General features: G+C 41.5%; 11 protein-coding genes across 14 annotated transcripts; 7 read left to right on the plus strand and 4 right to left on the minus strand.

Annotated features, from left to right (window-relative positions):
* Positions 1-9,462: 9,462 nt before the first annotated feature.
* On the plus strand, positions 9,463-15,888 carry arsa (arylsulfatase A). The gene is made up of 8 exons (XM_079265925.1): positions 9,463-9,686; positions 10,480-10,720; positions 10,866-11,084; positions 11,248-11,417; positions 11,628-11,752; positions 12,056-12,183; positions 12,638-12,740; positions 12,849-15,888. Exons 1-8 carry the CDS (start codon positions 9,466-9,468, stop codon positions 13,142-13,144), a joined length of 1,503 nt encoding a protein of 500 aa, XP_079122051.1. The 5' UTR covers positions 9,463-9,465; the 3' UTR covers positions 13,145-15,888.
* mapk8ip2 (mitogen-activated protein kinase 8 interacting protein 2) lies at positions 15,843-41,646 on the minus strand. 2 transcript variants are annotated; one of them, XM_079265906.1, is made up of 14 exons: positions 41,371-41,646; positions 31,111-31,216; positions 24,183-24,416; positions 23,988-24,063; positions 22,755-22,856; positions 19,958-22,196; positions 19,480-19,688; positions 18,444-18,519; positions 17,330-17,502; positions 17,120-17,229; positions 16,876-16,998; positions 16,675-16,745; positions 16,484-16,582; positions 15,843-15,979 (listed from the first exon to the last, which is right to left on the minus strand). In XM_079265906.1, exons 1-14 carry the CDS (start codon positions 41,433-41,435, stop codon positions 15,907-15,909), a joined length of 3,756 nt encoding a protein of 1,251 aa, XP_079122032.1. In that variant the 5' UTR covers positions 41,436-41,646; the 3' UTR covers positions 15,843-15,906. The 2 variants fall into 2 exon arrangements, with proteins under 2 accessions (XP_079122032.1, XP_079122031.1); XM_079265905.1 differs by having other exon boundaries at positions 22,653-22,856.
* Positions 32,781-35,244, plus strand: LOC306781085 (gastricsin-like; the record flags this gene model as incomplete). Its single annotated transcript, XM_079273756.1, has 9 exons — positions 32,781-32,836; positions 32,986-33,127; positions 33,226-33,352; positions 33,404-33,498; positions 33,935-34,161; positions 34,256-34,372; positions 34,524-34,671; positions 34,860-34,958; positions 35,083-35,244. 9 exons carry the CDS (start codon positions 32,781-32,783, stop codon positions 35,242-35,244), a joined length of 1,173 nt encoding a protein of 390 aa, XP_079129882.1.
* A 2,098-nt stretch (positions 41,647-43,744) lies between the features above and the next one.
* LOC306784148 (zona pellucida sperm-binding protein 3-like) lies at positions 43,745-45,810 on the minus strand (the record flags this gene model as incomplete). The annotated part of the gene is made up of 8 exons (XM_079277997.1): positions 43,745-43,809; positions 43,979-44,106; positions 44,185-44,267; positions 44,352-44,469; positions 44,583-44,760; positions 44,868-44,971; positions 45,198-45,316; positions 45,418-45,810. 8 exons carry the CDS (start codon positions 45,808-45,810, stop codon positions 43,745-43,747), a joined length of 1,188 nt encoding a protein of 395 aa, XP_079134123.1.
* A 4,075-nt stretch (positions 45,811-49,885) lies between these two features.
* LOC306784157 (zona pellucida sperm-binding protein 4-like) lies at positions 49,886-52,458 on the plus strand (the record flags this gene model as incomplete). The annotated part of the gene is made up of 8 exons (XM_079278009.1): positions 49,886-50,483; positions 50,578-50,762; positions 50,856-50,953; positions 51,185-51,342; positions 51,426-51,618; positions 51,714-51,897; positions 52,010-52,085; positions 52,358-52,458. The coding sequence occupies 8 exons, from the start codon at positions 49,886-49,888 to the stop codon at positions 52,456-52,458; spliced, it is 1,593 nt and encodes a 530-aa protein (XP_079134135.1).
* Positions 52,459-53,712: 1,254 nt separating this feature from the next.
* Positions 53,713-61,277, plus strand: chkb (choline kinase beta). Of its 2 annotated transcripts, XM_079272955.1 has the most exons (12): positions 53,713-54,222; positions 55,545-55,653; positions 55,825-55,938; positions 56,384-56,517; positions 56,611-56,715; positions 57,788-57,846; positions 58,697-58,789; positions 59,182-59,269; positions 59,380-59,488; positions 60,117-60,217; positions 60,334-60,415; positions 60,503-61,277. In XM_079272955.1, the coding sequence occupies exons 1-12, from the start codon at positions 53,738-53,740 to the stop codon at positions 60,572-60,574; spliced, it is 1,551 nt and encodes a 516-aa protein (XP_079129081.1). In that variant the 5' UTR covers positions 53,713-53,737; the 3' UTR covers positions 60,575-61,277. The 2 variants fall into 2 exon arrangements, with proteins under 2 accessions (XP_079129081.1, XP_079129082.1); XM_079272956.1 differs by lacking the exon at positions 58,697-58,789.
* Positions 61,278-61,793: 516 nt separating this feature from the next.
* LOC306784166 (kelch repeat and BTB domain-containing protein 11) lies at positions 61,794-64,582 on the plus strand (the record flags this gene model as incomplete). Its single annotated transcript, XM_079278020.1, has 9 exons — positions 61,794-61,797; positions 62,216-62,334; positions 62,430-62,618; positions 62,723-62,924; positions 63,048-63,382; positions 63,514-63,659; positions 63,806-63,960; positions 64,089-64,246; positions 64,400-64,582. 9 exons carry the CDS (start codon positions 61,794-61,796, stop codon positions 64,580-64,582), a joined length of 1,491 nt encoding a protein of 496 aa, XP_079134146.1.
* Positions 64,583-65,583: 1,001 nt separating this feature from the next.
* Positions 65,584-73,163, plus strand: cpt1b (carnitine palmitoyltransferase 1B (muscle)). Its single transcript, XM_079279443.1, has 19 exons — positions 65,584-65,755; positions 67,070-67,227; positions 67,433-67,572; positions 67,732-67,903; positions 68,114-68,215; positions 68,631-68,768; positions 68,858-68,935; positions 69,173-69,280; positions 69,415-69,499; positions 69,904-70,099; positions 70,220-70,405; positions 70,512-70,617; positions 70,706-70,822; positions 70,956-71,120; positions 71,224-71,358; positions 71,832-71,984; positions 72,099-72,212; positions 72,334-72,426; positions 72,549-73,163. The coding sequence occupies exons 2-19, from the start codon at positions 67,087-67,089 to the stop codon at positions 72,681-72,683; spliced, it is 2,364 nt and encodes a 787-aa protein (XP_079135569.1). The 5' UTR covers positions 65,584-65,755; positions 67,070-67,086; the 3' UTR covers positions 72,684-73,163.
* A 159-nt stretch (positions 73,164-73,322) lies between these two features.
* sephs1 (selenophosphate synthetase 1) lies at positions 73,323-79,617 on the minus strand. The gene is made up of 10 exons (XM_079290263.1): positions 79,597-79,617; positions 77,726-77,848; positions 77,496-77,592; positions 76,942-77,045; positions 76,649-76,756; positions 76,303-76,457; positions 76,113-76,203; positions 75,907-76,006; positions 75,105-75,317; positions 73,323-74,639 (listed from the first exon to the last, which is right to left on the minus strand). Exons 2-10 carry the CDS (start codon positions 77,819-77,821, stop codon positions 74,425-74,427), a joined length of 1,179 nt encoding a protein of 392 aa, XP_079146389.1. The 5' UTR covers positions 77,822-77,848; positions 79,597-79,617; the 3' UTR covers positions 73,323-74,424.
* Positions 79,618-81,102: 1,485 nt separating this feature from the next.
* bend7 (BEN domain containing 7) lies at positions 81,103-85,089 on the minus strand (the record flags this gene model as incomplete). The annotated part of the gene is made up of 10 exons (XM_079278032.1): positions 81,103-81,161; positions 81,716-81,757; positions 81,911-82,024; positions 82,134-82,251; positions 82,430-82,537; positions 83,157-83,509; positions 83,590-83,706; positions 84,020-84,373; positions 84,459-84,536; positions 85,026-85,089. 10 exons carry the CDS (start codon positions 85,087-85,089, stop codon positions 81,103-81,105), a joined length of 1,407 nt encoding a protein of 468 aa, XP_079134158.1.
* A 1,335-nt stretch (positions 85,090-86,424) lies between these two features.
* On the plus strand, positions 86,425-93,149 carry prpf18 (PRP18 pre-mRNA processing factor 18 homolog (yeast)). 2 transcript variants are annotated; one of them, XM_079290504.1, is made up of 11 exons: positions 86,425-86,581; positions 87,129-87,206; positions 87,433-87,459; positions 88,858-88,956; positions 89,055-89,168; positions 89,395-89,541; positions 89,664-89,732; positions 90,706-90,846; positions 90,953-91,024; positions 91,115-91,270; positions 92,296-93,149. In XM_079290504.1, exons 1-11 carry the CDS (start codon positions 86,516-86,518, stop codon positions 92,374-92,376), a joined length of 1,050 nt encoding a protein of 349 aa, XP_079146630.1. In that variant the 5' UTR covers positions 86,425-86,515; the 3' UTR covers positions 92,377-93,149. The 2 variants fall into 2 exon arrangements, with proteins under 2 accessions (XP_079146630.1, XP_079146631.1); XM_079290505.1 differs by lacking the exon at positions 87,433-87,459.
* Positions 93,150-143,082: the final 49,933 nt, after the last annotated feature.

Below are 143,082 nucleotides of genomic sequence, written 5' to 3' on the forward strand. Positions count from 1 at the left end.
GAAATACAAAAAGAGATTTTGTCACCTCGGTATCTTAATGCAATAGGAGCTGAAACAAACAGTTTATTTAATGAACATTTAGTGGAAATACAAAATACAACAATAGGATTATAATGGAAAATGATAAGGTCCAATGCTATGGTTAAAATTTAAAATCCAATTCATGCAAAAGTAAATGCAATGTATCTGTGAGGCAGTTCATGTAACATTGCCGAAAAACATGAAGGTATGAAAAATCTTTTTAGAAACAAGAAAAGAGAGAACTCAACAACGTCCGTACTCATTCATTCATCTTTTGCTCTGTCCTACCTGAAGAGATGGACCGCAAACAGCAGGAGGAGAACTCTGCTGCGTTCCACCAGCAAATTGATTGAAGTATACAAGTACAGAATCATTTGGTGATGAAAAAGCAGGAAACTCCAGCCACCATGAAGGAAGATACTGTATCTGCTCCCTCGAAAGTCTGTAAAGAACTTGATTCCCTTGCAGCTTTCTAGGCAGACTCCTGGGAAAATGTGACTGCTGCTCTCGGGCTGTCGACCCAACTACTCTGTTCCTGTGTGTGTGTGTGTGTGTGTGTGTGTGTGTGTGTGTGTGCGCGTGTGTGTGTGTGTGTGTGTGTGTGTGTGTGTGTGTGTGTGTGTAAGGAGGGTACAGCGGCCTCTCTTTGTTGTCCATGGTAAGAGGATCCTGCCGTGTGAAACAATACCTGGCCATTCAAACAGAGATGAACAGACTGGACTGAGTCACACTGAGCCGATCTTAGCCAGGCTAGGACAGACCAGACAGAGGCAGGGGGGCACTGAATACCTCCTCTGTGAGAAAAGGAAGGAGGCAAGCCTTTCAGCAACTGGCCAGTCATTAGGTTTCAATGTGTGTTTGTGTGTGCCCGTGTTTCATCGTGAATCATGTTCAAAGGTTCTCTCGGGGAGTTAAACGGGATGATATGGCTGAGGGGGTCTGACGGAGATGAAAGTTGGGCAGATAGAGTGAAACAGATCACTTTTTACCTATGAGTAAACTCTCCCTGTCTGCAGAGGTAATCCACGCCTGCATAAATAATTGAGGACTGCTCGGTGTGCCTGAGAGGAAACGCAGCCTTTGTTTATCTGTACTGTGCTGTAAATATCTGCCCCCTGTATCTTTTTCCGCATTGAAAGTCAGCAAAATGTTGTTTCTCTGGCAGGCATTTTACCAGATCGGAATTAGAGGGATAAGGATTTACTTCTTATAATTACCACTCTCAAGCCGTGGCATCTTTATCAGTACAGTTATACTTTATGCACACACACACACACACACACACACACACGCACACACGCACACAAACGCTTGCTCAACTATCCTAATATTCCTCTCACTCTCCTGAGAAAGGCAGAGTCTGTCACTCATGTCAATGAGATTCCTGGGTATTTAACAGTCAATCCCCGTCAGCCTAAAATTGATCTCATCTCAAATGGAGCCAAAAGAGACAATTTACATATTCATGGTGAAACGGAACAATGCTGACTCAATCTGACGAGGGTCACCTTCAAGGAAAGGCGCAGCTGGTTTCAACTGATCAGTGTCAAGTGCCGTCCATATAGACAGAGGAAGGCAGAACAGTTAACGGGATGTCAATACAAAGCCAGAATGAAAACAAACGTTTTTACATTGTTGCAGCCGTATTATTTGCTCCTTCACCAATACGGCAAAAATCTTCTATTCCGATATAGGTCATTTAATATCTCGATATTTGATGATATTTCCTTCGGATTTTATTCCGATATTGTAATGTCCAAGGTGCCCTCAATAAATATATCAAATCTATTTATTTTTCTATCCTTATTTTGGCTCTTTCGTCTCTAATCCACTTTAAACCAACACACCTCTTATCTCCCTACCCTCAATGGACTTCTTTGAATATGTTCTCATGCTTTTGTACTATCACAACTTTATCCCCATGTGCAACTCTTTCCTTTTATTAACAATGTTATTCTGACAGTTTTATTTTGTTGACAGCAAGGACTTGATGTACATATCCATCTGTTTCACCAGAGACCACATAAGACTTTGTTGTCAGCAAAGTAGATGCTGCATTTTCATCAACGAAAACATGTCACTTGCCTCTGTGCCCACCACAGAGGAATATGTGTGTGTGTGTGTGTGTGTGTGTGTGTGTGTGTGTGTGTGTGTGTGTGTGTGTGTGTGTGTGTGTGTGTGTGTGCGTGTGCGTGTGTGTGTATCAGTGTCTGGCTATGACAGCTATTGATCATTCTTGTTTGAAATTGTTGAACATCAGCATATTTAAACAGAGAGGGTTTTTGTGCATAAATGAAAGACAATTTATTTCAAGCATAGCAAAGTACTAACAGGGCATCTTCAGACTCGTTGTGAGTGAGTCGTTGAGTGAGCGTTCATGGCAATGTAGAGACAAAGCTAGATTTTTCCCAATGATGAGCATGGTGTAAAGCAACATAAAGGTGTCAGTTAGCACTCTAACCCCATCATGCTCTCAGCTTCTTAGCGGGTAAGTGCTGAAGAGATAATCATGGTAACGTAAGTAATGTAAGTAATGTAACCAGGAACAAAAAACATTGGTTCCGCTGCCATGAGAATTCTTTGTATTCATGTGCTGTTTTTCTCTGCAAAGAGGAAAAATATGAGTTCAGATTGTAAATGTGATGGCAGGTACAGCCAAAACTTAAACTATGACATTTGGGAGTTGTCTGACTCCAGTCGGGGCTCTGAGTCACTTTTCAAAAAGTGAAATATCCAGCGCTTTAAAGATCAGATGAAACAAATGAGAAACAGCTTCGGCGCCGGGAGAGACGGACAGCGTAGAAAGACAGGGAATAGCTTTTATCGAGCGTGACGCAAAGAAATGGGATCTGGGTTTGTGGGTATTGGAGAGGTAATTGATTCAAGGATCTAGATCTGCTCAGAGGGAAACCCCAGGAACGGTATTGTATGGGAGCTGACATGCAGTGTGATAACTTAAATACCTATGGAGAGTGAGGATCAGCTATGAAGATCCTCTCTTGTGATTCACTCAACTAATGTGGCTAATACCTTGCCACGCTAATTCAGAGTCAACTGTAAATAGACACTTTGTATTAATATACTTGTTAATTAATTCATTGTATTCCTTCCAGAGGAATTTCATGTGAGTAAAGCAATCTGGCACTGGAAACATGATGAGCATTACTGTACTCCACTGAAGTCAGACACTAAGCCTCATTATGAAGTTGAGAAATATTAAATACCAAAGGGAACCACTTTATTATCCCCGATTAGCATTTAGAAAAAGTGTATAAGCAACTAATGAATGGCTTATAACACGCTATAATGAATTTGTCAATGGAGATGAGATCATTTTTATGTGTTTATGTGCAGCTATAACTGTGAAGCGCAACTGGTATATAATAGATATAACAACAGATAATGAATGATTGGCGATATACAGGTATATGTATATGACTACATTATTTTTTAATCAATAAAACATGACAACTGAGCAAAATCCATTTGCAGAAGAAATCCAGGATAAGTGGCTGGAAGCACAAGTGCAATCTAGTAAGTAGACCCTGAAGTAAAACAAACAAACAAAAACATCATAATACTACCACGGTCAGCCATAGTCCTTTAAATAAAGGAAATGATCAATAAAAAATGATCAGAGATTCTGTTTCTTTGCCTCCTTTAATTTACACAAAGAAAAGGACTGATGTTTTAAATGTCTTACCTTTCCATTTGTTTGTTTTTTTATCATCTCCTTCTTACCTCTATCAGATCCGCCCGGTACTCGGGACGAGCTGCAGATGAAGTGTTGAGGATGAAACTCACCCCAACGTGGAGGAGGCCAGACCACACGTGTGTCCGGCTGCTTCGTGCAGTTCACACTCTGCAATAATAACGCCACCAAAACTGGTTTACAGTTAAAAGGATTTAATCCCACTGATGCAAGTACGATTACAGTTAAACATTGGAGTACATACTCCTATGAAATATTACAATATGAACCCACTTTGGAAAAAACTACCTCTGGTCCCCGTCCCAGGCAACCACACGCTAGAAAGAGGCAGAAAAACACTTCTATCCCCGCCCACATATTCGTTCGCGACTCCTCCCCTTCCGTCTATCTCAATTTTTGTTAGCTAACTTCTCTATGCACTTCAGTAAACGCCTGTCTCCACGACTCTCTTTCCCTGAGTTTCTAACACATTCAAATGACTGTCAGTTATGGCTTCATCCCTTCTATGCCAATCCTTCAGTATGAAAGTTAAACTTCTGCAACTTGGCAGAAGCTTCATGTCTTTTAGCTACTAATCCTAAAACACTTTATGTTTATCTTAATGATGCATTCCCAATACACTTATGATTATGACTAATTATGAATTCTTAATTGTGAATTATTAAACACTTTTATTATATCTACTAAACACACCATTTTTTGCTCAAATGTCGTACAGAAGCCACAGTGTGTGGCTCCAAAGTCATTAGGAGTGATCTGGTCACATACAATAAGTGAGCAAAGCACTGAAGCTGCTAATGAAGGGCCTAACAATCGTGTTTACATCTTCTACTGTGAAATATATTCTATTTGCATTTTACAAGTGTTTGAAATCAGTTTGTCCTATGCGATGAATGATGAATACTGAGAGAAAAGATTTAAATATGTTTTGCAATGTGATATGTATGTGTACTAGTGTCTCTGTTGCTAATTGCTGTAGCATGACAATTACAGGAAAAGTGGCCCGAGTACTGCAAGTCAGAATTTGTTACATCCACACAGTGCTCTGTGTTACTCGTTCTAATCAATCACAAAAAGCTAGGGGAGGAATACAGTGCAGCTTAGTGGGCTGGCTATGTCTGTTCCAATTCCAAATGATGACAGTGCACAATTCAAATTGGAAAATGAAAGAAATTACCATTTACTTTCAACAGCATTTGCATGAATTTGTAAATGTAGACACGAGGAACTGGTCTTTGTGATTATACACTTGTGGCGGATGATAATAAATTCAGACAGAGAGTTGTTTAAAATCAAAGCCGATAGTTTTTTGTCCCTGAGGACAAGTTGAGCCAAAGCACATCTCAAGGCGAGCTGAGCAGTAGATGGAGGAGCTGGGATGATACATTTCAATATTCATACAACTTTTTGGCATTTATCTCACGTAACACTCATCTCAATATTTTCAGCTTAGCATACATCAGTTATCTCATAGCCCAACAAATTCTGCAGAAAGTAAATGTTGTGACTATTTCATCTTACTCGGTGCAGGCCCGTTCCCCTCGAGTCATCTCTGTGTATCTCTCAGGCCTGTCGTCTGCATGACGAGAGCAGGGGTGATGCAGGAGTCAGTCTGAAACAGAATGAATCACTTGTGGAGCTCTGCAGTGTGGAAGCAGATGACAGCTGGAGGGTAGTTGGAGGATGGCAGCGGACATGAGGGCCACTCAGGCTGCCTTTCTTTATAATAGCATCAGGCAGTTGAGGAGGAAATACTTGCAAGGGCAGGTTGTTCTTACCACCAGTAGTCCGTCATACGAAAGCTGCAGGAAGCACACAGGGACTGGATAACACGAGGCGTTCATCTGACTGTCAATGTGTGCATGCAGTGAAGACAAAACGACAGTTACACTCATTATGACTGTAACGTCTCTTCAGTATTTTGTGCACAGGTGCTCTAAGTTTAGTGCAATGAGAGCTTGTATGAGCCGAGAACATCGACAAAAGTGCACATTACCCCAGCAGGTCCTCAAACATTGATGAGTTCTTCAGCTCGTGTTGCTCCACAGAGGCCTGTTAGATTTCATTGCATAATTCTGTGCTCTGGTCCAGCTTCTATTGTGCCAATGAACCTCTGTTTATTTGCTAGGAGGTTTTCTATCACTGCTCCCTCAGCTCACAAGTCAGAATAACAATGGCTTTTCATCATCGAAAGGACTGGTTGATCCCTGCTCATACAGCAGATTGTTGCAAAATGTGCTGCTCACACATCTAAGCGAAAACCTCAGGCTGTCTACATAGCGTGGATGTAATCTTGCTATTTAAACTAAATTAAACTGTGTTGGTATGCTTTTCTAATATCATACAGATAATATGTGCAAGAACTGTGATTTACCACGCTAAAGTGCAGTTTGTTTGTGAAGTCTGTAATGAAAACCGCAGGATATGAAACACTTTTGGAGTTATTTACAATTTGCCCTTATTCATCACTATATCTTCTCTCAGGCGCAACTTCACAAATGTTGTGGCAAATGCTGCTCAAAATAGATTTGCATGACAACAAGACAATAGCAGGCATGCTCGTTTAGAAACGTTCTGCTGTCAGGGCAGAGCTAAATCAAAGTATTAAGGGCTGTCCATGGTTCTGAATTATCCACTGATTTATCCTCCTGCCTCCCTTTCTCTACCCCCCCCCCCCCTCGGTTTCTCTCACTTGCACTCTATCGATCGATCGATCTCCTTTTCCTACGCCTCTCAGTAGTCCTACATCAACTATAACCTTCTCAACAGCGGTCTGCAAGTAATTTGCATGTTACCACAAGGGTGAGAGGGCATGAAATTAGTTTCATTAAGAGAAATGGCAAGAAGAGGCAGAGCTGTAAAGGCTGGCATGAGGAAACTACACGACAACATGATGAAAGAGCAGCTTTAACCAGCCTAGAAATGTCAAAAAGCTGAACTGCAATTTAACATTCCCAATTGCTGATACATATCAACCCTGCATGGCCCTATTAGTGCTCAATGTATTGTGTAGCATAGCCTGGGAGATCAGATGTAACAGAGATTGTCTGTGGAACTAATACGAAATAAATCGGACTTAATTGAGGTTCTTTTCCTCTTCGTAGACACTGTTAAGACCGACACGTGCACAGAAGTGAGGGGATCTCTGATCCAATGGTGCCCACTAGTGCTCAAACTGTTTACCGGCACCTTCTCCAGCTGATTTAGGCTACACAGACTAGCAGTCCACAAACACTGCTGCGTTATACTTCACAGTTTAACTCACAGGTTCAGACTGTTAATGTTGTGTGAAATGACGAACAGCAAGAAGACGGTGAAAAAGGGTTACCCTTCGGTGCTTGTTTACTGTTGGCTCACTTACCAGTTATTTCCTGCTGTGCCTCTTGTGACACCAATTTAACAATAGAAGCATGTGCAGCGGGGTATCTAATTCTTAAGAGGAGAAGGTGAGGAGAGGGAGATGAAGAGGTGAGATGAAGAGGCGGGGAGAGAGCCTCTCCCAGCTGGTGTGAGGCTGGTTTCCCTCTCTCCTTGTTTCTGGACTGAGGGATGAGCTTGGATGGTGCAATTAATTTTCTCCATCAACTCTTCCGAGTTGTTTTGTACCACACCTCCATCGGCTCGAAGCTATCACATTACAGGCACATGCACGCACTTGGAAGTGCACGCGCGTAAACACACGGAGAGACACAAACGCAAAAAAAAGTGTGAAAGCAGATGTTCAAAGCAAAAAGCTGCTCAAGTTTCACAGACACAGCCTGTCTCTCTCTGACTGGCGCAATCCATTTTATATAAAGATGCCCAAATTTCAGTCCCAAATAAATTCAGCGACACATTTCAGTCCCAAATAAATTCAGCGACACACCATCATCAGCAACAGTCAAGAGAACATGGCAAATGAAGTTCAGCAGACATATGGACACACATATGTCACACATATCCACCATCCACACACACAGGCCGGGGTAAGGACATTTTTGTAGCCTCAGCTGCTTCAAGCTACACTTGTTCTGCTCTGCGCTCGTCTCTGACAACAGTTTTCATTTACTGACAGCAAAAGGTCAGAGCAGTCCTCTTTTACTGGATCACAGTGCAGGCAGGGCTGTGTAGAACACTGCCTGTCATTCATGCACAGTGGCTCTCCTTATTCCTCTCCGTGAGACAGGCTTGGCCATTAGATGGGCCACCTGGCAGACGCCCTCACGAGACATTATCATAAATGTTTTGCCCCTAATGATGCCGCTTCTGTTCCACTAAAAGTTACAGGATTAATGAAATCAACACCTACCATAGGAGGAATGCCAGTGGTCCCCCTCCAGGCTTAAAGCACCAGGTTGTTTCTTGCAGGGATGTTTCCAGATCTCAGGGTTTCCGACGATTAGACAAGACCTCCTGCAGGGAGGTAGTTCTTCAAAAGCTCAGGGTGATCATGTTCTAATCTTTGGCTTTACGTATCATCCACCTATGCATGTACGTATATGTATATTTGTGTACAAGTGTGTTTATGTGCACGCTCTCTTAAGTTCAGCAGGTCAAGTAAAAGATCTTACTTCAAGCAGTAAGCCTGCCTCTTCACTTTCCCCCAGGGTCACTCTGTTGGCTATATAAGTCAATGACACAACACATTACACACATAGAGTATGCACAGAACTGACGTAAATCTGTATCATCCATAGATGGCTGGGTGGGTTTGATAGTACCCCAGCAATAAAAGGGAGAAGCCGAACAGCTGACAAAATTGCAGCAATAGTTGGATCATGTCCCTCTTACATATTTTATCTCCATTTTCTCTTTTTCTTCTCTCTAGCTCTAACGCGCACTACTGTAGCTGCTGAATGTAGGTCAGTCCTGTAGAGAAATGTGAAAGTGAATAGTAAATCAAAACTGTGCATCAGCCGACGCCACATCAATGCATAAAAGCACCTGGGAATTGCCTGAGTGACGTTTTCTGTTGCTTCAAATGACACATGTGTAGGGATTTCCATGTGTTCTCACTCATTCATCCCATTGCCCCGTTCTCACTCTCAAACACACACACAACACCAGCTCATTTGAATGCAGGTGGTACCCTCCTGTTCATGTCCTGTCCAACTCGCTGACGCTTGACTCTGAGAATAAATTAATTAATGAATGAATAGGCCCACAACTGGACTATAGTCTGTACATAACTAAATCAGCTGTGACGTCCATTTCTCCTCAAACCGGTGGCTCCTGCAGCACTGCGCAGGTGATTTATTTCTCACCTTGTTTGCGTAATTGACCATGTGTCAATTTGCATTAAAGGAAGATACCAAGGTGACCACAGGGGACAGAAACTCAGCTGCAGGCCCTCAGACCTACAATTTCATTCAGGGGGCAAAAACAGCTGAGGACATTGGGGACAGTTTCTGTCTTCCCACAGCAGGCACAGTCACCACACAAGGATGTCTTGATACAGACTAATGTGCTTTGGCAATCAAAGTCCAGCTAAACAGTGTAATCATCTTCCTCACGAAGGACAGGAAAGGTCCAAATTGTTCTTCATAAATAGGGTATTGCACAATTTCCTTTATTTTAAGTAACATCAATTTGCCTGAATTGTGTGGACTGGTCCAAACTACATTTCCTGGCTGTCCGTGACGTCAGCTGTACGCGACAGTTTCCGCAATTGAACACGTGACGTTTTGTTTTGGTTCCTGTTTCGTGATTCCTCTCAGCGCCTGCATCTTCACGCAGATGAAGAACGACGCAGGATGGACAACATCCGCTTCTACTTTTTGACAAATTTCCTGTTTCACACCTGCTCGGCTTCAACGCCGAATTTTGTCCTCCTTTTCGCAGACGATTTAGGTTTCGGGGACCTGGGCTGCTATGGACACCCCAGTTCACTCACTCCAAACCTGGACCGCCTGGCAGCGGGAGGACTCCGGTTCACCGATTTCTACTGCACCAGTCCCGTCTGCACCCCGTCCAGGTAGTTACACTGTCCGTTGTTCACACAGGACCGCCGCTGGTTGATTTCAATGTACGGTTACGGTGAGAGGGAGAATCCGAGAGATTACCACACCTGGACAATCATTTCTATGTAGAAGTCCCGCTAAATCCCCTAATTGTTTGCTGTCTCTGACTTTAAAATGTGGCTACGCGTGCGTTGCAGCCAAACAATAATTATGTAATAAAAAAGAAAATGTGCACGTTGTCACAATTTGATAACTCTGCAAAAAATAAATTGTGTTTCACAATGTGGCTCACATTGACTTCTTCGATTTATCACATTATAACTTAACAGTAGTTGTTTAAGCATATTACACAAAAACAATGATACACCGAAACGAAATCAAAACATCATGTGACTTCATCAGCAGTATTGTGCAACATATTTTGAACACAGTGGGTCATGGCTATTGAGCAACACAATCGGAAACAGTTTACATTTCTTAGCCATGACTTTAAAATTCCACTGTGTACATGCATGTTGTAAAATGCTCCACCCTGGAAAAGGTAAGCTGGCATAGAAAACTGATTCATGGATGAACTATTGTTCCTTTGCCTTTCATATTCTGCACCGTTTACATCCTTCATCCTTATACTTAGTTTCTCTGTGTGTAACGACAGCTGGTTCACGTGAAGAATATCTCCATGTTCAAAGACATTTGTAAATTACAGCAACCTTATATACTTTTAGTCACATTTTGCAAAACTGATCTCTCCAGCCCACACACATTATACACTTTCCCATCCTTCCTACCTCTTCGATGGCTTTCCAGGGCATCGTTGTTGACGGGGCGCTATCAGACCCGCTCAGGTACCTACCCAGGAGTGTTGTACCCAGGCTCTAGAGGCGGTCTTCCTCTAAATGAGACCACCATTGCTGAAGTGTTGAAGCCTGTGGGCTACGCTACTGCTGCCATGGGGAAGTGGCACTTAGGAGTCGGGGCCAACGGGACGTTTCTTCCAACCAGGCAGGGGTTTGACCAGTACCTGGGGATCCCCTACTCCCATGACATGGTCTATGCACTTTAAGTTTTGAAAAGTAATCTGTGCTGGTAATTGTTAAAAAATAGCGTAATGTGATTTATTTTCTGCAATGTCTATTTTAGTGTCTATTTCATTTTTTGTCTATTTTTCTTCTGTCTCGCTCTTTCTTTCCCAGGGCCCCTGTCAGAACCTGACTTGTTTCCCTCCAGATGTTAAGTGTTTTGGATTGTGTGATGTTGACACTGTAACTGTCCCACTAATGCAAAATGAGATCATCAAGCAGCAGCCAGTCAACTTCCTCGATCTGGAAAGGGCTTACAGTGATTTTGCAACCAGTTTCATCACCTCCTCAGCCAAGAAAAAACAACCGTTCTTCCTCTACTATCCCTCCCATGTAAGCAAAAAAGACAGTCTTTGATGGCTCGAGCAAAACAACATTTGCAATCAGGGCAGAATCAGAGCTCTCTCCTGGTCGGTTAAAGTCTTTAGAAGGCAAAACGTGAGTGCACTGGTAGTGCAGCGAGACAGTAAACCCATTATTCTACTTCCTCCTACAGCACACCCACTACCCCCAGTATGCAGGTTCAGGGGCAGCCGGGCGCTCTTTAAGGGGCCCATTTGGAGATGCACTTTTGGAGTTTGACAACACAATAGGAAACCTCATGACAACTCTGGAGAAGACAGGAGTGATCAACAACACACTGGTCTTCTTCACTTCAGACAATGGGTTGGTTTCTGTTGCCAGTTTGTTTATGAATCTATGACGTGTGTTGTATTTGTACGGTAGTTACTTTCTTATGCAGACATTTTACTCTCCCTCCTCATAGCTGTGGTACAGTATTGTTCAAAGGGGAAGTTGCATTATATCTTTGCCCTCTTTTACATTTGATTTATTGCCTTTTATCAAATGTTGTGTTATTCCCGTCTCCGTGTGTAGGCCCGAACTTATGCGTATGTCCCGTGGAGGGAACGCTGGTCCTCTGAAATGTGGAAAAGGCACCACTTATGAGGGGGGCATGAGGGAGCCAGCCATCGCCTTCTGGCCAGGGACCATCAGGCCAGGTCTGGACTCCTTAATCCTCTGCACCAAAAGTTTAGACTGAGTGATGCTACCAAGTACAAAACAAAAAGGTTTCTACACAGACCACTTGGTGTATATATTCAAAGACCGTACTGGTGGTTTTGCTTATTTCAGTCACGTATGCTAAGCTTTACTGTTGACCATTTTCAAAAGCATACCACAAGTCTTTTCACTGATTTCATACAATCCAGTATGACAATATGAATTCCATAATGAATGCAAACCCATTACACATGGCCTTTTAGCGATTGTCGCTTGTTCCTTCTCCGTACGCATCTCTTTAGGTGTGACTCATGAGATGGCCAGCACTCTAGATATCCTCCCCACCATTGCAAGTCTGGCAGGAGCCAAACTACCCCGGGTGATGCTGGATGGGGTCGACATGACAGAAATCCTTGTCAACCAAGGAAAGGTAGTGACATCATACCTCACACTCTGAAGAGATTGAAATAATGTGAAAACCAAGCTGACGTGTTCATTTTATTATCTCTAATGGTGCTTTCACATGGAACCAGGCAGAAGGTGGACAGCAGACGGACACACAAACAAGCAGTCCGACATAATGACATTACGTCAACAAAACACACATGAAGATATGTTGCTGTGCTGATGGAATCAAATATATGAAATCAAATGATTTCCTTTCTACTATTTGATGTAATTATTCTAGTATCTATAAGATGTAGCTGTATTGCAAATTGAAACATTTATCCTCGTGTGGGTGAGTTACATAACATCCGATTGTAAATTCCGTCGCAGAGGACGGTAAAAAGTTAAACATTTTAAACTTTGGACGGTTAATGCCGTCTACCGTACCATCGCTGGTGTGCTCTGCCAACCTCACCTAATTCTACCGTTTTTTGCAGAGTAAAAGGGAGGCGATGATGTTCTACCCCACAGACCCCAGTGAGATGTATGGTCTGTTTGCTCTCAGGCTTGGGAAGTACAAGGCCCACTTCTATACACGAGGTACACGAGGCATCGTATGCACAATTAGTTGAAATGTCAAGAAGCATAATCACACAGTCAGAGCTGAGGTATTTTCTGACTCCTGCTTGTCCGTGTTTGTGCAATCAGGTGCTGCCCACAGCAGTTCTACCCCGGACCAAGACTGCTCATTATTTACAGTCCTCAAGGCCCACGACCCCCCTCTTATTTTCAACCTGGAGGCCGACCCCTCAGAGCACTACCCTCTCCCCCTGATTGAAAGACCCGACCTCCAAGCCGTGTTGGAGAGGATCAAGAAGGTCAAGGGGCAGTTTGAAGCCTCCATGGTGTTTGGAGAGAGCCAGATATCGAAAGGATCAGACCTGAACCTGGAGCCTTGCTGCAGTCCTCAGTGTAGCCCCAAGCCCAGCTGCTGCAAGTGTTAATGGGAAAAAAATCCCACAACCGCTAAAGATGTGGGACAGGCTGGAGGTACTGCACTGACTATGAGGTTGTTCTGTGAGAAAGCTGATTGTCTGATGATGCATTGCTACTGGACAGCTACAGTATAATTACAGAATTAGAGTTTGTACTGAAAAGTAAAAGTTCTTAATATTTATATTGACTACATTGAGAACTATTGTATAACACTGGACTGTTTATTTCCAGACTATTTGAATAGATTCCATTTCCACCTCAACATTCTTTGGAATCATAACATTTTGAATAGATGTCTGGGTTTCATGTGAAATGCCTTGCAGTCACACAAACAATAAAGAGTGGATCTGAACAATAACGACAACAAAAAAGGTTTCGGACATCAAGCATATATTTTATTCATAAGACCAAACCCATGACAAGGCAGAGTGATTTCTTTTGTCATCTTTTTCTTTGTTTTTCCCTGGAATTTTCATTAATTTTACACGTCCTTGTTTTTAAAGATACAAGATAGGATATGTTGGTTCTGTCACAATGTTTTGCTCTAGGTATACAGTGAAGAATCGTGTTAATGTATTAAAGTCAAAAGTTTGGTTTAACTGTTAGTTTATGTCTGAGCGGCTATATGGGACTAGATCGTCCTCGGAGGTTGTTTTTGTGTAGCTGTGTGGAAAGAGCGGTTTCAACTGGGCTGTGATGAGATAGGAAAACATAATTAGAAGCAAATAGATACAGATCAGCGATGGGTCACACTGTTGGAGCTCAAAGGTGATTACTATAATTGGCAAGATGCAATAATAGTTTTCCAGTGGAAGCTGACTCGGTCACTATTCAGCTCTAACAGCAGACCGGTCAGTCGTCTGGTGGGTGTGTGTGTCACACTAATGATGTCACATCTCACAAATGTGCCCTAAATGTGCTGCTGAAGCCTGTGCAGAGAGTTATGGAGTTGGCAGGAACCCAAAAAGCCACCTGTTTCACAGATGATGAGTTAACATCTTGTGAAGAAACATAAGACACTGAAATTGAATTATTGCAGATCACAGATTTTTATGTTTTTCTTTTTCTTTCAGGGTTTTTTTTGTCTGGTTGTGATATTTCTTTTTTTTAAATTCATGTACATAATATTTCATAACATACTCAACATAAAGGACACAGCACTATCTTAGATTCGCTGTGATATATACATGATCTAACTGACAGCGATACATATGCAGATAACACCCTACCGCCCTCCTGCCATATCAACAGTGAACTGAGGAGCTTGTTCTTGTGGACTATGACTGAAAGCAGCAGAACAAGATGCTAAACAGTGTCTGAAAGAACAATGGGGATGGTAAAGCCTGATATTTCAGATGACTGTAGTGAGTGCGTTAATTGTTAAATATAACCCCTCTCCTCCTGTATACAAGGTGCTAGACTGTAAGCTATGGTATGCTACAACAACCCCAGAGTAGGTTATTGTGAAATGTGTGAATGATGCTTCAACCTTTGAACTAGACTAAGAGCAATAAATGAACGTGGGAAGATGTTGCCATCCCCTTTAAAAACGAGATGAAAGTCTAACCGTTTACATAATTATAAAACCTCCCTTTTAATGCTTCATTAAAGGTTTGATAACATTGTGATACCAGGACCAAGTGTTAGCAGGACGCTCTCCCTGTACAGTAGGCACACTGCAAAACAGTATTACTGACACGTAGCTACCGGTAAGTCATTCCTTTTCTCTCACTGAAACTGTCGAGTCAAAAGAAAACGGAGACGAGGACGTCACTGACAACCAGAGTTAAACAGTTGGAGGTGTAAGAATATGGCTTTTCAGAGGGCCTTTGCTTTCTTGGACCTGAAACGCACATCAATCACAGCAAAGCTGACAGTGATCTATGATCTACCAGTTGAATAATTCCCTATGAAAGCTACCCAGTGTGAAGGTCAGCAAGCAGTGCAACTTTGAGGACGGGACAAAAGTAAAACGGTTCCGTCATATCATCCAAATGTGCTGACACTCACTGCATCTAATCCAAGCTGGATAAAATATCTGCGTGGCAAATGACAGTCAAAGTTCATTACTTTTAGATCTCTTACACCTGCAGTCATTAATCCCCGCAACAAAACAAAATCCCCTCCATCAGTCTCAGCTGTGAGTGTTTCTTAATTAGTCTGGATGAGGCGCCTGTATGTCTACTTTCTATACACCTATTTACAACACACACTACGTCTCGTACGCGACACAAGGACAGTTCACTGCACTCTCTACTTTGCTCCAATGCCACTATCGGTAGAAATCAAATTAGCAGTTTGTCAATATTGAACAAATACATATTTACAGTTAATCAAACGCCAACCTCTGGATTCTACACCATTCCCGTTTTGATTGTTGAGCTGCTTGCCATTCTCATGGATATGTGTGTTTCTTAGTGTGTCTGTGTGCAGTAACCCTACTAGCCATGCAGAGTGAAACAGCAGCAGTAGGTATGTTGTTTTCATTTCAAAAGAGGAACCCTTAAATAAACAGGTGCTCGGCATCTTTTTATATCATAGAAAAAGATCAAAGAAACAGGCAATCGATCCATCTAGATGACGGAAATAAACAGAGAGCGAGAGGGATGAATGAAATCAGTCAAATGCCTAGCATACTGTAAAAATTAAGATCTCACAGAAGAGTGTTTTACAATGGAGAGAAGACCCCACTGACAGCGCCCTCTGGTGGCAAACCTGGTGGACACACACAAGCTGCGGAGAAAGAAGGTGGTCATCATGGCAACACTTCTTACTCCAGGTAGATGTCCTCGGTGGGGCAGGCGTACTCCAGATGTTCCTGGTAGTACTCCTGAAAGGCTCGTCTGCGGAAGAGACGGACAGATGACTAAAGACAAACCTGCCAGCTATTAGAAGACAGCCTTCTATCCAACTTGTAGTAACATATTTAACACTGAATAGAAGCAAATTCTCGTTGGGTCTATTCCACAGAAACACAGGACCTACAGCTAATGGATGAAACCGTTCTGCCCAAACCATGCGGCTTTAACCGACACGACTAAGCTTCCACATATGCACGAACATAAAGGGCTACGGTGCAAAAATAAACCTGGATACCCGATCACTGTTGCAACTACAGATGAGAGTGGTTGGTAGTAAAGATGCACTTTAATCCAGGACTTTGAGATCAGAATACAAATGCAAACCATTAATGAGACACTTAAAATATGATATAATTCTCCAATCTTTCAACACAGCATGTTGACAATAAAAGTACATTTACAGTTTAAGTGGAGTACACATATCAAATCAAACAAATTGATAGAAACATACATTGTTGTATGTTTAATAATGTGATTTGTACTCACCCAACACACTCTGCTACAGGTCGCATGGACTCCTGGGATACAAACACGTGGCAAGCAAATCTGTTCAGCATCGGGTGCTTAGTGATGAAGCCAAAGTAGCTGCAAAGAGAAGAAAACCATATGATGAAATCAGGCAGATGTTACACTGTACGCTGCTGACACGAGGGCACAAAACCAATGTGCTTGTTCACCAGTTGTTCCTCGGATGGCATCCGCAGAAGGAAATGTTTTTCATCTGGAAGAAGTGACTACATCTGTCATACTATGAGACGCAGAGACAGACAGGAAGAAAGAAAAAAAGCTATCAATGCCACATTATTTCATATTAAAGGGAAGACTGACTTTGGATAAATTGTCTATGATTTGTTTATTTATGATTTGTTTTTCCATACCTCATCAAGGATGTCATACTCATCCTCCAGGCTCATGATCAGTTTCACTCCTTGCAAGCTAATCTCCAGCTCACAGAGGGAAGGAGGTCGCACATGTACCGTCCGTTTCCTCGATATTGCAATCTAACAGAAAATATTGTGATGTGTCAAAACAAACATGCTTTAATGGTGCACACAGTATGTCATACATGATTGTGTCTGTTTTGTGTGATCGCGCATAATGTTTTTGTTGTTTCCCACTTACCTTCTGCATGGCGGCACAGAGAATGCCGTTGCCTTGGTGATGAGGAACCTCAACAGACCCCAAAAACTGAACGCTGAAAGTCTCGATCCATGCTGGATTTCGTTTCATTCCTACGGGGAGCAACATGGACACACACGTACAGGACATGTGATTTTTCTGACCCTAACAGAGAGGCAGAGGAAACAACAGTCGCTGTGTCTCTCAACTCACCCAACAGCTCCTTAGACTGGCCTATGACCTCATGGGCATAGAAAGCAGGAAATATGCCCCTCTCCCCTGTCCGCATGTTATAGCCTCGGTACCAGTAGTCATCCTCTTCTTCCTCTACGTATAAAGGATCATCCACATCCAGCTCCAGCTCATCTGCATGTCTGGGAATGAACCTGCAGAGAGCAGCAGAGAGGAGGAGGACTAAAAACCCCAAAACTACTGTTACACACACTGTCTTACATGGTATCGGTGCTGCTTGGTATCTTATAGAGTGGAGGTAATTTGATCAGGAAGCGTCTGTTTGAGTTTCAGGTTACTCCCATTGGGGAGCGGAGAGAGAAGAGGGATGAAACAGCTGACAGAGAAACGATTGTGGGGTGGGTGGAGGAAGACAACGAGCTCTAAATGTGCGGATGTACTTACTGATAGAGGACCGTGGCAAAGCAAATACATAATTATACATTCACAACATTTACGTGTATACAAAGGAGGTGCATGTAGCGTTCCCTCTAGCTCGCACACACACAAGCACAGACACAGGTGGTGGCTGATGTGATTATTACTGGTCACCCTGCAGCTCGCGAGCTCAGCTTTAGCTTGGCCATCTGCTCTCCTCCGTAACACAGTTAGTGAAACCTCGAAAGAAATATTGTTTTGTTTGTCTTCTCAAGGACTTTTTTTCCCCAGACACAAAATGGTAATTGGAAAATTGGAGCTAATGGCATTCACAATTCATTCCACCGTACCAATTCTACAAAACAACTATTCTTTTTTGCAATCGTTATCAGCCGTGACAGCATGTGGCTGATATTGCTTTCACCTTGTGGGTCTGTGTTTGTTTGTCATCAAGGTAAAATGCGGTCTTGGAGACACCTGCTGTAGCGGGAATTACAGCAGAAGCAGTTTTGAGTACTCTGCCAGGTGTTTTTATGTCTGTGGACAGATTTTGTCCATGTGATAGCGTGAAAAATGAGCACGCCCCTGGACCAATTTGGCGACCTGGCTGGTGTGATCTTATCACGAAATGATGTCGAGTTAATTATAAAGATGATTGTTTCACCAATTCACATTGAGGTCCCATGATTAAAAATGAGTGTACTGTAGATTGTCTTACCTGTAGACTGCCCTGTGTGTCTGGTCCCTCTCCTCTCCATTGATGGTACAGGAGAAAAGTCCAAAGGACTCTGTGCCTACATGGTAAACAGACACCAGTTACACTGTTTTAATGCCCTGAAAACTTTTTTTATTTCAAATAGAAAGGTAAATGTCCAAAATAAAATACAAATAACATTGTTTGTTATTTGTTGGGGGAACATTCTCAAATAACCTTTATGTGAGGAAGTCTAAATGGAAGCTGATTGGATTTGTCAAAGAAGAAATGGCAACTAAAGTCCTTGTAATGAGCCTTTCATTATGCAAATCACCCTTCATTATGGACATGAGCCTTGAAGCGAGAGCACTGATTCATGATGGATGTACTGGGAAGCAGAGCCCTCCCATTGGTTTTGTGTGGGCTCCCTGCCAAATTTAGATCACATGTTAATGTATGATGCTGACAGTGATGAGTTAAACCCTAATGGCGTATATTAATTCTGAGGACCCTGAGTGAACAATTTTAGCAAAGATGCTCCAGGGCCATTAGCTGTAGGCTAAATTATTTACAGGGGCCTTAGGTTAAAGGACTAGTTCCACATTTTGGAATTTTGGACGTTCATTTTCTGCCTAGAGTTAGATGAGAAGATCAATACCACTTTCATGTGTGTATACTAAGCCAGGAGACGGTTAGCTTAGCTTAGCATGAATGCTGAAAACAGGGGAAACAGCTAGCCTGGCTCCATCCAAAGGTAAAAACCTAGATCACTTATTAACAAACCAAAGTGTAAAAACAACAAGTATTGGTTTTATGTGCATTCTGAATAAAACACGCAAGATATACTTTGTCTTAGTTAGCTTAGCTACCCATCTCCTGACTGTAGTTTTATATCTAATTGACCAATATAAGAATTGTATAGATGTTCAACTCTCAGGAAGAAAGAGAACATGTGTATTTCCCAAAGAGACAAACTATTCCTTTAATCACTAAAAATCAGTACATATCTGAGAGTTTTACAGAAGGGTGCAGTGTCTAAATAGCATTATGCGCAACTTACTGGAGGAGCGGGAGGTGCTGTTGACAAACACATTGAGGAACTTCTTGGAGAATGGGAGGTCAGCTTCAGGAGAGGAGTCCTCAGAAGAACTGAGAAGTTCTGGCCTCACTCCCTCATCATCTCGACCATAGCACACTTCTCCTGTCCCCAAAGGCTCCTCGTCACATAGTGTGGACAACTCACTGTCATCACTCAGAACGGAGGTGCACCTGATAGGACACAGTTTGTCCGTTTCAAATTTCCAATTAGAGCTAGTAATCCACAAGTACTGACAGACAGCTTGATTCACTACTGTAAGGCACATCATTCTGAAGTAGTGTTCAATTAGAGCATTTTAAAGAAATGTTGTACAAAATTAGCTCTGGTAGATGAATTATGCAAATAATATTCCAGTTGCTCTGCTCAGTTTATACACAGACACACTCATACTACAGTTTATATTTAGCTTCCAGACATTTCACTCATTTTCAGAGCATACCTTCTGAGGCTGACGAGTTCCAGCGTAGTATTCTCATCCACCACTAACGTGTACTTCATGGAGTCATAGGCCAGTTCATCCTCTTCGTTCTGCTCCCTTAGAGCCAGATCTTTCTTACACAGTGGGAGGTCATGGTCAGGTAAGGGACGGTCTTGCACACTGGAATCAATAGGTGGTGAACTGTCAAGCTCTAAGTCACTACCCCGGTAAGACTCCTTCCTCAAGCCACCCAGGAATGGGTAAGAGTCTCCGTCATCCTCCTCTTCGTCATTGTCTGTGGAGTAGGTGAGGCTAAAGCAGCGGTTAGTCTGGGCAGTGGGTATATCCAGTGTCAGGCTGTGTTTAACCTCGGTGATACGCTCAAGAGATGCTGAGGAACGGCTCTTTGGCCTGGGCTCCGTCTCTCGTCCTTCGTCCTTGTCGCTGACCACACTCTCACTGAGGCTCGGTGAGTCCAGATCCTTCCTACCCTCCAGCATCATCAAGTCATTATTAGGCTCTTCATTTCCCTCTTGTCTCCTGGCGTTCTTAGATAGTTTGTCTGTGAAGATCTTCTCAGAGTCTTTAGTGGTATACTTGGAGCTGAAATCTGTGGTTCCCCTTCCATTGTTTGCACAGTGCTCCAAGATCAATGGGGTTATGGTGTCACCAGTCGGGTTGTTCATATACAGACAGGGACTTATCACTGCTCCTTCTTTTGAAGTCTCCATGCTCTTTCTCCTCTCTCCTGGTTCCATCATATCCTTTCTGTACCCCTCACCTTCCTTTTCTTCTTCCTCTGATCCCTCCAATTCTGATTTCTTCTCTTGGTCCTCATCATTGAAACCATCTCCCTCTCCAATGTCTGAGGATGGTGAGATGGTGTCTGACACAGACACTTTCCTCTTGAAGCAGTCCTCAGGACAGCTGATTGGGTACGAGCCCTCTGAGATCATCCTGTTGACCAAGTTGCTGAGCAGCCACGGTGAGTCTGAGTTCTCACTCAGGTCGTCTTCGCTTTCTGATTCAGAGTCTCCCTCACTGGTTCCATCATATTCATCTGCACTGGGCATTAGCCTGGGTCCCACTGGCAGGTAGAAGGAGCGTTTGAAGCTCTCCCGACTGTGGTCTGGTTCTATCTGCAGCACCAACTGTCTGGACAGACTGTCCTCACATCGTTGGGCTGGAGGCAGAGTCTCATCTGGGTCAGCTTGGTGCTCAAAGGACAGCTCATCGTCCACATTCTGCAGCCCCATCAGAGCTTGATCATCGTCGTAGGACTCAGGAGGTAAGATGGGTGAGTCATCAGGGGATGGTGTAGCAATAGTAGGTGAGGGTAGAGGCGAAGGAGAGGGAAGATTAGACCCTTCTTTGATTGGGTCAGGCTGGCCCAGGAGTAGAGACGCTTTGAGTCCCACGATGCCACTGTCCTGCTCTAACTCTGTATCCGGGTCCAGTTCCTGGTCTGATGTAGGCGAGCTGGCCTCCTCAATGGAGTTGGTGAGATGAGATGAGCGTCCACTGCTGCTGTCATCACTGGTCAGATCCAGCTCTGTCTCTGAGATAGAGGAGATCATGTTGGAGACCACGGGCCCTCCACAGGCAAACGCTGCCTCTAGCTCCCCTTCAATGTCAGAGTCAGAGCCTGGAGAGCTGAGGTCCTTGTCCGGGTCTGAAGTCATGTAACCCTGCTGGTTCATATCTGCTATCCCTGGGTCTGAGGAAGGTGAGGTTGAGTCGTTAGCTGCTGCCTCCATGGCAGAAACTGCTGCATCTGAACTGTTGGAATGGCCAAGAGCATCTGAGTGGCTGGAGGACACATAGCTAGAGAAGGAGACGGGTTCAATGGAGGGGAATTCCACATATGACGACCGATTCTCCTTACACACCATGTCGTACGTCTCCTTACACATGAACTCCACCTCAAAATCTTTCTCCAGCTCCTCATCAGAGAAGGGTGTATCGGCACCGTCGTTGGCTCCCATGGGTGCAGTGGATGACAAGCAACGACTGGTTCCATCTAGGTCTAAGTCGTTCTCAGGCTCCACACCTGACTCACTGGTGATCGTATAAGTGTCGGTGGCACGCCGGTTTGAATGTTTGTGGTTGTGGTCACTGTTGAGGTCGTGGTCCACCTCTGTGTCGGAACACTGGGAGTGCTCGTCTACAGAAGGTACTCTGGTTGTCTGAATTAAAGGGTCTGCCTTTGGCTCAGTGATGTCACCAGAGCGAGGGTGGGTCTTGTGTTGACCAAATGAGCCTGTGAATTTAAAAAGGTGAGGAGACACAAGAAAGGCCATGAGAGAATGAAAATACAGGCGGACATTGAGGATTATGGAGAAGATGATGTAGAGAATGAAAAAAGTCAAAGGTGACAGGTCATAAGAGACGTGGAGGCAATTTGGACAATTAAAGAGAGGAGATTAAAAAAAGGGCTTAAAGAATAGCAAAGAGACATTTTTCTTAAATGAATAATCAGTTTAGAAAAAGAAGATGTGGGATGAGCAAGTCCAGCAAACTCTTCATTTAAAAACACAATAATTTGATTCCCTAAAATAGACGATTGCAAAGGGCTTTGTAAGAATCAACATGGCTGAACATACACTCAACAAGTATAAGTATTCACATCACATCACTCCATTTAACATCACGGCACTACACGACACTGATGATAATGGAATGAGCTCTAAGCTTGCCAGGCTGGCCTTTATGTTACCGTATTCGGGCCTCTCTCGCCTGTTGCCCTCCATGTCGCAAAGGAGGGGCCTGTGAGGGGATTGGGGGTTCCCGCCCTCCCCTGCCTGTTTTGGTGGTGTACCTTTGCTCTGAGACCCTGGTGCCTGGGAAACTGGAGAGGCTGGGCACTGGCCTGTCACATGGCTACCATCCTCCAGACACGAGTGGGTTGGAGACAGACGACCTGCAGGGAGAGAAGATATTCATTTTCAATGTAATGCCTACAGTGTAAGGATTGTTTATAATAGCGGACTTTATTTTAAACAAGGCAACAATAAACCTGCCCATCTGGGACAATCAATTCAAAAATGAAAAATGTAAAAAAAAAAGAAAAAAAACTTGAAATACTTCAATGTCTAATGAATTGATTGTTGTGGCAAGTAATTAATATCTCTGCGAAGAGATAATGAGATCGGTTGTGTATGTGCGTGTGTGAGTGAGCGTGTGCATCTCTGTCTGTCCACGGCTAATTTGACATCCTGCTGCACCAAACTGGATGCGTGAATTAGTTAAAGGGTCCTGATGGGCAGGTGGCACCTTGCATGTAGCCTCTGCCATAAGTGTATGAATGGGTGTAAGGCACATTGAGTGGTTCGTTGTTAAATTTGATTATTTTCGACGGTTTGTTTAGCAGCTAACAGCTAACAGAACTACCGGTACACACACAGATGAAGGCATTCCCGCCGCTCAGCTGCTGCCAGAGACACAGTTATTCAGTGCATTTTTATTGGGCATCAACATCAAGTTTACCCGTGTATTGTCTAAAAGGTAGACTTGAAGCCCAAATAAATGCTTCAAATCACGGGCATGCCGTGAGACAGAGCTAATAGGTGATAAAAAGGAGAGCATGTCTGATGAGTGAGATCCAATTGTGGGTTCATTCAAACATTACAACATTGCAGACGCTTCTCACTCAGTGCACCTTTATAGTTTTTTATGTTTAATTGTTTCTTTCTAATTGCTTATCTTGAGAGAAATCCATCTAAAACCATTTAAGGCAAAGCTTTGATATATGCCATACAGTATGCCTGATCTACGATCAGGACATAGCTTACTCCATATGGTGTTGTCCAGACAAATAAATGAATGTTGGGTGTACTGCATCCAACACATGAAAAACGATGAAGCAACATAATTCCTGCAACATGCAAATTAATTACAATTATTTCTGATAACTTCTCCAAAGACGAACCAAAATCTTGTCAGTCAAAATAAGCTGCATCTTTTGTGAAGTATCATTGTGTAGTAGACTAACAACTAAAACAAAATAAAATCATCCATACCCAAATCTATAGAGATAATTGTGTGTATTTACCCTGTGAGGTCTTGCGTAAAGAGTCCTGCCAGCTTCCTTTCTTCGGGGACAGACTGCTGTTATTGTTAAGTGAATCCTAATGAGAAGACAGAGAAGGAGATATTCATAAAAATGTACAGTACAATTACAAAGACTACGAGTTAAACGTAATCTGTGTTTCGTGTGTGCTTTGGACCACAGCTTCAGGCTGCTTACCTGTGACACAGCAGTGGTGAGGTTTAGTGTGGTGGGCCTACTCTTCAGCGTGCCAAGAGTAGGGGAGAGGGGAGGGGAGGCAGAGGGGGACGGGGGTGCATCAGGGTCAACCTCTTCATCATCTTCCTCATCATCATCGTCATCCTCGTCGTCAATCATCTCAAACTCTTGGAAGTCATCCTGGAAGGAGCATACTGGGCGGTGCATGTCACTCTTCTCCAGAATGAGAGAGTCCTGATGCCGGAAGAGAGAGGGAAAGAGAGAGACTTGTAATGGGGTAGAGAGGATAAAGTAAAGGATGCTTTATACTTTCCCACCTTCAGCCTATTTCACACAAATTAAAGCATCTCCTGCCCTGACAGCAGAGGGGGAACTATTATGTAGTGAGCCAACACAAAGGGAACAAGCTGCTACCTTCAGTCCACTGCCTATTACTTCCATTTTCATTTTAAAGCTTTGCCAAGAACAGGCCTGTCTGAGGGATGAATAGAACAAGGAGAGCACAGACGGACAGCATGCAACACAATGTTCTTTGATTACAGGGCATTTGTAAAACACAGACACACACATAAAAGCACTGTAGTGGGCAACACTGCAACAGACTTCACATTAACAGCCACAGCACATTTTGCTGATGTTTTTCATGCAGCCTAGGGTGTTTTGTGTGTGTGCGCATGTGTGTGTGTGTGTGCGTGTGTGCAAGTCTGAATACATGTATGTGAGTATAAGACAGAGAAGCTAAGTGCAGGCTTCAGCATCAGCAGCATTACCACCTCCCCGTAAAAAAGATAAAGGTGAAAAGGTCGAACTAATTAAGTCACTAAATGCAAAGCAGAGCAGAACAATGGAGCAGTCTTGAGGATTGACTGTTAGGAAGAGAAATGAGGGAGAAATAGTGTGTATGTGAGCGAAAGACGAAGATGAAAGGAGAAGATAGGAGGGGAAATTAAACGAGAACGGATCAATCAGAAGTCTCTCAAGTTGCAGCTGGTTTACCGTAAAGCAGCGCACTGAATGATTGTGAGGTTTATCAGACCACACCTCCAAGAGTGTGTATATGGTGCAATGTAGCGGTGTAGCTTTAATGTTTGCCAGATACAAGGTGGATTATTGATGGTGAGAAGTCTACAAAATGGCCTATTGACACACATCTGACACTGGCTGCTTATCATGGAAGAAGAGATAATTGCACATTCTTTGACGAGACAAAATTGGTCATAGCTTCTTTTGGAACTGTATAATCTCTGATCTACATTCAACCTTACAGAGCAGACAAAAGTGACAATATGAAAAATGTCGTGGTTATCCTGGCAAAAATTCTGGCTTATTCAGGCTGTCTGCCATGATATAGCGAGCTAGAAAGCTTTTTCAAGTCACTTGTGACGTTCCCAATTATCCCAACATTAGAAATTCACCGCGATCAACTTATCGTGACTGTTTTCTTCATCACGAGCCACGTTAAAACGCTATATCGTCCCATCCCTACTCACACTTAGTTTAATAAAAGCTGCTCCATCATCGTTTCCATGGACGCTACCATCCCTTCCCTAATTTGACAATGAAAACACGATTGATTGATTTATTCGGCTTTGCCGTTTGAACAGCGCAGCAGTTTCTCTGCCTCTCAGTGCAGTCTCTTTAATGGAGGAATCAAAGCTCACCCTCTCGCACAGCCAATACAATCCTGCTGACGCCTGGTGCATCCACTTTATGCCACAGCAACAAATATTAACACTCAATCTATTACCGAGAGAGTTCACATGAATATGCATACCTACATCTAACTACTTATCGGATGTGAGGATGTGTTTTTAAAGGTTTGTGTATGGGCCATGTCTGGTCTTCCTCCTTACGTTTTATCTTTTCTTTTATTGAAATGTTTCCTGTTTCATTTTGTGTTACTTACCTCTACTCTCGTTTCAGACTCTTTACTTCCTGCCTTTGTGTGTTTCCCGCCTTTGTGATTGTCTGCCCAGCCCCTGATTGGATCCACCTGTGTGTAATCACCCACAACTCGTCTTTGTTCCCTGTGCCAAGCGATTTCCTTCTGCTAATGGTCCTGTTCTTTGTGATCTCTGCTTGTTACTCCTGACCTCGTCTTTGCCTCATCCCTGCCTGAATTGTTTGCCTGATGACCTGACGGATCTCCTTTGTAGCAAACCTGTTTCTGAGAAGTCAAGTCTGTTTTGCTGCACCTTATCCTGCTCTCTGGTGTTGTGCTATTGAGTCCTGTTTTTCCCTGTGGTTCCACGAGTCATAACAGTTCGGCATATATGTTGACAAACCTTTCAGTCCATCATTATAAGCATTCTTGCTTCATAATCTACTGTCAAGATTCACAATGCTGTTTCCTCACACTGACCCATTATAATCCATCACTGGGGATATGTGACCTATAACTCTGTGACATCAATCCATAACACCGAGCCATCCGTCAGCGAGGTTGTGAAAATGCCACATCTGCTTGGGAGAATAATCTGCACGATCAGGAGACATCCTTTGGCGAGGCCACCTGACACACAGGCAGGCACACTTAAAGGGAAAAAAGAGAACTATAGACGAGATGTTGGCGAGACGTGATCCACATGGTCTCCGCTTCCCAAGGACAACCCGTATATCCCCGTGACTGTCCCTCCTCTGTCAGTCAGCAGACGTATGCAATCATACTCTCCTGCTGTGAATGAGTTTAGTCCTCTTACACACACAGAAGGAAGCATTGGAGAGCGCAACTGCAGTCAATATAAATTCAATTATTGTAAAGTAAAAATGGTATTGCTTGTATCATACACAGACACGCCCAAATGCATTCAAACTGTATTGCTTCACAGTCGTAAACACACTTGTGTTTTTTTACCAGCTCTGCTTATGACTAACATTTATACAGTCATTTTTTCTCTCCAACAGCAGCTCCAATAGGGCAGTGTCTGACGCTGTCTGATCTCGAATTAGCAGACCACAGGCTAATGGGTAATTCTATATGCTTCTGCTGCTGCACATAGTGAGATGACTGCTCCACTATACAGGGCTGTCCTGACTGGGGAGACAAGAGGCTTCGGTTGAACTGCAGGGCCATCTTGCTTACTGAGCACACCAGCTGACTCTGGACAGATGAGAGAAACAACCTGAGCTCGTGCTTTGCAAATAAAATGGATGCCAGGGACTGGTAAATCTCAGTGGAGGCTTTGAATAAAGTGGTCTTTTACTGTAAGATCTAACAGACAGCGGGGTCAACAAAAAACAGGAAGGGTCTATGTGAAGAAACCTCCCGGCAGAGGCCCATATACATCTGTTGAATACAACCATGAATGCAATGCTGCCCAATTACCACAGATGTTATCTGTTGGCTGGGATCATGTTGCGATCAGTTATTTGTCTGTCTTTTGCATGATTGTATTTGAACACACCTGCAAAGCCATTTGTCTTGGATCACTCAATAATGGAAAAATGGAGATGACTTACTATTTACTACATCTACTCATTGTTCATTTAGCTCACATCCTGATCATGAATGAAGTTATACCTTCATAATCGCTATTGTCCCAAATGTATCACCGAAATTGGTTTTGTTTGTACAATGATATTATAAATTGTGTCTGTGTGTGGGTGCATGTGCGCCCACGTAAAGCCCATTCACCAAATGTGGCTCGTCGTCTGTGTCAGTTTTATGCGGGAGTGCGCGACAGATGTCGATTAGCCTCCTATTCATGGAGACCACCTAGTGAGTGATGACCTCCATCTATCAGTGTATCTCTCAATTTCCACATTTCAAACCAGCACCACAGCTGAGACACAGACACCACTGCTCTGTCACATACTGAATTATGCATGCACTCATGGTATTCAATCAGGGCTCTGGAGAGACGGATCTTAGAGAGACAGGAAGTGAAGAATCAGGGGCGAGATGCAGCAGAAAGCAGCAGGGCGTGTGTGTGTGTGTGTGTGTGTGTGTGTGTGTGTGTGTGTGTGTGTGTGTGTGTGTGTGTGTGTGTTTATGTGGTGCTCAGAGGAAAGATTCAGAGACAAAAAAAAGGGAGGGGCTCCCTCTGTTGTGGTCGCTCTGCTTGTTATGTTGTTGTGCTCGGTTGGAAAAAAATGAAAGGTCAGGGGAAAAAAAACAAATCACACGGTTGAAAACACATTGTCAAACCTAATCCCCTCTGACATCACGGAGAGAGGAAAGCTGGAGCCAGAAATGCAATAGCATTTTGGCATTTGGCCAGCAATTACCATTTCCTCAGAGACATAAAATCAGATATTGAAAACAAACCCATGTGAACGATCTTTAATTGCCTGCCTTCTGCTCCGGATGGTAGGATAAGCTATCTTAAGACCTCATGTGTGTGAGTCTATTCTTCTTTGTTTGTGTTTGTGTGTGTGCTCCTGTCACGAAGTACTGATCTAAAGGGTTATGCAGATTAAGACCTGAACCCCATAACGAATTGGAATTAATCAGAGCTGGGGATTGGGGCCGGAGGAATAATCTCACTGTTTAGTTTGGCTGTTCTTCCCAGTATGGCTGAATCATACTGACATAAAAACCAGAAGCCTCTCTCCTCATCAGCAGAGTGCGGGACGCAGAGTGTCACCCACCCGACTGATGCAGGCAAAATCAAATACCATGTGAAATACTCGCACAAAATCCTCTGTCTCGCCTTTCTTTCTCTGTTGTACACGCACACTCTCAGAGGGCAACTGGGTGTGTCCTATCCATCCCATGTCAGCAAGATTACTTCCTCTGGGCAATGACGTAACAAGGACAGACACTGTCTCTGCTCTGCGCGTTCTTGTTTGTGAAGAGAGCAGTCAGGGCCTCTGCTGATGTGTGTCTGATTTGTTCGTGTGCATAAGGGAGGGAGGGATGGAGGAGGCAGAGGCCACTGATGCATGGTTTACTGCTGTATGACCTCTCTGGCACAAGAAGAATAAATCCACCCTTTATAGTCTCTCTTTCTCTGTAGGTCTCCTCACATGCTATGCAAACACAGTTTTGTTACAGAAGGGTTTTGCTTGCTATCCATAATGTGTTCTGTTGGTGGATTAAAGTGGATGAAGCAAAATATCTAGCACAGAGCTTAAACCCAACCATCCCTGAGCCAAATCCCCGTTCCTAGTCACCTCAACAGAACGAGAGAGCGAGAGAGAGAGAGAGCGAGAGAGAGAGAGAGAGAGAGAGCGAGTGGCGCAAAGCTTTAAGGGGAAAAGGGAGTGGAGCGGTGGTAGAGAACAAGGGAGGGAATCTGAGCTCTGTCTGAGCAACACTCTGCAAAGCAGGGAGGGAAGGGAAGACACATGGGAGGGAGAGAGGGAGGGAAGGAGGTTGTCTCTGCATAGCAGCAAACTGCACTGGGTCACCCACCCTCTGCTGCAGCTGTGGCTCCGCGCCACCACCATAAAACATTTACATCCCACAGGATGGAGAGAGACAGAAAGACAGAGAGAGAAAGAAAGGATATGAGATAATAGTTCTTAGAAATTGTGTAATTAAGGTCTAAGCTGCTCGGACATTTGGGATGATACAGCTAATGACTCAATTGTTTGCATACACTTCATAACACAGTCACTTGAATAGGATGCTTGGAAGTACTTAGAATTTATATTATATGCCGAGGAGTTGAATGAATGTTTACGGTTTGCTCAGATCCAGTATGTATTATAATGATCTGATTGTCAGAGTACATGGAGAATGCTTCACTTTGTGTGCCTCACTTTAAAAAACTTGCTCGAGTGTCGTTAGAGGACAAAAATGTCAAAAGAAGCAGCCATAAAAATGATGATATATTAATATTATTTTCCACTTTCACTGTGTTAAATCTTTCAACCAACATCAGTCCTGATCATAACTACCAAGTGTTTGTTTATGTTTGGGATTTTAACCCTTTAAATACCAGTCTGTTTACATATCAACTGTTGTACTACATTCATGGTGAATTTTTTTTGGGGGGGATTATCAGAGGCTGGGATATGTCAACGGTGAGCAACAACATTGATTTTGGCTATTCTTTGCTCAATGTAAGATTTAGAAAAAAACTCCTCATTGATACCTTTAGACACCTCTAGACAGAAAGCCTGACATAAAGGAGTGCATGAGCTTATGCTGTAATGGGTCAAGTTTATAAATGTACGTAAAAAATACATAAATCAAAGCAAATGAAAAACAAAATGCCAGGAGAACCACTTACTCTTGGCTTATGTTGTCATGCAAACAAATACACATGCATGTAGGCTCACGCACACACACACACACACACACACACACACACACTATTTTTTCTATACACAGATATCTCTGACATCCATATCAACACACATACATTATTTTAGTTGTATACACTGGCTACACAGTTCCATAATATCACTGCGATGCCCCTAGTGGAAATAGCACATATTTGCCTCATAGGGCTCAATATGGTGGAATATAGTAAAAACTACGATTTTGAAGCCAGAGCTTTAGATTGAAAGCCTAAGATAATAGAACGTACGCTGTTATACTGTAATGGCTGTCAAAATATTGTGGTTTTAATGGGTTTCAATGGGGACATTTTTATTCTTAAGGAGCTGAGTGTCTGTATTTTGGCTAGACAGTTTATGATATACTTATTATAGAAGCTATGGTTGAACTTCCAAAATTTGGGAAAAAAACATCCAACCCTACCAATTTTTCTACTACGCTTGCCATTTCCTTTCTGTATACCTGCAGATTGACGCATTCATGAACTACTGTGTGATAAGAATTCACCCAAAGCAACCTTAGAGGAGCAAGACAGAAAAAAATCCATCATTCCAAACATTTTACAAGTCAGACAATATTCGCAGTTTGCAAACAGTAAAACAACATGCACTGTACTCATGTCCATTTGCGTTGTCACAAACGATGCGAGGAATGGTACAATTGTAATAAAAGAAACATAACAACAAAGGAGTGGCCCACCTTCTCATACGGATCAGAGTCATAATTGAGTCCAATCCCACAGTCATCTGTGATTTCAGAGAGATCTTCATCATCAAACTCCTCCAAGCTGATGTCGTGGGCTGGCCTGGAGAAAGAAGAGAGACAGTACATTCACTACTATGTTGTGACGAAGAACACTCACACCTGCAATATGCATGTTTCATCGGTGAACGCTCCAGAGGAGAATTTCTCATTGAATTATGCCCACACACTGTTTACCTGCGCCCCAGTCACAGATACTGGACAGAGGCAGCCACACACCCACGTCCTCTATCTTCTCTTCCCTTATAACAATTCACACTAACAAGATGAGACACATTCCAGTGGTGCAGAATGACATATGCAGCAAGCAACAACAGCAACACATAAAGTACAGCAATTAAATGCCGATATTTTAAATAAAGTTGGCTAAATTTGATCACACAAGATGTGAATGGTATTAACAGAGTTGTCAGTGAATTATCAGCAGTTGCCTCTTGCACCAGAGTTTCTGAACTTCGGCAACAGCACACTACAGCAGGGAAGCTGTGGCATTGCAAGTTTTCTTGATTAAGCTCTATCTCATCTTTGCCCCATTAGTTTCAGCAGGCTCTCAAATCTACAGCAGTTAGCTCGCTATGTGTTGAAGGAAATGCTGCATTGCAGCTTTGCTACAAAGAAAAGGACAGTGCATATTACGTATGGATGCAAGCTTACATCACACGGTCATATAGGGTCCTGTCGACACAATGTCATTGGTGCCATGGAGAAAATGAGGACGTGCTGATGCATCTAAAAGTATAACAAAAGGGGGTCATGAATAAGTCACTGTAATCAGACCGGCCCCATGCTACTGGTCTGCTTTACTGTACAACAAGCTGCTACTGACAGAAAATAATGGTGAAGTACAAAGCTAATCATGGCAGAGATAAAGAGTATATATAGCCTGTTATAAGTCTTTGGTCAATTAATATAATTCAGTCAAAGCATAGAGAATACAATCAGTTCATGTGCATGAACACATTTTATATAAGTCCTTACACTTATCAAAGGAAAGGTAAGCTTGACATGTATTATCTAATTGGAGAAAAATTGTACTAAGGATGCAACTTGAGGTTTTCCATTTTTTGGGGAAAACTACAGAATGCTCCTATTACAAAAAATGCTAGAAATGTATTCATAATCCACACTTAAAGTCATAGTTCAGTACTCAGCATACATTTTCATGAACAACAATTCACACACATTCATGATACTTCTTCATTTATCATTTTTAGATTTAAATATGGTTCCTACATAGCTTATTGATTTCCGTGTAGAACAAGCAATATTCAGCTATGGTACATTAAATAAGATTCAAATAAGTACTTTACTTTACAAATGAATAACATCTTATTGTGTCCTTGTTCTATAATGTGTTTGCTTAGGAGGTTTTTTGGCTGTGTGTGTGGAGTGTTACTATCACAGGGGGTGAGGTATATTGAATTAATGTTAGATGTGCAAATCAAGTATGTAGCTTCTAAGAGAAAGCCTCTAAGGGTCACCCTGCCTGAACTGATATGACTGAAGTTTTGATGACGCTCTGGCTGATATGGGCCTCCACATGTGTATAAAAAGCCTGTTCAGATCCATGCAGAGTTGTATCCATCCAAGAGTGTACAGGAGGAATTATGAAGTGTCTTGTCGCTGTTTTGGTCTGCATGGTGCTCGCAGAGGGAATCGTCAAGTAAGGAAACTATTTATCTGTGATTCTCAATGCTGTGCCTGTTGTGTGATATAAAAATATTTTTTTTATATCAAAGAGTTAAATGGTACTTTTGAAGATCCGCTGCTAAAGTGAGTCATAGGAAGTGTTTTTTCTTCCTCCTTCCTCAGGATCCCTCTGCAGAAGCACAAGTCCATGCGTGAGGCCCTGAGAGAGAAAGGGGTCGAGCTGCCTGACCAGGATCCAGCTCTCAAGTACCAGGCTGATGAGTTTGCCGGCTCTGCCAACATGTACATCAATAACTACGGCGATGTAAGAAATCCTAGGTTTCGGCAGTTTTACATACTGTTCACAGCATTGACTGATGGGTTTGTACTTGTCTTTACCTCTTTACCTTTCTTGTTCGCCAGGCCACCTACTATGGCGCCATCAGTATTGGAACACCTCCCCCCCCCCCCCCATCCTTCCAAGTACTGTTTGACACCGGCTCTGCCAACCTGTGGGTGGACTCTGTCTACTGCAACACTCAGGCCTGCAGTGAGTAAAAACTAACAGGCTTTTCACGACAAAATCCCTCATTTGTCGCACACACAAAGTTCAACCCCCAGCAGTCGTCTACCTACTCTGGCAAGAGACAGTCCTTCTACCTGCTCTATGGAGTCTTTGGATATGACACTGTCAATGTGAGTCAAACCCAGCAAACAAACCAAGTACATCTGTTAACACTAGACTGGACTAGTCTTAGGATCTGAGATAGAGAACTGCCAGAAAGTAGACATTTTTAATGTCACCTCAATTAGTGATGTCTCACAGTTAAAACATATCTAACACTGGTGTGGCTAAAGAAAGTGTCCATACACAAACATCAGTGCAGCAGCTTGTTATCTGTGTATTAAGTGTTTAATTAGTGAAAATACAAGGAAATATACATTTGTATACACAAGATACTTTCAATACCACTCAACCAGAAGAATAATTTGAATGATGTATAGAATCGACAGAGGTCTCCATTATTTAATGACGCTGTCTACAGTCATATAAACTGAGGCTTGACCAGGTATGAAAACAGTCTATGAATTGTCATCTTACTCGTCGTATTGTTCGGTTTTGGACCCATAGGTTGGCGGCATTGTGATCTATAACCAGGAGATCGGTCTGAGCACAAACGAGCCTGGTCAGAAGTTTGTGGTGGCAAAGTTTGACGGCATCCTCGGCCTGTCCTACCCTAGCATATCAGCTGGAGGAGAGACCCCTGTCATGGACAACATGATTAGTCAAAACCTGCTGAATGCCGACATATTCGCTTTCTACCTATCCAGGGATAACTGCCACAAGGCTTCTATTCGGTACTGTAAAATATATAGTCTGGACACATGGCCTCAGATCTTACTGTATATCCACCCGGAGAGCTGATAAGTTTTTGTTTGTGGTCTGGTGTAGAGAAGGACAGCAGGGCAGCATGCTCTCTTTCGGAGGAGTGGACAACAGCATGTACCAGGGCCAGATCCACTGGACCCCTGTGACCTCTGAGACCTACTGGCAGATTGGCGTTGATGGGTCTGTGCTTTTCAACATTTCATCAGCATGAAATGTCTGATGATCTTCTGATAACTGCTGAGTATTGCTGCCTTGATTAGTGGTTATTTTCTTTGTTCTATTAAGACCGCAAGAAAAAACTAAAACTCTTGGCATATGTGGTGCATTGCAGATTCCAGATCAATGGTCAAGAGACCGGCTGGTGCTCTCAGGGCTGCCAGTCCATTGTGGACACTGGAATCTCCATGCTGACAGCCCCAAGCCAGCTCATGGGTTCCATCATGCAGGCCATTGGAGCTCAACAGAGCCAGTATGGACAGGTAAGACAAATGAACAGATAGACGCACATGCTCACACTGAAGCCACCATAATTATTCCTCATAAAGATACAGTTCTGTCCACAGGCTGCACCGGAATGTTATGAAACAATGTACAAATTCGGCCAGTTTGTTTTGGTCTGAGTTTCTGTCGCGCTCAACCACCATCTCTTTCTTGTCTTGATCTCCAGTACATGGTGGACTGCAGCCAGATCAACAACCTGCCAACTCTCAGCTTTGTTATCAGCGGCGTGTCTTTCCCTCTGCCTCCCTCTGCTTACATCATTCAGGTAAGTTACTACATGCATAAGCACGCATTTGAGTATGTGCCTTTATGTGCATGCCATATTTTTGTATTTGTTGGTATACGTGCAACATTATGAACATTTCGAAATGTCCCGTCTCCACCTCCAGCACTACCAGAATGGATACCAGTTCTGCTCAGTGGGCATCACCCCCACCTACCTTCCCTCTCGTGATGGCCGGCCCCTGTGGATCTTTGGAGATGTGTTCCTCAGAGAGTACTACTCCATCTACGACCGCACCTACAACCTCGGCTTTGCTGCAGCTTTCTAAGTGTCCTCAGTGTAACCTCACCTGACCATTATCATGGTCAGATAATAATGATTTTGTCTGCTTCCCCTCAAACACTGCCAAGAACCTGAGGCATTGGTTCATCTCAAACTTTTGTTCTGAGATATATTGTTATGCAATATTGGTCTACGTGTTTTACCAAGACGAGCCACCAAGACTAACTTCCCATCTGTCAAAATATGTCTTAACCAAAACTGGAGAAATAAGGTCACTAATGAGCCCCTTATCCATCCAAGCCTTCAAGGAAGCTGTTTGTATGTGTAGATGTGTATGTGGGTGTGATTCAAAATGGAAAAAACATCGGTATCCAGTATAGCTGTATCCAAGGCAGCTGTCACCACCACACAAGTGGAGTAAAGTCCCATGTTCTGTTTGTGGATTAAGGCTTGGAGAGTTATGGAGAAGCAGAGGAACAGTTCAGCTGGACAAGGAGGGAGGAAGAAGAGATCATGTAGTAAGTAGAAATGTTGAATTCAAAAGGTTTAAGTGTGCAGGACAAATACAAATCTTTGTTTGCTTTATGGCACAAATCAACCTGCCACTCCAGATAAAATGCATAGCACAAGCTGCGGAGCAGTCATTTCCAAAGATTAAGTCGGGACACACAGGTGGGTCACAGGAGATTGTCTTACGGTAACCAAATAAATGTAAAGACTTTCTCCATCACTATTTATATCTGCAGTACACCTTTGAGCCACATGAGAGAGAGAGAGCCTGAATGTTCAGTATTGTTCTGATAATTGTACTGATGACAGGAAAATAAACTCTGCCGAAATGCATTTATGTGGTTTAGTTTATAAATGATCTAATATGTGTATATTCTTTCAATAACACATGCACAAAATAAATGTGATTTATCAAACATATATCTCTTCGAAATGGCTGGTTTACCTATTTAAGATAATATAAAATGATGCTGAAATGGCAGGAAACATTCATTAATGCACACATTTGCTCTTCACACTATTTATAGATAAGGCCTATTGTGGATTGGGTCGTGATGGTTTGGCATCTTTAAAAACTGGGCCCCCAGAAAAAACTGCTGTAGAGACATCAGATGTTGTTTGTGATGGTCTCTTTCTTAAACTAAATATACTGATGTCCAACATGTGCTACAATAGCACATTCAAATTTCATTTCACCCAAATTACAATGAAACATATTTTCTCACTTAACTATTTTAACATCTAGGCGGCTAATCCGCACAACATACTGTGAAGTGTTGTAACTTTAGAAAGAAAAGTATAAACTGCTGTATTTCCGATGAAAAAAGAAATGTCTATGTTACTTTCTATGTTTTTTTCCACTAATTAAATTCCATTCGCTTCCACTGTACTGGGGTGGAGGCAGAAATCTCAGCTAGATATCCCAAAACCTGGATTTGAAAAAAAAAAAAGGTAATTGAGAAAATTTGGATGAACCGGGCCTTCATTATTGTCTGGCATTTGTCTTTTCTCTTTTCCCTTTCCTGGTGTCCTCCGTTCTCTCTTCTGCTGTGTTTCCGGACTCCATTTTGTTTGTGTGCTCATCTGCTTAGTGTTGGAGTTCTCCTGTAGATCTGCAATGCACGTCACAATAGCGTGAGGCCCCATTTCCCCTAAACTGCAAAACCTAAGAATGTGTGTCAGTTAAAAGCTGCAGACACAGAACAACGCACAGAGCAAAGGCCTCCGTCCTCCCCTTGAAGAGGGAAAACACCCACTGTCCCAATCCGCACACAAAGGTACAGGTACACTTCATATGCATGCACATACAAACCGTTTCTTTTCTCTTGGATGGTTTATGTCCCTTTCTGACGTATTCCGCATGATTTTGATTTCAGAATCTACATCAGTTGGTGAGATACAGCCACCACTGCAGTGTCGACATTTCATGTCCATGTTTCTGCCTGATGTTTAGACAGCATCCAAGTGAGTGTGCAGTTCCTGTCACACCATGTTGTGTACAGCACACTGTGACATCCCTTGCATTCACTCCACCACTGCTTGTGATCATTGTTAATAATTAGGATGTGAAGCTGAGGCTTACCACTCATACCATTCTCCATACTAGTGCAGAAAAAAAAGGCCTGCATCACATCAGTCTCTACCTCTTCTGGACTGTGATATGCTGAGCAAAATGTGAATCCTACCACAAGAAAACAAGTCAGCACAAAATGACCATTCACTGGTGCCGGTCATGTTGCTGCAATGGCACACCCAGCATTCACTGGCACTGCTAAGGTTTTGCTACCACCTCTGTGTGTATATGCTCTTTCTTTGAATTGTGTTCTTGACGTTCTCAGGCTTAAAAATCCAACCGCCCACATTTGTTATGTTATTCTCAGCCGTCTCTGATATTGTCATGTCCAGACCAGAAATAGTCAAACCAGCACACTGTCATCTTTGCTTGTCGAATTCTTTTCAAGCAATAAAGCCCGAGATTGGATTGTTCGAGTTTCTGAAATGTGAGAGTGTGAAATCACAACAAAGTAATATGAAGTAAATGCCTATAAAGTTGTAAATGTATGTAAAAATAGCAGAATAACAGATATATTCAAAAAAGGAAATGAGAGAAAAATAAGAATATGAGAAGAAATGAAAAAGACCCTCTGTCTTCTGTAATTAAGCTGCCTTTCATCCGTCAGCGCCTGCTTTCCGGTAACATCATCATCTTCAAAAGCCATCTGATGTGGTTGCTACTGACTCATTAACGAGATCAATTTCCCAGGCTTTCTACCCACCATCAGTAAGACACACCCACACGCAGACAAATACACATGAGTCATACATTTAACCTGATGAAGCCCTCTCTGTTGTCTGTGTCAGATCCAAACCTGAAGATTACGCCATCTTTGAACCAAAGGTGGAAATGATGCATCGGTTTGCTCAGAGCTGATGCTTTCAAGTTGATTTGGTTGTATTTGAATTCATGAAGCAAATCACTCGCTGGAGTCATATTGATGGAAAACAAATCTCATGGACTGCATGAATATGATTCATTTAATTATTGCTGAATGGAAAAACAATGCTATAGCAACAGCCGCTGCAATGATTGACATGCAAAAACATGGCAAGTGTTGGTTGTACACAGAGTGTGTAAGAGCAGGAAAGAGAGAGGAAATACAAAAATACGAAGAGAGAGATGAAATACAGCAGGAGGGAGGCAGAAATGGAATGCTTAAGCTAAAATGGATCTGTATTTGATTTAAGCTTCTTACCCGATGTAACCATCCCCACCACTCACCACTCACCACTCACCTCCCCCCTTCTGCCTTCTGCCTTCTCAAACAGCCTTCAAAGAGTCAGACGGCAAAAGTAGAACATCGACTGCTAAACATGTGAGTTTTGCGGGGAGAGGGGGGAAACCAGAAGGACGCTTACTGGAAATGTTGTAGTAGTCTAGTTTTAAAATATTGATGTATGATGAAGGAATACAACTGAGGTTTGACAGAATTATATCAAATCTTTAAATACGTTATTAAATTATATTCAAATCCAATCCCAAACTGTTCAGATCATTTGTTGAATCAAGAGCTGCAATGTAAGATTATTTCCATTATTGATATCAGTAATCTCACAATTATTTTCTCGATTCATCAGTTACTCAGAAAGAAGGGAAACATGTCTATCACAGTTTCTTGGAGCTTAAAACAATGGCTTCAAATGTCTTGTTTGTCTGATCAACAGTTGAAAATCAAAAAGCATACATTTTATTGTCATAGAAGACTAAGAAAACCATGAAAATACCCACATTTGAGAAGCTGTAACCAGTAAGTGTTTACCATTTTTAATGGATTTTCTAAATTGTTAAATATATTTTGTATCGATGTGAACATTATGCTATAAATATTATGCTATTTTGCTACATCACTATGACAATGTTTTGAAAATTGAAAAGACAAGTGATTTGTTGAACTAGATCCAAAATGGAACCCACTATCCGAACCCAACCCTCCCAAACACTCACAGCGTTCAGCGTCTGAATGTCTTAAATATTGCTTTTGCATCTTTATTTTTCTGTACACATGTTTACTTTGTGTCATTTTATTCAACACCACCTAAATTTCCCTACTGCTAAAGATCTTCTTCTTCTCACAGCCTTTTTTTGGTGGCATCTCTCCAATTCTTAGGCATGTGTCAGAGTGTTTGCACAAAGGACAACACCTTCCCTTTGTCGTGTTTTAGGGGGCGTTACCATGTATGCGAATAAACAACCACAAACCTCCAATTTATGATCAAGTGGGAATCATCCCCCTAACAAGACCAGATCCAGATGGTTAAGAATATCTGGTGCGTCTGGAGTTGACTTCTCTCACTTTTTCTCTTAACATAAATGTAAGAGAAAATATAAGAGACATTTCAGAGAATGTTCATGTCTCTCCGTTCATGTTGGAGGGGCTTTTACTCACATATTCTCTACCAACAGAAATAAAATGTTACATCAACTGAAAAGTGCATCATTTATACAGGCTGATATGTATCCTTTGAGGTTTGTATTTACAGTGGAGAGAGGGATCCCTCGGTGCAGGAGAAATTATAGAAATCTCTGGAGCTCAGGAGAGAAAGGCAGGCTCCCTTACGGATTATGTCGCCCATTGGAAACAGTGTTAGGGTTATATAAGGCAGATTACTGTACCTCACCATCACACCACTGGTTTCATCCATGAATCAGTCCGACACAAAAAACACAAAGACAAAAGACACATACTACAAGGAAAACACACACCCATGAACACAAATTATTAAATGAGCAAAAATTCTACAAATACAGACATCTCATGCTCCAAATAGTTCATCAAAGTGCATTATTGGTATTTCACAGTCTGAAATCAATGCTGCCCCAAAATAAACACAAATCATGTGTTTACTCTTGAATGCACACAAAAGTAATTGAAAACAATAGAGTGCAACTGATCAATCTCTACGTCATTGAATTAATGCAAGAAAGACTTTGGGAGTCAGTGACAGAATATAAGCGGGTCAAAAGACTGAAGAGAAGAGTTATTCACATTATTTCTTTGACAAATAAAAGATAAATAAAGATAAGCTTGCTCCAGCTGTTTGCCAACGCTGTAAATTTAAAATATTGATGTAATGGCCAAAGCTTGCATCTGTGCTCTGAACTGAGGTCATCATGCAAAAAATCAGATCTATTGATCTGATATGATCTGGCCAATGAGATGAGGCTACAGTGTGTAACTGAATCCCCAATATGAGTGCATGTAGTGGATATAAAATCCACTGGGGCCTGACTTGCTAATGTGATTGCATTCTGTAAGGACATTGGACATGTGGAGGCAGACACAGAGACAATGAAATGTGGCTTTATAGCCTATGGGATTTGTTCTTTGACATTGGTAACAGAGAGGAAGGCCTTGCATCAGCAGCACTAGGCAGGCCATTATTGCATATGGAAATCAAATAGAAACACAAGGATATCTATCATATATATACAACATCGTCCTGCCTCAAGGCAAAGCCGATCTGAATATTCCAGCAACAAATAAACAACCTTGGAGAAAAATGCTAGCTGTCACTAATTCTGCAGAAGTTTCTGATTTCTGGTAACAGTAGATTACCATTCGCAGTTGTGTTCAGTCAGATGTGTCATATTGTGTGTTGCAGAGGTCACATTAGAGTGGTTCGAAACAATATCAATAGGACTTCCGTAAATCATTGTTCGGCAGCATGCCCTTGCCTGCTTGGACTCAACAGGGCGTGGGCCTCACACAGAGAATGCGCAAGGCGGCTGCCTGACGCGACAGCTTACGATCAATCATTTGTCATATATTTTACCGTTTACCCTTCTTTACACTTAACAATAATGAAAGCTGTCTTTCAAAAGCAGTTGTCTTCAAGGAACGTATCAGCTCTAAAACACAAAAAAAAACTGACCCTGATCAGCTGCAGCACCTTTCGGCGCGCAGGGTGGCAGCAGCAGGCCCGGCAGGTTATTCAAAAACATCCATTCGGCTACTATCGAAGGTATTGAATGTGCGTTTTCTTGCAGTCACCAAAACAAAAACGGATATAAATGTCAGTCATCTTGCTGTCATTTCCTCCACTCATCAACCGTGTGCGTCGTCCCCCATCACCCCCCACTGTCGCTCTACATGCAAGCTCTTACCTGCAGCCAGGAGGAGAGAGGGAATGGAAAGTGGATAGGGAAAACATCTCAGCCCTGTCCGCCATCTTCTTCCACAAATGACTCAGAGCAACTGCAGAAAATCACAGAGGGAGTGCAGTCCATGCACAAGCACAGGGCAGAGGACAGACGCAGCCGTGGACAGAGACGTCTCTCTCCGCGGCCCCACAGATGCCCCCCCTGGCCGCAAGCCTTCAATCAGACGAGCCTGCTCAGCACCATCAAATCTGCAGTAAACCATCCACACACGCAGGGGAGGAGAGGGTGTGAAGGCAGATGGGATCTTCAGAGATCGTGCACAACACCGCGGAAATTAAAATGCAATCCTGTCTCCCCCCCTCCACCCCCGAAACGTCCACGCAAAGCATACGCGTGCGGAATATTTGTCCTCGTCAAATGTCTGGTGCTGTGATGCTGCCTGTGAAACACAACGGCTACGCGTCAGCAGTGCGGAGACCAGCGGATAGAGGAGGGGGGGGGGGGGGGGGGGGGGGGGATATAACGTCAGTGCCGTTACCGTTTGAGCAGGCTGTCCTGCCTGCGTGGATGTAGGCAGCCTGCGTGGATGCAGGCAGCCTGCGTGGATGCAGGCAGCCTGCGTGGATGCAGGCAGCCTGCGTGGATGCAGGCAGCCTGCAGGCTCAACAAGCAGCAAAACCGTTGCGTAAAAAACAATTTGCGTAGAGTTTTAACATTACATTGAATTATACTGACAGTGACATAAGTAGCCAAAACGTGCGTTGGAAACTTGCTTTCCAAAGGGGGGGGGGGGGGGGGGGAATCAGGGCTTCCCCGGAAAAGACATGCATTTCAATTGTAGGCCTATTCACGCCAGTGTTTTAGTGTGAATACGAGTGACTCTCGTTTAAATATGCTTTTGGGGGTTTTTGGACCACATCCACAGTCAGTCCTGATGTCCATAAACACAAAGACAAAGAGACAGAAAAGAGAAAGTGTTGCAAGCAGGAGAGCACAGAGCAACAGAAACTGAACCTAACGAAAACAGGTCAGTATACTGAGCGCAAAGGCAGGCAGGATGAAACGGAGCTACAGTGGCAGGGGGAAGTGCCAGAAAATAAAATGCTCAACGAAAATCCCACAGTGTAAGATACAAAACACATTTGGTGCTGCATATAAAACGTTATGTTTTAGTTTCACTGTGGAATAAGGAATTAAAAACAATATATGCCACTTTACAGTGTTTATACTGCAACGTATATGTTATCATACAAATAATAATCGATGTGGTATTATGGAAGGTCTAAAAGCACGTTTTCATTTCCGGAATTCAATTGTCATTCATTTTGGACATTAGATTTACCATTCATCACAATACGCCATAAAGAATACAGCCCTATAGTTAATATCTTTTTTCTCTCCAGAAAAATACATGTGATTGGCATTGCTTTAATTCAGCAGATGGTTGCAGTTTTATTTTCCTTTTATTTACCACTGGATCACAGTGAACAATCAATCAGTGAATCACACCTCAGACTTTAAAGGCGTCATGCTGTACTGTGTTGTGTTGTACTGTGTACATGTTGTAGTGTGTTGTGTTGTGTTGTACTGTGTACATGTTGTAGTGTGTTGTGTTGTGTTGTACTGTGTACATGTTGTACTGTGTTGTGTTGTGTTGTACTGTGTACATGTTGTAGTGTGGAGCTGTTCACAGACTGTGGTACTGAAGAGTACTGTGTATTGCTCAACTGCAGTTTACCATCTTTGCCACATGGGGGCGGTACATATTAACTCACTGATTGAAACGCTGACGAGCCTTTAACAAGGCAATTGCATTTGTATTGCTCTTAGACTTAACAGGATTTACTAAGCGATTAAACCAACAAACCGTGATGAAGTCGTTTTTACGTTCAACTTTCATTTTTATTAATCATTTGTCTAATTTATTCAATTGGCTATTAACTTTATGATGTCTACTGATAATAAATAGTCTATTTTATTTTTCTAGTTATTTACTTATGGGTCAGTGTCCAGTTTAAGATAAAATAGCAAAAGGTCTGCCTTTTCTGTGATGGTTCTATCCAATGAACGTCACAAGCTTCTCACACACTTTTATTTCCATCAAATGGTAGGATTTACAGTCTAAGAACTGGAGAGATGTGTTCCATATGTATTATGTAGCATTAAACAGATGACAAAATAAAGCAAGTTACACTTTAATCTTCTTCTGGTTCTTACGCTTTTATTATGTTCTTGATATGTCAAATGTTGATGACAATTAATGGAGTAAATGTGGTTATTTTCAACTATTAACAAGAAGCAAGTGAATAACATACAGACAGTTCTGAACCATTGAGGCTGTTTATTTTGATGGCCATAGCCATTGCAGGGAATTGAGTTAAACCATCACCCGCTCTGAAATGGGGATGGGACCCAGGGTGACATCGCCTTCCCATTCGACAACTAGAAAGTAGGACAAAAGACATGTGTCACATTATGCACCACTGTGACTGCCTCACTTATCATGATGATGGTAACATAACATCAACAATGGTGTAAAAAAAATATGTTGACTTCAATTTCCCTCATCTAATATTAAATGCTTTAGGCAATCTATTTTTCAGTAACATACCTTCACTTTCGGACACATCGCGAGCCTTCCTTCCAAAAGTCTGGAGCTTGGTGGTGGTAGGTGGATGTCCCAATCCGGGGACTTCACAGCTGCCACAAACTCCATTAATCCCGCTGGCCTCACTCCATCTAAGAAAGAGAGATGCAGGCAGTAAATACCATATCAATCCTCCAATCACACTTTATCATGCACACCTGCAGACTCACCCGTTGTTCCAGGAACAAGCTCTATGAGTTTCATCGATGGGATGGGTAGCACATGTTGCTTTCAAGTGGCAGGTGATGTAGAGCTGTGAGAATAATAAAGGGTTTAGATCATTATTTGATGTATTTCTAATGAATTTGATGTATAACAGAAATGATTAAATGCTCACCATTCCACTTTCAGAACCCTGGAACTTGAATGCCTCCAACTGGAACTGAAGAGCGTTGTCTGCAGACCGAGGCATGAACTTAGAGTCAGAGCCTGTGATCCTACCATCAAGCAAACACCTGCATGCAGAGAAAAAATACAAATTAACATTAGAGGTGCAAAATAAATGTGTTTGTGATGATTTGTTCACACTGTACAGAACAACTTCAATTAAACCATTAAAGTACCTTACCCATAGTGTTCAATGAAGGCATATCTGGGGCTGGAGGTCATATCAGGTGATAGAGTAGCTACGCAGCTGTCCACATAAACACGGAGGGGCACGTGGAAGTACTGCTTGACGACAGCCTGAATATTTATGACTTCTCCCAGGAAATACTGGTAGCTTGGCCTCTCATACTGCCAGTTGTCTGTGCAATGAGATAATGACATTTTAGGCATGTTTACATACATATATACTTAAAATCACAGTTCTACAAAAGCTAAAATGTGCATATAAATTGTTACTCTTACTCACCAGTCATGAGTTTCAGGGTGAAGTATAAGAATTCTTCTGCTACCTTAACCGCAGAGAATGGGATCCACAGGGGATCAAGAGCATGGCTGCTCACATTGTGCTTCCTAAAGGATTAAATATGTTTCCTGAGAATGCAGACTGAAGTAATCCTCGCATTATTGTGCATCTGCCATTGGAATGCACTAATCAGATTTGGTGATCATGGTTACTGGATTTGCCAAGGGAAATCGATACCATATCAGTTTAAGATTTTTATGTGACTCTAGGTTATTCATTTATTAATTTTGTTTGCCTGTTTATTACCACATCTCTAACTGATAGTCGACATACCTTGGGTAGTGGCATTCAACAATTACAGCAGCTTGGCTGGTCCTTATGACAGGAGAGCCCCCCAGAGGTCGGGGAACATAGTTCAGCATGAAGGTGTAGATGATGGAGTCTTCTGTCATCTAAATAAATATTAGTACAAACAAACAAACCAAAGTTTGAATTAATATTCCTTACAATTTCTTAGTTCTTTTTCAGTGACTGGCATCTTCATTGTGCTTACCGCTAATGCGCTGAGACAATCATGCAGTTCCGCCTCAAAAATTAACACTTGAGCATTAGTGTCCTCTGCGACAGCACCACAGTTTCCCAGAGTAAGGTCAGCAGGATTGATGTACTGGCCTGTCCCAAACAGGTCCTTCTTGACTTCCACATGAGCAATCTTCTCTCTGCAATCGACAGCAACAGTTGCAGTAGGAACAGGATGTCTCAGCTCGAAAGGCACATCGACTGGGATCTCAGGCTTGGGATCTGTAGGGTATTTCCAGGTAAGAGGTTTCTCAAATGTCTGCCTCGTCTGTTGGGGATCCAGTTTTGGCTTCTGGTATTGAGCATCACAGAAGCTGCCAAGCAAGGTCAGTGCCATAAGGCACACAGCAGTACACTTCATCACCATGGCTTCACAACAACAAGTGACCTGCACAGTTCACTAGGTGCCGTAAGAAAGATGGAAATGTGCACCTACTTTTATAATAGAGTGAGCATGTTTACTTCCATTACATTCCCGCCCCTTCTGTTGGCCAATCCCCATCATACCTGATGAGAGTAAACCTCCGCCAATGAAATTATTGCAGCTGTTGATCAAAAGTGATACAATTCTGATGAGGCATCATTAGCTGGGTTTAGATTATTCATTATTTGAATGCATACAATGCCACTGTGCCAAGAATGAACAAGCAGTGTGTAGAAATAAACACAAAACCATTCATGTGCTGACACAAATTAGGGTCATTTTAATTTTAATTAATTTCATTCATTAAAATGTATTTTTGTTCAAGAAAGTAAGAAAAGATAAAGAGTTGGTTGACATGTACTCAGAAAGTAGCGGTCACAAAAACATTATGCTGACCCTGGGTTAGGTCTACTTGCCCTCAGCATGTCAAACTCATTTTATTTGCCAAAGAACATTGTGTGAAAGACTGCAAATCAATAAGGCTCCAACCAGACCGGGGGCAGATTTAAATCCGTAGAAGGGCACTTGATTTATGTGAGCAGGCCCAATGTAAACATTAGGGGTGCACAACAATGTATTGAGCAGGCTGAATATACAAATTTTAAACACATCAGGCCCAACGCCACAAGTATTTTTCTATTTTTGTCCTATCTGTCTACTGTTTATATGTAATGCCTTCATGGTTCGGGTCAATTTTGACCCAGACCAAGAATTCCCTCATAGTAAGTGTCTATACCAAATTTTAAACTACAGATCTATTTAGAATGTCTAAATAGCCCATGTCTCATGAATAAATGTATGATTAATCCTTAATAAATGTTTCAGAGAGCAGGGACAGTGTATTTTTTAAGTTTTACAACATTCGTTTTTGGACAAAAACATCTACTATTACACATTATCATGTCCTGTTTTACATAAGACATAGAAACATGAAAGCCATAATGACTTAAATATATTGTATTGAATTTGAAAATGGCATGAGCATTCTGGAACTGTTGGAATTTATAATGTAAATGTTTAATCATTGCAACCATTAAACGCTGTCCTCACTGCTATATCATAAGAAATCATAATTATCAATATTAATTCAACATTTACCACTTAGAACACAAAACATTACAAAATAAAATGCTTCTCCTGTGCTGTTTTACTATTTCACTGTTTCGAGGCTCCCCCATGCCACTTCAAAGACCAGCAGGTGTCTGTCTCTGCGGGAACCTGGGCAAATGTCGTGGGAACACAGATAGTTCTCGTGACAGTGTCGAGGTGCCCCTTGAACTCTGTCACCACTGTCCCATAAAAAATACACAGACTGTACAGTTTCACAGTTTCAAGAGTCCCTAAAACCACCATTTTCCTTGATTTGACCCAAACTGGTGGATCTAAAATCCATCTCAATAGATACGGGTCAAATTTGACCCGAAACAGCCTCAGTGTGCAAAAACTTGTAGCACCTGTACGAAAGCATATCATTTAATTGTCATTTGTGTGTTTTGGGTCAGGCTAAAAGAATGACGTTTAGGGTATTTTTACTGCTGTCAAATGTCAAAACGGGTCAAATTTGACCCTACCAGTAAGGGGTAAGCTGCATGTATGGATAGAAAAAAAAAAGATTGGCTGTTACATGATTTGACGACATCACTTAACTGTTTGTTGAAGAGGGTGCTTACGTCATGGCTGCGCTGTGCGGAGCACTGAATGAAAGGATTTAAAACTGAAGTCTCTGGCCAAGGGATTTCATGACAAATGATTTTAACACAGACGAGTCATGCAGTGGCATTACTAAAAGTCGATCCAGGTTTTAAGGATTATTCTCTCCTCCGCATCAGTTAAAGATATCCAGTCATAGCCTACAAAGAGGACTCTTTAGCCTATTGGAGAAACTGACAATAACACTTTTTTGCAAATTGATTACATCACAGCATCCTGATGAAAATGTAGCATATGGAACTGTCATCATTTATCAAACTATATCTCAGATATCTATTATTATTATTATTATTATTGTTATTATCATCATTATTATTATTATTATTATTATTATCATTATTATCATTAGGATGTATTATCTATTCAGCCCTACTTTCAACTAAGGATGTCTTTATTTCATTTCTAAAAAGCAATTTATTTAAAGTATTTAAAGCTGCAAGCAGCAATGAACAGGCCGGGCCCTCAAGTGGAGGAAATGAGGGGCAGACAGAAGGTGGGGTTGTAGACAGACAGACAGGTGGAGTGGATTGTACAATGAAACAAATTAATATAATTACATCAGGTTCATGAAATTTCAATACAAAAAAGAAGAAAATGTTGTGTGATAAAGTATCAAAAAGCGGATGAGTTAATCATATACTTTCAAAACTGGGAATAGGAGAATTAACACATTGCTAAAAAAATTTGGTTTGTCTTTGTTATGAAACAAAGATGCCTCACAAAAGGTTACAGGTTTAAACTACCAAACCTACAGTTCAGAACAGTGTGTGAGGTTTTTCACCTTTTAATTTGTCATCCATACTTGACTTGCTTTCTCCATATCTGTACAAACCTGATAAAAACATGAACAGTGTTTATGCGAAGAACAATGCAAAAGTCCAAAATAACAGCTTCCTCCTAGTAGGGGCTTGATATGCATTCATTTGTTTACAGGCAATATCTGAGCGGTTTATGTCTGAGCCCATGGATTCTTGCTGAGCATTGGTCTGGTTTAATGTTCATGATAACCCCCTGAAGGAACTCAAAGTAGTACTTCATATTATGCAGTAAGCAGTAGTTTGCGCCCAATAGCTTGGCAATCTCTGAGCTCATGTGGGAAGTTCTTCTCCTCTACTACCACAGCCACATTTGAGACTTCCAAACGAAATATATCATGCAAAAGTCCTTTGTGTCAACAGCCCAACGTGCATTTCTTTAATTATGACGTCGAGAGATTCTTCAAAAGTCTGAAGAAATATAAAGACATACACATCTTAACTGGCATAGAAATTAGTATGTTATTATATATATATATTCTTGTCTGTACCCCATTGTTATGTGAAGAGACAATAATTCATGTTTCATGTTACTATGGTTGCCATAGTCACATTTCAACTTAAAACAAGTGAATGTAGTAAATGTGTTAATACAGTGTATTACATCACACATCCGGATTATGTCAAAACAAATCCTCTGAAAGATAGCAAGGAAGACCAAGAATGTAACTTTCAATAATGGTCATCGTAATACATCAACTTCTCTACATGTTGCTCATTGGTATTGCGAGACTATTTAGTTTGAGTTACATCTAAAGTCATGAATATATTACCATCTAATATGTGGAATGTGGATCCTGTCAAGCTATTCAACATGGAAAGACTTGCCATATACCCACAGACTGCCTGCTTACTCCAACCACTTTACTTCTTCTTTAAACTGGACAAATTGAAATGCTAATCTAGGTTATTCTGAATACTTCTCGATTAAATTTGATTTTAAAATCTAAATTTTCAGCAATGGCAAGTACACTTAGTGAAAAGAAGATGTATTTGTTTTGTCACGCTGCACAAATACAGAGTGACCTGCACATTGTAGGTCATACAGACCCTGTGAAGGTTCTTCTTTGGAAATTGCATAAACAAGTTGGAATTTCTTTCATTCAGGATCAATAACAATCTGCAAGCTCTTTGTAACAAGCATGTATTACATACTCATCAATAAATATTCATCTCCATGCAATAAGAAGTTTAAAATGATGTGTACCGTTATAATCTTGTAATGCAATACCTCTGAAATTCCTGTAATTTGTTCTGTGTTCTCACTTTGTTTTGGCCAATCTCTTCCTTGCATCACCAGACACCAAACAGTAACTGGAGCATTTGATTGGCAGTTGAGGCTGGCAAATCGGGTGCGGGTCATCAACAAGTCAACATGACCAATACCTTATAAAACAGCGAATTCGCATTATATTTTTCACAGCAGCTGGTGTTCACTGTGCTGTGAAGCCATGGCAATGAAGTTGATTTGTGGTTGTCTTCTGGCAGTTGCCATGATTGGCTATCTGGCTGATGCTCAGGTGCAGCACACTAAGCCACAGAATCCATGGCCCCCGAAACCTCAGGTGACTCCACAGAATCCGTGGCCCCCGAAACCTCAGGTGACTCCACAGAATCCGTGGCCCCCGAAACCTCAGGTGACTCCACAGAATCCACAGAATCCACAGAATCCGTGGCCCCCGAGACCTCAGGTGACTCCACAGAATCCACAGAATCCGTGGCCCCCGAAACCTCAGGTGACTCCACAGAATCCACAGAATCCACAGAATCCGTGGCCTCCGAGACCTCAGGTGACTCCACAGAATCCACAGAATCCGTGGCCCCCGAAACCTCAGGTGACTCCACAGAATCCACAGAATCCGTGGCCCCCGAAACCTCAGGTGACTCCACAGAATCCACAGAATCCCCAGCATCCGTCTTCGTGGAAGCCTCAGGTGTCTCCCATCCCTCAGCATGTGACAGATCCAGTTCAAAGTTGTGAAGTGGCTGATCAACACAAGATACCGTGTGGAGCTCCTGGCACCACTGCTTTAGCTTGTGGTGGTCTAAACTGCTGCTTTGATGGACAAAGTTGCTTTTATGGCAAAGCTGGTAAGCATTTTTCTATTCCTTTCAGAATTACATAGATATCTACAAAGAGAATAGCATGAGCACTCATCTTTGCTTTCAAATGTGTTGTTCTCAGTGACTCTTCAGTGCACCAAGGACGGCCACATTATTGTGGTGGTGGCCAGAGACGCCACACTACCCTACCTCGAGTTAGACTCAATTTCTTTCCTTGGAAATGATGAAAACTGCAGTCCTGTTGGCACCACTTCAGCTTTTGCCATATACCAGTTCCCTGTCACTGCCTGCGGCACTGTCAAGAGTGTAAGGGTTGCAACTCATTTGACTGTTCAATTTGATTGGTATTAATTTTTTTCCAGTAGTTATAAAGATTGAAATACTGTCAATTTACTGTAGGAGGAGCCTGGGATTCTTATCTATTCGAACAGGATGTCCTCCACATATGAAGTCGCTATGGGACCCTACGGAATAATTACCAGGGACAGCCAATATGAGTATGTTTTTCTTTCTTTCTTTAACACTGAGTGGTCACAACAAAAACTATTGCGATTTCTACTGCTCAGCTAAGGCTTTAAGTTTTCAGACAATTCAGTGGTATCCAGAGGATACAGTAAACTGGCTTTGAAGTCACTACAATGGGTTAGGGTTAGTTAATTGTGACATTTTACAAGACAAACTCCAATGGTTTTCTGACTGACTGACATAGACCTCATTCCTTGTCTCAGGCTGATTATCCAGTGTAGATATGTCGGCACCTCGATTGAGGCTCTGGTCGTTGAGGTTAGCCTTGTTCCTCCACCACCCCCAGTTGCAGCTCCTGGACCTCTGCGCGTGGAGCTGAGGCTGGGCAATGGACAGTGTACTATGAAGGGTTGTGTGGAAGGTCAGTGTGAAGGAGGTACATTTCGTGCAGTTTCTTTCATTTTGCTGTGAGTGTGTCATCACCCATTCTTTCTGCTTGAGCAGAGGACGTGGCCTACAACTCCTTTTACGTGGATTCTGACTACCCCGTCACAAAGGTGCTCAGGGATCCTGTGTACGTTGAAGTCCGAATGCTGGAGAGGACTGATCCCAACCTTGTCTTGACTCTTGGAAGATGCTGGGCAACTTCTAACCCCTACGCTCATAGTCTTCCTCAGTGGGACTTGCTGATTGACGGGTAAGACTGTTGATTTTACTTGAAAATAGTGATTTATTGTAGATTTTTTTATGTTATACTCAGTCCCTATTCTACACTCTCTCTTCTTGCCACAGCTGCCCATACCGTGATGACCGTTACCAGACTGTCTTGATCCCCGTGAATTCCCCAGATATCTTGTACCCAACCCACCACAAACATTTCGTTTTCAAGATGTTCACATTTGTAACTTCTGTAGCTAGCCATCCTAGCAAGAAAACGACTGGAAATCCAGAGATCATGGTTCCTCTCCACGAAAAGGTATAGGATCCAGCTATCTAAGAAAAAAGTTGTGAGCTGAGTTTAGTTTTTATATTATTTTCAATATCACCTTATTTCATTATTTTTAAACGATACATTTATTTTTTACTAGGTGTATATCCACTGTGACACAGCTGTGTGCCAACCCACTCTTGGAAATAATTGTGAACCCAGGTGCTTCAGAAAGAGTAAGTAGTATGGTATATACTTTGATGATATATACACCATTAATATGGTGTTAGTCTGAAGTCTATTGCCCTTTTTTATGACTAAAATTAATATGGGGAGCTAAATACATTGTGCTTTTCAAGTGTTATACAGGAACAACACGGTTTGTGGTATAAAAATCAAGAGAAACTCTTAGCTGAACATATTCTCACCTAAAGGGTTTTATGTGCATCATCTTGTGTCTTAACCTCAAGTCTGACAGCAACTGACCATTGCCATGTATTGTACACAGGGAGAGACGTTGCTGCTTCAAGCCATGGAGGCTCCAGAGCTGACAGCACCTTGGTTAGCAGTAAAGAGCTTGTCCTCATCAACTCAAGCAGTATCCAGTAATAGCATGCAGACAGAAATTGATCATGAAATATCTGTTCCAGAAGCTTACTAAACAGTGATTGAGTGTCAAATAAATCTCTAAATTGCTGAATTATGTGGTCTGGTCTTATACCATTTCATTCAGATACATTTTTTCCTTGTGACCTCACAGAGGTAGCCTAAAAGCAATCATATTATGATAGAAAATACATATGACTATGCTTCATGAAGTTCTTAACATCCAGAAGGTCAGATAAGATGCTGCGTTGTGTTCTGACAGTAATGTGAGGGAACCAAAATAAAGAGACAATTTAGTGGCTGTCAAAAAGCTTTCCATTATGGAGTGATGTCAATTTAAATTTCTGAATAAACTGAAACCACTAATTAAATAAACCAGCTGACTTAGCCCTATATTTACATCTTGCATTAAGCTAATACAACATTAAAGTAATTTGTGATTGATTGGAATGTAGAACTTGTATCTTATCCTGTGTGTTTTCAAAGTCTTTAAAGGACAATGTCAGTGTTCTTGAATGCCTTTGCACATTTAACTACCACTCATGCTACACCTTAAAGCAGTTAGGCCTATAATACAGGGAAAAATAAATATGCTTAACACATCACAAAGAACGAAACAAACAGTAGTTTGTATTTATTAATTAATACAGTTGTAAATTAAAATATAAACGTATAACATTATTTTAAGACAATAATTCACAGTAATATGAATAAATATAAAGAAAAGAAGAATTTACATAATAGGTGGTTCAACAATGGTTCCCAACCTTGGGGTCAGGGCCTCCAAAGGGGGTGTTGGAATTAATTTAAGGGATCACACTGTGAAAATTAGAGAAAAAAATGTTTTCGTACTGTTCTCTAACCTTCCCCATTTGTTTTTAAAACGGCAGGCCTATATGAGTTTATTAATAATCCAACTCAAAACCTAAAACACGTTCAGAACTTGCATTTACCATAAAACCACATCTCTCAGTGGACTATCGTAGGCTGTAATGTAATCTATAACATTACTCACAGACCCATGATTGTACCAAAAACAAAATTATTCATTACATTTTCTATGAAACCACAAGGATGTATCTACGCCGAAAACACTCCATTTCCCAGAAGCCTTCAGCATACCGGGAAGCTGACGTACAAAGTCACCACCTCGCAACGGCCAATGAGCTGAACAATCGAACACGGAATCAAACTGTTTGTGATTGGACATCGAACACTGAGTGCAAAATACTTGTTACTGCGCGTGCGAATAGGAACAGTCGTCTGTCGTAAACCGCCCCCCATGAGGCTGAAACCATACCGCTATGTTTCGCTTTTCCGGCTAAGTAGCCTAACAAGTGAACTGCGGTTAACAGTGAGTCCCTTATGCTGGTTCAGACCGGCATTTCACACCGGTCTTCCTTTACTTTTCGCCCGGGAACTCACGATGCAGTCGAGTCGAAATGTAACCACCAGCAGCAGAGCGGAGACGCAAGGGTCGGGCCTTCTCGGCAACATCCCGACTGTCACAACAGAAGCTGGGGATCCTCCGGCGGAGAAGACACGAGCGGTAAGTACGCTCCTCGTCAACGAGCGAAACGCGAGGACCCCGAGTCCCCTGTTGGCGGCAAACTGTGATGACGACTCGGAGGCAGAGGCGTTCAGCGATGGGAGAACCGAGGAGGTCGACCGGGACACCAGGGGCAGGGCGTTTACTTGGTGTCGAGACTTTCTGTCAGGGTCTTGGAAGACCATCAAAGAGGGTGATTTTCAAATCAGCATCGTCAGGTAAATAATGGCAATTGCAGCTTGCAGTAGGCTTACTTCTTTACCTCATCAGTATGGTGGATATACATACGCTAAGAAAGGCTATCTACAGTAAGAACGGTGTGATATGAATGCACTATATGCAGTAGGAAAAACGTATTTACATCTGTAGCAAGCAGGCGATATACATTTGCAGTTGTATAGATATGAACACACACTGTGGGTGGGATATATACATGGACAGTAGTATAATATATATGGGTTGTAAGTAGTGGTGTCATGGTGTCCTTTTCAAGTAACAAGTTCCCGGATATCAATGCAGAGTGTCAGTGAACAGATATAACGGAGTTGTAACGTAACGATGGCCTGCCTCGGTCGGCCTGTCTCGAACGATTCCGTCGTGACGCCCTTTCCGGTCATTACGCTGTCATTTTCTTCGGCGATTGCCAACCAAACGTAAATAATATTAATTCATACATATCAAATAATCTATGTGTCAAATTTCATGAATATATATGGACGTTTATATGTCTAAATACTATCGGAAAGTGACTTTGATGAGCCAAGTTCGGTTCAGTGTAATCAGTGGAAGCTAGCTCACTGGCTGTTTCTTTCTTTCAATATTGATGAAAGGACGAGGATATCAACATACCTCATGTTGCACTTAAACTTAACAGAATTCGTGAATGTATTTTTATTTATTTATTTCATTTTGTTTCAAATTGGACATCTTCAAGATTTTTGTTTTCATGTAAGACTATAGCCCAAAGTTCTTTGCTTTAAGTGTTCTTGAAGTTCTTTAATTAATAAATGGAAAGCAAAGTTATATTTGTCTCCCCTTTTCTTTGTTGATCCGAAAAATGATCCGAACCGTGACTCCTGAACCGTGATCCGAACCGAACCGTGAGGTTTGTGATCCGTTACACCCCTAGTTGTAAGGCAAGGCAAGTTTATTTGTATAGCACATTTCAACAACAAGGTGCTTCACATAAATCCATTAAAAGCATCAAAACAAGGCAAACGAAAAGGAGATTTAAAAAAATTAAGAACAATCATTGAAACATTAAAAACCGTCATTAAAACAATAAAAAGCAGTGCAACAAATAAAATACAGTAATAAAATGCAGACATTTTAAGAGCATATTCTGTAGTGTAGTGTGGCACGGCTAAATAAGTCATGCAAATGATCAGTCACTTGATGGCAAAATAGTTAGATAGAAGTTGATGCCATAGCTCCCAATAAAATCCTTCTAAGAGCGATCTACTGGTGTTGTGTTACTAGATTCTGTGGGGTTGAATTTACTTTGCTCTGATGGGATAACCCTGGTGTTTTTCCTTTGCAGCGGTGGACTGAGTAATCTGCTGTACCTGTGTAGTTTGCCGGACCATGTACACTGTGTGGGAGAGGAACCTCACCAGGTGCTCCTCAGAGTCTATGGTGCCATCTTACAGGTTGGTCTGCCTAGTAGGGGGTCCTCCAGTAAGTTATTTCACCATTATCATGGGGAGAAAATTGTATACCGTCATTGTAGTCAATCTACCGTAGCAGTGTAATTTTCCTTCACATGGCCGTATGAACTAAAAGAGCATCACACTGTGTCTGACTGTCTTCCTGTCATACAGGGAGTGGACTCCCTGGTGTTGGAGAGCGTGATGTTTGCAATCCTGGCGGAACGAACTCTCGGACCAAAACTTTACGGCATCTTCCCTGAAGGACGCTTGGAACAGTACCTTCCGGTATGAATACACACCTAAAATGTGGCGACATAGTGACGTGTATCCTTGACTTTCATAAGATAAAAATGCATTGTATAATTCATTCAACATTAAGGGTTGACCTACAATGTGCAGATTCTATTGAACACATCTTTAAAAATACAACAATTATATATGTGTCTGTGTATATATATATTTTATTTTTATTTTTTTTAGTTATAGTTTTAGGTATTGTGGATTTTCTTTACTTTTTTACTTGTTTAATATTCACTATCCACTATGCTGCTGTAACCCTGTAAATGTCCCCGCTGCGGGACTAACATAGGATTATCTTCTCTTATAAACTGTTTAGTTGCCTGTGTAACTCCATCACGTGTGTAGATTTAAAGCTCCTAGTGTATTTACTTGATCTAGTTCCTAATGTAGAGGAAGCATCTGTATAATCTGTATTTCTCTGTTTTTACAGAATACTCGCATGCGCACGGATCAACTGTCAAATCCAGCCATATCAACTGAGATTGCCACCAAGTTGGCCCGTTTCCATGAAATGAGCATGCCCTTTAACAAAGAGCCTAAGTGGCTCTTTGGGACCATTAACAAGTACGGAAACCTGAAATCGCTGTATGTCTTTTGCTAAAACTGCCTGTTTTTTATTGATTAATCATACTGTCTGTTTTTTTTCCCCTCCATTAGATACATGGATCAAGTGATGTCCCTCACTTTCCTGCGTGAAGCACATGTGAAGAAGTACAAGAAGCTGATGAAGTTGGACATGCCTGCTGAGCTGGAGAGCCTCCGGTGAGTTGGGGCACAGTTCACAAATGCTGTTTATTGCATGGAGTGACTTTGTACATGTGCTGTACCGGTACATAAAGCCCTAAAGTTGTGGCAGGTACAGTTAAGGAAAGACTAACAAGTGTTAACAAGATGGTTGGTCATGTTGCTTACTCTAAGTTACACGCTGTTGATGCTGTTCTTACTGTTTGTATTTTGTGTATTTACACAAATTTCCATCTAGACTTTAGACAGGGTGGCAGTTTAACTTATTCAACTACTGATGCTGGAAGGCCACGAAAAACAAACACGATTTATCGTCGTGTCCCAGGTGATTAAAGGAACAGGGGAGGGAAACTAAACAGTTAAATGTGTTTGTTGACATTTTGTAATTCCAATAGGGCTTCAAAATAACCCGTAGAACCTGATTCTGAAAACCATTGTGAGACATTGGGTACCTTGCTATCTAGCATATGCTCGGCTACATTCTCTTCTATTCATCCAACGTGTGGCGTATTCAAACTAAATGTCATGAAACGTACCCATTGGGACTTAAACATGATGTATATTTATTTGAAAATGTATATGCTACATGAAGAAGGCTGTAAGGGTTATAGTTTGAGATTTGTTGCATCTTTGGTTTCAGTCTAATGGCTGACCTTTGTCCCAGTGCCTCCACGACATCAGTCCTCCAGGCAGTCTGACCTCGGCAGAACATCAGCCCGGTGTTTGTTGTCAGTGTTATCTATGAGAACATTTGTTATCTTGTAGATATGTAGCGGTCTGCATGGAAATCCCCTGTCTTATTGCAGCAGTCATCTAAAGACGTGTCTGATTCGAATACATCTTTTCTTTTGCTTACACAAGAATTTAGATTTTTGTCACCCCCCCAGTTTTTAGATAACGTGACATTGTGTCGTTGCCTCCGTGTAGTTAGTATGTTCTAGGTCATAGTAACTACACAGATATAAAAGTGAAGATCTTTTATTGTGGCCTAATTTCTCATGAACCAGTAATAATAATCTGTGAATGCAACACTGACAATATCTTTCTGTCATCACCCACTCTGTTCATCTGGCTCTCGTCGCCATAACAGTGCGTTGCTGGCAGCGACTCCATCGCCAGTGGTGTTCTGCCACAATGACGTCCAGGAAGGTAAAAACAGATCCTCGTTCCTCTTGTATCGTCACACCTCTTGTCTGGGTTGATTGATCAGCCCGCTGGCTTCACTGTCGCATTGCAAGTCAAGGAAGGCTGGGGTGTAGGTATTAATAGAAATAGCTCACATTTACATTAGTGCTGGGTGGTATACCAGTTTTAATTACCCGTATGATGAATTTTTCACATACCGTCCTTTTTCACATAGCCGAAAACAACTGCTGTCGCTCTTCAACAAGCAGCAAAATATATTGTTCGCTGCTGAGGGCGCTGCGGTCGGAGCTAGTTGTCTAATTTTAATTCTAATAATGTTCTGCAGGTTCAAATTGCTGGGGTCAAAAATGACCCCAGGATAACAAGTGTTAGTCAATGTGAAGGTAACAGGAGGCTTAAATGTTGCAGAAATGAATGTTGATATGTTTTATATGTCAGGTAATGACTTTGAATAAAGTTGACTAAGGAGTTGAAACACAGAGGTGGGTGATAATTTATACTGTATGCTTTATAAACAGTCAAACCTGACGGGGTCATTTTTGACCCCAGAGGACAACAGGTGTGATTATGTGCTGCCATTAGAACAATTCAAATGATTCAAGAACAGCATCCTCACTAAACTTTGATATGTACCTCTCTGTGATAAGTCAAATAGTAAAAATATAAAGGCAAAATAAGTTATTGTTTCATTGTATTTTCACTCAAAAACAGGGTCTACTTTATGCAAACAAGGTCTATTGGCCCTAAATTCCAAAATGAAGGCAACGATTTGTGGTAATGAGTTGGACTGAAGTACGACTAAAGGTGTGAAACAGAATTGATTGACAATTTATACTATATGCTTTAAAAACAGTCAAAACAGGTGGGGTCATTGTTGACCCCAGAGGACAACAGGTGTATGGCAGTCGGGAGGACAACACAAGGGTTTTAAAACACTGGATTCAAGGTACGTCTTACCGGGGCGAAAATACTTCCGCCAAACTGCTCGCCCAACATTATACGAACAAACGAGCACACCCTATAAGCAAAGCCTTTATACATGATGACATTAACATGTTTTTATATTCTATGTACTCCTGACAGTAGAGTAAGCCACTATAAACCGATATAAAAATACTGTGAAACCGCCAGAATCTTAAAAAATACCGTGATACAAATTTTTGGTCATACCGCCCAGTACTAATTCACATGCATCATCCTGTGTGTGGTGACCAGTCTGAATAGTTCATAGGCTAAGATAGACTAAGCTATCCGCTTAGTCTAAACCGCGCGGTAGGTCAAATAAGAGCGTGTGGATGATGATGGTGATGTTCCCACCTCCTTGTTCTGCCGCTGCAGGCAACATTCTGATGCTGGATGACGAGGACCGCCACCCAACAGACACACTCATGCTCATCGACTTTGAGTACAGCAGCTACAACTACAGGTAAAGTGTAAACTCTTTTTCTTTATCAACCACATTGATATCTTTTGTTTAGAAACTAGTGGTTTGAGCTCCAATTCTAGATCAATACCAGAATGTTTTCTTTTGTGTAGGGGTTTTGACTTTGGGAACCATTTCTGTGAGTGGATGTATGACTACACCTACAACCAGTGGCCCTTCTACAAAGCCATACCGGAGAACTATCCCACCAGAGAGCAGCAGGTCAGTCCAAACCCCTAACAGCTGACGAAGACAGTCCACCTTTCTAACGGCGCCTTCCCCCATTTTCAACCCCCGACTTCCAGCGCCATTGCTCGGACCCCACCCACTTTCAAACTGTGCCTTCATATTGATCTCAAATACAAACCTTAATAGTTACAGTCATGCAGCATCAACGATTTTACCAGTTAATACAAATGTTCCCAATTGTTTGTGTCACTGATGAATACTGTTTGATTGTAGAGTTGATTTTCCATTTCCCCTGTGATGCTCAGATTCAGTGCTCTGACCACACAGCGCCATCTAGTGGTAAAACATGGTAGCGCAATTTTGAGTTGAAGAGATATATCAATTATTTAAATCATAATTTCTGTACACTGAAGCAATTGTTTTGTAAATTAGATACTGGAGCTTTTTTCCCCCAATGGCTGAAACTAATGTCACTACAGTCTAAAGATAACCAAACTCGAATGGAACAAAACTAAAACAAAGTTAGGGATTATTTAGCAATGTGCACTGTTGTGTAGGGCAATAGAAAGGGCTTGAACAAACGAGGATGTAATGAATCATCAACAGATGACAACTTACTACATTTATAAAATGTCGCAAATCATTTTGCTTTTTGTTTCAGCTTCATTTTATCAGAGGTTATTTGGCAGAGCAGAGAAGACACTCTGACATTACCATGGACCAGACACAGATGGAAGAGGACCTGATAATTGAAGCTAACAGGTAACACGTGGTGTTCCAATGATTTACAGCAGCGCTATGTACAGTTAACATTTACAACAGAAGCACCAGAACCCTGACTTTGTTATGTCTCCATTGTTTTTTGCTCTGATTTGTAGGTACGCATTAGCATCACATTTCCTCTGGGGGCTGTGGTCCATCATTCAAGCCAAGATATCCAAGATTGAGTTTGGATACATGGTAAGCAGAGCAACATACTGCATTTATTTCAATACACCAGATGCTTTTAGTAAACCGTGCCTCATGGTAAACCATATTGTTTTGCAGGACTATGCCATGTGTCGTTTTGATGCCTACTCCAAGCAAAAAAAGCTCTTCTCCGGATTGCCACCATGCTGATCTGAATGTGATTTTTTCAACTGTTATGTTGTTGGAACGCCAATATTATGCAGCTCTGCTTATGACAAGCAATGGTGGATGAAGGATGGACATTTAGATTTGAACACAACCCCTTTTATTGAAGTAACTCTTCCCACAAGGGGACATTTTGTTCGAGCAGGTATAGCTCTTTAGTATTGAATGTTGTTGTTAATCTTTTGAGAGGCTCGGTCACTGACGGTCGGCTATTGTAATGTTAGCTGCCAGAGAAATCCTCTCTTTAAACTCCAGACTGTACATTTTACTGTTCTAGTAATTTTGGCGTGGGTAGGTTTTTGTGTATCTCTTTGCTTTCATGTTTTTTGTCCTTCTACCTCACATCTTTCTTCTGTTTATTCGGTCTTCAGATTTTTTTGTTCAAGGTCCAATTTAGTTAAGTTAAACGCTTACCCACGTTCCGCAAATTATTGCACAAGGGCTGTTTAAAACAGTACCACCGTAGTCAACTAATGTGAATTTAAGAGAACGGCTACAAAGTGTAAGGCAGTTAAGTCACAATTATTGGTTCTATTGACTGCACAGTTTAACTGTCTGCCCGTATTCCATTCAGCTTGTATTTTTGTCATTTGTCATTCTGACCTGTTGTATTCGGTTAACTAACATGTCCATCTGTGCATATGCATGTAACCTGAAGTGCTTACATTAGATCCAGAATAAATTAAGATCTATGTTACAACAAATTCTCATCATGACTTTCTCTTTGGCTTATTTGTGGGGTTTGGACTTCTTCTGATCTCTTTTTTTTAAATATTTCTCAGTCGTATTTCTGGCCTCTTTGCACATTTAAAAAGGAATAAACATGTATGCTTAGTCCGTATCCTCCCGTAAAAAGATATTTTAACAAATGCATTGATGCATTTGGTCGAACATGGAAGTTACGCTCATAAGATCAAACTCGATTGGCCCATGTTGACGTCCAGAGCAGAGTTTGTTTGATCCCAGAGGGCTGACCCTATGTCCCACCTCCATGTGCCAAAAATAGACCAGCCAGAAAAAAACCTACGCGGCTCGAAGATCAAGGGACACTTTTGAATCGACTGGATCGGTCTCGGAACAAACGGGAATTCTGAAATTGAAGATGTAATGTTGCTGTTCACTGCACTATTTTCTTTAATGAACCGTTTCTGTCGGCAAGTGATCTTATGTCTTTAGTCTCAGCTGTTCCACAAAGTCGATCAGCATGAGTGAGAGCTGCAGCATGGAGGAGGAGTCGAGCCAGTGGAACATGGACTGAACTGCTTGTTCGTCCTCGATCTTTCCATTGAATTGGCTGCTTTAAATTCCTCAGGGGACTTGTCTTCCTTTATTTCAAGCTCTTACAGTGTCATTCTGAAAGCGTGATTGGAGCAGTGGTTGTGTGAGAGTTGCATTGCATCTTTAGACCTTTGGAGTTCAAACAAATAACACATGCAGGCGGTATAAAAACTGTTGTAATGTCTAAACTTGGATCCAAACAACTCTCTGTCAGTGTGATGAATCCTCTCAGACAACATTTTATGGTACTATTAGAGTGGATATGTTTGTGGGCAAAAAATATTCTTACAAGGCTTTGGGGAGCTTTTCCAGCAGTCAAAAGTCATATAGCATCCCCAGATATCACAGATACAGGATCATGCAAAGCAGAGTCAGAGTGGAAAACCAATGAGGCCCTTCGCACATATCACCCTGGAGATGGAGACGAAACCACTGTAACGGTCCAAACCAGCACATGTGCGTTCCATGTAAGTAACAAAACACAAACCTCCCAACCGTACAAGGTCATTTAAAAAAAATATTGGAGTCTGTAGAATCTTTGGTTTGCTAATTCATTTTTAAGGTGGATCTTGAGAGACTCTCCGAGTGCAGTGAGTACTTCCGAGCCTTGTCCCGGTCCAGAATGAGAGAGACCTCAGAGAGCCTCATCCACCTGGAACATGTGTCCTCCTCCGCCTTCCACAATCTCCTTGAGTTTTCCTTCCTTGATCAGTTTAAAGTCCCTCAGGAGGAGTTGGGCACACACATCCAGGTATGCACACTATTCGACATTGCATGATTTCCACCAGCGCCGTGATTCACCCCAAAACCAACCATCTCTTTTTTTTTTTTGTTCTCCCTTTTAAAACTCTGGAGGTCAGCAGCTATCTCCTGGCCGAGGCCTTCCTCTCAAAGTGCTTGTCAGTCCTCGCAGATGAACTCAGCCCAGGTAACTGTTTGTCATATCTGAGTCTGGCTCAGGAGATCTGCTGTGTGGAGCTGAAGATGACAGTGTTCACCTACCTGAGTAGAAACCTGCTGGAGCTTCCTCACCTTATCAAGTATGCAGCGCTTAACGGTATAATTACATGAGATGAAATCTTTGGACTGTAATCAGGATTTGCTACAAGGACAGAGTTGACTTTATGTTTCTTTCTTGTCCCTAAAACTGATTCACCCCTCAGTTGTCTGAGTGATGCAGAGAAGGGCGAAGTTGTCCACCTGAGGATTCAAGGAGACAGACGTCTCTGCAGCCTTCGGAAAGAGAACCTGACTTCTTGGAATGACCCAGAAACAGAACGTGCCCGACATATCTTCACCCTAAAGGGGTCAGAGGACAGCGGAGATTGGTATCCAGTTACAGAGCTTCCTTTCAGTGCTGATAAGTGGTGCTTCACTGCAGTTGTCCTGTATAACTACCTGTATGTAATAGGAGGCTACCGCCAGCCTGTTAAGAGAGGCTGGGAGTTCAAGATGGCTTCCTTTAGGTATAATCCCCTCACTCATTCGTGGGCCGCCACAGCTCCTCTGCTCAAGGTGAGACAGTCTTCTACCGTGTGAATCAAGCAGATGACCAATCCGTCTCAACCAAAAATAAAAGTTGCCTGGCCTTCCGCAGTCATTTCTTTCCCACTAATGAAAACTGTCCCTATCTGTTGCATCTACAGCACAGAAGGCACTTCAGTGCAGTGGCCTGTGAAGGCTGTATTTACGCCGTGGGAGGCTGGTACTTGGATTCACTGGTGACCCCAGACTCCAGCACATCTCTTTATACAGCCGTAGAATGCTATGATCCATGGGAGGACACATGGAGGTTTGTGTCTTCTTTATCAGTTCAGCTGGGAGGTTTTTGGGATGACACTGAAAACACATTTTCTAATTGATGTGTGGTCCCTTCAGAAAAGTAATCCTTTAATTATTTGTTAGTGTATTAGTGATTGAATATAATCTCTGCTTTAGGTTTGTCTCCTCACTGCCACTCACTGACTTCCAGTTCACCATGTCCTTGTCCCATGATTTGCCCCTTGCCACGAGCCTTGGACACTGTCTCTATGTGTTGGGGAGCATCCAGAGGACTGGAGAGAAACTGCTGCTGCAGTACAACACAAGTCAAGGTAAGGCAGAAGAGCACAGCAATGTTTGGCAAGAGGAATATGTTTTTTTAACAGCTTGTAGACTATTTTCTAACACACTGATCAGGACATATGACGAATGGTGCTTCTATATTGTCTCTGTCTATTAGACTCCTGGTCTGAACTGCTTCCCACCCTTACCAGAGCAGATGCAGACCTCCCTACTCTTTACTTCCTGGGTGCCACTGACAGGCTGCTCGTGATTGGTGGGAACAACTCAGAGAATGTGGTGACATCATTCTGTGTGCAGTCACAAAGATGGGGACAGGTGAGAAAGAGATATGTTGATTAAAAAATGTAACAAAACATCGCTACGTCCTCCCATTTAGCAGAGTTATGTGTATCTGAAGCACAAAGACGTCTTTTTTTATTCATGCCTAATATTTTTAACTGAAGTAAAAATGGGTTTTATTATTTTTAGGTGCACAAGGCTGAGAAAGTGGCATTTGCAGGACAGGGGGCAGTTGTAGACGAACAGGTGCTGATGCCAAGTATAGAGCACAACACTGTTGCGAGGATGGATCTCCAAACCCTCTCCCTCAGAGTTCTTCCTCCTCTACCCATCTTCACCCGCTATGAAGCTGTCTTTTATCTTCACTTTTAATGTTATAGATAGCTCTGTTGCTATACTGCACACAATTTGTGATTGTTTTTTGTGGCTGAATGTTATAATGCTTAAGCCGTCCTCAAACATAAGAAGATAAACTCCCCCGATGTGGATTATCATTATCTCTTGTGTTTAGAATCCCAGTCCGTTTGTTTTAAGTTTTAAGGCAGATTACAGTTAGATTTATACCTCAAGCACAGCGAGAAAAATAATTGAAGAATATTGACAACTTCAGAACCTGACTTCATTGTATATTATAAATGTGTTATAGTCGGGTTCAGTTTGGACTTTGGAAGGCTACTTAATAGACTGCTTTTTAAGAAAACAGACTCGGTGCTGTATAAGTATCTCTGCTTTTCTCCCTTGTATAAGAGATTCAAAACTGTTATTTTTCTTGGTTAATAAGGGTAATTCATGAATAAGGGTGTACGTAGGGATTCATGACATTTAAGACCTAATCTAAGACAGGAGGATGATGTCTCCTTTTGTTTATATTTGTGTTTGTTGTTCACATTCATAAAAAATGTCCTCCTCTACTATTTACATCATTGTAATGGTCCGACCTCGTTGGTTTGCAAAAAAATGTTTTCGTTTTTTATCTTCTCTTTTATGCCTCTAGGCCCATTTTTTAAACCTGTAATCGAGGCAAAGTCACAACACCTGAATCTGCTGATAATAATCTGAGATTTGTATGCTGTCATTCTGATCACACCATTTCATTTTTATTATCACAGTTAAATACTGCTGGGACTCTCAGTACTTGAAAAGGAAACGTCACATTGCGCTCAGTTACATCCTCACACAGCACTGCAGAGACCTCAAGGCACATGAGGTTGGGCTCTGTATATGTTTGGTGTCTTGTTACAAAATGAAGCATGTCCCGGGTGAGAGAGAGAGAGAGAGAGAGAGAGAGAGAGAGAGAGAGAGAGAGAGAGAGAGAGAGAGAGAGAGAGAGAGAGAGAGAGAGAGAGAGAGAGAGAGAGAGAGAGGGAGGGAGGGTTGGAAAGCACAGGAGAGGACAGCTCTGACCTCACTACCTGAGGAAAGCCAGCTCAAGGGCACTGGAGTCACACAGATCACACAAGCCTGAGTACAGAGGAATTCCATTGCCTGACACAAAGTCAGCTTTTCTCTGCCTGAGTGGATTATACTGACTCTGTTCTGACATAGGTAAAGTATCTGTCATATTCAGTTCTGCATATAGTTGTATTAGCTGCAGGGATTGTTCTATTGGTTACATGTTTTAATTACGCAAGAGTTTAATGTGAAAATGATAGATTGGTGAAATCTTTCAGTGAATGTTGTGTTCAGCATGTATGCAAAAAAGCAGGTTAAAAACATCATGTGGAAGTATAATTATACAATCAAGTGCGAATCAATCCATTTTCACTCTTTGTGCAGTTGTTCAGTAAAAACAAATGCACACCTTCAAGGTTTTCTTCTCACAGTGTTTTGTAATGCTAAAGGGTTTAGCATTCATCTGTTGGTTGTACTCTGTTTATATTTGCATGCCCATCTGAGGTCTGGCGCATGCTCAGCCGGTGTACTGCTATATCTGGCCATTGAACTTTGTCCCACTTGGTGACTGCTCAGTCATATGACATGGAAAAAGAAATCCTAGAGCCGTCACCCTGTCCATTACATGGAGTGGTTTATGAACTCCAAATATTTTACAAGGGCATTGCATTTAAAAGACAATGACTGAACCCTTCCAACTTTATAATACAGCTATTTATTTATTTTCATGCTAAAATGTGTGACTCCCATATCAGTGGCCTTCCCTATCACATTATGAGCAAACACTATGCTGCAAATAACGTCCCCACTGTGAGTCAGATCTTTGAAGGTTTATCAGTTTTGTGTTACTCTTTATGTGATAATGTTGGTAATTGTAATTGGTGTAGTAAAAAAAATGCCGCATTGTAATAATGTGGCTACTCGTTTTTATTAAACTAAGCTAATATAGGCTAACGTCAGTTGGCACTTGTTGCCATGGCAACTACACCAGCAGACTAAACGGGTGGATGAGCGGCTATGCTCACGAAGACGAGTGTTATTGACCCATTTGGCCACAGGAGGGAGTGTACCTTCAGGTGAGCACTTCTGTCCGGAGTAAACTAATGCAGGGCACATACATATGTATATATATACACATATATGTATATCTATGCAGATACACACATACATTATGTTGTATCTATCCCCACAGGTAGAGATGTTTTCCTCCGTTTCTTTTTGAAAATATATTTTTCTGAATTTATAAATCCATTGTGCAATTGAAATTCGTTAGCACAGCCGTTTATTCACCCCACTTTCAAAACTGCACTTAAAACTCACCTATTTAATCTTCTTTTAACCTGTGATGCTAGTGATGTATGTTTTTGTTTTGTTTCTTACTGCTCTAATGTCATAGCTTATATCTGCCTTGTTTATATTGTTATTGAAGAAACCTGATGACTTAAAAAGTGTCACCTTGATTTCCAGGCTAGTACTTTTCAGAGATGGCTGAAGCGCATCAGGCGGTGGGCTTCCAGTTCACTGTGCGCCCAGACGGTGTGGACCTTAAACTGAGTGAAGAGGTCATCAAAAACATCTACCTGTCTGGAGTGACAGCATGGAAGAAGCGAGCCATTCAATTCAAGGTACAATAGCCAACACTAAAGATCTACTGTTCCAAAATGTTGAGTCGCTAGATAATAAGATTACAAACACGCTTTCGAGTGTAGCATTTCAGCTCTACAAAGGTATTAACAGTTGTGCATTTTCATTCATTCATCATCTGAGCATAACATAGAAGATGCAGATTAATCTTGTGTTAATATTGAATCTTGTTGATTTCACTCACAGAATGGTGTATTAGCTGGAGTCTATCCTGCCAGTCCGTCCAGTTGGCTGATAGTTGTGATTGCCATGATGAGTTCCTTGTATATCCGCATAGACCCCCCTCTAGGAATGATTGAAGCAATCACGGAAAACCTACCACAGAGGTCAGAGATCTCCTGCAGCCAGTGATATGTCCCCTTGTTGTTGTTCAGATTTGACATATTCTACTGTACTTTAGCTTTCCACAGACGAGCTACACAGTAAGTCAGCTGTTTAAGAGAAACTATGAAGTTATTGTGCAGTGTTGTGCCTTTTCTGTGCAGAGACTATTTATCAGTGCAGACCCGAGCGGTGCTGAGTGCCATTCTGTTTGCCACGGGACTTTGGCTGTTCCTCATCTACCTCTTGAGATACATGCTCAAAGCTCTGCTCTCCTACCACGGATGGATTTTTGAATCCCATGGCAAAATGAGCTCATCTACCAAAGTGTGGCTGGTACGTTTGTCTTTCCCTCACTCTGTCTGAAGCTTTAATCATACTGTGTGTGCCATTCAATTATCTGGCTGCCAGGACATCATTACTATTAGGTATTTGCGTCCCTTGCTCAGTGCAGAGGGGATGTTGATTCCTGATCTGTTATGAAGGGTCATCTAGTATACTGTGATATGTGTGTGATGTTCTGTGTGTTTATTTCTTTGTTACCAGAGCCTCGTGAAGATGTTCTCCGGGCGCAGGCCGCTGCTCTACAGTTTCCAGGCCTCCTTACCCAGGCTCCCTGTGCCCAGTGTGGATGATACAATTTATAGGGTGTGAAACTACACAGTACTGACCTCCCATGAGCTCAACAAGTGAATGTGTCATCTTGAAACCAATGACATGGAGACGCACTAAATGTTATGAAGTGTTACCTGACATCTAAACATCATCATTTGTCATGATTTATAGCACATTAACTAAACCTACACTTTTCCAACTATTTGATATATGTAGCTTGTTAGACTATACAGACATAGTTGGACTGTACCACCATCTAGCGCCCTTCCCTTCCTGCACCATGTGAAAGCCACAGTTGTACACTGGTAGACACAAACCTGTCACGTCCCCTATGCTGCACATGTGCTGGATGACTTTCAGGTTTTCTCTTTGTGTAGCGCATGCTGCACGATATCAGCTTTTTCACTGCTCCATTGTCCTGACAGCACACACCATGTGTTCTCCACAGTACCTGGAGTCAGTCCGTCCTCTGCTAAACAGTGAACAGTACAACCAAATGGAGCTGTTGGCCAATGACTTTAAAGATTCAAAAGCAGCCCAGCTACAGAGATACCTAATCCTAAAATCCTGGTGGGGGACGAATTATGTGAGTAGTACCTGCAAGATATACAACATGGAAACTCAAATTGAATCGAATGATAATGTCATTCAATGATAATATGTTGTCTTCTCTAGGTAAGTGACTGGTGGGAGGAGTACATCTACCTCAGGGGTAGGAGTCCCATCATGGTGAACAGTAACTTCTATATAATGGTAAGTAGACTGTCAATACTGGGGTGTATTAGTAATGCTCTTTTCATATCATTTTTAACGAGAAATACCAGACAAACAAATAGTTCTTTAATTCTCTAAACTTCACCATGATAAATGCCAGTAACCAAAAATAATAATTCCTCTTATTAAATCACATTTGTCTCTTTATGTGATTCATACTTGCTCTCTGCTTTCTGTCTATTTGAGTATACTTTGTCTTTGTGGTGAATGTATTAGGACCTATTGTACATAATCCCAACACACCGACAGGCTGCTCGGGCAGGGAATGTGGTCCATGCCATGCTGCAGTACAGGCGCAAACTGGAACGCGGTGAACATGCACCGGTAACGCTTGCCATGACTTTACTACAACTCTGCCATCACTCTAACCAAATGACCCAATCAGCTTGTAACCTCCCCACTGTAAAACCATTTACAGACTTCATTCTTCTCTGTGATGAATGCTTTTTTCTTCTCAGCTGAGGGCTTTGGGGACAGTGCCTATGTGTTCCACTCAGATGGAGAGGATATTTAACACCACCCGCATCCCTGGGATTGAAACAGGTAAACAACTGTTCTGTACAGTTTAAAGGGTTAATCAACACTCGAAAGCCTTGGGCAGACCTGGGTTGAAACTTGCTGTCATAGCACATGCTTTCCATCAGCTGTTAAAAGTGAAATACCTGCTTTGACATCACTAACTGAGGTATGAACAGAACTGGTTTGAAAGCTTCAGCCCCCAGTCCAATGTGCTACAGTGTTGATTTACACTCTAACAGCTGTACTGCTGGCGCACATGATGATGAATGTGAGATAAAAGGACCATCGGTCAATCTGTTTGTATTAAAGCGTTATGCCTGTTCCTATTATTCTACATTTTATCTTTGAGATTGTCCAACGGCATCATCCCTCTTATCTTGTCATGTGTCCACACATGCTTCCTTTTCCTTGTTGGCCCTTCCTTGCAGATATTGTGCAGCACCTGACTGACCGTAAGCACCTGGTTGTCTACCACAAGGGCAGATTCTTCAAAGTGTGGCTGTACACTGGAGGACGCCACCTCTTACCCAGTGAACTTGAAACACAGTTTCAAAGGATCCTCAATGACACATCAGAGCCCCAGCCAGGAGAACTCAAATTAGCTGCCTTGACTGCAGGAAACAGGTATATATAATCACACACACACACACACACACACACACACACACATGCGCAGGACACATGTGCACATACACACACACAAAACAAGATGGAACATTGTCTTACTCTGACATCCCCTTCTAGAGTTCCATGGGCTCAGGCTCGGATTAAATATTTCAGCCAGGGAGGAAACAAAGTGTCCCTGGACGCCATTGAGTCTGCTGCCTTCTTCCTGACGCTAGATGGCGAGCCACAGGGTTACGACCCTGCAAAGACCAAATCGTTTGACAGTTATGCCAAGTCCCTGCTTCATGGCCAATGTTACGACAGGTACACACAGAAGTCAAGGGGAAGGTCCCAGCTATTGGCTGCAGTACTGGTTAGACTTTCAGTCGTTGGTTTACCGAAAAAGACTTGTTTATTTCCTCTGTCACAGGTGGTTTGACAAGTCTTTCACCTTGATCTCTTATCCAAATGGAAAGATGGGTGTTAATGCTGAACATTCTTGGGCTGATGCGCCAATTGTCGGACATATGTGGGAGGTATGAAACGTGTGCTGGTATTGTATTTCAAAAACAATGATTCAAAATGTGCAGATATATTTTCAACCAGCATTCTTTGTCTATGTAGTATGTTCTTGCAACAGACTGCTTCCATCTTGGCTACACAGAGGAGGGGCATTGTAAAGGGGATGTGAACAAAGGTCTGCCTTATCCCTCTCGACTACAGTGGCAAATTCCAAAGGAGGTGCAGTAGGGCCTTAAATCATGAATTTCCATTGACCTATTTGATTTGCATTTAATGGTATTTGCTGTAGGCTATTAACTGTATTTTCACCACAAAACGAATCAGGTTATCCTTCTGTTTTCCCCTCTCTTAGTGCCAACAGGTCATTGAGACTTCATACTTGTCAGCCAAGCAGATAGCTGACGACGTGGACTTCCATGGCAATCTATTTCATGAGTTTGGGAAAGGACTGATCAAGAAGTGCAGGAGCAGCCCTGATGCCTTTATTCAGTTGGCCCTGCAGCTGGCACAGTTCAGGGTAGGGCTGCCATCTTCATGGCATTACTGACATTATCGCTCACTGTCGTCTCTGATTATGTCATCCACCAACAAAACATTACTTCAATCCATCTGCTTTTTAGGACCAGGGTGTGTTCTGTCTGACTTACGAGTCATCAATGACTCGTATGTTCAGAGACGGTCGGACAGAGACGGTACGCTCCTGCACTTCTGAGGCTGTTGCATTTGTCAGAGCCATGGAGGATGCAGGTGCAACAGTAAGCAGAACACAATCACACACAGAAACACTTCAAATGAATCAGGATCACACAACATAAAAAACACAAAGAGGTCTGTAGTGTTATCACAGGTGGGTCCAGCCAGGTCCTTAAACATTCAAATCCTTTACTGGAGTAGGTCAATACTTAAAACAATTTGCAAAATAATTAGACTTTGGTCATATCTGATCTCAAATGTTATCAGGCTCACAAATTCACAATCAGTCTTTCGGTGTAAATGGACACACTTCCTGTAAGTATGCCACATCACATTTGGAGAGGACACGCTGTTAGAGGTCACATTGTGCTGCTTAGGACTTGGTCACCAGGACCTGGAGGCATTGTGTCTCCTCGTGCCAGTGCCCTGGACTCTGTACTCTCTGAAGTTCTTGTAGGGTCAAACTGATATGTTGTTAATGTCATAAGTATGGGCCTGGCTGCTACTTGTTTGTGCCGTTTGTTTTTGTGATCAGAATGCCCAGAGACTGGCCCTGTTTCGGAAAGCTGCAGATACGCATCAAAACATGTATCGTCTGGCCATGACGGGTTCTGGTATCGACCGTCACCTCTTCTGTCTCTACATAGTGTCCAAATACCTCGGTGTTGACTCGCCATTCCTTAAGAAGGTTAGGACTATTATCATCTATCCTCTCTCTGATTCAAACATTTACTCTTACCCTACCTATCACAACCTTTCTCCTTTCTTAATCTGCCCTAACATTCAATATCTTTGCTTCTAGGTGCTTTCAGAGCCCTGGAAGTTGTCTACCAGCCAGACTCCACAGCAGCAGCTCAATTTAGTTGACATCAACAAGTTCCCTAAATATGTGGGTGCTGGTGGTGGATTTGGCCCAGTGAGTAAAATTGGTTTATTTAAGGGATGTGCAAAAGCAACACACAAGTCGTAACGTTTCACCCTGAAGTCGTGGTCTGGAGGCATTGTGTGCAGTAATAGCGCCTCCTCTCTACCACCAGGTGGCTGATGATGGTTATGGTGTGTCTTATATAATTGTTGGGGAAAACCTCATCACATTCCACATCTCCAGCAAGTTCTCCAACCCTGACACAGTAAGAGTACAAAATGAGAGCAATGCATATATGATCATATATGTATAGCGTGTAATGCTGTCTTTAAAAACGCAACACTCCTTATGTCTCTCTCTGTTTCTACCTTTGTTTGTGACCTGCAGGACTCGTACCGCTTTGGTCAGCACATTTGTAACGCCATGCTTGACATCCGAGCACTTTTCAAGCCTGAAAACGATAAGAAGACGGTGGAGCATGCAACGCATGTACAGCTGGAAAATGGGAAAAAGCACAAATAACAGACTGTAACGACTGTAGTGTGGTATGCTGGATGTGCCTCACATACAACCCGTGAGTCTCTTCGTCATGCTTTATTCATACAAAACAAACGTTCGGGTTGCACTTAAGATCATTTTGGTCACATTATAGGAGCTGGTCATTCCACTCAGTCAGATTAAAGAAAGAGGTGTTACTTGTCTAATGTATTTCTATGTTATATTGTACCTTCCAGAGCTGTGTTGTTTTGGTGCTGAGGGATAGATCTTTAAAAACAGGAATTTTCGTGGTTTCTCTCTCCTTTTTGTCAGTTTATACCATAGACTGTATATAAAGCTAACGTAATGTAATACATCTAAATATAATCTTTATTTATGGTCTGTGCATATGAAACTTGTAAATATAAAACACAGTACTGTCTGAAACTATAAATCATTTGTTACATGTCAATATTTATGAATTAATGTTGTCATTTTTGATTAAAATATTATCTCTTAAATGTATCTCATAATCAGTGGCTTTTGTGGATTTCAAATGTAATCATACTAAACACCAGACATATATTCATAGTTATTTTCCATTCTTAACACATTCATTCATAATAAAAATGTAATACATAAAAAACAGACAAAGAAAAACAATCTATTATGAGAGAAGTTTATTGTAAGTGGGGTGACGGTCATGTTCCTGATATCCATATGAACATTTAGAGGCCTTATAGGATTCAGGCTTTTAGGATAAACAAAAACGATGCGGACTTTGAGCCGCTGGAAGCTTTATAAGAGTTTGTCAGATTGCTCGCAGCAACAGAGCAAAACCAAATGCACCAGATCTCGAACAAGTCAGCATCACTGATGAGAGTGCTTGTTGTGAACAGACTCCTTTTTTACAGTTGCACGATTGTGTGACCATAGAATGCAAACTCTAATCACCACATTACCTTAAATATGATGACCTGCTGGGAATGCAGATGGCAGACGGTTCATCTCCTGATCTATGACTTTAAACAACAATTCATCTATGACTTCACGTCAATGCACAATGAAGCAACATCAATTGTTATTAAAAAAAAATAAATCAATCTGCAGTTTCATGATAGTCACATTTGACTTTTGAGTGCAGCTCCCAAAGAGCGGGCAAAACCAAACCATTTTCTATTGTAATATTTATTAGTTTAGGTGGAGACAATACAAAAAGAAAGTAATAAAAAACAAACCATTCTGGTCACTCTTTTTCTTTCAAGGCATCAGTTACAGCAATGACCTAAAACTAGTCTTTATAACTGTACAAAGTGAATGGACAAACAAAAACACCATCATGCAGTCTGCCTGCTTGATGAGAGCCATTTTAAAAAGAGCCAAAGAGGCGACAGGCCCCAGACTTCCTAAGATTCAAAATGAATCAACAGTATCACATTATTGTCTTCATCACTATCGCCCTCTTATCAGAAGTTGCCTGCTGATCACACACACATGTAACAGAAGAGAATACAACAGACACAAAAGGCAAATGGATTTTAAGTATGCTCTAATTCTTACCGGTTTGTTTATCATTGGGGTACTGCAGGCTGAGTCCACCGGGCGATGACATGCCCCTTGGGCCACTGTGTGGAGCTGTTTTACATGTAGATACACACCAACCCAGTCTTTTTTGTGTACATACTATTTTGTGTATATATTTCAACACTCTAGGATGGTTTTGTAGTTTATGTGTCTAAAAACACTCTGCAGAGCTTCGGGTTCCGGTCGATGATGCACAGGTGGATTAGGAAGTTGCACCGGGAGTTGGGTTGACATTCTGCGTGGCTACTTGTGGTGCCACCTCTATGATCCGTGGTTTGTCAATGATGCGAGCAGTGCGGTTTCCTTTCTCTACAATTCCGATGATCCACGCTTGGTGGCCCTCGCCGTATTTTGGGGATTTGATCTCGGCACAGAAGCGGGCAGCTTGCTCCCGAGGCAGACAAATAAGCAGGCCTCCTGTAAAGAAAAGGACATTCCGTCAGTCACAACGGTCTAAATTGACCAAAACAATTATACAAGTTGTGTTCTAAGGACTGGATGAGTATATCTTCAAAGGGTACAAATTACCTTCAATCCAACTTGCACCTATCAGAAGTCATATTCTTAGGACTTTTAATTTGCATCTTGTCCCAATTAGACTTTCTAAACAAATTATGAATGAAGAAACCACAGCTGATTCAGAACGCTACAGCAAAGTTGATCGAATCTTTGTTGTTGTGGCCCCCGGAACATGTATAAAACTGGTGTTTGTTATGTTGGGCCTTTCCTATTTTTGCATTTTGTTTTTATTCACCTGTAAAGCACTTTGTGAGGCTGTCTCGACATATGTGCCATCTACTGTAAACAAACTTTACATTCAAAATAAACGGTGGTTAAAGCAGACAGAAAAAAAAAAAAAGAGCCTTGTATACACACACACACCTGATGTTTCAGGGCAGGTGCCGTGCATGAGTCCAAACATGTTCCCACAAGCCTTGGACACGGCCGCCATCTTGGCGAGCACTGGGAGGTTGTGGATGACAAACGACACCTCGCTTCGTTGTTGCCGTGCCAACGTCTGAGCGTGGCCTAGGATGCCAAACCCTGTGATGTCGGTGGCTGCGTGAGCGTTGAAGGTGTGCATGAGACCAGCCGCTACACGAGAGACAGAGAGAGCGCGCACATTTGGATGACTTTTGGTTGATTGGGGATGTACACAAGCGGTATGAACAAATGCTGACTACACAGCTGGTGTTGTTATTCACAATAGCCGCCACCCCTTGAAGGCCAAACACTGTATGCCGTCTGAAAGCATAAACATTAGAACCATGAAAAGTATGCAACTTCTGTCTCACATGGAATATTATCTTTAAGTATTGTTACATTTTTTTTGAATTGTGTTTTACTATATTAGCAGAAGCTACTTAGCCACAGAGGGTGCAACACAGCTGCAGAGGCTGCTGCTGTTTACAAAAATAATGTCCCCCGCCCCATTCAACATTGCTCTCTGCCCAACAGCTCATGTATTTATGCCTAGCTTAAAAGGCATTTACACACCGGGGTTGTGACAAATGAACAGCACAAATACAAAAACAAAAACAAAATACTTGCCTGCAATTATATTTCTAGGGCTTTTATTGTGAAAGGTAAGAACAGAAGGAGTGGATCTGATCTGCATTGCCTGTGTTAAGGTTGAAAGTAGTTCTAAAGTTTGTCATTTTGGACACATTCATAGAGGTTTTACCTGTCCTGTTGAGCCGAGCCATGTTCATCATGGCTTCATGGTAGGCCAGCTCTACATCCTCCTGCGTAACCACCAACTTGATCTTGTTCCACTTTTCAGGCTGAGAGAAAAAACAACAACATATACAGCCAATGGTGTTAGTGTGTATCCTAAAAAAGAAGAAGACAAAAATGATTTGAGTGAAATGAGTGAGCAGGCGGACTTACAATATCCAGCCACTGATGTACTGCAACGGCCACTTGTGTTCCGAGCGGCTTGGTCAACACCAACACGTCTCCTGGCACTGCATTGTCTGGCCTGAGAAACGTCAAACATCAACATTGTTTTTTTTGCAAAATAACAAAATGCTCAATGATACATAAGTAGGGAAATATGCAGTGTGGAGCTCATTCCCACATGATGAATTCATTCGGTTGGCAGACTGTTGTCGCAACTCCTCCCATCACCACCCAGGGGTTGAGTACCGTCTGTCCTCCTGTTACAGATGTGCCCGCCTCCTCTGATGCATCCTTGAATCCCTGGATAACCAGTGGCATGACTTTGTCCCTCTCCTGTAAAAGACCAAGACAATTCAGAACACAGAAAGGGAGCACAACATAATAATCATAAAATATCTTTGTGTCACATAACTCTATTAGAAGTGGTATTTGGGTTGTTCTACCATTACAACAATTGGTTCTTTGCAGGTTTTTAGCCAGAAACAAGATCCAAAAGTGAACACATCTGCTGACATGCCTCATACCTTTTCTGACATTTTGTTGCTGACTCCCAGAAGCATCAACATGTTGTCACACTCTGTTACTCCCATAGCATACAGGTCACTTAGAACATTGGCACAAGCTATTCTTCCCTAGAGAAAAGAAATACTGACAATTAAGCACATGAAGGGTTGTTGCATTAAAAACGGCTTACGTTACACCAAATAATACAGACAGAGAATCATAACGGTGGCATCCTTTCATTTGTCACATGTATGTATAATTAATAGGTACACAACGGCGCAAAAGTAATGCCCATAAAAGAGCAGATCCATACCATCATGTAGGGGTCATCCACAATGGGGTAGATGTAATCTGTTGTCTGGACCAGAGAAAGGCCTCCATGTCTGAGGGGGATCACACAGGTGTCCATTCCTATGCCTTTAAAATATAAAAGAGCTCTGTATGTCATATTTTGAAGAGGTTTTCATTCTGGTACTGTACACACAACATCTTAATTTAAGAGCAGAATTTGACTGCTGGGCTCTATGACGAGGGAATTATCAAATGACTCTCATTTTAGTGTTTCTACGCTGGCAGTCTGTCCAGAACTGACATATTTATAGTATTTAAATGTTTTGCATCCTATCCGGTCATTCATGGCGTATGTACAGTATAATACAGCAGGACTGTTGCTTTCAAACATGCTTTCAGAGTTTTATATGAAGCAACTTTATCTTTAATGCTCCCACAAAACTGGTTTCCACTACAGAGGAGTCGGTTCTGTTGTGGTTAGAATAGCTAATACTCTTTGTTTAAGCTGTATTACTGTTAAGCACGTTGTAACTTGGCTTATTTGTTGTTGCAGTACTATACGAGGATCATAATTACCTAATCGGGGCATAACTGCCCCCAGGAACTGTTCATCCTCTTGGTAGTGGTTCTCCTGTAGGGTTTCTAGCAGCTTCTGTAAGACTTCTTGAGGAACCTGTGACCGAAGACAAAAAAACACCATAATCATTATCCTGTATTTTTTTATATCACATTTCTTATCTGGTGCAACACTTGTTTATTTGTATAGATATACAAAGACACGGCAGATATGCATATGGAGAGCTAACCTTGCATCCGGTGCCCTTGAGCTCAGCAAAGCGCGTGAGCCTGAAGTTCTTGTCCAGCTCATAGCTTTCCGGGTTAAAGGTCTCCCTCACGGACATGTCTGAAGAAAGTCTGGGTCTTCACCACTAAGAAGCACATCAGGACAGAACAATAAAAGAACTGTGATTAGAAACGCTGTTTGAATGGGCTGAAATTCACCTCTCGATTTTATATTAATCCGCAAACGTGCTCATCTTTGCATCAATTCCAGTGAATCATCAATCAAGTGCAAATGTCTGAAGCAACGTCACTGAAATAAATCATGCCTTCGTGCGTCTCATAATAGCGTAAGACTGCGTCAGAGAGCTCTTCATTTAACTCTGCAGTCGTCTTTAGCGCTGCTAACAATAACCAACAATTATCTTGATTATTAATGAATCTGGCAATTATATTCTTGATTTACTTTCAGTGTATAAAATGTCAAACAATAGTGAAACAAGTCTGCTAGAGTTTAATAAAAGTATTTTTTTAATGTCTTTAAATGTTTCTTGCGTTGCCTGATAAACACTCCAAAACCTTAAAGATGTTCTCATTCAGTTTACACTTGGATATAATTAAAACAATGTATGAACTAACGAATGAGCGGTGTCTACATTTTCTTAGTAACACATTTTGAGGATACTTTATATTAGGAACACCGTACCAAAGCAGCCAAACACCTGAAACACAACCAAACTTAAATCAGCACCCCTCTGACGAGTCTCAATACTAAATGAAGAATTCACAGGTGTAGTAATTGTGTGGGTTTATTGTATTGTACTGAATGTGAATATCTACATGTATTCCTGTTCGGGTTTCAAATTACATTGATTTTGTTCAAGTCAAGAAAATAAAAATCAATTGCGCATGCATTTTAATTTTAAGTACAATATTTATTAAAATTGGTCAGTTTAGTGAGAAAACAAATATTAGGGGTGACTAGAGTCTGAAGTGCAAAGCATCCAAGACTCTTCAACAGCATCTCTGTGACCCCCAATACACACCACTGGGAACACAACACTTCACAATGACCTGGTGCATGCTGGGCGACTCTCATAACGCTTTTGTTTGATTAAATGTAACACGTGAATAAAACGACAACGGCAAACAATTTTAAACCTGACAGCGTTATTGGTCGCTTATACGCCCGGTTTGTTATTCAAGCTGCTGTTGAGTTGCAGAAGGGGCCTCGGTTAGCTCACAGAGGGAATGTTCAAGAGACAAAATGCTGCTAAGTTCATTCAACCCTGAGGCAAAAATATCAGCGCCGACCACATGTGAACTATTCGGTGTAATGTACACCACGTTGTTAACTGCTGTGGTCAGCTGCAGTTTACAATGTGCTGAAAGTGACAGTTAACGTTACATCTCTCACTTTTGTTTTGCTAAAAAACTAAATGTAGTTTCCGTTTCTATGCTAGCTCTCGCTTTGCAAACGCTGATCAATGCATGAGGTGATGAGCATAAGAACAAAGAACTGAGGGTGTCAGAGTGTGCGAGCTGCACAACAATTAAAAACACACACTGTGCAGGCCACAGCCATAATATCATCCACAGTTGTTGAAACATAGTGTCAGTTCTTTGCCCATTGTAAGTTAAAAAGTTGCCGTAGAGCGCCGAATAAAAATGTCGGCGGCGGAAAAAATTAACCCTTTCCTGTCCCTCACCATGCGATGTGTGCAACATCACAGTTCATATCAATAAAACAGCACTGAACATGCAACTTGTGCAACGTTTGTACTAATATTGTGCAGTATAAGTGTTTACAATTGCCCTAAATGTTATTCTAGGACCAAAGCGGAGTTATATTCTTGCAACATTTCCCCTTTAATTGCTCTGTCCAGTTTATCCTTACCAGCTTCACGTTAGCGGTGGATCCCGACAGAAGAGCGGGGACGGCCCCAGAATGCATTGCGGCGATAATCGGGCGTCCCCCGAGAACGCCTGACGAAAAGTGAGACATATTTGTCTTCTAACTCAGAACTAGACGATTAAAAAACAGAACTGTCACGTAAAATGTAATGCATTTCAATGAATCAACCTATCGGATCATGTTTTGTCTTCATCAAACAATATATGGTTTGCAATACAAAGAGGAAACTCACAAGATCTCAAAGGGTCCTCTGCCCGTACATTGTCGGCTGTAACATCCCCTTTAATGGACTGTGAAGTCTGGCAACAAAATCTCTACAATGGAGTGTACCTTTAATTTGCTGTTTTCCCTCCAATTGCTCTTACAACAACATAGTATACCTTGGTTTGAAGAGTAGGTCCTTAACAAAGGCTGAAGCTTATAAACTTACATGTGTGATCTTTTGGTAGACATATGTTAATAGTGCAACAAATATTTTTGTTACAACGCATTTTTTGTTTCGTTTTTTACATTAAAACAAAGCTATATTCATGTTTGTTTGGTCCCCCAAGAATGAAATCCAGCAATACGAAGTGTTTTTCTCATTTCTTCTGTTGTTAATTTTACCGTAAAAAACAACACAAAGACAAAATGGCCAGGAAATCATATTTAATGGTGGAAACAACTATCCATGTCATATGCACACTGAGAAAAATAATGAAAACTAATTCCATCACAGTATTAATAACAATATCACAATATGCATAGCCTAGAGATTCTAATAATTAAAATAAAAAACTACTTTATATGCTTTATTTTAAAAACAGTTCTATCAACCTATTTTAAAATAGATCAGAAATCTGCTTTTGGATGTAATATTTGTAATTAAGGTTGACCTTGCACAACACATTACACCCATTGAAGTACTGGTCACTTAAAAGGCACAATCCTTTTAAAATGCAATTTGTAAAAAGGTAATTTGTGCAAAATATATGAATGCTATAATATTACAGTTGCCTACTTTGTCTTGTTTTAGATTTGAAACTCCTAGTAATGACATATGAGAACAAGGCAAATTAAAGCTTTAGCCTATAATGTAAACAGTAAGTCACTTCTGAACATGAAAATTATCTGACATTTTTTAACCACTGTATATTTCAGTGTCTTTTGACATAAAAACTCAGATCCCAGGATCTGTCCAATGAAAAGGACCACAAAAGCTGGAGTAGGTGCATGAGAGAGAGAGAGAGAGAGAGAGAGAGAGAGAGAGAGAGAGAGAGAGAGAGAGAGAGAGAGAGAGAGAGACATTAAGCAGGCTTCTTCTTCATTGGGTGCTATCGTTTTTTCCCTTTACATCCATAGGAGAGCGCAGATTACAGCTGCAAAGGAAAAATCTAAAGTGGCAAAATGCATCAATTTAGAGAATAATAAAGACAAATAACAAATGCTGTAACGAACAAATGGTAACCCTAACCCTTATGCTGTAAGGCCAGTGTGGCAGCCATTGAATCAACCAGTCATGTTAATGACCATCCCCTTCACACTTGCAGGCTTGCTATAGTCACAACCTATGAAGAAGGAAGAAAACAATGTTAGGATACAAAATGTCACAACCTTAAAAGACAACTGTGTTCACATATTTGGTGGATTTTTTTTTTTTTGAAAGAAAAAACAACTACAACTGAGACAGCAGAAAGATAAATGCTGTTGTGGCCGCGAGGGAAGTAGAGAGGTGAAATGGGGGATAAGGTGCATGGTGTGAAGATAATTAGTTGACATTTCGGGAAGCTGTGTGAGAATGTCAAATGTCACAGCAACAGCAATAGCAGCAGCGTGACAAAGACATATGAGCCAATGAGCGAACCAGCAGCACCAGTTTGTGTGTGTGTGTTGTGACAGTAAAGTTGTGAGAGGTAAAGACATGGTGGGCTCAGAGGGGGGCTGACGGAAAGATGTTGTGAGAGTACTGATATAAGGCCTGCAGGTGAAGACACAGACGGATACAAGTAGACATCTGGATTGTGTTTGCGTAGGTGTGTGTGTGTGTGTGTGTGTGTGTGTGTGTGTGTGTGTGTGTGTGTGTGTATGTGTGTTAGTTGCCATTTTAATGTGAGGTTTATACTTGTGGAAGGTCCTTTTAAGACTTCTTCTGCTTCTGCAGCATCTGAGGAGTCAAAGGAAGAACAAGGTTTACCTGACATGTTCAAAGAAGGCCTCTTCTTTGACAACTTTGTTGTTGACCTGTATTATCTCACTGCTATTTCATAAAATGAGAGAGAATAGGGTGGAAACGTCGCAGTAGACTCTGTGGCAGTACCTCTTTTCAGCCTCCTCCTGGCAAGTTTGATCTGATCTTGAAGGATCTGAACCCAGTCTCGTGGCCCGGGCAACTTCTCTATTCTATGTTCACTGCAGTATTTCTCTGTAAACACTGGACACAGTTCACACAACTACATTAATGTATCATTTATCATTTCATTAATGTGTCATTATGGTTGTACTCTGGTACAAAGAGACTGATTGAGTCTTTTGTATCTTACCTTTAATGGCGCCCACAATGTTCTGGTCCAGGCCCTTGCGGTTATCATTGAGCCCTCTCTTTCTTTTACCGTTTGGCAAGGAGTTAGCCAGTGTAGTATCGTCAAAGAAGGCACACACCTGGACACATCATAGCCCCATATTAAAATATTTTTAAGCCTTTTGCGAACTCAGCTTTATATTTGATGTAAATTATTGGATATGTGTTGTTGTTGTAACCAAAGGTGCCACATGACTGCAAACTGAACCACAATCAAAGGGCCAGTGAGTTGGCTCTCAGCAAAATATTGATGCGCACCAGTTTCCTGAACAGCAGGCTGCCAGAGCGTGTATAGTTGACCAGAATGGAGTCAAGCTGAGCCTTTGAGATATACACGTCGTGATCCTCTGCAAGACGCACCTCAGACTGAAAAATAATCAAACAACAATTCTGAAGTATTTTGGAAAAATGTTAAATTAAAACATTCGATAAATTCAGTTTTTGGAAGGAAAAAGAGAGTACACACAAACTGCTCTACAGAAGTCATTGTCATGAGTATTATTAGCTTAAAGTTGAATGTAAAATGTAAAATGATGGCGCAAAACTTAACATCTCATGCCTTCCCAAAAGCGGTACAGGGACACAAAGGTTCTCCTTAGCAACAAAGCATGTCACTTGGTGATGATTTTTTAACACAGTGACAAGAAGGTAATGGATTTTAAATGTGTTATTAAAGAGAGAACTGTAATAATGTAAAAAATGACTGCCTTAGTTCTGTATCTTCACAAAAGAAATCTGGAAGAAAATTAAACCATTATGTAGTTGGATGAATTCAACAACTGCCAATTCTACAGTATGATTTTTTCAGATGTGCATTAGGTTGAGTTAAGAAATACATCTGATTTGTTCTAAGTGTAAATACAGTAAATACACACATTAAAACACTTTTGAGAATACATTCTTCAGAGAGATTCAATTCATGAGCACTGTTTCTATGGGAGTGCAGTAAACTCAAATTGTAAATTTGAACCAACATGCAGATTACCTCCAATGACTGATGTTCCTTCAGTTGGTTGAGGAGAGGATTGTGTCTGTTGTTGATAGCTACAGGATTTTTCTGAGGTGGCAGCACAGAAATCTCAGACGAGACGGAGTGACTGTTGGGTGTGGATGAGCCTTGCTCTTTCCCGCGTTCCTCCCTCTTTCCAGAATCTGCAGGTGCGGCTATAAGTGGTGAAGCCTCCAGAGGGCCAAGAGCAGCTCTTCTAGTACTAGACACATTCAGTGGTGCCACTTTATAGATTGGCCTCCTCTTGCGGGACCTACAGCGAGGTGCGGGGCCTGGGCCAAGACAAGGTTGGCATGATGATGCTGCCTCTCCCTGTCTTTCCAAGGATGCTAGAGAAAGACAGTAACACATTACAATTTCTCTTTTTCACTTTGTCACAGCATGTGAGTGTTGGTGTACACCCACTGACCTTTTTGAGTGTGCATCAGCCTCCTCATGGCACGCATTTCCTGCAAAATAGCCTGTAAGGTGCCCTTACAGTTACACACACAGCAGGGGGCTCCTGTCGCAGCAGGATGGACTACATCTGCTGGGAAGACAGTAGGGCGTTGGTAAGTGATTGTCTGCTTAAACATGCATACTCATACGGGTGCAAAGTGCTTTCTTGCCACGTCACTGACAACAAAATGTGTATATGTGTGTGGAAGAGTGTTTGGCTTTCTTGTATGGATAAGTGTCTGCTTTACACACTCTGTATATATACCTCTACAACAAAAAGCTTGTCTGGTGTGCAGCACAGGACACTTTCTCCTCTCTATTCTATCAGCATCATTTTTCTTGAGGAAATTAAAGTTGTGTCTATTGGTTTTCTCCTCTTCAAACCTGCGTTGGTATCCTACCATTAGCTTCATTCACTTTGATTGGATCCGTGGTATTGTTGAGGCTCCTCAGGGCTTTGGAGCGGGTGCTGTACTGGCCACAACTTGGACCGTTGGGGATGGGGGTGGATATGGATGAAGGTGAAGACCCTGGGTCCCCTGCAGAGTTCCAGCTGTTGCTCTGGTGGTCCTCTGATACAAGAGATGAAATTGCAGGCTGATGTACCCAGGTCAGATGCCTTTCCTGGGGATCCTTTGTCAAGCTGTCCTGCTCTCTTACCACGCGATGATATACCCTGCCGGTCTTATCACTCAGAAGCCTCATCATTCCTGTGATTTGCCTCTTGATCTCCACACCCTCGTCCCCCAGCCAAACTACATTGAGAAAGAAGGGTGTCGGTATAATAAGCGAGATCTGCCTCAATATATCATAGAAGTTATTCCTCACTATGGCACATACCACCAGGAACAGCAGCATCCTTAGGCTCTCCAGTCACATCGTTGCAGTTTGAATCCATCATATATGAAGGGGCAAAATCTGCAAGAAAGACAGCAAGATTGTGTTGCAATGATGAAGCTTGTGCATAATGATAGGGACTACTGTGATGTAAACCAAAGCCCCCTCCCCCCCTCCCATCCCATGCAGAAACCACCACCTGTAGGTGGTATGAAGAAGTGTATCCAAGAGAGGCTGAGAGCATATAGCTTCAGGAGAAAGTGGACAATCCAAGCTGCATGTTGGATGTTCAGAATGTGCAACATGTTTTCATAATTTAGATTATTCGTTTTGTCTAATCATTTCATTCTTGAATCTATGTTGCGACTGATGTCCAGGAAGATTTTCACATGTAAGACTTTAATCATCATAAGGTTACCTGTTGGTTATAACCGAGGCACAAGACTATGGACATTGTCGTGGCCATCGCTTTTGTTTACAGAGCCGTCTCTGCTGGCACAGAGCGCCAGACAAAAACACCCAGACAGAGACGCGCGTCTTGCAAGGTCTTGCATTCATTCAGCAGCCTACCTTCATCCGTGACCAGTTTAAAGCTCCGTGACTTCCTTCTTCTCTTCCTTTCTCCAAACTCCATCTTCAGGGGGATTTAACGTTAGTCTACAGCAAGTCGTGCAGTCGAAAATCGCTCTTGAGAAAGACGAAATCAGTGACTATGATACACTCAGCGGAATCACTGTCCGTCTGCCTTATTAATCAGTTAAATTTCTCCTCAGGCTACGCTACAGATCCTGTCATCGGAACATTTTCACCGTGTTTAGCTTATTAAATGGACCTGATACATATTGTTGTATGATATATTCTCGTTTCCAGAAATGATGCTGGTTCTTCCCTTTCGCCATGTAAATAAATTAATGACTTTAATATTAAAGATTCGTCACATATCCCTTTGCGCCACCTGATGGTATGTTCTCATCTAAAGGTCGAGTCTCACATTTGCCACTGTGGTGACCAAACAATGGACTGTCACTAGAACAGAAACAATAGACTTATGAGATCAGACTGTAAACTTTTTTTCTGGATTCTAAAATAATTAAGAAATAAATACTGATAATAGTGCATTCATGGTTGTTAGGGTGACTCGTTTTCTACCTTAAAATAATAATTCAATGACCATCTCAAATATAATGTAATGTCTAACTCTTTGGTGAGTTTTTTTTTTATGTTACATTTATTAGAGATAATATTATATTTTATAGACAGAAACGCAGATTGTATAAACCCTCCTTCTTTAGGCATAGTGAAGGGTATCTTATATCTGAAGTGTATGTTGTGCATCAGTGGATGGATTTTCCCAGTCATGACCTCGCTTCAGGCAACGGTATACATTATGAGTCACTGACAGGAAAAATGAGTTATGACAAGTGCAGGTCTGTTAAGATGATGCTACTTTTGTCATTATTTCATCAATTCTCAATTGTCAATCGAAAACAATTTCAAAATGGTCTAATCTTTTTCATTCCCCATTCTTGGTAGAAGAGACTGATCCTCACACACACAATTTTGTAGACTTTTTAACATTGACAGAAGTGGAGCATTGGCAGTCTGTTTGCAATTTGATTGAGTAATTTATATTTTAGAATATGCGCCAAAATATAATAACATGACATGGTCAGATCAGGCAATCTTAAAATATTCTGAGTTTATACGTAAGTATTCAAACAGTGCTTTGCTGAAGAAGTATTGCTTTATTCAGCCCAAAGGAGAGTGCTTGTCTTGAAATGATAAGCTAGATGCTGGTATCCATATTAAACTCTCTAAGGAGACTAAATACTTAAGAGCTAAGTTACATTTTATTTTTACATTTTTATTATGAAACACAATCAACAAAAAACAAGAAATGGATTAAATGAGGACTCTTATACTGAAATTCAGGTCGGCTAAGAGATGAACTTCCGGGTTAAGTGTTGCAGCCTGAGCGTTCTGCATCAGTGCTACATGTTTAACGTTAGCTAGTTTGATACTTTGTCGAAATAAACGAATAACGACCACAAGTTGTTGACATGGATACACTGAAAGCTGAGATCGTCAGGAAAAGAAAACTCATCGAAGACAAACAGCTTGTTAACGTGAGTGGCTGATAAAGTAGCTTGTTTTGTTAGCTTGGTCACTCAACTCTTAAAAGTTTACTAGCGTTAACTTAGCTAACGTTAGCTGCTAGCTAGTTTAGTCTACGCTGCCTTTCCAGAGTCATCGATGTTTTTAACGCTACGTTTATTGTTAGATGTATTGTTACAGTACTGTGTAAAGCACAACATATAGCTAACGCAAATGTTAGACATGGCAAGACAGTCTGTAGACTGATAATAGACGGGCTAAAAATAACAATGCTAGGCTAATTTAAACGAAAATAGCAAGCAATTAAAAAAGTTACTGTTAGACATCCACACCTGTAACGTGAATACATCATATGGTAAATTACTAGTTATTTTGTATTAAAGATATACACACTTCAATCATAGCATAAGAGAAGCATCAGGTAAACATATAGCATCTTTGTTGTGAGACCATTTCTATGTAATGCCACTTCATGCTTTGCCACCAGACATTTTCATTGCGTTGTACATCAAGTTTGAATAGAAATGTAAAACAAGTCAATTATCTTTCTGCTTCCAGGACTCGAAAACATTCTTCAAAAGGTCTGATCTTGCACGCAAGGAAGAAGAAGATTACTTCAGAAGATGTGGATATAAGGTGGATGTCAAGATCACTCTTCCTTACTCTCTCTCTCACACACAAAAATAAATCACTGCCTTTCTTTAGTTCAGTTTTATCTCATGTTTAGATAAATGAAACTTTGATACTGTAGTTTAATTTTTTGCTAGGAAACAAAATGAGGTCAGGCTTTGATGCCCAGGTGTACATTGGTGTTTGTGTGTGCTGCTTTTCCCCAACCTGCCTCTGCTGCCTGCATCTGTAGGTTCAGAGAGAGTCTCCTGAGAGCCAGGTATGGGATTGCACAGTGAAAGACAGGATGCATGATGAACGGATAAAACACACTGTGTCCCAAAGGCTTCCGCTTCCTTGGCACCCTTTCTGACAGTTCACTCTCCAAAACCATTGAGGATAAAAGCAGAAATTACATGGTGGAGACATCTTTATTTTCCAGTGCAGGTTAGAAATCACTCCATGAAGGCCAGAGATGATGACATTTCTTCTACATCAGACATCTCAATCAATCAGTAAACCTATACTCATTTGATATCGGGCCTATTTAACCAGCTCTCCTCTGCTTATTGTGCGTGATAAATCTAGTCTAGTCCAAGTCATTTTGAAAAGTCATGGATTATCTTTTCTTTTTAGTAGTTAAGTGTCATAGTTTCATAGCCTGTTACAGAAATCCATTTGAAAATATGAATTATTCAAATTCACCTTCATTATATGAATTTGCTGAAGCACTTCATGCTTCCAATGCACCACCATTGTCAATATTTATGCTTTTAACAATTTATTTTCATATGCAGCAACCACTATGACATCTAGACTACATGCCGGTCTGGTTCTGTGTTACAAACTACTTACAAACTCTGCAACAATCACTTGTCAGAAAGCAAGGAAACGAAACTACGAAGTGGGACACAGACATGGTGTGAATTTCAGCATGGTATACTGAACTGAAATAAAAGATAATTCTGTTACCAAGCTGCACCTCTTTTTTTGCACATAATTGATGACGGCAGCTTTAATGTTGAGACCGTCTAAACGTTTCTCCTGGTTTGCTGCTCTATAGAAAACTGTATTTCTGTTCTACTTTGTGCAAGGCTTAAAATGTCTTAATGTATGACGCGGTGTTCTTTGCACACATGCAGAATACTGTGTTTATTTGAGCAAGGGCCATTGTTTGTTTGGAAGGCTTTTGTTGTCTTTCTGTTTGTGCTTTTAGATTGCGCTCCTCATACCACAATCTAAGAGTGCTGGGATGCATGTGCCTATAAAAGCATGATCTAGCTGCATACTTTGAGTTTCCTTTTTGAAAAAAATGAATGTTTTGCCTGTGATTAGGTTTTTGTGTGGTGCAGCCAACATTCAAAAAACACAAAGTGAAATAAGATGTATGTAATATTCACAATGCTTGCTTCTATTGGTAAGTTATTGGATGCCTTGTCTTTATAGAGGAGCCTGCAGGTAAGATGGGGATGTGAATGTGTGTATTCAAACACATCAGAGTGACACATCCTCATCACTCCTGAGGCCTCATCTCATGAAGACATTGCAGATGCTTTTCACATATCCACGTTATGTATACTGTTTATTTGCATTGTCCCAGAAAGAGCAATCTTTCAATATTAATGAAATGAACCTTCAATAATAAGTATATCTCTGTTTCCTCCATGTTGTCCTGAAGATTGCTAAGAAAGAAGATGAGCCGTCCACCTCAGCCAATCCAGTGTTAGAAATGGAACTAACAGAAGAGAAGCTGCCAATGACACTGTCACGACAGGAAGTGAGTCGATATAACATATCAACACTTCCATCAAAGTACTTTTTCTTTCCTAACAAAAGGTTAATGCATTTTTTGCATTGCTATGTGTGTGTGTATAGGTAATTCGACGACTAAGAGAACGAGGGGAACCAGTCCGACTGTTTGGAGAGTCTGATTATGACGCCTTCCAGAGACTCAGGAAGATTGAGATTCTGACCCCAGAAGTAAACAAGGTAGGACAATGTAGTCTTTGAGTGGGACACATCATCCACGTCGTTATCTGGGGAAAGAAAAAAATTATACAGTAACCACTAAATATACAAATGGCCTTCTGGCCTTCAAAATGCTCAAGTAACCATCACTTTTCTATGAGCCTTCATTGGAAACAAATTCGATTTGTCCTCATGTTTAAGCCCAGTTTGGTGGATTGACACTGTTTAACACTGCCTCTGCTTCCAGGGCTTGAGGAATGACCTTAAAGCAGCCATGGACAAGATTGACCTGCAGTACCTGAATGAGATCGTTGGAGGAACAGAGCCAGGAGAAGTGGACACTCAGCATGACCTGAAAGTGCTAGAAGAAAACACCACTATAGAAGAATTGGAGGTACGTTGCATCGTTAACACATTCTGTGTCACAAGCTGTGATTTGTATCAGTTATGAACTGTGTTCTTCAGTACGATATGGTTATGATTGAGTTCATGTTTGATACTGAAACTCTCCTTCAGCCTCTTCGTAACACTCTGGGCACAGGCGATGATAATGGAGACCAGGATGTTATCGACAAGTTTTTGAAGGTAAGGCAAGAAAATCCTGCTCTACCTTTGATCCAGAGGGAGCTGTTGGATCACAAATATTTTACAATACTGTGGCTGCTATTCGTGTTGTTTTCAATATACAGTGTTGCTTTGCTTTGTTCTTAATGGCCTGAAGAGATATTAGGTTATTTTAATGATGGAGTTTTTAACATTCAACAGATTCAAGAACAAATAGTCATTTGTCATGTTGTATAAACTGTCCAAATGTATCGTATAGAATATGTTGTTGATGCAGGAAAATGACTGCACACTCGTAGCCATGATGCAAAAAATATTATTTAATAATTTAGAAGCGTTTCAACATGACAGTCTTGTTCAGGGTACTAGCACATTGTTGAAAAGAGAGGCTTATAGATATATTACTTAAAGACCCTTACCCCGAATGACCTAAATGTTCTTTGTTAGTCAAACCTCATTACCTGACTTTGTTTATCGTCTGTAAGTACATAGATACCTAGATGTCCTTCCTCTTTCTCTGTCCTTAACCTAATATCACGTGTAACACGATCCCTTAGGGAGCCAGCGCTGTTTTTTGTTTTGTTTTATTTCTTTAAAATAGTATCCATAATGTCTCTTAACGTCATGCGTCTTCATCAGACTGTTTTGTCGACGCTTGGCTTTTTTGATGCATTGTAGAACCTTACTCTTTATCAAATGTACTCTGCCTAGATGTGGTTTTTAAATGACTGAATGAATCAGGTATGTAAATATAAATTGAGGAAACTCCTCTACACGATAGAGCACACCCGTTTCTTATCCCCTATTGAATGTTTGTGGAGCTGTTTTGTCCCTAAATACCCTGAAGATGGCTGTTATGTTGAAACATGTCTTTTTAAACATTTTCCTTCACGCCTGTGTTTTCACCGTTGTCGGACCTCTCCGTGGTGTGCTTCCTCCCCTCTGTCAGTATTTACCGGTCGTCAATAGCCATGTTTCCTGTTTTGTTTTCTAGTTTCTTCTTGGTGTTTGGGCGAAAGATCTGAACAGCCGAAAGGACCACGTGAAGCGAAGTGTTCAGGGCAAGCTGGCCAGCGCAACTCACTCGCAGACTGAGTCTTACCTGAAACCTCTCTTCAGGAAGCTCAGGAAGAAGGTAGTGTTTGTGGAGAGAGTGAAACAAGCCGCAATGATGTTGTTCACTATATGTTGGTTTTTATTTTCATTTCTAATCGTTTTAAGTTCTCTTTAATCTTTTTCAGACTTTACCTGCTGACATCAAAGAGTCAATCACAGACATCATTAAATTCATGTTGGAGAGGGAATATGTCAAGGTTTGTCATCTGTATAACAGTGTTTTTGACCATGTTGGCCCCTTTTTATTGATATACAAATGTATCAACTTAATTCAATCTTTTGTCCAGGCAAATGATTCCTACTTGCAGATGGCCATTGGTAATGCTCCCTGGCCAATCGGTGTGACCATGGTGGGTATCCACGCTCGTACTGGGCGAGAAAAGATCTTCTCCAAGCATGTGGCCCACGTTCTCAACGACGAGACACAGAGAAAGTACATCCAGGTGAGACGCCCTGAGATTATAAATCTCTATTGCTTTCAGAAATATTTCTAAAACTGTGACCCTCAAATTGAAGCTAATAATAATTGCAAGAATAATACCCTGTCACTGTAGGATTTTATCATTTTCATCTTTGTTGCATCCTCTAGAATAACTGGTGTCTGGTTGGATGTACCAACATTTCCCGGATAAATGAAATGCCATATTCAGGCTTATTTTACTCTACAAATTAGAATCACTTTTATTCCCATTGATATTTTGATTACTGAAAAAAGGATTTTCATTTAAATAAATGTCTGTTAAGTCACAGCCTATCGCTGAAGGAGGTAACACAATGGAGATTCAGCCTACATCCCACTGATGAAAGTATATTCAATATTTATATATTTGCAGTAATACAAACTGGGTGTCTGTGGTGACTTTCCCAGAAAGAAACTGTATTACAATTTGTCTCCATTGTATTCAGACAAACAATGGAACTATGCACACACTTCCGGAAGCTTATGTATCAACATAAATACTCCGGACTGCTTAACTCTAAGCCTAAAATAGTTTTCACTCAAATATATATTTTAAATCAACCAGGACTGAAATCATAGGGATTGTGCACTAGTTCTGAGACCTAACTTTACTGTTCTTTCTGTGAAAGTTTTCTATTGTTAACATCAGATTCATGAGGGACACCTCCTATGCTGAACACTGCGAACACTGTACATATTTAGCATTTAGGGTATGCAAGTGTTGCTGCATTATTCTCCTCCGTGTGCAGTCACTGCACCTGTCGTATGTCAATAATGTGTATTAAAGTGACTGCTGGTCATATACAGTAGTTACTAGAAGCCATGACATTATATCAATATATCTCCCAAAACACTAATCATGACGTTTGCACATTAATGAAATGTTTACGTGTCTATACAATCTTAATAGGCAGTTTGAGAAATGAACCACCAGGTGGGATATAGTTAACCCGTGTTTTTACTTTTCATTCCCAACTTAATTGCCTCCTGTTTTTTTTGTTTTTTTAGGGACTGAAGAGGCTAATGACTATCTGCCAGAAACACTTCACGACTGTTCCATCAAAGTGTGTGGAGTACAACGCTCTTTAACTTGTAACCTCGGTTTAACTTATGCCAAGGCTGCCAGCTCAGCTGTCTCACAATCCAATATGCTAGTTTTGGCAGCAACTTAATTGGGCATGATGGTGTGGCTGAGCAGAAATTGCTCAACATCTTCTATAACAAGGGCTTTCAAGTACATCTGCATTTCTTGGGGGGGTCTGAGAAAATAGATAATTTGACCAGAATCTGGGTGAGTAAGACCTGTTGTATCCACTCAGAGTTGTCATCAAGCTTAGAAGTGAAAATATCTTGGATTTAGGTGGAGGACGCTCAACAACCCTTCAGTCCTGTTAGACTTGTGAACTACTGGGAAAACCGATTCACCCGTCATGCCATTAATATTCAGTCATTCGGTCCTACTTGAGAACATGTTTATGCTCTAATGAGTTCCGAACTATCGTTGCAGGAAACGTTAAACAGTAAAAATGTTTAACTTGTGAAAGCCAATAATAACACGTTTTTCAAGGGTTCATTTTCATGATGTGGGAAACCCATTTAGTCAAAATCAGCTCCAGTAGTGTAAGTTGTATTACACGTGGAATATGGCAGTTCTTAACTCTTCTTAACTCTATTGACAATGCAGATTCATTTCTATGTGCATGTTTGAAGTTTCAGTAGATACTTAAACCAATCAATGTGTACCTGTACTGTCATAGTAAGAAAATAAAGGTTTGTTTGTTGTAACAGCTGTCAGGATTTGCTTTATGCAGTGTGAAAAGTACATTTTTCTTCTTCAAAATAAATTTTCTTCTGAAATTGTCGATCTGCTCTCTCGTGTTCTGCAGCTGGACGGCTGAATGGGGCTATATTTAGCCACCATTGTTAGTTTTTTGGTCATTAGAAAATGTGTCTGCAGGGAAACCGTTTGTGCTAAAGGACTCTCTGTAAATGTGCCGTGACATGCTTCAGTAATACTTTAGATTGCCCACTGTATGACTTGAGGATTCATTAGTACTCGTCAGAGGGAAATAGGCAATTAAGGAATCAGTGTTCTCTTCAAAGCAACAAAGCAAACTAGATTTGCCACCGCTGATTGCTGATGGAAACCTTCCAGTAGTTTGCTGAGATGGTGGCATCCAGCGTCATACACTGACCTTATTACACCGAGTAACCATGGTGATCTGTTCCTTGTGGTTACGGTGTGTGCACGTTACCACGGTTCCAGTCAGTCGGCTCTGAACGCGTCACTGCTTGAGACCCAGCTGGACAGGTTGACAGTCGGCAGTGCAAATACTGTGAGTAAGAGCTGTGCTTTTGCCACAGCTAACCCTCACCAGTTTCTTGTTCTTTCTTTCATTCGGAGTCATTTATCGGCCCGTCCTTGAGGAAAGACGAAGCAAAATATTTTGGCTTTTGTCCACACAGATGTGTTGTTTGTCACTGTCAGCTGTGTCGTTTGCTTGGCCAAGGCCTTGAATTGATGGTCCAGTGGAAAGTATTTGCAGTTCATTGTTAATGAACAAGATAACTCTGCATTTTATCACACCTGGCTGTTTGTGTGAGTTGTGTTCTCTTTCAGACCAGTGCTATGCCAACAGAAAGGAAACACTTCATTTTAGGAGCTAAAATAAATTTCAAAACACAATAAAACTACAAGATTTACTCTGAGATCATCACACGTTTTTGGTGAGGCAGGACACGAGAAACCTATTGTAGTTTTGTGGTTTTTAGGCAGATGTTAGACTGATGTGTGGCTTAGAACAAGCACAGTGAGGGGTGGGTGGGCTGTGCAGGAAAAAGATGCAAGGGTAAAGCAAGTGGAAACATGGCTAAACAGACATTGCATTTTGGATATACTGCAGTTTTTGGACGTTTATGGTTGTAACAAGTTTGCAGTTATATGTAACACAGCATGTTATTGTTCCTATGTTGATAAATGTTGCATGAGAGCAGCTGATGTGTTTCTGTGACACGTTCTGCTCACTTTGAATTTATCTGTGCTTTGGCTTTTGAATCTCAAAAGATGATACTCTGATTCATGTTCACTCTCTTGATTCTATTCCTTTCACTTTAACTTGTCCGCATTCGTCGAAGATGTTGTAAACACATAGGTGGCCTCATCCCATTCTCTTGCCGCTGACCCTGTACGTGAATATGCTGGTTTAATACGGCCTGAACTCCCTGACAACAATGAGGGTTTGTATTCATTATGTCGGGGCCTAACTATTTCGGTTATTTTATTTCCTCATGACCTCAGATGTATGGTCCCATTGCTGGCTGTAATCTGGGAAAGCTGATAAAAACCTGCTCTCTGTGCTCCTTTTGTTCAGGCGTCAGAGCAGGACGTGTGAAGGATCCACTTAGTTTCATTGTCACATTCAAATCCCCAGGATTCATGGAAGGACTGTCTCCATCGCTCCTGTGTAACCGCTTACATTAGCATGCCAATATTGAAATCAAAGCAAAAGTGCTGCTTAATTGTTTTCTAGTGTTTTGTTTAATGCTGCATCATGTGACGAAGTAATCGTGCAGTTGGTGAGATACTCCTCAATTAATCCCAATTTAGGTTAAAAAAAGCGATCCACAAACGAGTAGAAACATTATTTAGTCACGTTATTAATGTTTCATAGTTTCAGTATGTTCTCTGCACCTTGTGCTTTGAATTTGTCTTCAACAAGCCGTCCTTTTAACTGACCCTGAATTAAGATCAAAGCATGACTTTGTCACCTTTATGGAATAGTTCAGCTCATCATTTTGTTTCCAGGGGACCGTTCTCCATTCATTTCCAGGGAAATGGCTTGTCTATGGTTGCCTGCCAGCTTGCAGGGCTTAACTGTAATTAAAGCTTAATTTCTCTTTTCATCTGGACTGGCTGGACAGAGCGTTGCCAGGCACATGCAGAGGTGGAAACTGGTGGAGGCATGGTATATCACACCAATATGCCTCTCGTTCTGTGTGTCTGTGTTTGTCTTTCTCCCCTCCGTCTCTTTCTGGATCCCAGGTGATGTAAACGTATTTATGGATATCACTTTCCTGTCACAGACAATGAGGCAATGATGAACCTCCCTGTCAGTCTGAAGGCTTTGACTTGGAGTCATTACCACCTTCAAAGTGCTAATTTTATTAGCAGGGTTACTCCACCACAGTGCCACTGCATGATGCACATGAATGGATCTTTTCATATAAATTGGCCGTCATGGTGAAGTGTGTTCACAGCTACTGCTTCCTTTAGTTCAGAGAGGACAGGAAGGGAAATCAAAATAAGTCTGAAATTGATGGCAATTGGTACGGAAGAGATTAGTGAGGCTGTGAAGCTTACAAGCAGACCTCGTGGCTTTTTTCTTTTCTTTCTTTCTTTTTCTTTTTCTTTTTACAGCACTTGTCTTTCCATTCCCTAGTGGGCATTGTTGTTGGGAAATAGGAGTAGATGCCGCTACACTTTGCAATCAGTCCTTTGGGTTTATAGTAAGTTTGATGTGCTGCTGTCTGGCCTTATTGTGTGTGTGAGGGAGAGAGAGAGAATCGACCGACTGCTCTTGTTTTAGCAACAGTAAATCAATAGTTTCTCAGAGTAAAATCAAAGCACATTGTCCAGCAGCTGCAGTTTGTTTCTATTGGTTTATAGGACGGGACTAACATGCCTGTGGGTTTTCCATTGAGTTTATGAAGTCCATGGCACTTTCACAAATATGTCTGATTTAAACCCTTGCACGTATATTGCTGATCCATTAAACTTCTCATTTTCCCCTGACGCTCTAAGAGAGAGAGAGAGAGAATAGAGAGAGAGAGAATAGAGAGAGAGCGAGAGAGAGAGAGAGAGAGCGCGCGCTGCATCAACAACTCAACAACTCAACTTGCAGCGGAGGGAGCGGAGAGGACGCGTGTGGCAAGGCTCGGCTGGTTTGGTTTGGCTGTGTGCATGGATGTAAAGCCTGTTTCTCTCTTTCAGTGGATGCACTGATGTTGATAAGACGTTGGGCTGATATATAAGGGAAGACACAACTGCTGGCATACATTACAGTGTCATTTCTGCGCGCGGTATGGACGGTTTGCAGGCAGACAATGCTGGAGGCATCGAGGACAACGACGAGGAGAGGTATCGCGCTCTAGCCTATGACACTGCTCTGAGCACGTTGGTGGCTGTGGCCGTGTATGTGGTGGTTAAAGTGAGTCTGGACGGCTTCAGACAGTGGCGGGCCAGGATCTCGGTGCTCATCGTGGGTTCGGGACCTGTGGGGCTGACGGCCGCGCTGGTCGCTGTCCGCTCCGGTAAGGTGCTGAAACTGACCGTGCTGGATGAGAGGTACCGGGCTGCCTTGCTCTGCCGGCCCCAGCAGATCGCCTTGGATCCCCGGAGTGTGAAGTTTCTGCTGGGACTCGGAGTGGACTTTGATAACATGGAGGGCTGTTGGCACAACGAGCATTTCTTCACCAGGATAGGCGTGTTTCAGGAGTACCTGCTGAGCATCCTGGAGCAGAAGAAGCTGAAGGTGGACGTCAAGGTGCAGCTGGGAACTAAGGTATAGCCTGTTCACTGACTTCTATACAGTTTGCCAAACCACTATCACTCAGTCTGTATGCAACAGTGATACCGCAAGGCTTTTATGTCAATTCAACACGTAGGGCTTTATGCTCAAAATAATCCCCATAGGCTATAAATACTATGTTGCATAACTACAATTTCCCCTCATTTATTTCATCAATGATACACTGATCTGAAAAATAGTGTGTAAGGCCTTAGAGAGCCTTTTGATGCTCTCGTCATGTGCCTCGCTTAAAGTACCCTGAAACACAGAAAGCATACTGTCTTTTTCTTACCAAACATTTGTTCATTTGTCATATAGTTGTAAAATCATACTGCAGCAGACATCATAATTATATATGACTTTCTGTAGATCAATATCCTCATTTACACCAGACGTACTGTATATGTATATATCATATTCTACAATACTCCCAAAGTTACTCATAACATTGTATAATGTCAGACTGAGAGCGGGCCCATCAGTTGAAATAACCTGTTATGTAAGCTGACCTCAAACCTGAGGAGAATCCTCACTTCAGTTGTTAGGCCAGTGGAGCAGACAAGACAGAATATAGTAACCAGTCCAAACCTGTTATGATCAAAATAATCCTATTTAGACTGATAAGGATTTAATTTCATATTTCTACAACAGATGTTTTTGAGGATATCCCCAAGCCAAATGCATAGTCGGTGAAATTTGACTTTGTCGTCCGGCACTTGGCCACAAATTGTGATTCCTGCATCATGATAAAATCATTAATGTTATCCCTGTTTTACTAAAAACGTTATGTTTATTTGTGTACCGCTCACTGTGGGCTTCATAACACACCAAGAGAACAATAGCATGCAAACAAAACCTGCCAGCCAGACCTCAACTTAGAACAAAGAAATAACCTACCAACACAAAAACCTCAAAGGGAGAAGCAACGAGTGATCAAAGTGGGCAAACAATTATGAAATGTTCAGTGAATATTTGTGTCTTCGCTGGAAACCAGAGACAAGACTTTATTGCTGCTCTATTAAGGTTGGGCTGGAGTTAGAGGGGTCGCTGCAGCAATGTAGATGCTGTTTGACAGTAGAGAACATACTGGTACACCATACTTGTGTGTAGCCATTCGCTCTTCTCTGGCTCTGGCCAGCAGCAAAGAGGTGTTTTAAATTACTTGTTATTTGCACTCTTAATGGGTTTAACATAGATCTCTTAGGCTCTGAGCCATTACAAGGACATTTTCTTCTCCCTTTTATCCTGTCAATTGGCTTTGTCCTGCTCTGCACAGGCAAGTGCCTGCTGTTTACTGAGGGGCAGTGATGCATAAACAGGCACAATAATGCATATTTTTGAGAGAGACACTGTTGCCAAGACAAGCACAACCTCTGGTGCCCATTTTTATGACCTGTAAGGATATATTACAATATAACTTAGCTGTTTATAAGATTAATAGCCAGTGGAAGAGGGATGAATCAAATCCTTTGGTTATGTAAAAGTTGTAATAATTCAAATAGTTAGGAATGGAAATTTAAGAAGTATCCGCAGTAAAAGATTAAAAGTAGTTTTTATTTTCAGAATGTCAAACTATTAAATCTGTAACCAAAAATAACTAATAAATGATCAATTGACAAATTGTTTTGAGATTGATACTTTAAGTGGATTCGTCCAAATGCAAAACATTAGTAGTTCCAGCTTTTCACTTGAGGATTTCTTGCTTTGCTTGCTGCTAACTGTGTTTCTGTTGTCCGTCAATTATCTTACTGTAAAGACTGTGTGTGAAGACAACCTCACTAACTCAGAAAATAATCATTCGTTGCAGCCATATAACCTGTTAAAAGTCTTTAGAAGTTGGTGTTGGTCTAACTAGCCTACATATATTATCCTAAAAACATATTATGCATAATGATATACGTTATGTGAATTTAGAATGTTTTGCAAGTAAACCCTCATTCTACTAAATACAGCCACAACTGAAAAAATACAGTATAGTCAGTACAGTTAATATACAGCTATGAAAATGTAAATTAAACTGTAAATAAAGTTCTAATATCCAATAAACAGCTTTCTTTTGTTTAATTTTTCGTTGATCTCTTGTTTCAGTTTACAGAGGAATACCTGCGGCGGATCCAGCGGACTCAGTGGCCGCGTGTGATTGTGGTGGCTGACGGGTCGTGTGGTGACTCCTGCTCGGTGCTGGGCATCAGCTCTGACTACAGCGTGGAGTCCTGCCATGCTTATGGAGCTAATGCAACTATAGAGAGACTAGACCAGAGACAGGTCAGGACACGCATGCACCATCTGTAACACATACATGAACATACACCAATGGATGCATTCACTCCTGTGCACACACTGAGGCAATAGCAATAGGTTGCTGTTTGTGTAAAGAATGAAGGCAGTAAAACAGGATATTGCAGGATATTACAGAGAAGGCGACACTTTATTTGACCTCATAAAGCTGAGTTGAGCAAACAGTGATGTGGACCTGCCAGTAGCAGCTGAACACAATATCTGACTCTCATATAAACAGCCAGATTACAGCAGACTGTTGAATCTCGTCAGCATCAACACTGGCCCTCTTTAGATTTACTCATTGAATTTGATGAGAGCAGCTGTTGTTCTGATGGAGGCAGGTGACGGGGATGATAAAGCTTGCGATTCATTATGCCCCCCCCCCTTTGACTTGTGTGACAATCTGTACAGAAGAAATGATTTGTTTGGAGAAACAAATAAACAGGTTGAGGTGAAAAGCTTTCGGGCCCATATTGTTTAATATCTGAACACAAGCATGGTCTTCATTGCTTTTTTGTGCCACCATAACCATTCATATCACGTTCTCTGAAGAGGCTCGGTGGCTGCCTTTTATTGGAGCCTTTTCTCCCTGGCTGTTTCCTGTAATGATTGAATTTACCTCCCAGGAATATGACCTGGTCATCCCCATCATCCCCATCATCCCTCCCCTCCCTCCCATCCCTCCCATCCCCTCCCAGTTGTGGCTCTTTTCCCTGGCTATCTACTTTGGTTGCTCTAAATGCTGTTTGATCCAATGTGGCTGGTTTATGTCATTGAAAAGAAAATGTATCAATTCTGGCTTACGGGAAAATGGGGAGTAACTGCCAGGCTGAACCACTGAATAAAAATGATGTTACTCTTAATCTCCACTCAAGTGACTCCAGCCCCAAAGGCTGACATGGTATATAAGTAATGCTCTTTTCAACACATCTTTTCAACACATCATAAGGTGCATGTATATCAAGAATTCGATTCACTCAGCAGATATATCGTTGTATTGATTTATTGTTGTCCAAAGTGACGGGATCAAATATTCCATTCATCTCACTGCTGGTCCTTGTATATTTTATTATATCTGCAACTATTTGATCGAGTGTCTTTTCTTCTTTTCCCTCTCTCTCTTAACTTCAGGTACCCACTCCTGAGATCCGTGCCCACTGCCTCTACTTCGACCTGTCCGCTTACGGAGTGGAGGCCCTCCGGGAGCCCCGAAATCCCACGGCCAAACCTGGCTTTCACCTCAAGATCTATGGCACCTTCAGAAATCGCTACATGGCCCTCGTCTGCCCCGCATCTGACACCAAGATGGTTCGCTTCCTTAGGCACACGGCCAACTCCTCTGTGAGACTCTTGTCCTTATTTAAAAAAAATAAAAATGCTGAGCATTGTTACCTATTGTTGTTGATAAAGAAGTATGACGAATACGCAGCTGTATTTCCATGTTAATGCACTATTGTGGGAGTTAGTGTCCTTATGTATGTTTGCGTGAGTGTTATTTAAATGTGAGTGTGGCTGAGCCAAAGAAAGCAGGAGATGAAGAAATGTGGAAAGAGGGGGAGGAGAAAGTAGGCCGTGTGTGTGTGTGTGTGTGTGTGTGTGTGTGTGTGGAGGCCATCTGTATACTGCTGTTACACATCAGTGAATAAATGGATCGTGGTATTTTTTGTTCCTATGCTAAACAAAAGGCCGTGGGTGCATTTACAACCGATGGGCAGTCTGTGTTTAATTTAAACTCTCTAGGTTTATTTGTCAAGACGTCTCCTGCTTTGGTGAGGCATAGCCTGTAGTCACAACATGTAATACACACAGGTACATAGCAAGACCATCCTCTCAGTGCTTGTTGCTATGTGGGTGGCCATCAGATGCACTGTTACTTGGTAACAGATGACTGTGCAAGTATGGGTCGAAGGAGAGCAGAGTTTAGCGGAGAGAAAGAGGCGGAGAGAGCATGAGAGGCTTGTCACTCAATACCCACAATTACTGTAGAATGAATGCGAAGGCACACAGCAGCTATTCTCCACTGTTCCTGCATCAACATGAAATGAGAAAGAGCTTTTATGAGTCAGAGTTGCTTTGGTACAGATGGAAAAAAGGATGCAACAAAACCTGATACTTTAGTGTGACTTGGTCTTGACCTACAGCACACTATCAAAAGACAACGTTGGAATTAGGCTGCACCCAATTCATTTTTATTATTGATGAATTGCTTTTGTTATGAAATGTAAAAAAACAATGACAAAGAAAATCACAGTTTACTACAATCCAAAAAGATGTCTTCAGAATGGCATTATTTTCCAGCACAGTTCAAAATCAAAGGATATGCTATTTAATATCATATATGATGAAGACAAAAGTTTGCTTTACTTCAGATTCAACTTTATTGTCATTGCACAAGTACAAGTACACATTGTACAAGTACACATTGCACAATAAGATGCAGTTTTAGCATCTGACCAGAAGTGCAAAAAGAAGCAGCAAGGGGCTTGTAAAATGACTGAAACATTTAACTTGATGATCATAGTAGTTGCAGATCAATTTTCTGTCGATCAACAAATCGATTAATCAGCTATAGTTGTTTCACCTCCGTCATGATGCATCTTTCCATTTCTCTCATCCCAGAGTATAAAACGTTGTAAGTAAAGACTCATCAACAGTCTTTGTGAAGTGAATGATGCTAGAAATGATCTGTCTCTGTTTTCCTGCCCAGATCATGAAGAACATTTTCCACCAGTCCTTCAATGTGTATAAGACGGACGTAGAGCCTCGTCTCAACGACGTGACGCTCCACCATATGCAGTGCAGCCGCCGCCTTTTTGAGATTCAGTTATCACACAGACGCATCAGCGCTGCCTTCATAGAGGGCGACAATGTGGCAGTCACTGTGGAGGGGGAGGCGGCACGCGTCCTCAACTTCGACACAGGTACATCTGTCTGTAATACACCAGCTATTGTGTTGCTGAAAATAGGAGAGGGCCTTTGCCCAAAACACAGACAAGATTCTGATAAGTGCCATCTTTTCTATCCTCAAAGTATTTGCTGAAGGTGAGACGAACCATCAAGCAGAACCCAGAGCACTTTGAGCAAATGAGAAATAAATGAGATGGAAATAAGAGACGCAAGGAGAGGATGAATTGTTTTGTATGGGTGCAGTATGTCTGTGTGAGTCATGACTGCACTCAGTGGCCTTTCAGCTGACGCTTATCTGGTTTTGTTTTCATGCTGCTCTATGTTTATTCATGTGCTGCCATTTTCTTTTCCTTTAAGCCATAACTATATCTTCAAGGCTACAGTTTACTATTTGTCTGCAAAAATGATTACCGATATAATTGTTGTCATGAACATGTTTGGCTGAGATAGATTTTATTTGATGCGTGTACGTCTGTGATTTATGTTCTCCCTTGCCTTTTCTTTTATTCCCTCTCCCCTTCATCGTCCTCTTCATCCTCCAGGTTGTGGAGTGAATCTAGGTATGCGAGGTCTGGAGTCAATGGGGACGTTCATTTACCGGACAGCCACCGCTGTGGACCAGAATGATATTCTAGAGGCGCTGTCGGCTAAAATGCAGCACTCCAGACAGGTGGCTGAGACCTTCAAGCAGACAGGCCTGCCTCAATCAATGTATGAATGAAACACGAGGACGACCAGGTGAATGCATGATGCCACCTAGTGGGAAGAGGTGATGGATCATTTGTGTTCACACTGAATATTTACAAGAAATCATGAGCCTGATGCTGAAATGGCCACTAATTGTTGCATACTGTATGGAGATGACCGAGCGTGAGCTGTGAACAGATGGATGATGGGTGTAAAGATGTGACCCTAAGTCCTCGTGACATACGATGGGTGGATCTATTCACAATGGATGGAGCGAGAAACTTCAAGGCCACATTTGGTACAAGACATTTGAAGTTGTTTTGTTTTTCAGGTTGCAAAACGTGTTGATACAAACTGTGGCAGAAAGAGATGCAATAGCTTAAAATGTTGAAATGAAACAATAGACAGTACGTTGACTAATAATGAACTGCACTGGATTTCTCTGTTCAGTGTGAGAATGCAGGGGAATAAGATTAGGAGTAGTTGGAACAAACGAAAACTCTGTTTTTCATCACTCTCGTCTTCTCCTTTTATTCAGGAAAGAATTGACTTGATTTCCAAAATCTAGCCGATTGTGTTCTTTGGACATCAGTGGTAATGAGACTGTGGAGTAGCATCATCAGCTGGAGCGGAATACTGTATAAAACTGTTGTTGTTCGTGATTCAACAGAGAAACACAAGCGTAGAATCCGATAATTGTGGTGATGAAGGTCAATACCTCTCAGCCCCGTTTGTTTAGGACGATTTATTTGGTGTTTAATGAATAAAGGCGATCGATCCCTCACATATAACTTATAAGGTCACCAATGGAACTGACAGGGACATATCTTCCTATCGGACACAAATTGCTTTTCTGGTTTTCTTTTCTTTTGTGAAGCACTTTGTAACATTGTTTAGGGAAGTGCTATATAAATAAAGTTTATTATTTTTATTATTATTGTGTATTTGAGGCTTTACCGATCAATGTTCTTTGTGAACCTCTTATTTCTTTTCAATTCTTTTAAAACACAATACAACCATATGACTCCTGCTCCTTCTGCAGTCACATGCTTCATTGCATCTGCATGCAAAACGTCAAGGGTGGAGATAATGCAGTTGCTTCATATAAATCACTGAAATACAGTCATTCATGGAAATGTATTTTCATTTTGCTTCTTGTCTGAGGTGTCGTTGGAGTAGCCTCCTGCTGCTCAATAGATACAATCAAACACAGTTAGGCAGGATGAGGAGTTAAAAAGACTTCGAGCTGCGCTTGCCTCACGAATTCGATGAAACAACCATTCACCTTCATGTCTCCGGGATGTGCTGTGAAGCGATCAGGGAAAAAAGTTGTAATGCAGCAAATAAGTAAAACATTTAACAACATCACATTCATCATCTAAAGCGAAAAGCCAGTGTACAGTATTTTTTTAAATCTGTAATTCTACTTTTACTGAAGTATTTTTACGCCAGTACTTTCGACAAGGCTGGGTCCAGGTGCACGCTGGGTGTTAACCTGCTAAATATTATACTGTTCATGATGAACCCTCCAGCAGTGACAATAAGTGCTGAAGTGACTGCAGAGCCTCATTCAGCTCAAATGTCTGAACACTTTGAGGAGTGCAGTGGGCCAGAGAGAGCAGGCTGGTTACAGTGGAACAGAGAGGCTGAGCGGACCGCTTTAACAATGAAAGAGCAGAGAAGAACTGGCAGATGTTTCAGAGTCATTCAGACAGGTGAGTGTCCTTCATTATCAGACCACATGCCGAAGTGCCCTGGCTTGCATGGTGTTCGGATCACAGTGAGGTGTGGGAACAATCTATGTAGTTTATCAAACAGGTCGCACGTCATCTTCCCCTCCAGCCTCAGGGCACTTCGTGAAAGAGTCACGAAATGAAAGTTATTGGTTACGTGTACAGTGACAGCAAATGTTCTTTTTCATCGTTATATATATATTGAACCACAAGACCCGCGTCTCCCAAAATGATGCTGAGGTGATGCATTCGTGATGGGTTTCTAATGTTGTTTTTGTTTCCCATACCATGGAGTCATTTTAAGCCAAACCTTTATGTTTTTTTTAAGTGTTTTTGTTCGATTTGTTGCATAATGTCATCTCGACTGACAGAAAAAGATGTCTTGCCGAGTGACTCCGCACGAAACCAAAAGATTACATTTCTTGAGCATTTCACGAACTGCCATGATGTGTTGATTTGTTGATCTGTTGCTCTTTTTCACATTAATGACAACAGATATTCTGAAAGCTTTGAGGAGTGGGAAGGCAGGTTTTGATCTCCCCATTTCACATCCATGGCATGTTCTTGGATTGAGCTCCTGACCTTCTCTTCAACCTCTCAACTATCACTTCCATTTAACCCATCCCAAATGGATTGATCCAAAATGAATACAAAAGTTAACTGAATCAAATTTGTGAATTCATCCAGCATGCTCTACTTCTGATGTAATCGTTCTGATGTCAAATAAAATCATTTATTTAACTTTTGAAAGCAGAAAATGTCTGACAGTTTGTACTGAGGATTTCTTTGTTCATCCAATAGTTATTTGTCTATGTTGAGTGCACTGGCTTCATGCTTTAACACTCCTGTTGTAAATTGTTAATTTATTAAAAGTTTTAAAATTGGACATAAAAAAACAATTGGATTTTTGTAGCTTGTGAAATTGTGAAGTAAACCTACTTTTTAAAGTGTCCTTTTACTAAGAACTGTTGATGATGTAAGTTCTTATATCAAGCTCATTTTGAAGAGATTTACAGTGGTAACATTACATTACTGCATTCAACCATGTGGATACAACCCCACAATGGCAAGACTCATGGAAGTCAACTTTAGCAAATAAGCTGAATTTCTTCAAGTGCCATATTTAGCAACAATAAGAGATGTATAAAAGAAAGGCACATATTTTAAATATTTGTTTAATGAGAAACGACAGACTCCCATGTGTATATTCATTCATCTGAGTACATTCATACAGCAGAAGAAAACGACATGAATGAAAAAGAGTTAAGAAACCCACTCATCTTCGGTCCAGAAACCGCACTCATCTGGAGAGATCGAAAGAAAAGAAGAAAAGAAGAAATTGCACCTCATTCAAATGTATATTTGACAACTGCTACCACGACAACAACAACTTCTACAATCACTCCTACATCAAATACAACTGCTGCAACAACTACAACTATACTAAGATGCTTTTTTTATGGCATACTGTATGACCTTTTTATAACATATTATACAATGACTTATTTTATGATTTTTTATGACCTTTTTATGAAGTATCATACTATGATGTATTTGATGACAGTTTTTCACGGCATAATATTCTATGACGTTGTTTAGGACATTTTTGTGACATACTATACTGGGACATATTCTTTGACACGTTTTTAATGGCATACTGTACATTTGTTTCTGACACTTTGCTGGCATACGATACGTTAACATTTTTACGTGACATTTTAAAGGCCGACTCTTCTCTGACATTTTTATTGAAATTTGAATGGCTACTATTTCATGACATTTTTTGAAAGACATTTTTATACTATCGCACATTATAAGACATTTGTAGGAATTTTTAATGGTACTATACAATGACATGTTTGTGGCATTTTTAATGGAATACTAATTTATGAATTTTTTATGACATTATACTAGAAAGTATTTTATGACAATTTTTGATGGCATACTTTACATGACGTTTTCATGTAATTTTTTATGACGTACTTTTCATACAAAATTCAAATTTTCCAATTCCAATTGCATACTGTACGATGGCAATTTCATGACATTTTGAAAATTTTATAAAATAGAATCAAAATATTATACTTTGATGTATTGTATGGTATTCTTCATGGCACACTATAACGTTTGGAGAACGTTTCGATCAAATATCGTACTCTGACATTTTGAATGACATTTCTTTCTTGCATACTGTACTAAGACTTTCTCCAAGAGACTTTTATGACATACTATACAATGACATATTTGATTACACTTTTTTAATTGCAAGCTGTACATGATTTTTTTTATGACATAAAACACGTACATTTTTTATGATATGACTTTTTTTGGCATTTTTTATAGCATGCTATACTATGACTTTTTATATTTTCTATGACTTGTTATTCTATGAAGTTTTAATGGCATACCATACTATGACATTTGTAATATCTTAATGGCATATACTATGACATGATTTACAACAATGTAATGGCATACTATACCAAACATTCTTGGCATTTTCTATGGTATATTATACTATGACTTTCTTAGAACATTTTTATAAAATATTATACTATGACTTCCTTTATGACGTTTTCTGGCATACTATACATTGACATTTTTCATGACATTTTGATGGCATATTATACTGTGATATTTGTCATTAAATTGAATTTTCATGGGATAATATATCATGACATTTTTATGTGGCATTTCTTACTATACTATCATTTTCTTTAATGACATGTTATACTCGGACTATTTCAAGATGTTTTAATGAGATTCTGAACTGTAGCGTATTTCATGATTGAACTTTTTTTGGCGTACTATACACTGAAAAATCTTCAGGACATTTTCTTATGCAGTACTGTAACATTTTATGACACTTGGCATGCTATACTGTGACTTTTTATAGAATAGTATACTGCAATATAAAATAAACTTTTTATACCTCTTCTCATCTCATCCCTTAATGGGCTGGAATTTCAACTTCAGGTATTCTGCACTTCTGGAGATCTGAGACGACGATATTCTCAGGAAGTGTAAATCAAGCTGAATGATGTCTGAATGTCTTCTTCTTTTACAGACCACAACATATAATCTCAAGTTCCTAACGAAGCCGAAGAGGCAACTGAATTTAAAACGTGTTTTAAACACAACGCAAGCTGGTAATGAAAAATGTATTCAGCACAGAGAAGATCCTGTCTTTTTGACCTGTTTAATGTTCTTCTTCACTGTAATATAATGTATAGTTATATTCACAGTTAGTTAAGTTAATCTGTTATTTAATTTTAATCTATTTGATTGATTAATTGTTGCAGCCCGAGGCGGTATGCACCTAAAACTTAATTTTAGTTGGATGGGGACTGGGAGCTTGAGGGTGCGATGTTTCCGAGAGTAGTTATTCTTATTTTTTAATGAAATGTTAGTTTTTGGACTGTAAAAAACTGTGATTTCACTTATATGTGACACATTTTTCTTAAAGTAGTAGTAGGCCTACTGGTACTTGAGTAAAATAGTCTAATACTCTTTCCATCCCTGCAAATAGCCACTCAAACTGCATACTGCTGACATCTAGATGCCACATGCCTTGCTAAATAGTTCACTGAAGGTGTCATCTCACCCGAGTGACTAAACCAGATTCAATTTCCAAATATGGGCCCAATTTTGTACAATCTCTATATCAAAAAGCTAAATTTAACAACTTGTATAACGCATATTAAAATTTCTGGGAGAAAATCATTTCACCCTAACGGAGTTAAATAATTCAACTCCTCCATATCTACAGAAAACCGATCACCTATAGTGTCAAGATTTCAAAAGACTGAACTAAATTGAATATGTTTTTAAGATATGTTTGCAGTGTGCTAAGAGTGACAACATAGGTGAGAGACAGTGACCTGCTGAGATCTATTTAACTGCTCTGTGCCAACCTGTCCCACCCTCCAGCCAGCAGACAACTTAAGGCTCTCCCTCCCAAAGCTGTTTGCTCCGTCTAATTAAAAACATTCATCCTCTAGCTGTGTCCTCCAAGGTCAATAGTCTGGACCTCTGAACCGACCCCTGCTGTAGCACAAGGCCTTTCATTAGATTAAACACAATGATGAGAAATCTTTTATCTTTGCATATAATTAAAGCTTGGTTGAAGGACAACTTAATCAATGATGTGGAATGACAAGTTCGTAAATTAATTAGACCTGCCGATGGGGGCTTGGCTGCGATCAATGACAAATGTTAAGCAGAAAGTGGATGGGTTGTAGTAACAGATACGGCCATCTATGAGTCCAAAACACAACATTTGATTCTGCCGGCATATGGACAACTGATGAACCTCTGTGTGAGCGTGTGTGCGTGGCATTAAATGGGCAGACTCTGTCAAATCCTACTTTTCACGACACATTAATTAAAAGGCACTTGTAAAGAATATTGGCGTGTATGCTTCTGATCACGAGGCGCATTTTACACCTTTTTCAGATGACTTCAGATGTGCCAAATTCAGATGTGTCAAATTGCAACACATGTAACTTGAGAGTGAAGCCAGCATGATTTGTGTTCACTTTAATAGCATCGTCTAGCCATACGAGGGCAGTGTTGTCCTTTGAAATAGCCTCCAGGCTCTATCTGAGCTCAGCAGGCTGCGGAGCCACAAAGCTAAACTGGAAGAGGAACTGGAGGGATTGTAGATAGGATGGATGGAGACTGTATACGACTGCTATGTTCTGGAAAATATCCATATGATAAATTTATTAATTTTGATGAAAGCAAATGTATTACACTATTTTGGGGTGGGACAATCTGTCACACTGAATGATACTAATCTGATGCCAAAAAAAAACGAATTCACTTTCTGACCTTGGCTCAATTATTTACAACTAAAACTGAACAATTTCAGTTTTACTTGTAAAAACAGCAACTGTCATAGAGTGTAAAGTTTCATTCATTCCCACAGGAGGAGCTTGACATCCAGTAAAAAGAAGAAAGTGTTTTTCATGGTTCTCTGCTGGCCGCGGGAGTTTGTGTTTAAAGAGATGGGAAAGGATGTGAGCACGAGCTTGTATTGACAAGCCTTCGGTTGCTGTCGGACACACAGACAGGAAGTCACTGTCACATGACTGAGATATCGGCACCTTGTCCGATTGCACAGAGGGCCTCTTATGTATGCTGCCAGCACAAATACAGGCCAAGTCATTCATATATATACACACACACACACACAAAGAGAGAGAGAGAAAGAGTGAGAGGATGAGAACAAAGCTGGAAAAAGGAAATATTAAGACTTTTACGGTGTCGGTAGTTTTAGGTTAAATTATTCGGCGAATGTCTTATTGGTGGATCATGTTCATTTTTGCATTTGTACACATGAAACAGAGCGGGGTGAATTCTGCAGCTGGATTTCTACCTGACTTGGGCGTCTGTCAAACAATTATCAGTTCTCCTATCTGTTCGGCTCCTATCTGTCCCATCACACTCACACGCCCAATTTCCCTAAACTGTCACAGCTAATAATTGGGCCTCTCTGTCAGGAAGGAAATCAGGCCCACTGTTCTAACTAAAACACACATCCCTCACCCCTCCCTTCATCCTTCCTTCTCCCCCTTTCCCCTCTCTTCCTCCATCACCCTTTCCCCCTAATAAAGTGGAAATCAGCTCTCCAGATAGAACACAGCTCCTGCCTCCTCCATCTCCTCCTCTTCCTCCCCACTAGTGTGTATTTGTCTATGTGTGTGGGTGTGTGTGTGTGTGTGTGTGTGTGTGTGTACGACAGGGTGCACACTGTGTGACAGTGGTAGCCTCAGGGCCAGGTTGCTGTTGACAGGGACGAGGGTCTCTGATTTGAGGAGAGCAGTCACACCAGCGACTGCAGCTGCCTCCCCAAGTGACACCTCCCTGTTAGTGGGGGAGATGTGGACATGTGTGCCTGTGTGTGTGTGTGTGTGTGTGAGAGAGAGAGTGTGTGTTAGCAGTGTTGATGGCGGGGTTAGTGGACTGACTGGCTGCCGACAGTGCTCAGGACAAACAGGGAAACTTTCCCTGATGAGCTGACAGGCCCTCACGTTGAACACCTAACTGGGCTCTCGTTGGTGCTTGGACAAAGTGCAGAAGAGGTGACGGCAAGAAAGAAGAAAAATGGAAACACAAGCCAAGCAGGTCAGAGAAATGAAAAGAGGTGGAAAGAGGAAACTAAACAGCACCCAGTCCTAATATGTCATGCTAGTGTGCAGCGGGCGTACATGTCTGTGTGGATTTGTGCGTCAGTGTGAGTCTCCAGAGTCCAGGCTGTGTAGATCACCATTCCAACTTATCTAATTTCATTAATGTGATCCCCTGTCCATCCTCTGATGGCTTAATAGCCATTATTTGTGGGTCCCTTCAAATAAAGGCTCAGCAGTAAATTTCAGTCTGTGGAAATCGAGATATAAACGCCACCCTGCATTACTGTATAATATCTTTCCCTTTAATTAACTGAAAGCCATGCTGACATTTATTGGATTGCAAGTTACTTGTTAATGGCAATAAATTGTGAAACAAAAAAAGAATCATTGCTTATTTTACATCAATAATTTGTGGACCTTTTGCTAATGATTATTCATTACTCGCCTATGGGGACTGTCCTGTTTGGTGAGCTAAAGTGAATGAAGAATGTAAAGATTTAAGTGGGCAGCATCTACTTAGTGTTATGGCTTTGGTTTTGTGCATTAAATGCCACACTCTGTTGCTGTACCTTCACCTTGTCTTATGCATCTGGCTTTTGGTGAAGAATGTGTTTGGTGAAATTGACTACACTGAGTTTGAGGCAGAACGACTTTTAAGCAGAAAGCGTTACTCCTCTGTGTTAATATTTTTGATGGCACAAAGACATTAAAATGTTGATCACGACAATGGAATAGAAAACTGAGCTGATGTGCTGCATGTGCATGACATGACGTGTTTTATTACTTACAATGATTGAGAACAGTTTTTTTTTCTGAATTATTTAGAAACAATACACTGTGTAATTTAGTCACCACCAGCATATTGGGAAGCAAGATATTAATTGTAACTGAAGTACGGCAATAAATTCAAGCAAAAACTGCCGCAGTCATTTGTCAAAAACACGAGCTGACACCCATTTTAAGTATTTGCTTTTTGGATGAAGAAGTAAAACCTTTTAATTGCACTGTTATTTTATAAATTGGAAGGAATTGTTTTGTAGAAAATGTCAAATCATATTCAGTTGAAGGAATCGGCTACTAAAAATACAGAAAATGCACAAATATCTTCACTGAATACAGATTTAAGAAGGTATTCACTTATCTATTTTGTTATGATTAACATCTTGAAACCACACTGTGCACATTCAAGATGAATAATCCACAAGCGTGTTTGTGTTGACAATGCAACATACAGACGTCAAAGCCTCCATACCTGCCGCTTTCAACAGAAAGCACTCCATGTGCATTGAAGGGACCAATTTTCTCCGTGGTGCCACTCTGTGTGTGCGTCACTCAGTTGCTACCAGCTTGCTATTTGGAAGAAGATATTCCCTGTCGTAGTGGGCACCCGTCAGAGGGGCGGGTGGCTCTCATCAGGCGCTGCCACTTGCCTGGTGCTGGCATTGATCTGGCGTGGAGGGAACGGAGATCTGACAGCCCTGCCACAAAAAATCAGACCCTTCAAACGGCAGGAAAAGAGTCGTACTCCCCCTTCTCTCTTTGCACACAAATGCACGCACATGCATGCACACACAAACACAAAGTCAAAAAGAGCAGTCGGTCAAAGTGTAAGCATGCAGCTAGGGCCTGTCAGAGCAGATCTAGTTGATGAGGCTCTACATGTAGAGAACGATTGGGAAGGAAGAGAATGGCAAGTAGAGCGGAGGGGGGGGGGGGGCATCAGACAGACAAAAACACAGTTAAATGATGGGACGTGAGCGGGAGAGCCAGCTCACAGTCGGCCTGGTGACCCCTCCTCTCTGTGTTCTCTCGCTCTACGGTAACCTCTCCATGTTGCCATCCTGCCCCTGGGTGATTGCCCGGGTTATCCTTTCTTCTGCATCATCTGTTGTCTCCCGGTTGTGGATATGACCAGAGACAAGCTCTGAGAGAGACGTCCCTCTCCACCGATATTACGCTGTGTCTCTCACACACTTGTCTCAAATGCCTCCGACTCATCCCTTCTGATGCCCCCCCCCCCCATCAACCTGCGAATGAGCAACTGTGACAGGGTGAGAGAGAGACAGAGGGAGACAGAGAGAGAAGAGGAGAGGGGGTGAAAGAAGGGGGCATAAGTGAGAGAGCTGTTTATTTTGCAAGGCTGACAGAAAACTCTCCGAAATGCTGAGTGGGGTTCACGTTGAGTAACATAGACTGTGACTTTTTAGGGGAGAAACAAACTGCTTTGGTAAACTTGGAATGACTTTGGAATAATCTGGACCCTCCTCCCTATACTGTGGAATGGCAGAAGAGAAATGCACTTCAGCAGTTCATAGCTGCACTATAGAGCCATATACAAACCATCAGAGATGACAGGTCAATCTCAAACATTTCTGCAGTCGAAAATGTCACCTCGCTTACGCGTCTCTTCTTCTCTGTCTCACTGGATCCGTTTTCATTGTGAAACGTTGCTTTTCCTGTATGTGTGCAGGCCACATCCAAATTCATCTGCACGTTTTCATGTTCAATTTGGTTCTAGATGTAGAAGTAGTGACTACTCACAGGGCTAGGTGGTGAATTGTGAACCAGCCGCTAACACACTAACCAGGTGGAAGAATTTGAGGATGGCTTGCTTACTGCACCACAATGTGATTTTGATTGTCCAATGTTACCAAAGTTACCAAAGTCAAATCCACTGATTGAAATTGAAAAATGAATGGATTTTACCATAAACTTTTGCCTTGAAGAATGTCTGATGTCTTTTCATTAACTTGTCAGACCTTTGCTGACTTCATAATATCAGTTTTTTCTGTCTTTCTTTCTGAAATAACTGCGCATACCAAACGTCGTAACACCAACAGTCACAATTTTATCAAACAGCCTCTGTTAGGCAATAAATTAATGATTAATAAGAAAGATCCCTAATTAGATAATACAAAGTGAAGACCCTGTAAGTCCATTTTAAGCAGAACAGGCTTAAATAAAACCATGATAGCTTTACGTGGAATCACCATGCAGCTTGTGGCAGATAGAGCTTTAAAACCAGCTTTCTTCATGTGGATCTTGAGTTAATCCAGAGTTATCCGCACTTCCTTTCCATAATATTAGCTCAACCGCCCCTAACACAAAGGGGATAAATCGTATCAGCCATCTGGACCGTGCATTTACAAAATGATCAATTTCAATCAAAGGAAATTAGAGGAGAGCTTGATGTATTTGACAAATAGATCATTGGCCTGCATTACCTCTGACCCAAGTGTGACACTTTGTCGGACAATAATCTCTTTAGAATTATTGGAGCATTCAATTTGCCAGATTAAATGACAGCCAAGAAACATGTCGCTAATACAGAGAGTTGAAGCTGTCTCTTTCTCACTGCCGCTATTCTGCTTTCTGTTTCTCTCTATTTCTCTCTGTCTTAATACTCACCTCCTTACTCGTTTTGTAAACTGACATTTTTTTTATGTGTGTGTGTGTGTGTGTGTGTGTGTGTTGTTGGTTTAAGTAGCAGACAAGTGCCACCAAAAACAGGAAATTACAGAAGATAAAGGAAAGCACAACATGTGAACCACCTCATGGACCCACTACATTAAAAAACGTCTCTCTTTAATGAAACGCACACACAGTCTAAATATTTATTTTGGTCACGGTTAAAATAAAAGTTCACAGCCACTGGAGTGGTGAGCCCTCAATTGCTAGCCCCTTACAAGTCCTCAGTGTTGTCTGAGCAGTGTGCTGTCTGCAGTGGGACCTCGTCATTACCCAGTGTGTGTGTGTGTGTGTGTGTGTGGGGGGGGGGGGGGGTCTGTGTGTGTGTGGGTCTGTGTCCCGCTCCACCCTCAGCCAGCAACATCACAGAGCCTGTATAAGCTCGAGTCCCAGGGGCTGTGTTACTGTTTCACTGGACCGTCGTCGGTGCTTCCTCCTCCAGCAAATATTCTGGGTACTGTGGTCACCAGCATATAATCAAACCTCAGGGGATTTCTCCTCATGTAAAGTGTACACACGTACACACGTACACACACACACACACACACACACAAAATAAGGGATGAACGTGCCATAAATCCTCTTGCATATGTGTATGTGCCTCTTATTCATATAGAAAACCTGTGCAATTACTATGAACACGAGCACATGGATGCAAGGATGGCATCCACAGTATCCACTGTGAAGGTTGACAGAGTTTAAGCGCTTTTGTACTCTTCATTATTTCACAGTAACACCCTCTTTGGTGCACACAGTTAAATTACTTTGCTGTATATTATGCATTTTAAACTGAAAGGAGACTCTAAACCATGTAGAACAATGAAAGGAATCGTCAGTTATCTGATTAGAGCCTTGATTGATCTATTTTAGTGTTTTATTGGTTGGGATGTATCATGCATATTGTTTTCAAACCTAAGTTGTATGATTAAGTTGTTTTACACGCTTCCCAGGAGTCAAGTATTACATTGACTTCCAGTATTTGTTTTAAAAATGTTTTAAAACCAATTCAAAACAATGTTTTATAGGTTTCAACAATGCCTGCTTGGACAACCAGTGTTTGAATGATGGTCACACAAACGAGGAAAAAATGTCAAAATATTGAATTTTGAATATTGTATTGAATATGTAACGCAACATAGATTCACAGGACAACATGACAGGTCATTAATGAAGAGTGAAATGCTTATTGCATATCCTCACTCTCAAAATGGTGCATGTGCAATGTTGAAGGAAATACTGTGTTTAAATGTGAATGATTTGTATGAATAAATAGCACACTAAGCAATTCATCTGAATGTTTGTTTGGAAGTTAATTTATTGAAACTAAATACTGCACACTGACTTGATGGGGGGGGGGGGGGTATTATTTATTCTGTTTTCAAATGTGTAGTGACAAGGTGAGTTTTGTACTTGTTTGAGTTGGTCCAATAGAATTGATTCTGATGAATTGAGGTTTTATTTCCATTTTATTTTCTCAAGGTGGAACTGGTACATAAAGGCAAGGCATCAGACAATGTAGGACCACATTACATGGGTAAAAAAAGAAAATAAAAACAACAGAAGTTAACGTTCCCTTGTACATCTTAAAGTCACCACTGGCCCCACACGGTGAATTTCCTGCAAGATCTCCTTTAACAATAGACTGAAACAGGTGCTAAACTTCCCACCTCTCATTCATTTTTGGTCAATAATTTCACAGGCCTGTGTGGCTGTTACACACACACACACACACACACACAGTTTGAGCCATAAACCCTTTTCTGCCAGTGGCTGATGCACGGCACCCTGTTGACACACACTAACAGTGATATATACCAGTGGATGAATCTCTAATTAAGCTTTGGCAGGGACTCCGCAGTTACTTAGTGCCACACTTCATTATCTGCACATACTCCTGCTCCAACAGGACCATCGTTGATTTAAGGTAACGTAGAAAATGTCCACACTGAGTTGCATCTGTTTCTTCTCTTAAAACATGTTTCAGTCTGAAATTTATATAACGTTTGGTTTCAGTGAGTTTGAATTTTAAGATTAAATCTGGGATTTACTTGACCATCTAAACTTGAGGATATAGTCTCATATGTTACCAAAAACCATATGATACTACATCTGATGAAACATTAAGTTGCTTTGTGACTTTCAACAAGCGGAGGCGTGCTGAAACTGCAGACCATCAGGGCTCTACAAACACGACTTAAGCTTTCTTCTTGAAGAAAAACACACCAGCCAGTTTGCAGGAACTGGAAAAGGTCCTTCCTGTCTGTACAATAGATTGCATTACGAAACAGCTTTTGCTCCTGGGCTCCACAGCCAATCAGTGAGTCGCATTAAGTCCGATCACTACATGCACCATGACAGGCAGAGGTCAAGAGTCCTGACCTGTGATGATGACTGGGTTGACAGATGTCATGTCAACTTTGTAATGGGTTTGTTTTAATGACAGTGAGTCATCGCTCGTGTGTACGCAGGGTCACCGTTGACCACATACCGGATCACTGTCACACAATTTCTATTCTCCTCGGACGCAATATACTGTAACAACTTGTGATCGGTCTGTCACTCAAAATAACAATGTCCTATCAGCCCGCTAGAGAACTAATTCTCACATGAACCACTGAAAATACAAACGCAAACTAAGTTTGTAACCAATGCACACTGTATTCATCGATGGAGAGTGAAAACACCATTCAGTTAATAGTGATGCCTTGTCATACCCCATTTCGAAAAAAAAGTACCAAGTGATGCAACTTTTCACACATGAACGATGTCAGAATTCTGCAACCTATCTAATATATCTCAGTTTCTCACACAACCTATCATAAATACTTCTGTCTGTCCATGCCAGTGCACTGAATTCTCTCTCTTCTTCTTTCTTGCTCCAGGCCCATTTCTCTCTCAACCGTGGCCTTTTTTTTACGTCATTGTTTGACCAGTGTGGAGGTCTACGGTCTACATGTGTCTACAACACATAACAAACGAAATGAGGACTACAAATGAATCACAAGGGGGGGGGGGGGTGAAATTCTTTAAGAAGTGTTAAATGCTGAGTCGTGTTAAATTACAACCAAAGAAAGAGACTCTCTAAAGAATTACCACTTAATTAGGTGTTAATTAGCATAATTATGCATGCTAACAGTGTCTCGACAGAATAGCAGTTGTCAGGAGGGTTGAACCATCTGTAACGGCAGAGGATTAATACATCATCTTTTATATCCAACAACGCTTTACCTCTTCTATCTCAAAGTGCTTTTCATTAATCAATTTCGCTTTTATTGGAGAAGAAATTTGTCATTTTTCATTATGTGCCATTATACCACTCCCTTTGCAGCTATAACGGTTCTAATTAGGCCTCAAGTGTATCTTCAAACACAAACACTTGAATAGACGGACGGAGATTGTGTTCACACACTGACACACACACACACACACACACTTGCACAGTTATAGCAACTGGCAGTGCCGTGTTAAGTTGACGCACTTAACACGGGCGAGATGGGCAGGTTCTGGTGCTGTTAAAGAGGGGGAGGGGTGGAGGCAGAGGTAAGGGTGGGGAGAGACAGGAGGTTTGACAATGAGGAGGAGAGGAGAGGCATCGAGTGAGCAGAAGGTGGAGGGGGTCGGTAATCAATGAAAAGTCTTGAACTTAGGAAAACCTTTTCATGTTTGGTAATCAGCTAAGAGTACCTGCATCTCCTCCTCGAGCCGGAGGAAGACGAGCACGGACAAGGAGAAAAGGTAGAGCCTGTTGAAAGAGGACAAGAGGTGAGATTCACATGAAGAAGCATTTTAACTTTGTACAATAATCATATAGGTGTCACAAAACATTAAATACAAGTTGAGTCTATTTTATTGAATTACACTTGATTGAATTAGCTGCCACAAAACCCTGCAGTTGAAACTTTTGTTCAAGGTAGTTTCTCAGTTATGTCTCAAAGCTTTGATTGTAGAACACGTTTTAGAAAGTGGACAATTGAGAGACTTCCAAAACAATCTCAGGTGCACAGCTTTTCCTGGAGCTTTCAGCCATTTCACACAGTCTTCATCAGAAGATGGATTTTGCTGAGTTGTCATTGAGATCTCATTAGCTGTTGTGATTAATGAAAGTTAAACATGACTTGACCTTGTTAATAGTAGTTTGACAAAACAATCCCAACTCCACTAACTAGCTTTTTCTAGAGCCTCGAACTGTATCAAATGGTCTTCATCAGTGGACTGTCAGTGAATACCAGTGACCTTTGGTTTTTTCTCAAACCACGATATCCAAGGACAAGAATTAACTTCAATGCCTAATTGGAAAGATTACAAAATTACAAAGACTGACTTTATGATAAAGATGTTCATTAGAATTGCTGTCTGCTTCACCGTTATTCAAACCGACTAACAAGTCATTCTGATGCGTTTTCTTGTTGCGTTTCCACCTCTCTCCCTTTTCCCATATTCCATCTGTGGAATCAATGTCTTGATGGATAACATGCGTGACACATCTCACCTTCCTCTTTAGGGAAGGGTGACAGAATCACTCCCTGTGCTGCCATTTCCATCTACCAGCCCTGTAACACACACACACACTGACACACACACACAAAGGTGTGGCCGGGGCACATACGCACCACAGCTGCAATCTATAAGAGCCCTGAGCCTTCGGCGACCTTGACACTCTCCACTCACGCTGGCCTAGCCCATAGCATATGTCTGTGTGCACGATTGTATGCGTGTTTGTATGGGTGTGTATGTGCATGTCAAGCATGTCTCATCTGCACATGTTCACTTCACTTAAGCATATTCGCAGAAACTCTCCTACACACTTTGATATAAAACTCTTCTAGCTGATGCACATACTAATTCTCTTCATATGGTATTTAAAGTGGGAGTCTAACACTTGAACCAGGTCTCCCCCATCTCCCCCCCCCCCCTTCCCCTTCCTCTCTGAGGCCCGCAGGGACATTAGCATTATCGATGAGCTCACCCCGTCACCTCAGACACAGGCTCTTAAAAGAGAATAATTTCATGCAAATGAGATATTGACGAGCTAATGATTAATTGGCTGCCTGACTGTGTTAATATGCAATAGCTGTCGTGTAATATGCATTTCTAATGACTGTCTCAGTGTGTTCAAACAAATGGGCAACTTTGATCATTGGGGTACTCAGAGGCTTTCCAGCATGTTAGCTCGGGGATAAAGCTTTGCCTCAGGGGTTTGTGCAAACTACCATGGGAATGCAACCACGGAGAATGTTCCCCTGCTGGTTGCAATGTGTGTGTGTGTGTGTGTGTGTGTGTTTTAATTTTATGTAGAAACAAGGATTGGAGATATTTTTTAGCCATATAGTATGTATCAGAACAATATTGTTGCATAACTCTAACGCACCTATAGAGACGTCTGAGAGACGTATGAGCAACAACTATGTATAACAACATGTATAACATTTGACGCAGACTACCTGACCGTAGTCAATTCACAGAGACTCCACTCTAGCGGTATTAACAGTTATAACAGGTATATTCTTTTATTAATCCGAAAATGTCTTAAAATCAGTTTGTATTTTTACAAAATGAGTTAAAATGTTGAAGAAATATGTGCAGTAAGCTTTTTGCGCACATTAGCAACATATGTACAACACTGCAAGTTTACCATACAAGAGTAAAACAATCAACATGAAATGCCAAAATCTAAATTGTATCAAAACAAGTGTCAGTTATGTCATCAATGCTGCACATTGATGACATAACTGACACTTGTTGCACTGTTGAATTTAGGTCTGCAAAATGAATGAATCTGTTTCTGCCATGTTGTTGGATCTGACACGAGTGACATAATTCTTTAACTTCTTCATGACCATGTTTGCATCTGTGATAGTGGAGCTCACTGTTCACATTTCCGTTTCAAGTCGACTCAGACTTGATTAAAATACATCCAGAATCGCCATTACTTTCGACTAATCTTAATGTCTGAATGTCATTTTCCAAATTATTAAAACTACACGTATTATTCAAGGTAATTAGTATATTTTTGCTTACCTGCTGATGAACTTTGTATGAACATATCCATTGTAAACCCACTTACTGAGATAGATCTTTTAACTCACTGACACATTCTGCAGGAAGTGACCTTAACGTGGGTTAACTGTCAATCAATAAACATCCCCCAGAATCATCTCCAGACATAACGACTGCTCCATCTCTTTACCTATGTATCATTCACCATAGATCAACTGCACACTGGACATCTAAGGACAAAAGAAACACAGTTTGATTAAAACATTTGAACTAATATCTGGTGATTTGACACAGATAACGTTACGGCTGGCACCAGAGTGCCCCTTGCTTGGGTCATTTCTACCTAATGATCCAGAACCTGAAAAGTTCTATTAATGACAATGTCTGGTTTAACAGAATGGAGACTGTGTTTGAGGTCATGGCATGTCTGAGGTGTGGATTTCTTAGCTTTCCCAGAGTAAGTGACGTGGTTGCTGGGCAAAATGATGCCAGATCAATTTAGGGTAACCCTGTGTATGTATGCACACATATGCAAACACGTACCATCATGGACAACAAGTCGTGATCTCAATATACACGTGAATCTCCTAATCTCTTGGAATCCAAATTTCTTGAATACTGTATGTTAAATATATATAATATCTGGTAATTCTTCATTTACCTTTTTACAATATGGAATAAAGAGACAAAAGAGACCAAATATAGTCAACTTGAATAAACTGGAATCCTATTAAATGTGGATTGATTGAATGTCACATACTCAACGATATTGTATATTTAGACATTTAGGAGGGATTCTACAGACAAATCAGCTTTAATAATCAACTCGGTATAATTACACCCACAATATCAATGGACAAACATCATATTGGAGTCCACTTAGGTGTGTGTACCGTGTATGTGCCAGTTTAAATGTGTTTGTGTATAAGTGGCTGCATTGGGCTGTGAGTGGGCCTAATCAGACTGACTGCAACTGTCCTTGGGGACCTGCATGGATCTGTCCAAGTGTCATTCAGTTTGTCCATCTGTCTGTCTGAGGCCAGAGGAGATATGGGGACATGGCACCAATAGCAATACAGGCAACCAGGGATCAGGATGTGGTGTGTGACGTGTTTGCTATAGCACCTAAAGACAGATGGATGGAGCGACGGGACTGGACAGGCAATAGAAAAGGCAGACCTGTGGCCAGACCTGTCAGCAGACATAGACCTGCTGACACCTATGTGTGTGTATGTGTGTGTACATGCACACATCTGCAAAAATGGCAGTTGATGGCTGCCACTCAAACAACTAATCTGCCATCAGTTGAGTGACAGGGGAATGTGTTGCTGCCCTGACCTGCTCATTTAATCACCAAGTGTCCAATGAGGCTTCCCACATTGTTAGCTGTAAACAACTCTGGTTTTAGACTTAGTGAGGGTCGTGTGTGTGTGTGGGGGGGGAGGGTAACTGCTCAAGTAAATAGTGTTATTATCACTGAAAGATTGTCATGAGATTATCATCATACTGAAACTTTGTAAAAAAAACAATAAAAAACAACATATCCTTCATTCCACTGAAGAGTCAGAACAGTCTAAGCCTCTTCTTGTACATATTTGTTGTCACTTAACATACATCTTAATTTAAAAAGGAATAGTGTGACATTTTTGGACATTTCATGCTCATCTCATGTCTTCACATGAATATGTTGCTGGAGCCACACAGTTAGCTTAGCATAAAGACTGGAAACAGGGAAATTACGACTTCCCAGTTCAGATGGAATGCAGCATTTATTTTGAAAGAAATAAGCACGTTCAGCAGGATAAATAGAGGTGAACACGCAAATGAAAACAAGTTGTTGCAAACCTCCAATTCAGCTTTTATTCTACAGATATCAGTTTCTGTATACAGCATATACAGTCAATGGTCTGTCTTCTAGCCAGGCTATCTTCTAGCCTGTCACTGTGGGAGGATGTGGCGAGAGCTATATGTCATCAGCAGTGAAAGAACGGAGCGGTGTTGGACAGATAAGAGCAACAACATGTTTCCCAGCTGTGATAAATTGTCTGCTCAGACAGCGCTGCTATTTCCCCTCTTTCATACATGGGCCGTTTTATTGAATTTAGCCACTGATAAATAAATGGACTGCCACAGACCCGTTTAAGCCTGCCCCGAGGAGGATGCTTGGCAGGAGTTTAAACAGCTGGCCTTTTTTCTCGCTCTTTCTCTTTTGTGACAGTGATTTTGTTCGAGATCAGAGAAAAAAGGAGGGATATCGAGAAATATCGAGAAGTAAAGATGAAATCCTGGATGTATGTGAACACTATCTCAGAAAGCATTACATTTTTGCAGGATCAGTCGGCCCTACATGAATACATGGACCCAAACGCAAAGACAATATTCAGAGAGTTACAAGTATAAGCGAGTGGACAGAAAATGAAATCTAAATCGAAATCCGGATTCTTTTGTTTCAGCAAAACAGTGAAAACACAAGTATGCTAGCAGAACTGGTTGTCAGATAGGTAAACAGCTTGGGGAACCCCCTCCCCCCACATCTTTCTGATTTCGGAATAGCTGTGACTGCCGCCGACTATTTCTGTAAAACCCACTTCATGCGGTAATTGGTCAGGTGTTAGGAGGCGGACAACACGTCATACAAGCTAGTTGCTTTCTAGCATAACCGGACGTTAGTCACAGGACATTACACAGACGAGACTGACTCAAGCCACTGATGCTTCATGTCAAACCTGCAACAAACAGGGCCAGGCTCAAAGATAACGAGCACGTAAGGTGGAGCATATTTAATTTGGCCCAAAGTGTTGCTGTATAACGTAATTATTATTAACAAAATGAATCCTTTATAAAAAATGTATAACTAATGAGAACTATTTTATGCTGTTTGAGTTCATATAAAACAAATATTTTTCAAATCTATTGATCACATACTGTATATGGTGAATGGTCTTGTACTTTTCTAGACGTCCAAACACTTAATGTGCTTTAACACTACATGCCATTCACCCATTCATACCCTTTCATACACACATGACATTGGCTACCATGCAAGGTGCCACCTGCCCATCAGAACTAACTAATTCATACACGACATTGAGCCTGCATGCATGCCAGCATGTATTCTGCTGCTGCTGTCTGTGACAAAGTAAGTGCTTGACACACAGACAAATGCCCATGTGCTGCTCAGGTCTGATCAAGGTAAAGATCCATTAGGTTAGTATGCAAATGTATGTATATTAAGGTCATTGATTAGGGTGAGCAGGCCATTTTTAAGGCCTGGTGATGTAGATGAGGAGGGAAGGGTTGGTGTGACCTGTTTGGGTCTAACTCAATACAGTGTCACATAGCAGCACAGCTCAATCACTTACAATCCTGAGTGAACCATGAAATAACGCCGCTTCCTATTGGACCTGAGAGCATCACAAGATGAATGTGACCTCCGCAAAACCTGTCGAGTGATAGTGATGTTACAGTCCCACCTGGATTCTACATGTGGTCCTGTGCTTTGCCTCATAGAGCAAACTCTTACTTTCCGGTACTTGATTTTCTGTACAGACTCTGTAGAGACCAGAATTTGTTATTCTGAAACTGTACCAGGACGCAGTTTTGAATAAAATATTGTGGCAGCATGGACAGATCCCAGAAATACTGTTCCTTTCCAAAAACTTGACATAAATCAGAAAATAGAGAAATTAATTTCCGTGTTGTGTATTGTATAGAATCCATTCAACACAGGTCACAGTAAAGCAGTAGATTGTGGGATTGTTTTTACAGTGACAGCGGAGCTTTTTGTGAGCTGAAGGTGTCATTTATAATTTCAAAAAGAACAAATAATCTTCCACAACGATCCACATTTAATCACTAGATTCTAGTTCTAGATTGAAATATGCTATATTTTACGACAGTCTATGTTAATTGTAGCGCTAAAGCGATAAAAATAATAATTGCAATACAACAATAATAATAACAAAACAATCATTTTGACAATAACTGATTAAGAAAATCCTTTTGGTTGCATGCGATTTTTGTACTTGCCTCTTAAGTCAGGATATCCATTTTTCTTTTTTTTTGTCTCTCGCAAGTCCCATTGGTGCAAAATCAAAGTGCATTTACCGGTAAGTTGTCTACCGAGCTGGTTCACCTTCTCAAATCTTAGGATCTGCTTTCTTTTCTCAGTTGCATATCTTAATATATATCTTGGGGATTTTGGACTTTTGATCATACAGAACACGCAGCGGACATTTTCACCCTTTTTCTAACATTCAATTGACCAAGCAATTAATCAATTATTTGAAAAAAATATACATAAGACATATAAATCAATAATGCTAATAACTTGCAACCCCAGATAACTGTAGAGAAAACATGCAGCATGCTGGGTCCTTTGTTGAATCTGACCAAAAAACACACCTTTTCACTTGTCACCATCTTCTGGATGGTGTGAGTGCAAAGAGTGAAAAATGTCACTTTTGTCATTCACTCTGATATAAGACTCTATCACACATATAGGCTCATATAGCCTCATAGTCTTACCTAACACTGTTAGCAAGACAAATAACCAAGATCCCAAATCTGGGACAGTAACCGGGAGTTACTGATGAGGTACAGGAAACCTTGTAGGAGCCATACGTAAAGTATGTAACCTGCGTCAGAATGCATTGTGGGTTCTGTGTGTAAATGCATGTCTGTGTGAAGCTACACCATCTGCAATAAGAGGACCTGACAGCTCCCACACCCCTCAGTGCAGTGTGTGTGTCTTTGGGCTCATTCAGAGTGACAGTGTAGATTAGGGGTGTAATCCCCGCAGAGCTACAGGGGATCTATCAGTACCCTCGGCTCCAGACACAGACACACGCACGTACGCACACACACATGCACACACACACACACACACACACACATACACACATGCACGCACATTGTGCTGGAAATTAATTGAAATGTTAATGGAGGCGAAGACTCCATTCTTAATTGCTTGGTGCTGGATTGAGACAAGATCGTTTATGAAGAGAAATTAAATCAGGATCCAGGGCGATCTTGGTTGTAAAAAGGTTTCGAGGTGTATGTGGGAAGGTCATAAAGGAGCGCTGATTGCAACAACGAACAAGTCACGACTGACACCCTCTGTTTTTGTTAGCAGGTCATGTTAGCAAACTGAATGGGATGATTAGTTAACAATATGTACTCAAAGAAAGTTCACTGTATTTGTCTTTTTTTCCCCCAGAATGAAATATCTGAGGTGGCAGAAAAATAAAAGCAGTGTTTTGAGTTTTCCCCGGATGTGTCGAGGAAAAACACTTAAAGGGAGGCTTTGATCTTAGTTTTAATTAGCTCCTATTCCCCTCTAGTATTCCTCTTTTCTGTATTTGCAAGAAAGCGTATGAACAATGCTAACAACGAAGCCTCTTCTGACGATGTCAGCATTTTACTTAACTTTTAACTTGTTTTTTTTTCCCTCTTTACTTCTCAAAGCGTACCCTCTCTCCCTCAAAATGTCACCACGTACAAGAACAGCAAAGAAGAGCTCACAGCCGCTTTCCTCCACGGCCATCTCATCTCACTCTTTGTGGCTTCAAGATGTATCCAACATACCAAGCACATGATGAATTCAACATGTGTATGTTTTTTAATCAATATTAATTTCAGGGCAAATCAATAGAAGCAACATTAAGATGGTCCTTTGCATGTTGAGCACCTTGACTCTGTCAGTGAATGGAGACGTGATGAGAGGTGAGAGAGCGTCCATGGCGGTGCCAGCGGGGAGGCCCAAACTCACTCATTATCTCCCCTCAATTAGACCCTCTCGCTTCGCCACCCTGGGCCTCCACAAAGTGTGTGTGTGTGTGTGTGTGTGTGTGTGTGTGTGTGTGTGTTTCTATTCGCCTTCACCCTGCTGAGTTCATCATACAGGCAACTGAGGAGTCTTTCCACTGAAAATCTGTCTCACTGATCACTTAGACATAATTGGACAGGCCATCTCCCTCTCTTTTTTCATGTGTGTGTGTGAGTGTGTGTGTGTGTGTGTGTGTGTGTGTGTGTGTGTGTGCTCAATGAATATATGCAGCACTTTAAAGCGTTTGACAAATACACAGAGCTGAGGTTATACGGAGCAGCGGTGCAACCGACAGGTGTAGGAAAGTCAAGACCAGTTGGATTTAAAGGACAAGTCCGGTTAAAGCTTTGGACTCATTTTTGGAGTTCAGCACGTCATTCCTGTCAGTAATAATATCAATGTACTCACCAAGTTAATTGACGAGACCTGGGAATTCAGTGGCTAAATAGAAATGAGGCGAGAAACACAACGTGTCAGACAACCATACAAGTTTCAAACAACAACAAGTTTTTAACAAGCTTGAAATAAACTGTTTGCAATAATCTAGCTCAACGTCTTGCTGTTTCCTGATGTCATAAATTACTTTGGTGAGCAAACAGTCATGACTGATAGAAATGACGGCTCAAACTGAGGACATGTTACATACATTGTAATGAACTCGAATTTCCTTTAAATAAGGAATAATTCATGTTTAGTCACAGATACACACAGACGCTTTAACCGATAAGCTCTCTATTGCCGTCTCTCTTTCTTTCTCACGTTCTTACCTGTGACTTCTCCACATCTCTTTTTATTTTCTGTGCAGTTGCTTTTCCACTCTCTTCTCCTCTGCAAATGTACCTCAGACCAGCAGTCCACCAGCTTCACCGCAGCTAACATTGACGTAGTTCAAAGTCTGGCAGATTCCACATCTTCTACCCAATCAGACTTAATTAAACAAAAAACTGTGAGCCTTAGAATGTATAATGTTACTGTACAGTTTGTATTGAATTTAGCCAGCTGTGTTGAAAGACTCCACATTCTCTACCTGTGCAGACTGCATGTGTGTGTTTGGGGCTGTAATGTATCCCAGCAGCCCTGTGGTTCAATCGTTAGGCTGAGAGAGAGTGTGTGTGTCGCAGCAGAGGGACCCCAATCCAACATTCATGAGGCCTTTGTGTCTGTGTGTAAGTCGCTGGCTTCTTGTAGTCCTGAAGCACAAGTTATATCACAGGAGCAGACACATACACTGCTGTCCGTACTCTTGACAGCACATTACCATGGCATACATGACAACATTCACATCAGCAAACAAATAGATGCAGACAAAATGCTGAGGACAGTGAGCTGAGCTTTAACGAACTGTGAAAGTTAAGTCTCTCAGCCTGTGTGTGTGTTCTGTGTGTGGGTGTGTGTGTGTGTGTACAGACGGAGAAATACATGGGTGGAGATCAATTTGTGGGATGGATAGTTTTAAGATTTTTACAAAAAGCAGTGAAAGAGCATCATGAGACAGAGAGATGCAGAAAGAGAGCGAAGGCAATGATTAAAAAGTGAGAGAAGTATCAGTGTATATAATTTGTGATGAGCAAAGTGAGGAGGAGCTGCAGAAGTTTTGTCCCTCCATCAGTAGCCCGATCCCTGGTCCCTCGGTGCGCCTCCCTACCCCCCAGAGGGCCTGTTGTTTAGCCACCTAGGCCTTGATGAATTTCTCCCCGTCAACAAATTAAGAATTGCTATTGTTGCTGTGACAACAAGGCATCCCGGTCGCCGTGGGGAGCACCATGGAGACCAGTGACAGAACTCTAGAAGTCTCCTAATCATCCCCGGCTGTCAGGAAGCACCTGGCCTGACACCTCTGCTTAAAACCTGTCTCCCAGGCATAAGATAATTACAAGTGCCAGCAGAGAAGGAGAGAGGAGGCAGGGAGAAGGAGAGCTATAGTGAGAGAGGAGAGAAAGAGAGAATTCTTTCTTATAAGTGGCTGTGTGAGGAACGGAGTGCAGGAGCTTTTTGAGACAAGTTGCCATTGAAGTAGAGGAAGTGTTCAAAGGAAGAAGTGGAGTTGAGTGTGGGGAGGTGTCTGGGGTGTCTCCCCTCTTCCCTGAAGAGAAGGCCAGGGAGGGGGTCCCTAGATAGCGCTGTGGGGGACAGGTGAGGGACGGAGCTGTCACTGGGCCCACATTCACACACACACAAAGAGAAGACAGAGACTGTTTGACTGGTCCAGTACAAATGCTTCATGGATTGCACACCACATTTTTTGGGGGGGGTAACAGTTTGTGGAGTATCTTTTTTTTCATTATTATTTTGGAAAAGTTACACTAAAGTTGTGAAAGCTCTGGTCTGATGTACGTAGTTGCACTGGTAAATAGAGTAATGGCTTGGAGAAAGTATGTACAGAGCTTACGAAACAAAACCTCACTGCTGACATGCTGAACTGCCTCTCTGTTTGTGACAAAAAGAAAAACACACAGGGCTCATGTCACACCAGCCCTCTCTATAACCAGCCTGATTGCTAAGTGAGAAAATACTTGCCAAATCACATGTACTGAGCCGCTGAGGAAGAGCAACGCGCGCATTCGCCCGTGTATGCACACACACACACACACACACACACACACACACACACATGCTTAAGTTTCATTACAACCTTTCATTTCTGTAGCAGCGGGGCCTTCCTTCAGAATAACATTCCTGTCATCCCGGCCACAGGGGGCTAAATTATTAAAATACTCTAATTCTTTCCTTCTCCCTCCCTCCCTCCCTCCCTCTCTTACTTTCCAGCACTCTGCCACTCATAATTTGTCTTTTCATTGTTGCCAATTCAGAGGCAATCCCTCCCATTAATGATGCCAACTGTTCTAAATGGTGTGGCTGAGAGAACGGAGGAGGAGGGGGAGATGTCAGCGAGAGGGGAAGCGGTGCACGTGTGGCACAGACAATGCTCTAGATTTTACAAGCTGCTGTGCAGATATAAATGGATGATATACTGACTTTCACCCATCTCCCTCTCCTGTCCTCCCACATGCTCTGATTGTTAAACAGGCTTTCTTTTATTAACTGTTTAAATGTACATATGTGGCTTTATTTGCCTGTCACTAGTAAGCATATTTTGGGAGATTAAGAAATATATCTACATCTGTTTCCTGTGCAGGGTCTACCCGGATGCATAAAACTTTGGAATATATTTTCACCACGAATCAATTAGATCATATACTTTTACGGCCGTGCCTTTGTATTGGCAAGTGGCGAGCTGTGTAAAAAACACTTTCTTTTTGTATTGACTGAATGAAAAGTACAATAAAACTGAATACATCAGCGAGGACAGTGATGATGCAGCAAAATGGCACTTAGAATATTGTTATTGTAGTTTATGTGTTCTCCTGAGAGCAGCTATACCTACAGAAATATATAGAGAAGCACATTCACGTCATGAATATTTGAAGTTGAGAAATGATTTAGTCACATGCATCAATCTGTGTTATGAACAGGAGAAATAATGTCAATATATATATATATATATCTCTGAGAAATTATGCAAAGACACAGAGTTTACCTTGTATTGAAGCTGAATCTGCATGTATGTAATTTCGATATTGTTCTTGTAAAGAAACGAGTGAGTTGCATTGTCTTGTCATGTTTTTACTCATTCATCACAGGACTGAGTTGCAAAATTGGATATCTTTCTTTTTCTATTTTGAGCAGGTTTAATGTAACTTACTTTAAAATACTAGCCCCTCTGACCTTGTCTCAATAAATAAAACATATTAGTAAATAAATAACTCGCTGGCTGAAGGATCAATGTAGGGGCCTCAGCAATGACTTCAGTTTTTTTCGAGACATACCTGTGTTAAAAATGAATCTGTAAAATATTTTCTCGTGATGTTCTATGATGCAAACACCTTTTAGTTCAGTATGCTTCACACATGCTTCACACATATCACAGATATGATTTCCAAATGTACTACTTTTATTTCCAAGTTACATATTGTGTTTAGTGTTATAATTCGATAGGATCATTTAAATAGCGCAGTTCATTATTTGGGGAAGGATTACATGGGGAAGGAGTGAGAGAGCAAAATAAATATTGATTGGTTTGAGAAAGGAGGGCGAGAGACAGAGAGAGTGAGTGAGAGAGACTTGGTTAAGCTGTGTGATGGAACTGCGCTGCTATCTTCAATGAGGAATCCCATATGAAGGTCTGGATTAACCGCATTTAATCCCTCATCAAACAGACAACAACAGTGCAGCCTAATCCCCCCCCCTCAGATTAGCAGCGCTCCTGCTCTCGTCTTGGCAGCACAGTAGGGGCCGGTGCCGGTGCCGGTGCCGGTGCCGGCCCATTGAGCTCTCCTCCACAATGACCTCTGGATGAGGCTCGGGCTTACAAGCCGCAAGCCCGAGCCTCATCGCAGCAGCTGCAAGTCAACAACGTTTCACGGGATGAACTGTTATATGAGACATTCACCGGACATGGCGGTATGGGAGAGAGGACATTTGGGAGTTCTGTTTCCACCTGAAATTGTATTAAATTTCATTTGTAAAGTTAAAAACAAATGTTCTTCAAGCGTCTCTAGATATTTCAAAACATGTCCATAAATATAGTATATGATGAGCAGGTTATAAAACAAGAAAGCTCAAAGAAAGGTGTTTCAGAGCACTTGACTTTGAAGACCTTGATTGTATTACAAAACCTGTAATTAGAGGTTGAGATAGGGGGATGTAATTGCCTCTAAGAGTGAGTACCCTGGAGTAAACAAATATGTTCATCAAGCAAATAAAGGATTAACGTGTATATGCTCACTTCACTCCTTAACCTGCCGATTCATCTGGGAAATGCAAAGCACAACATAAGGCGAGAGGGTGAGAGGGGCGGAGAGAAACAGAAAAAAAACAAGAACAGAGAGAACGGGCCAAAAGTGCTGACACTCGCTCTTCTGAGCCGGCTGGGTGACTCGTTTCCTGAGATAAAACGCAAATAGGCAAATGCTCACTGGGAATATGTGTTTTACTGAGAATCATTTATTCATGTTTTTCTTTACTTTTACTTTGAATTCTGTGAACTATCACTCTAGACCAATATAATCCCAAACTCTTTGAATTTTCTGATATTTTGTGCCGATTTAGTTTCAGTGGCCCAGTCCCATAAACGTTGACCACAAACAGAGCTTAATGAGGGAATGTACCCACAGAGGCAGGACTCACGTCAAGGTCTTGGTAACTCGTTTGTTTTTGCTGATGGAGTCATGAACAAGTTTGGGCATGTAGCTGAAATTTTGATTTAAACCTCTGTTGACTATCTCCTGCATTGTCTGCCGCTTGTGCGAATGCTGAGCTTTAGTTTCTGTCTTAATTAAGGTAATTGTGATTGAAGTGTGGCCTGTTTTAGTGTAGCCTTGAGGCGGGAAAAGGTTGTGTTTTTGCAGAGCTAGTTGGGCTGTACTCAAACCTGAGACCCTGCAGGCACCAGGAGACAGTGTATGTGATGCCTGCTGACCTGTGGAGACCCTGCATATTTAGGTAAAGATGTACAGATACACGCTGAGAGACATCTGTGTTGACAAACCAGTGCACCTGGATGTTAGAGGTGAAGATGGGACTTGACAGAGCGCCTGAAAGCTTTTTTTAGACTTACATGCAAAAACACAGACCAAAATGACTGTGGGGCAAATCATTTTAAAACCTAAAGCAAGTAATCAGCATATTTTGTCATATTCTACTCAAAGGGAGCAGTTGACTGTTTGAATGTTTCCACTGTTGCCATATTGTAAATCATATCATCGTCTTGTGTTTTTACTAAGACGCTCCCTTGTTTGTGTTACATTGGCAGAAACAGGAATCCCCCCCAGAACAAAATTCCGGCCCCATGTATATTTTATTTCAGGCTCAGGAAAAGAAAAATAATCACACTTTCTCCTATGCAGAATCATAAAACCCCCTCTATTGTAAAATGTACTGCAGTGTGTGCATGTCTACGCTGTCTGCCCTGGTTTAGGTTTATTTACCTTGAATACCTTTTTGTGTATTTTTTAGCATTTTCTGCCAGTAATATTCATTTAAAAAATTGTAAGCAATCGCGCTAGTAGCAGTAATAACCGTAGTAATGCTTCTGTAAATTGTCTTTTTGTGTGTGTATGTCTGCCTATGCCTACAGTATAGTGTGTTCATGTGTGTGTGCGATGTATGAGCTTGTGTGTGTCTGAGTGTGTGTGTGTGTGTGTTCTTTGGAGCAGGACCAGCCCAGCAGTTATGGAGCTCAAGCGGGCTAATGTTGTACTGCTGCCAAAACAGTAAAGCAGCCCCCACTGATATCAGTTATTAATATTTAACTGTCCACTATTAAAGTTTAAGGCGGTTGAGATGGAGCTGGGGGGAGAAAGAGGCTACTTCATGATCAGTGGCCGTACAGCACTGTAAACACGTTCATTAAAGCCCCTGACAGTGTTACAGTGTGGATTTAGGGAGCAGGAGGCAATAGTGCAGGAGGCTACAGTTGTTCTGTGTGTAGACATAGTGCACATAAGCAGAAGACACTGGATCTGATAAATGCATGTATTTCTGCTTGAATACGATTATGTTTTCGTCTGAGCATGAGAATTGAATTAATTTAAGCATTGTTGGGAACCAGTGCCCACCATGAACAATATGCATGTGTCTCACAATATAAATGAGTAGATGTGGTGTGCAAAGGCTATGCTGTAAGGCTGCATTTCTTGCTCTTGATTGTCACATTTACTGTCCTCAGTCATCAGGGTGCAGTGAAAAGTCTTGTTTAATTTGTTGTGTCATAAAACTCCTATACATTTACTTTTATTTGTTGCTGTAAACCTGCACTAGAAAACAAATAAAAACGCCATATGGTATATTGTGTTTTACATTCAATACGCAGTTATAAATGCATGGCTTAATATGGAAACATATGTGAAAATATAACAAGGGCCTCAAGTGTGCCCCCACATTCATCTTCAGAAATGGGACGTTTTAAAAACAATTGTGATGTTTCTGTGTTTTCTCTTATTCCTCCTTTAAATTCAATTTGGAGAATCAATTTAACACACAGTACTGTTGGCCAGTGAGAAAGCAGTCTTGTAAAACTTGTTGCCCCTACCCCTAACTTGCTACCCCTGTTGTTTCTCCTCCTCCAAACAGCCTGGAGTGTGACCTCCCCCTGACGTTTTGAGGTAAACAAGTCAAACCAAGGTTAAAACAGGAAGAAATGCAGTGTGAGAGATTCAGCGATGTTCCAACTCGCTCAAGAGGTAAAAGAATAGGCTGGCTGGCTAAAAGTGAGCATGAAAAATACCCCACCTCCACGTTGACCCATATCATCCATTATGTGTGGGTGATTATGAGAAGAGCACTGCCTTATGGGTAGCCACAGTTCCAGGAAACAATAGCTCACTGTCAGGCTATGTTTTAACCGTAGGATGACCAGCTTTATTACGGTCTGATTATTGAAGCCTCACTGAAGTCTCAGCAGCGATCGTTATTCTGGTTGCTTCACTGAACTGCCAGATCAGTCAATGACCTGCTTCAATTCATATTCAGATAAATGAACCAACAATCGTACCACACACAGGCACTTTCAAAGAGGCCACGACCCTAAAGTGAGCGCAGCTGACAAGGTTGGTAATAGATGTGGTCTGCACATGATACTGGATCATGCACCTACTCCTTCCTCTCTCATATCAATAAAAAAGGGCTTGAAATAAAAGGTGTGTCTTTTCTTAAAGTGCTTTATGTCACAGTGCTTCTCATACATAATGCATTCATGCACATGACAATGTTCGGACTTCAGAAATAACAAGAGAACCTAAATCTTTGCCAAAATTAGCCTTTTAATGAAATTCCCATGAATGCAAATGTAGGCCAGGTCTGAGCGTAATTCTGCCCAGGAATTAAAGTAAGTTGGCCCGCTTTATCTTAATAGCTGATCTCAGCCCAGTGGGGCTGGTATTAAGTCTGCCGGTCGCAGCACAGCGCTCAACGCAATCACAGCTTTGCCTTCTCTAGCGTAGCTTACTCCAGTGACCAGCACAGAATTAACATGCGCATGGACGTGCACTCGCACATACACACACACACACACACACACTCACACACTCACACGTACACAATCCCACACACACGCCTCAGTGCATTCTAATATGATGTTTCTCCATTGATATTACGGAGGCAATTATACCGAGTTGATTATTAAGGCCAATTTGTCTGTGGAATCCCCCCTAAATGTTTAAATATACAATATTGTTTAGTGTGCGACATTGAATGCAAGCCACATTTCATACCAGTATTTATTATAGAATGAGTAAGCAAACGTAAATGTTTTTAGAGTGGCACAATCTAATTTAAGTAAGAACAATTATTTCCTGGATTTCCTGTCTTTATTTGATAATTGCCAGACAATTACGGCTATACATTTCATATTTAACATAGAACTGTATTTATGCTGAACAATATTGCTGTAATCCATTACCTGATATATCACCTGACAGAAGTGGGGTCTTTGCAGGCAGACAGCACTTCATTATGAAGCCATTTGGATTAGAACAGATTAGGGCATTATATAGATGTGTAGAAGAGACTAATGCTTCACTAATTAACGCTTCATTATATCGAGATCACGGCATGTGGTCTATGATGGTGCGCGTGTGCGTGTATGTGTGCGTATACTCTATGTGCATGGTCAAGTGTTTTATGTCTCATGTGTTAAGTCCAACTCTAACACAGCATTTTTACAGATTTTTCTGTCCTTGTCTGTTGTTCACAAATATCATCCTTCACTCTATTTCTCCCTCTGGTCAAAAGGAGAGGATATAAGTGCTGAACTGAAGTGTCCCAATTGTTCCCCTCACAGGACCATTGTTTGTCTGGTATATAGCTTCCAGTGTTGAGGAGAAATCACTGGTCCCTTCACTCTATCCCAGCACAAAGTGACTTGGAGTAACTGCCAGTGATAACTAGTAATTACATCCATTTAAAATGTGCATTATTTTACCCCTGCATTGAATAAACTAGTGAGGCAGAAAATTGTCCGTTTTTATCCTCTCCCTTATAAACACACAATTTCGAAAGAAAGCACTTATTTTGTACAGGTTTTATCCCTGAGTGAGGCTAAACATTCTCCAGGAGTTTCCACATTAATTGTCACAGTGACAGACGCACACTCAGTCCAAGTGAATTGACCCAGCCCCAAAAGAATCTCTCCAGTTAACTGCAGTGACTCTTACCCTGAGCCGTTGAACTTTGGGAGAGGATTCATCTTTTGAAACTTTTAACAAAAAAAATATATATTATTTTCACTATTCCACAAAGAGGACATGATTTCCTGAGTGGAAATACATTTGAATGGACATGCGCTGTCTATTCACCGAGGGAACTTTCTCTTAATACCAGTCTGGCTCGGCCCCTGTATGTGTGGACTCATTGTGTGCACGTGGCACAAAGAGTGATAGGAGTCTTTAGAAAAGAGCGAAGCTCTCCACAGATTAGACCCCATTAGCATTTAAGGTACTGTCATAAATTCCTCCGAAAGTGGAGGGAAGCAGCAGGACAAATGAAGTAGGATTAATAGGGGCCCGAGTCTGACCGATAGTGGGGATTGGGAGGCAGGGTCACCTTGGGATAGAGGGGTAGGGTGAAGACAAGTAGAAGCAATGGTAAGATGGACTAAGACATGCAAGACAGACGTATGAAATAAAGTATTGTACAGTTGAATGTTGATAAAAGAAGAATGAGCATGAAAGGTGAAGAGCAAGAGAAGAAGATATGAGCTTAAAGTGTAGAGGAACAGACACAGAGTTGGTTAGGTCTGTGAGCTTCCCTGCAGCGGACCTCCAGACAGGTAATGAGGTCAACGTACAGAGACAGATAGCTACTGTGTGTGTGTGTGTGTGTGTGTGTGTGTGTGTGTGTGTGTGTGTGTGTGTGTGTGTGTGTGTGTGTGTGTGTGTGTGTGTGTGTGTGTGTGTGTGTGTGTGTGTGGGTGTGGGTGTGGGTGTGGGTGTGTGTGCGTGTGGAAGGGGTGCACCTGTGTAAATTACCTTTCTGGTACTTTCTTATTTAACACATCAAATACAGTTTCAGGAACTTATGTGTTCTCAAGCACCTACAACAAATCTCATTTCTAAATATAGCTCTAATCTGTACAAAGATGGAACCAAATACACAAATCTGCAATACACTTTTCTTTACATGATGAGATGAGATAAACTCAGTAAAACTGATGAAAACCTACATTCTTCTTCTGTTGTCTTAAGCCTGCATAATAGCTGTTAGAGACAGAAACCTTAATTATATTTTATAGTGATAATGAAAATGGTTTGATTTCTCTTATTATTCATACTGTCAATATCCAAGCATGAAGAGAAAAATAATTGCGTAAAACACATTGGCATCATTGTAAGAAATCACAAATTCAGTGATATGTTCAAACTGGATAAAAGATCGAGGTGTTGTTGGTCCCACCCTAACATGTTCACTGATGCTTATTCTATATGACAGCAAGTTAGACCCTAGTGGGGAAATTTTGGTTAATGGTGCAAGATCCGAGATTGGGAGCATTTCGATTGCCTCTAAACGGCTTTTAAAGTTTCGACAGCGAGCCGGCAGCTCAAAGCTAACAGTGTTAACAGCGCTTATAGGGCAAACTACAGCATAGTGCTGACAGAGCTAACAGTGTTCACCTGAGGGGGGACGTGGGGTGGATGCTGTCGGTCAAGACGGCACTATCAGCTGTAACAATAAAAATATTGATTATAGCTGCTTTAAAGGAAAGACAACTTTGAAGTTTTTGAGTTTTGTAATTCAACAATGAATAAAAGGTATTTACTTCTGTTGTTTGTGAATAAGATTATTCCTTATTGCCTGAAAAAGCTGAAGTAAAAAGCGAAAAAGCACAACTTACCTGGCAACACATGTCGTACGGTACAGCATTGATTTGACAGGCTGTGGATAAACTCTATTATTACGTGCCAATCACTTTTTTAAGACAAAGAAAGGGGCAGCAAAAGAAAAGGATTGTTTTGGGGGCTGCACCTGACACCAGTTTGACTGGATGCTGAATCCCTGACTTGCAGCAGACTTGTAACAAAGTTTCTCCCTCCTCTGATCTGCAGTTTGAATTGACTTTCAGCCAGCCAAGGAGGTGAGGGTGAATGTCTGCCTTTATGCAGCTTAACTCCCAACCCTTACAGTCGCAGGGACAAGGTGACTTACAGGTAATCTATAAGAATAAGGAGCCAGGCAGGCGCCCTGGGCTTTTATTAGATCTCCGATACTCCCGGCCCCAACCCCAGTCCCAGCCTCGGCCTCAGATTGGCACTCGCTGGCTCCACCTAGAGAAGGGCTACTTCGCAAATGACTGCAGACAGCCACGATATGACAACCACCTAAAAACCACCTCTCCTTCAACAGAGGGGCCGGGTGGTGGAGGATAGAAGATGTCAGTGTCTCTTCGCATTCACCCACGAAGAAAGTGAGAGAAAGTGAAAGAGGCAGAGAAAGAGTGGAGGGATCTATCCGTCAGAGCTTACGGAGTTTTCTAACAGTACATTGACCTTGAGTGCTTGCCATTGATTTCCAGTAACGCCTCCCAAACAGCGTTGCGAAGCCCGCCGAGCACTGCGGGACCCTGATTGGGAACAGATTTCCCAAATTCCGATAGCGTGCCACCTGCCCAGGATGATGGATAGTCCTCCTGTATCCCATCAATCCTCACCTGCTGCCGAGGAGGTGACACCTGGGCCAGATTTATCATCATATACGACAACAAGCCAGGCAGCCAATCAGAGAGTGGCATACTAAACTGAGGCCCCTCCCCCCTGGTGGGCTCCATTATGTTTGGAAACAGATTTATTCCTGTGATGTGACAAGAGGAGGGGAGACGAAAAGGGAGAGGAAGAAGATAGAAGGAAGGATTATAGAGAGACGACTCCCTACAAGCCGAGGGTTCAACTGAATGATGCTTTAAAGGAGCGCCACAGCAATTAAGAATTGCACTTCCATAAAGTTGGGGGAATCACAAAAGGAATATTTCAAAAACAACAGTCAAAACCGAAGCAGCAGAGGACAAGATATGATGACCTATATGCTGCATTCATACCAAGTCGGGCATTGCCACAATATGGTTGTGTGAGTGTAGCAGTGTCAATTAAAACAACAATTAAAGTCCTTTGTTCTCTCGTGACAATGTTGTTCAGTTTTGGATCGGCAGTTACATGACTGGCCACTGCAGCGCGATATCGGGTTGCGTTTTTTAAATGTTGATTCTGTTTCAACTTCTGCAGGCCGCTGTGTTAAACGCGCCACATTCAAGTGAATGGGAGGACTGATGTTTTCACCGCAATGCCTGATTTAGTGCAAATGCAGCCTTATTGAATGATTTACAAATACGCTCAGCGCAACATTTTGTGACTTTCACGTTAATAAACATTTCCTGATTATGTTGATGACAGTACAGAAAAAAAAATCTAAATTGATAACTTTCACCATTTTTAGTAGGCCTACTAGTGACGCCGATGGATCCGATACTGGGTCCAACCCTGCTGCACAGGTACAAAGCGTTGCGAAAAAAGTGGACTATTTACAGAGGATATGCATTTTATACAGTTTTGAAAACATTGGGTCTTCAGCTTTCAGAATCCGTAAACCAACTCTATGTTGTCCAGACTATGTATTATTACAAATTATTTAACATTGTTGTAAGTTGTAGAAATATGACTTTCGTAATGCAAGAACAAGCCATGTTCAAAAAATCTGTGATAATACTTCTTGTCAGTCTACAATATTATGTTTGGTATCACCAGAAAATAGAAATTCTGAGCTTTCTGAAGAACCCAAATCAGTGGCGGCTGGTGGAAAATGTTCGAGGTAGGACCATCTTATCAATTTCAGCAAACATTCCAGTATGATTTAATGCAAAAAAATGTAAGTCTCAAACACACATTATTACTTGGCAGTTAAATATTTAACATGTATTCCAACATGAAAAAATCTGTAAATAACACTTATATAATATAATATAACATGTTCATTTGTTGAGATGCCCCTATGGACCTTGTTATAGGAGGTAAAGATCAGGAGAAGTAAACATGAAATGTAATTATGAACACTGATGTTAAATTAAGCTATGATGAGTTTTCACTGTTAATTTAACATCTCTATTACATGTTGATGCCTCCATGACCAAGTTAAGCAGATGAGACTGAGGACAGCTGTGTAGAAGAAAAGATGTTCACTTTGTCTAATATGTAGCGTGACAGAGTTCTCATGTGTGTCCTGGTGTTCTCATGTTTCCTTACCTCCTCATCCCTCACTCCCTAACTGTCCGTGCTGGATCCGTCCCCGTTGTTTTAAAAAGCTAAATAAATTATTAGCATGACATCATCCAGCTAGCCAAACATGTCTGGTGTTCAGCTAGTACAGAAGCTTCGCATGTACTGCTTCCCTTTCCCGTGAGTCTGCTGTCTGATTGTGAGGTCAGGCTGATCTGATATCAGCTCTTTGGCTGCAGAATCTCCGCCAAAGTTTTCCTCTCAAACGGGGGTTGAAGGAGGAGTGCTCGCGCTGGCGCTCGCACCTGTAGAGACTTCTCCTGTAGAGACGCGATCGTTCTAGCGGCTAGAACGATCTGGCCCATAGCTGAATCTATTTGAGGGCGCTGATTGGCTAAATTGTATGTCACTCATTTATATCTTGAATCAGCAATTGGCTAAACTGCTTCATAGACCCGTCTCTTTTGGGCCAAAACGATCAGGCCCCCCAAGCTGCGCGTTCTCAGAGTGTCGTGCACACAGACAGAGAGCACGAGCAGGAAAAGCATATATTTTGTGCAGATATCATATTTTACACACATTACTGGGTACATTCCATTGTTCAAAAACACAAATATTGACAATTTGTATAATTTATGATTATTATAATTTTTTTATTTTTTATTTTTTCCTTTTTTGTGTGGCTCATGGTGGGGCCATGCCCCATGGCCCTCTATTGACCAGCCGCCACTGACCCAAATGCACCACGACTCATCACACACAGCGTACGCTATCAAAGGGGAAAAGACGAAGTGGAAACTTCCCATTTTCCATTTTCCATTATTGCATCTCCATGAATGGTAATAGAAATATGTTTCTTGATTCATTTTGGGTTTGTTCTTTTTGGTGCTCTTTTCGGGCAAGGCTTGTACTATTATTTCAGAATATTACAAAAAAGGCCACAACAATACAATTATGTAGCCTATTAAATAGGCCCTTTTTAAGGAATGCCCCTTTAAAGATGTAGCGGATCGTAAACTGTATTTGGAAGTGCTTTCCATCATTGCAAAGTGGAGGCTAATGTTGTGAAACATATTTAAAACTTTTAAGATGTTTCACTGACATTTTAAACTGGCCTTTACACATATGTTCAAAATGTTTTTTCTCAGAATCACAGAGTCAATGTGTTCATATTATTCACAGTATACAGCCCATCACATGATGAACTGATCTAATTCAATCTCTCAGAAATGATCATGGGAGCAGAAGAGGTGATCACAGGACCATGAATGCGCTAATCTAATTAATATCCTCCTGTTCCTGCCACTGATTTTATGACTAGTTAAAAACCTTCTGCTGCTTTTATGGCTATTAGAAGCCAAGTGTGAGCTATCTTCTATCTTCACTCTATTTTCTCTCTCCACCAGCAGTTGGCCACCCTAAAAATGAAGAGCCTCTAGGGAGCATAGGGTTCAACAGACTCAGAGGCCAACTACCTCTGGATCATTGCAACAAACGTCTAAAAAACAATCCAGCATGAAACCTGAGAGTTGTGATAATGGTCTTGTATTGCTCGGTGTTTTCATTTCTGCCATTAACCTACCATCTCCCTTCCCCCAAAACCCTGTCCTTGCCCTCTTCCGCTCTACAAACCCCCTCCTCCTTTCCCTCCCTTTCACTTGGCGGAGCTACAGCGGTTTCTCCAAGGCTCACCAGGCACAGTGCTTTAGCCCTGTGTAATCCTGCCAACCCTATTTCATTAGCCACGCGGACTAAAGAGCTTAACAACACCGCCCCATTGCAGTAGAGGGAGAGAGGGAGAGAGAGAAAAAAGACAACACAAATTCCTCAGAGTACACGGCCGCTCAGCCAGTATTTTACGCTTTCTCCCTCTCTCTCTCCACGCTCCTTGCCATACCTCCCCCTCTGCCTCTCCATCTCCATCTTGCAAAGGAGCCCAGAATGGATTAGAGATGGCATAAATGCGATGAGACGTATTACCAATCGATTTGGAGGGAGCGTGGCATTGTTCTTCTGAGTGGAAAACTTTGGATCTGGCTAACGATGCCAAATGCAGCTGATTGTGAGATGAAGTTGTGCGGAGGAGAGACTCTCACTCTCTGCCGCTGTTGTTCTCTCCTGTCTTATTTCATCCGAAACTGCTGCTTGTGTTTAATCACTGGAGTCATTGAGGACTGTTTTGTGGTTCGTCTGTATTGTCTTGGAGAAACATGTCGGGTTTAAGAGGCTGTAAAGTAGCTTTGTACTGCTCTCGGGAGAAAGGAGGATAAACAAGCCGTTTGGGGAGAAACCTGATCAGTGTTAATGGTGACGGTTTAGGACTTCATCTTTCACTGATGCCTTCTGCCTGACAACCAAAAACACCATTCCACTGATTAGACAGCGCTACTGAAAAAAAGCTATAGACTAGCCATGCCCATAGTTTCCATTTATTCTCTATAGCCTGTTAAAAAAAAAATGTACTCCTGCTGGCAGATAATGCGTACATTTTATAACACAAAGACCCCCAGCCCCTGGGTTGATTGTGCTGAAATGGCAGGGTCTGAACCAGAAACTGTTGATCATTTACATGATATTATGGAGGAATGGTGGGCGTGACAAGGGCCTTGGATGAGGAGCACGAGGAGGTAGGGGGGCCTGACCGGGGTCTGGGCAGGTTGTCAGCTAAGGGCACAAGGTGTGGGGGACAGGGGCAGAGACTGCTGCCATATTTCTTCATGAGGACGACAGTGACAGAGGAGCGGCAAAACGAATGGCCTGTCAAAATAAATGAGAACGAATAGTTCCGGTGTTCCATGGAAAGCGGACCCTTCAAGCATCAAGGGGCGGTACGTTTTGACGCAGATACCAGGACCAAGTCTGCAGCTAGCATGACTGCTAACTACCCTGAGTCTCTGCAGAGGCAGAACACAGAATATATTATTGATCACCACTAAGAAGGGAGGTTGAAGTAGAGGATTAAAAGTAAAAGGTAAACTGGGACATCCTGCCAGCGATCTTCACTGTGATTTTGTTTCTTAGAGGACTATGTCCTTAAGTCATTTGTATTGGTTTGACAGAGATCACTAATGTATGAAAAACAAGATAACTTTTATCACAGAAATGTAGTTGAAGACTCTACAGGTGTTTTCACTTATTTTCTCTAATGAGACTCCTTCTCATGACGCCGTCAGACCAAAGTTTTGCTTTCCACTCGTCTGTATGCGGAACGGGTCGAGACACGCTTCGCTGCTGCTGGCAAGTTGAACCGGCCTACAAGCAGCAGAGAGGACAGGATGATGTCTGTCTGTAGTGAATGAAAGGACATTGACAGAGGTTATTGACTGAAAAAGGTTTGATGAACTGCTGTATCATTTACATCTTTCTGGACTGATTTTGCTAGCCCTGTATGTTTACAACCCAACCCACACTATTTCCTGTACCGCCTGCTTTTGGCCACACCAACCAAGGAGATTTTGCTGGAATGTAGGTCTACCTGCAGCTTCAGGATGGTGTGGGCGTGTAAGGACTTGATTGACTTATCATTCCCATGAAATGGAAAGTTGCTGTTGCTTTTGTTGGTGATGGTAATTTGGGTGAACCAACCCTTTAAAGTACCTGCCAGTAAATTTAGATCTAGTTTGTGTTTACTGTACATCGGTTGCTTATTTCAACAAACTGCCATTTGAATATAGACTTTGTCGTACGATTGCCCCATTTACTTTCTGTCGCCGTCTCTTTCTTTCCTCTTTCTGTGTCTGTGTTTTGGTACACTGTCGCTTGTCCCCGCCCATTTTTCTTCTTCTTTAATATCCCATCTCTCGCCCTCTCTCCACTTCTTTTTCTGTCTCATCATTAGTGGCTGTCCCATGTTGAGGGGAGAGTAATCTGAACTACGTGTCCCAGGGGCCCATTCCTTTACTTCCTGCTGTAGGAATAAGTGGCCTATTGATTAGTTAT

This window comes from Melanostigma gelatinosum (genome assembly GCF_949748355.1).
Source record: "Melanostigma gelatinosum genome assembly, chromosome: 1".
In the NCBI taxonomy this organism is placed as follows: Eukaryota; Metazoa; Chordata; class Actinopteri; order Perciformes; family Zoarcidae; genus Melanostigma; species Melanostigma gelatinosum.

Excerpts from the sequence above, each read along its gene's own strand:
- arsa (XM_079265925.1), top strand. The coding sequence starts at position 9,466 with ATGGACAACATCCGCTTCTACTTTTTGACAAATTTCCTGTTTCACACC. Across the intron at positions 12,184-12,637 it reads TCCTTGTCAACCAAGGAAAG|AGTAAAAGGGAGGCGATGAT; the intron begins GTAGTGACATCA and ends CGTTTTTTGCAG. Across the intron at positions 12,741-12,848 it reads GGCCCACTTCTATACACGAG|GTGCTGCCCACAGCAGTTCT; the intron begins GTACACGAGGCA and ends TTGTGCAATCAG.
- mapk8ip2 (XM_079265905.1), bottom strand. The coding sequence starts at position 41,435 with ATGGCGGACAGGGCTGAGATGTTTTCCCTATCCACTTTCCATTCCCTC. Across the intron at positions 18,520-19,479 it reads CAGCACCTCCCGCTCCTCCA|GCACAGAGTCCTTTGGACTT; the intron begins GTAAGTTGCGCA and ends TTTACCATGTAG. Across the intron at positions 16,746-16,875 it reads AGTATGACATCCTTGATGAG|TATGACAGATGTAGTCACTT; the intron begins GTATGGAAAAAC and ends TGCGTCTCATAG.
- chkb (XM_079272955.1), top strand. The coding sequence starts at position 53,738 with ATGAGGCTGAAACCATACCGCTATGTTTCGCTTTTCCGGCTAAGTAGC. Across the intron at positions 55,654-55,824 it reads TCTATGGTGCCATCTTACAG|GGAGTGGACTCCCTGGTGTT; the intron begins GTTGGTCTGCCT and ends CCTGTCATACAG. Across the intron at positions 58,790-59,181 it reads TTTAAAACACTGGATTCAAG|GCAACATTCTGATGCTGGAT; the intron begins GTACGTCTTACC and ends CTGCCGCTGCAG.
- cpt1b (XM_079279443.1), top strand. The coding sequence starts at position 67,087 with ATGGCTGAAGCGCATCAGGCGGTGGGCTTCCAGTTCACTGTGCGCCCA. Across the intron at positions 69,500-69,903 it reads CATCCCTGGGATTGAAACAG|ATATTGTGCAGCACCTGACT; the intron begins GTAAACAACTGT and ends CCTTCCTTGCAG. Across the intron at positions 70,406-70,511 it reads CATGGCCAATGTTACGACAG|GTGGTTTGACAAGTCTTTCA; the intron begins GTACACACAGAA and ends CCTCTGTCACAG.
- sephs1 (XM_079290263.1), bottom strand. The coding sequence starts at position 77,821 with ATGTCCGTGAGGGAGACCTTTAACCCGGAAAGCTATGAGCTGGACAAG. Across the intron at positions 76,007-76,112 it reads TACATCAGTGGCTGGATATT|CCTGAAAAGTGGAACAAGAT; the intron begins GTAAGTCCGCCT and ends TTTTTCTCTCAG. Across the intron at positions 75,318-75,906 it reads GGCTCGGCTCAACAGGACAG|CGGCTGGTCTCATGCACACC; the intron begins GTAAAACCTCTA and ends TCTCTCGTGTAG.
- prpf18 (XM_079290504.1), top strand. The coding sequence starts at position 86,516 with ATGGATACACTGAAAGCTGAGATCGTCAGGAAAAGAAAACTCATCGAA. Across the intron at positions 89,733-90,705 it reads TTATCGACAAGTTTTTGAAG|TTTCTTCTTGGTGTTTGGGC; the intron begins GTAAGGCAAGAA and ends TTTGTTTTCTAG. Across the intron at positions 91,271-92,295 it reads CACAGAGAAAGTACATCCAG|GGACTGAAGAGGCTAATGAC; the intron begins GTGAGACGCCCT and ends TTGTTTTTTTAG.